The 117,928-nt window shown below is 34.6% G+C and overlaps 12 protein-coding genes, 1 long non-coding RNA gene and 4 pseudogenes across 16 annotated transcripts; 4 read left to right on the forward strand and 13 right to left on the reverse strand.

Annotated features, from left to right (window-relative positions):
* The first annotated feature begins 5,222 nt into the window (after positions 1–5,222).
* LOC122611250 (kinesin-like protein KIN-4C) lies at positions 5,223–13,339 on the forward strand. The gene is made up of 27 exons (XM_043784241.1): positions 5,223–5,445; positions 5,588–5,734; positions 5,912–6,061; positions 6,165–6,412; positions 6,682–6,860; positions 7,131–7,255; positions 7,376–7,412; positions 7,533–7,624; positions 7,708–7,824; positions 7,904–8,017; positions 8,138–8,221; positions 8,310–8,487; positions 8,610–8,710; positions 8,877–8,975; positions 9,076–9,189; positions 9,447–9,563; positions 9,659–9,739; positions 9,930–10,001; positions 10,073–10,166; positions 10,250–10,275; positions 10,377–10,462; positions 10,576–10,647; positions 10,892–11,119; positions 11,200–11,335; positions 11,659–11,757; positions 11,845–12,441; positions 12,739–13,339. Exons 1-27 carry the CDS (start codon positions 5,317–5,319, stop codon positions 13,066–13,068), a joined length of 3,852 nt encoding a protein of 1,283 aa, XP_043640176.1. The 5' UTR covers positions 5,223–5,316; the 3' UTR covers positions 13,069–13,339.
* Positions 13,340–14,828: 1,489 nt separating this feature from the next.
* Positions 14,829–15,409, forward strand: LOC122610506 (pentatricopeptide repeat-containing protein At1g11290, chloroplastic-like). The gene is made up of 2 exons (XM_043783491.1): positions 14,829–14,867; positions 14,969–15,409. The coding sequence occupies exons 1-2, from the start codon at positions 14,829–14,831 to the stop codon at positions 15,407–15,409; spliced, it is 480 nt and encodes a 159-aa protein (XP_043639426.1).
* A 358-nt stretch (positions 15,410–15,767) lies between these two features.
* On the reverse strand, positions 15,768–20,294 carry LOC122611249 (putative disease resistance RPP13-like protein 1). Its single transcript, XM_043784239.1, has 2 exons — positions 16,256–20,294; positions 15,768–16,037 (listed from the first exon to the last, which is right to left on the reverse strand). Exon 1 carries the CDS (start codon positions 20,258–20,260, stop codon positions 16,268–16,270), a length of 3,993 nt encoding a protein of 1,330 aa, XP_043640174.1. The 5' UTR covers positions 20,261–20,294; the 3' UTR covers positions 15,768–16,037; positions 16,256–16,267.
* Positions 20,295–31,841: 11,547 nt separating this feature from the next.
* LOC122579060 lies at positions 31,842–38,280 on the reverse strand. The gene is made up of 6 exons (XM_043751148.1): positions 38,019–38,280; positions 37,184–37,376; positions 36,427–36,513; positions 34,055–34,438; positions 33,043–33,190; positions 31,842–32,680 (listed from the first exon to the last, which is right to left on the reverse strand). The coding sequence occupies exons 1-6, from the start codon at positions 38,081–38,083 to the stop codon at positions 32,022–32,024; spliced, it is 1,536 nt and encodes a 511-aa protein (XP_043607083.1). The 5' UTR covers positions 38,084–38,280; the 3' UTR covers positions 31,842–32,021.
* A 1,826-nt stretch (positions 38,281–40,106) lies between these two features.
* LOC122610507 lies at positions 40,107–41,637 on the forward strand (annotated as a pseudogene).
* A 3,705-nt stretch (positions 41,638–45,342) lies between these two features.
* Positions 45,343–49,350, reverse strand: LOC122610508 (putative disease resistance RPP13-like protein 1). The gene has a single exon (XM_043783493.1). The coding sequence runs from the start codon at positions 49,348–49,350 to the stop codon at positions 45,343–45,345; it is 4,008 nt and encodes a 1,335-aa protein (XP_043639428.1).
* Positions 49,351–51,229: 1,879 nt separating this feature from the next.
* LOC122610509 (secreted RxLR effector protein 161-like) lies at positions 51,230–51,739 on the reverse strand. Its single transcript, XM_043783494.1, has one exon. It carries the CDS (start codon positions 51,737–51,739, stop codon positions 51,230–51,232), a length of 510 nt encoding a protein of 169 aa, XP_043639429.1.
* Positions 51,740–62,113: 10,374 nt separating this feature from the next.
* Positions 62,114–63,014, reverse strand: LOC122610511 (putative disease resistance protein RGA4). The gene is made up of 2 exons (XM_043783495.1): positions 62,892–63,014; positions 62,114–62,752 (listed from the first exon to the last, which is right to left on the reverse strand). Exons 1-2 carry the CDS (start codon positions 63,012–63,014, stop codon positions 62,114–62,116), a joined length of 762 nt encoding a protein of 253 aa, XP_043639430.1.
* A 2,658-nt stretch (positions 63,015–65,672) lies between these two features.
* On the reverse strand, positions 65,673–68,950 carry LOC122580159. Of its 2 annotated transcripts, XM_043752431.1 has the most exons (7): positions 68,893–68,950; positions 68,409–68,549; positions 67,630–67,791; positions 66,930–67,133; positions 66,371–66,565; positions 66,199–66,271; positions 65,673–66,073 (listed from the first exon to the last, which is right to left on the reverse strand). In XM_043752431.1, the coding sequence occupies exons 2-6, from the start codon at positions 68,490–68,492 to the stop codon at positions 66,251–66,253; spliced, it is 666 nt and encodes a 221-aa protein (XP_043608366.1). In that variant the 5' UTR covers positions 68,493–68,549; positions 68,893–68,950; the 3' UTR covers positions 65,673–66,073; positions 66,199–66,250. The 2 variants fall into 2 exon arrangements, with proteins under 2 accessions (XP_043608366.1, XP_043608364.1); XM_043752429.1 differs by lacking the exon at positions 68,893–68,950 and having other exon boundaries at positions 68,409–68,639.
* A 1,977-nt stretch (positions 68,951–70,927) lies between these two features.
* Positions 70,928–74,910, reverse strand: LOC122610512 (annotated as a pseudogene).
* Positions 74,911–75,330: 420 nt separating this feature from the next.
* LOC122610513 lies at positions 75,331–76,494 on the forward strand (annotated as a pseudogene).
* Positions 76,495–77,232: 738 nt separating this feature from the next.
* Positions 77,233–79,984, reverse strand: LOC122609778. Of its 3 annotated transcripts, XM_043782718.1 has the most exons (5): positions 79,183–79,984; positions 78,955–78,975; positions 78,217–78,407; positions 77,913–78,144; positions 77,294–77,827 (listed from the first exon to the last, which is right to left on the reverse strand). In XM_043782718.1, exons 3-5 carry the CDS (start codon positions 78,223–78,225, stop codon positions 77,601–77,603), a joined length of 468 nt encoding a protein of 155 aa, XP_043638653.1. In that variant the 5' UTR covers positions 78,226–78,407; positions 78,955–78,975; positions 79,183–79,984; the 3' UTR covers positions 77,294–77,600. The 3 variants fall into 3 exon arrangements, with proteins under 3 accessions (XP_043638652.1, XP_043638653.1, XP_043638655.1); XM_043782720.1 differs by lacking the exons at positions 78,955–78,975; positions 79,183–79,984 and adding an exon at positions 78,584–78,933; XM_043782717.1 differs by lacking the exons at positions 78,955–78,975; positions 79,183–79,984 and having other exon boundaries at positions 77,233–77,827; positions 78,217–78,940.
* On the reverse strand, positions 78,993–82,326 carry LOC122609777 (annotated as a pseudogene).
* Positions 82,327–82,336: 10 nt separating this feature from the next.
* On the reverse strand, positions 82,337–83,210 carry LOC122609779 (putative disease resistance RPP13-like protein 1). The gene has a single exon (XM_043782721.1). The coding sequence runs from the start codon at positions 83,104–83,106 to the stop codon at positions 82,747–82,749; it is 360 nt and encodes a 119-aa protein (XP_043638656.1). The 5' UTR covers positions 83,107–83,210; the 3' UTR covers positions 82,337–82,746.
* Positions 83,211–84,611: 1,401 nt separating this feature from the next.
* On the reverse strand, positions 84,612–97,503 carry LOC122578567. The gene is made up of 23 exons (XM_043750550.1): positions 97,407–97,503; positions 97,196–97,294; positions 95,848–96,384; positions 94,966–95,186; positions 93,392–93,460; positions 93,166–93,300; positions 92,962–93,080; positions 92,251–92,556; positions 91,860–91,947; positions 91,680–91,785; positions 90,626–90,733; positions 90,377–90,540; positions 90,133–90,253; positions 89,203–89,427; positions 88,846–89,036; positions 88,244–88,411; positions 88,055–88,160; positions 87,323–87,460; positions 86,589–86,750; positions 85,889–86,092; positions 85,312–85,506; positions 85,142–85,213; positions 84,612–85,013 (listed from the first exon to the last, which is right to left on the reverse strand). Exons 2-23 carry the CDS (start codon positions 97,241–97,243, stop codon positions 84,861–84,863), a joined length of 3,636 nt encoding a protein of 1,211 aa, XP_043606485.1. The 5' UTR covers positions 97,244–97,294; positions 97,407–97,503; the 3' UTR covers positions 84,612–84,860.
* Positions 97,504–101,660: 4,157 nt separating this feature from the next.
* On the reverse strand, positions 101,661–105,526 carry LOC122578882 (succinate dehydrogenase subunit 6, mitochondrial). The gene is made up of 3 exons (XM_043750931.1): positions 105,252–105,526; positions 103,224–103,326; positions 101,661–102,132 (listed from the first exon to the last, which is right to left on the reverse strand). The coding sequence occupies exons 1-3, from the start codon at positions 105,411–105,413 to the stop codon at positions 101,996–101,998; spliced, it is 402 nt and encodes a 133-aa protein (XP_043606866.1). The 5' UTR covers positions 105,414–105,526; the 3' UTR covers positions 101,661–101,995.
* On the reverse strand, positions 102,452–103,205 carry LOC122578883. Its single transcript, XR_006320560.1, has 2 exons — positions 102,828–103,205; positions 102,452–102,740 (listed from the first exon to the last, which is right to left on the reverse strand). It is a non-coding gene; the product is annotated as an uncharacterized LOC122578883 (long non-coding RNA).
* Positions 105,527–117,928: the final 12,402 nt, after the last annotated feature.

The raw sequence follows: 117,928 nt of genomic DNA on the forward strand, positions 1-117,928 counted from the left end.
TTCACTCTTCACCCATGTGATGCCTAATAGCCGGGGTGGTGTTTCCTCCGGTGCCTATTAGGTGTACGTACCTTGCATATCGAACCCCAAGCACCGTAATAAAGTATATGGTTTTTTAGACGTGAGAAGTGATGTGTATTATGTTTAACTTTATGGTGATTTGGTTTATTTATATTTATTTATGTTTTTATGAATGACTTAAAAATCTATTTAATAATCGTAACCCGGGCAATGCACGATTATTTTTTTATTTCTTCTGGGCTATGATATTTTTCCATTTTAGATGAATAGTTTGTTAAAATTGAATTATAAGAATGATGTGTATTTTAGTTTGAATATTTTGACTCGGTATTTGCCATTGACCGAGTTAAAAGGTTGAAATTACGTGGTAGTTTGCATAAAATCAGGAGGCTATGTGTGAGGAGTTTGTTTAGTTTTACCATTATAAATACGAGTAGCATGTAGATTATAGATGGAAGTAGGCTTTTTGTTCCCTTTAAAGAACATAGAAATTTTTCTCCATAACTTCTCTCTACATATCTACATATATGTAAAGTGTGTATTTCAAATAGGCCTCTGACGAACAACATTATGGTCATTTATTTTGGAGATTGGTCTTATTATAGTGATCTCAACTTTTGGCCTAAAAAACGAGTTCAGCAATGGTTATAGAAGAAAGATTTGTTTAAAGAAAGTGTGATTCCAATGGTAAATGATCACATCTCTTGAACATTTGTATCTGAACTTGAATAAAACACGTTGTTTATATACAAGGAATTGAAGCCGCGATCAATTGCCATAATCACTGGCCAGAGTTACCTGATTCGAATCAAATTTTAAAAGCTTAGAATAATAGCTTACCTAAAGAGAGAAAAATATATATACATATATATTGTTGATTTTCATTTTGTTGTGGAAGAAGTTTAAATGCACAATCGATTGTTGCTATGTGTAAGGTGGAAAGTAAAGGGATTTTAGTTATAAAGGTGTTTTTGTTGAAAAGGAAAAAAAAAAAGTTTAATAGATGATGAGACATTGAGACTGCTAGAAATGGAGCTTGAAACGGTTAATTAACTAGACTGTAAGTTATGGATTTTTTTAAGCAATCATTAATCAAACTACACATATACATGCATACTTTCGATTATGCAAATTGATATATTTAGTTGACTTTAATATAAAAAAGATTCAACAACAAGTTTTAATTTTAAGTATTCGAAAGTAAACAAGTGTTAAGAGGTTATGTTAACTTTAATTATGTTTAGTTAAGCTAATCATACTATTTTTCTTGTGTGATATATTTATAAGTTTATTTTGTACCCTGGTTTTGATCGAATGTCAAAACCAGAAGTTATTGTTGGGGGTAAGTAAAATTAAAAATTAACTAAATATCAATTGTTGGATGAACATGAAAATCAAATTTGGCGGTCATAACTTTTGCTTTTCCGCTTTATAATTATCAAAAAAAATTATTCATAAACTATAAATGACATTCAATAACAATAAAAAAAACTTTATAAGTAATTAATATATTTCAACATGCGGTGTTCGTTTTTACATTATCTTGTCTCGATTTTTTCTTTGTTACTTAGCTTTTTACATTACAACTTTGTCTATTCATCAAAAGTTTAGCCATGTAACATTTATTCATTAAACATCATCAAATATTACAGTACAAATTAATTTAAACTTTTTTAAAAGTTTCAAAACATTATTACATCATTAATTTTTGAATTTTTTATCCTATGGATTTATGGGTAAGCATTTTAACATTTAATACCAAGTTTTAAGTAAATGCATATAACTCAAGCCAAAGACATAAAATTTTAAAATAATTTATAAACTTAGACGTTTTCATGCCACATATATAATACGGAAACAACCCTACTATAAATAATTTTGTGGAAAAACTTAGATAAAGCATACAATACCTATCTTAGATAAAACATGTGTACTTCAGGAAGGATTATGTAAAATTCAAGGGGTTATGTATATTTATCAAATTTAAAGGTTTAGTTTATAACTTTTTTTAACATGACAGTACCTAAGATATGTAAAGTCATACAGTACGGGTCATTTTCTAATTTTTGTTATATGTATCATATGTGGAAGATCATGATCAAAATGACCATATAATTAGTACAAGTTCAAATTTAAATATATAATCATTTGATTTTACGTTTATTAATCTCAATCTTAATTTAATCATGGTCATAAGACTTACATAAATAAAAATGTATTTGATAATCAAGTCTAACCCACACGGGTATTGTTCTAATATAGGAATATGAGTGACAATTAATAACGTTCATTTGAATTTGAGAAACATAAGTTTTGAAAAAAGGGAGTCTTATTTTTAAGACTTCACACATTAAGACGCTTGTACATAAGCTTCTTTGCTCGTACATCGACAAAATATCTAATGCCCCTCTTAAATGCTTATAGACGTAGTGTAGATTATCTATTACTTAAATTACCTGTATAAATAAATTTATTACTATTATTATTCTTTAAATACCATAATTCTATATTATATTTTGCAGAAACTTGAGAGTTTCTCCCTAATTAATGTTAGTATGCAACAATTTTTACATAATATTAATTTCATTTACAAGTATTATATTCCAACTAATCATTTCTTAATTCTAATTATCAATAAATTAAAAACAAATATATATTTTTTATCTTTATTTTATACCTCAAAATATCAATATTTATTTCAACTATTATTAATTTTTTTAATCTATGTTTGAAAAAAAAAATATATTATTTAATTCAACTTTCTTTGATAAAAAGTATGTTTCTTTTATGGGATTAAGAATATGGTTATAAAAGAACCGATGGTGATAGCGGTGAGTTGTGATGGTGGCGGCGACGAGTGGTGGTAATCAATGTATAAATAATTAATCTAAAAGGGTATTAAAACATAAAAGACTCATAGTGTACATAAATTTAGTATGACTAACTCTAACACATGTAATATTCTTAACGTTGGATATTCATTAACATCTTTTTTTTTTTAAATCTTTTTTCAATATTGATGTATAATCTTTATATGGTATTTATAGAGTGAAACCTAAAGGTCCTTTTCTACCTTTGGTAGAACCTAGAAGCAGTCTCTCTACCTTTGGTAGGGGTAAGACTATCTACATATCAACCTCTCCCATACACAGTCGGAGACGGTATTTTGGACCCAAAATACGTGAAAAACGACATTGGGAGTTACTTTTTACGGGGAATAAGAGTAATGGTAATTTTAAATTTATTTATTTTTTTGTCAAAAGTAGAGTAATAGTATTATTAAAAAAATAAAAAAAAATCTATAAAAGTAAATGGTGTATACAAAACAACTTCAGAACACAATTAATTTTTGTTTTGAAGAGTGAGTGTAACACCCGTCGTTTAAAAAAATGTGGATTTCCAAAAACTTCTGCCTAACGGCGTCGAAAGAAAGCGAAAGTAAACTTTAAAAGTCTAAACCCGCAAAATCTATTTGGTTTATTCATTAAATGGTGTTACTAGCCATATCATCAAAATAAGTTCAAAGGGAAACCCATCGGTTACCCAACATTAAACAATTGACCACATTATCAATACAAGTCATTATTATCTAAACATAAAGCAAATATCTAAAGCGAGTAGCCACTATGGGTAAACTATAGCCAACTTCAAGATCATCTACCCATGTCTCACATCTTCTCACATCAACCTACTCACTAATGTTGGACACGAGGGAATAAAACATTTTAAAAGAGCAAGTGTTAGCTAACGAATTAGCTAAGTAAGATAACACAAAGTTTAAAGAACGTTTGTCCATTTAAAACATTATAGAAAAGTCATATTAAGTCGTTAAGACACATATCATCAAACATATCATGTCACATACATATCATAGCATCTACATCTTTCATATTATGATGAGTCATTAAATCCTTGGCCAGCCATTACAATCTTACACTTAGAACCCCTCAACTTCTAAACTTAACTTTCTTAGCTTATTTTTCTACCGGGAGTCTTATCACACTAACAAGCACTTAATTACTTAATGTCACTTTGATTAATTTTATTAAGCATCCACATTTACATATTTATATTAAATACATAAGCATTTAATCATATAATCACGTATAAGGCACATTTACTTAACTAACTTAACGTTAACTAACGAAAGGTCCAATAGTCAAACACGAAAAGTTCGGGATGTTACACTGAGAGATGAGAGATTGAAAGATATATTGTTATTTAATAATTAAATAATAGCGAAATATAAATGGTGATTTTTTTTTGAACATTCGGTCGGTATACAATATCAGAGAAACCTTACCGTATAATGACTAAGTCTTGCACGTACCCTAAATAACGAGCCAACGAGATATTAACCATAAGTCGTTACAAGTATATTGAGGGAAAAATCCTAAAATTTACCATTCATAAGGATCGAAATCAAAATCTCGGGTAAAATTGAAAGTGTCTTTGACGAGCTAGGTAAAGAAAATGAAAGGGTTTATAGGTCAATAAGAAAGCAAAAATTAAAAGGTAGGTTAAGAAAACGAAGAGTTAAAAATGGTTTAAAAAAGACAAAGCTATAAAAACCAGTGATTTAAATACCCGTACGTATCGGCCGGTATTACCCAGAATACCGGGTGGTACCCCGGTACAACTATCTCGGTATCTTGTCCGATATTTTCACTATTCAATACCGACTGGTATTTTCGGTATTTCCGATATTACCGGAATGGAAATACCGGTATTTTGATTTATTTTTTTTGAATTTGTTTTAAAATTATTTTATGATACTTTAATGTTATGTTTTGTTATTTATAAACTTTAATACTTATATTTTATTATGAAATACCTATTTGGTATTATTTTTGAGTGAGTTATACTTGTATTTTGACTATTTTTGTTAAATAACAAGTTTTGTAGGATTTCGATAAAAATAAAAATATAAAAATTAAATTACCGTGCTGGTACAGGGTACCCGACCGGTACGAACAAAATACTGGTATTTAAACATTGATAAAAACTAGCACCACACCTATATCACGTGACCAAAACGAATTTTCAAAAGCTCTATTTGAATTCGAAATCTGAATGCGCCGTTTCTCATAACGTTAACACTCTCCCTCTCTTCCCCAAAAATTCAAATTCTCACACACACACACACACACACTTGAAAACCCTAAAATTCAACTGTGATTAATTATTCAAATCCGTTTCTTACATACAAATAATTGTATCTAATTTCTCATCCTATAATTTATATATAGAACCTTCATTTCTAGGGTTTTATAATTTTGAAAATTGAATCTGGAAATGGAGAGTTCCGATCCAAAATCCGGATCTCAATCGGTTCGAGTTGCGGTTAATGTTCGTCCATTAGTTACTCCGGAGTTAGTCGCCGGTTGCTCTGATTGTATAATTGTTACTCCCGGTGAACCTCAGGTTGTTTCCCTAACCTTAATTTTCTTTTATAATTGAATTTTTTATACTTTATATATATATATATATATTATATTTGTATGTATTTATATCTATATATTTATCTAGGGTTTGTTGTAAGTAATAATTGGTTTGTATAAAATAGGTCCAAATTGGTTCACACTCGTTCACGTTTGACTATGTGTATGGAAGTACGGGATCTACATCTTCTAGAATATTCGATGATTGTGTGGCACCGCTTGTTGACGCTCTTCTTCACGGATACAACGCTACGGTTCTAGCGTATGGCCAGGTATCGTTTTCTGTCGGATGGTTAACTGTTACGAGACATTTTGATCTGTTTACTAATTGTCCATTGTAGACTTATTTGCTTTGTTAATAAGCGATAAAATAAGAAGCTGTATGCATTAAATAACTCGGACAGCCCCTTAATAAGCTTTGAAGCTTACAATTTTGTTGGTTTTTATAGACGGGCTCTGGAAAAACGTATACTATGGGGACCAACTATAATGGTGAAAGCAGTAATGGGATCATTCCGAAAGTAATGCAAACTATATTTAAGAGAGTTGAAGAAACTAAGAAGACGACCGAGTATTTGATTAGAGTTTCATTCATTGAGGTAATAAAAAGTTACAATATTAACATTTTTTTCCTACAATTAAGGACTTTTAGCCACATGTCATTTTGCATATGTAAATATTTATGGATGTTTTGTATCTCAGATATTTAAGGAGGAGGTTTTTGATCTATTGGATTCGAGTCCACAAGTTTATAATAAAGCTGATGGAAACGGAAAGCCTGCAGGACCATCTAGGGCTCCTATCCAGATCAGGGAAACTGCAAATGGTGGCATCTCCCTTGCCGGTGTAACAGAAGCTGAAGTGACATCACAGGAAGAAATGGCTTCATATTTGTTGCGTGGATCTGTGTGTCGTGCAACTGGGAGTACAAATATGAATAGTCAATCGAGGTTTGCCTTAATTTTACCTTCATGACTTTATTCCTTACCCACATGTTTTTCATTCCTTGTTTACCTTGCCTTTGAGCAAGGCAATAACTTTTGTTGTGTCTGTCACTATATTGTTGATATCGTATTTAAGAGACCTTTTAAAGAAGATTGCTTCATTAAATGAGGACATTTATAAAACTGAATGCCTGCATGCCTTATCTTGTTATTATATAGTATGCTTGTTTTCATATATCATCAAATTTGCTTAGATGTCATTTCTGTTGTTTCAGTCGATCACATGCAATATTCACAATTTCTATGGAACAAAAAAGAATTTCTGGCATGACAAGTGAAGGAGTTTATGATGATGTTGGAGATGATATACTGTGTGCCAAGCTTCATTTGGTTGATCTTGCGGGGTCAGAAAGGGCAAAAAAAACAGGAGCTGATGGGATGCGGCTACGAGAAGGTAGGTTAATGTGTAACATTAACATTACATATAAGAGTATATGTGTTACTTTCTCAGTTATTTGAAAACAAGTTGTTCACTTTTTATGCAATTGAGGTCTTGTTTGATTGACCCCATTTGATTTTGTTTATTGAGGTCTTTTTATGCAAGTATATGCCTGTTTTTAGTTATATCAACTATTAGAAAGTTGAACTTACTGGATGTAAATGTTCAGTAATGTTTTTTTAAGTTGGAGACTTGGAGGTCTAATATTGTCCCATCTGATTTTAGGAATTCATATCAACAAAGGTTTGTTAGCTCTTGGCAATGTGATAAGTGCATTGGGTGATGATAAGAAGAGGAAGGAAGGAGGCCATGTACCCTACCGAGATAGCAAATTAACACGCCTATTACAGGTATTACTGTCTTTTATAATTACAAACATATGCAGGCGGAAACGACTCATTCTTACCTTACGTGCTAGAGTTTCACCCTTTAAGTGACTAATAAATTTATAAATGCATTATTCCTTACAGGACTCTCTGGGGGGAAACAGCAAAACAGTCATGATAGGTATGATGTTTTGAAGTTTTGTCAGATTACTATATTAGAGCTTTAGAATGAAGTAAGGTTTTTAACACATGATCTATGGCGTTAGCCTAATTCTTAGTCCTTTTTTTTGTGTGAGGTTAGCCTGTGTCAGTCCAGCCGATACAAATGCGGAAGAAACACTTAACACCTTAAAGTATGCCAATCGGGCCCGGAACATTCAAAACAAAGCTATAGTAAGGCTAATTTCATCTCTGAGTTTGAGATAACTTTCTATGGATTAGCAAACATGTTGATTTCGTGTTATTTCATATTTTAGGTAAATCGTGATCCAGTTACAGCTCAAATGCAAAGAATGAAGAGCCAAATTGAACAGTTGCAGGCTGAGCTTCTTTATGTAAAGGGAGACTCTTCTACACCATTTGAAGAGCTTCAAGTAAGACATCTTTAAAGTTGTCTGTACAGACTCATGTTGAACAGTGCTTTGTAAAATAAGATTATGTTTCTTGTGTCAGATTTTGAAACAGAAGATAACATTGCTTGAAACAAGTAATACTGACTTACAAAAGCAACTTCAAGAATATCAAGTCAACTTTGAACATTTGACTAAACAGGCGATTGATGCCCAGGTAAGCTAAACTGCATGAATTCGCACAGTAATTTTTTTAAGGCTTTAATGTCCTAAGATATGTAGCATCACAGTAACTTGCTTGATCAACCAGTTTTGACACATGAATTTGTTATTTCAGTTTGAGAAAGACAAGTTGCTGCTCAAACTTGAATCTGCTCGTGATGGGAAACCATGGGATGTGATCGATTGTGATTCGAATCAGGTTTAATGCATTTACTTTCAGACTTCTATGGTATAATAGTTTTTTAAATTAACGAATGATATCTCAGCGTGTTACAACAATCTTTCAGGACATGGATTTATTAAAAACTTACGTGTCAAAAATTCAAGATTTAGAGGGAGAATTGCTGCGCTTGAGAAAGTTGAATACTTCAAAACGTAATGAACTCATTGATTACTTGGATTTGGAAGACAATGTTCTTCACCCACAAAGTAGTTTGTTCCCTGAATCTGATTCTAAAGTTCCTGGTAAGCTTCTATATACTTCTTTGGGAAGTGCAATGTGGTGTGAACTTATCTTGTATGATTTTTTTTATAGCACCATTGTGAGTTTCACACAATTTTAAACGGTGAACCTGATTTGATTGTAGGTGACTCTGAGGATGAAGAGAAGGAGCTAGAACATTGCTCTTTGCAAGAGAAACTTGATAATGAACTCAAAGAACTTGACAAAAGGCTTGAACAAAAAGAGGTAGATGTTTCTCTTATTTTCTTTACACCTAAGCTTTCTGTCATGTTTTAAAGCCGATATAAATTGTAGATGTGAATTTGAAGTTATACAAAAATTCTCTCTTGGTTTTTGTAATTATTAGCTGCTAAGCTCTTTTTATTTTTTATTTCCTACGAATAAATAATAGGCTGAAATGAAACGGGTTGCTGGTGGCGATACCTCTGTTCTTAAGCAACATTATGAGAAGAAAGTTCAAGACCTGGAACAAGAGAAAAGAAATTTACAGGTCTTTTTCTGTGCCATATTTGGTTCTCGATTTTCTACAAATTTAAAACATTGTAGGTCCAAATATTAATTATTAAATTGTTTCTCTGGATAATTCACAGAAAGAGATTGAGCAACTTAGGTGCAATCTTGCAAATATTTCCTCCACCTCTGATGACAGTACACAAAAGCTGAAAGAAAGTTATCTTCAGAAGTTGAACTTTTTAGAATCCCAGGTAAGTGCGTTATCTAATAACCTCTACATCCAAATATATTATGATAAAATATACGAATGTACCACTTATGTTGTTAACTTGGCCAGAAGTGCTGCAATTAACTGCTAGTTATTACTTTATAGCAAATCTTGTGGATCAAATCTATATTTGTCAAACTGTTTTAATAATGTATGACCAAATAAACAAGTAACATATGAAAGTTGGATGCTAGAACTACTATTTGAGTGCAATCATGAATATTAATATATGGATTTCAGGTTGTGGAGCTGAAAAAGAAGCAAGATGCTCAAGCACAATTGCTGAGGCAAAAGCAAAGGAGCGACGAGGCAGCAAAGAAACTTCAAGATGAGATTCATAGAATCAAAACACAAAAGGTACTTTATTTGTTTTGAAGAAGCTTTTCAAGAAACATTTTAAGATTGCTTTTATGAAATTTCTTGTCTTCTTTTATCTGATTGTCCTTGTTTAGGTTCAATTACAACAAAAAATAAAGCAAGAATCTGAGCAGTTTAGATTATGGAAGGCCTCACGAGAAAAAGAAGTACTTCAGGTCTATACTACATTTATTATCTTATATGAATCGCTGTTTTGGATATTCTTTAGATCTTGTTAATATCTGTCTCTTCTATGCATGTTGCTTCATGGTAAACTTTTGCATTCTTTAGATCTTCTGCAAACCTGGCTCTTCTATGCATGTCGCATATTATGTATCTAATGTGTTGCAATTTTTGTATGTACAGCTTAAGAAAGAGGGACGAAGGAACGAATATGAAATGCATAAGCTATTAGCTCTCAACCAAAGGCAGAAAATGGTAAGCCTAATATAACTTGTAGATTCCTTTTTTTTCTTCCTCGCATACTAATATTCTTATGCTTTTCTTAGGTATTGCAACGGAAGACAGAAGAAGCTTCTATGGCTACAAAACGGTTGAAAGAGTTATTGGAATCACGAAAGGCTTCTTCACGAGAAACATTTGGTAAAACTTTTAGTAAAATCATACTTTCAGGCTATCTTTATATATGCTTTGATATTAATCATACTATACCATAAAAAATGCAGGCAATAGCAGTGGCCCTGGACTCCAGGTATAATATTTGAACGGCAATGGCTATAGTATAGGAATTTTTTTACTTTGCATAATTGGTAACCTTCGTGTATTGTTAATATCTAATTTTATATAAAACAGGCTCTGATGCATGCAATTGAGCATGAACTTGAGGTTACTGTTCGTGTTCATGAAGTACGCTGTGAATACGAACGACAGAAGGAAGAGTGAGTGCTATAATAATTTGTTTCCCCTAGAAATAAAATTTTCAGTTTTTTTTTTTAATTAAAGGTAAGTTCTTCGCTAACTTAATAACTTATTGTTATTTTTGGAATGTTAGGAGGATGAAAATGGCTAAGGAGGTTGCTGAACTCAAGGATGAAGCAAATATTGAAAAGCAATCAGGCTTAAGGTTGTACCGAATTTATTTTTCTAATGTCATGTCTGTTGATTTAATCTCGTTTCTCTTTTATTAATTTAGTCGAATAGGTCAAACAAGCTGAAGGTAGTCGAATGTTTATTTATATTACTGTTTTTGTAGTCATAATTAACACATTTATCATAAGATTCCAAAAGTGTTTTTACCCCCCTCTATTTGACTCCTCCCCATTGCCAGTTTATTGAACTATTTGAGTTGTTTCGTGGGTGTATTGCAGTCAGTGTACCCAAACAATGTCTCCTGGTGCAAGAAATTCAAGGATTTTTGCTCTTGAGAATATGCTTGCTACCTCATCCAGTACCATTGTATCCATGGCCTCCCAGTTGTCAGAAGCAGAAGAGCGAGAACGTGCCTTCAGTGGAAGAGGACGTTGGAATCATGTTCGTTCTCTTGCTGATGCGAAAACCATCATGAATAATCTGTTCAATCTTGCATCTTCTTCAAGGTAAAGGATGAAGTTTATGTTTATCAACGGAGATACTTTCTTGGGAATTTATAATATAAAAAGATTATTGTCTTTAAAAGGTGTCAACTTTGGGACAAAGAAGTTGACTGTAGAGAGAAAGATTCAGAGATTAGAAGTTTGAAGGAAAAGATTGTCAGTTTAATAAGACAAGTTGAAATGCAGAAAGAAGAGCTCATTCGCCAAGAGAAGTTTAAGGTCTGTTTCTTTCTCATATGATTGAGACTCACTTTTCTGACTCATTTACTTAAGCGGTAGATTCGAGTTATGTCTTTAATTTCTGGATGGGTAAAAGTGAAGACAGCTATATGGATCGAATTTCTTACAAAGTAAAGCAAATTATTGTTGAAATAGTATAATCTTTGTAGTCACATATGCCACACTAAAAGTAAAGGTTTTTTATTAACAAAAAGAAGTGTTTCGGGTCAACGTGACTGATTCAACTTGTTTCTCTATCAACCAAAAGTCCAAAACAACTATGTCGTCATTTCTAAATTTCTATGATCCTTGCTATTTAACAGAAGCTTATCTTGTCGAAGAGCTTCAAGAAAAAGTCAAACAACGGAGATGCTTTTGTCATGGGAGATGCTGATGGGCATGTGTATGATTTGCGACCTAAGGTACATTTATACATTCATTCCCAAACTCTTACTATATCTGGTATTGTATGTATTATAAATGGCACATAACATTTTTCTTTTGTATAGGGACTTCGAAACTCGATAGTTTACACAAGTTTTGGAAATATGGACGAGGCAGAAGATATGGATACCGACGTATCAGATCATTCAGACAATGAAACCGATACCGAGTGGCTACATTCAGAGGATTTCCAAGATGAGATGGGGCACAGAAAAAGACAAAATAATAAAAAAAGAAATTCTAAGATTTTTGTTGAAAACACTGATGCTGAAACTCATAAAATATTTCCAAGAGAAGCAACTACAAATGTGATTCAAAAAACAGTGTCAGGTATCTGTTGTTCTTGCAGCAAAAGCTCTTCGTGCAAAACACAGAAATGTGAGTGTAGAGCTGTTGATGGTTTCTGTTCCATCTCATGTGGATGCCACCCTAAAAAATGTAGCAACCGTGATGCAGTCGTTGTGGAGGAGTCTGATGTGAGACCACCAGCTACAGTCGAGACCATGATTTTGTCTGATGATGAGGGAATAGAGAGAAGCAGTAGTGCACTTGCAAGTCAAGGTGCAATGTTACTTCAGGCTGCGTTGTCGGATAAGCCTGCTGAGATAAAAGATGCCGATGGCACACGAAGAAAGCCACTATCCGATATCGGAAATAAAGTTGTAAGCGCTCTCTCTCTCTCTCTCTCAATGTAGAAGATGTCAAAACACTCAACATAATCGGAGTCATTTTGACCTATACCAATAAATAAGTATTTCATTTGATCCGACCCGTTTTGTTACATCTACCAAAGTAGCTGTTTTAATGTGTCATTTTAATAACAATTACTTCTTACATAATCACATCTGTTTAAAATGTCATATACATGAGAAGCCTGATTGATAATATGTATTCTGGAAACAACAAAAGTTGAGGGGTGGTTTCATCATAACTAAAAGTGAAACTTCATGAACTTACAGGTCAAACCAAATGCACCCAAACCTTCCGCTCCAAGAAAGAAATGGAGAAAGTCAGTAGCAATCCAGCTCATTCCAGTATCATCAGACCAGCCTACATCTCAACCTGAAGAAGCAGAAGTTACAAAGAAACAAGAAAGTAGTACAGTTGAGTCCAATATCCCGAGGTTACCAAGAGCAATGAGAAATATTAACGCCCCTTTGAGAGACAGAAACTCAGAACCATCCACTGATGCTACTACCATAAACAAGGAACCTGAGCATGCAGCTCCAAGGAGTCCTCACCACCAAGCGCGACCACCAACAGCTGAAAAAGAAAATCATGGATGCTAGGTAAATGCATATATCTTGCTTTCTCTGATGTAACCCTTTGTTCTGGTTGATCATCATGACCCTAGATTTAAAACAGAAGTAGGAAATTTGTGAAAATGGTAATGTGCAAGTTGAGGATTGACTGTAATCACCAATCCTTCATTGGAACAATCTTGTTCGGTTAAGTGTTATGTATGTTCAACCCTTCATTGAGGAAGGGTGAGGAGCTGTTACGGTTAGTTATGTATTCTTCAACCTAACTTGAAGTACAAGGCTGATTATTTTGTGGTCTTCTGCCATTTCTCCTTGCGTTCGTGGCTGCTTGTTTGTTTTTTTCAAATTGTAAAATGGCAAGTTGTATGAATAAACGGTTTTAGTAAGTTGTGTAGATATGAATTATGATTGCAAGCAGGATTTTAATTGAGTTATCAGCTTTCCAACTTCCACACATTGTTATGAGAACTAGTTTGTCATTGAACCTATCGATAAAAAGTAAATTGTTCTACTAGTTGATTGGAATAAGAATCACTTGCTATTAGAGGTGTAAAAAAAAACCGGGTTGGAACCCGAACCCGAAAAAGAAACCAAACACGAAAAAGAAACCGAACCCAAAACTGGTCAATAACCGGGTTTGACCCAAACCGGTTCGGATTTGACCCAAACCGGCAGTTACTAACCGGTTTGGGTTTTTGGTTTTGATTATCGGTTAGAGACCGGGTTGAGATCGGGCTGGGTTCGGTTTTTGGCCAAAACAACCGATTCAAACCCGGTCAATAACCGGTCAAAGTTTGACCCCAAACTGGGTCGGGTTGGGTCAAACCTGGTTTTGGTTCCGTTGACCAAAAAACTGGTTCAGGTTCGGTTTTGGGTCGGGTTGGGTAGAAACCGGTTTTTGTTCGCCTCTACTTGCTATGTGTGAGCCAATCTCAACCATTTAGATCCATAAATCAAAAAACAATTTGTACACCACTAATTCCACCATATATCATTACTATTTAATATATTTGTACAGTTTGTTATGAAACCATAAACGAAAGATAAACCGGCCATGAAACCAATCTCTCTCTGTTTGTTCAAGATACAAATCATCTTTTATTGACACATCATCACAAACGTATGAAAGTATGTTATCTTTGCTATTAGAACATGACGTTGATTATTAATCAGGCTTTAAGCTTTTTACCTGAAAATATGAAGCTGATTCCCTTGTATGATCATATTTCTTATTGAAGGACATTACCTTCTTTGTATTGTCTTATAACTTGAAAGGTGTTTAGTATTTAAGTACCTCCAAATAAGCTAGAAGAATCTAAGATATACAGGAACAAATGAGATTTATTTCTTGTTACAAGCTATAAACCGAAGTAATAACATATTTTTAATTAAATAACTTATACCTAAGTGAGTTGGTATAATATTAAATAATTATTCATGTAGTTTAAAACACATTATATTTTTCATTCAGTATATTTTTGGTGATAAATGATATATTTAAAATTTTTAACTTGATAAAAGTTTTGGAAGCAATTTCGTTTGGTTTAAATCAAATTCGAAGAGAAACCAAATCATCATTTTTGGTTTAGTTTGAGCATGAGTAATTCGGTTTAATTTGGTTCTCGAGTATAAAAAAAACAGAGGAAATTGAATTTGATCTTTAAACTACTTATTTTATTATGGTGTTTGTTAGGTCAAACGAACGCGACTCGGTTTTGTAAAACACGATGATTTCAGGATTTGGAAGTTGTAGTTATTGGCTGAAAGGGTTACATTTGTTTATAGTAATGAGAATAATGAAGAACCAGCCTGATGGGTTTACTGGGGTAGAATTGTTATCAGGTTTGACATGTTCTAGCATGTTAGTATGTACTCAAGATGTAGTTGTAAGCATTTGGGATGTAATGTATTTGATGATTTATTGCAGCCTGATCTAGTAACCTGGTCTGCTTTAATATCTGGTTTTTCACAGTCTGGGGAGTATCGTAAGGCCTTGGTTTCTTTCAAGAAAATGAATGTTGAAGGAAGAAAGCAGCATTCCATAGTTATTGCTACTTTACTTGCTGTTACTGCACTACTGGTAGTTTTGTCACCAGGCATCGAGATACATGGTTATGCCATTTGCCATAACCTAGACACAGAAATAATGGTATCTTCTTCATGGGTAGACATGCATTCAAAATGCGGTTTCTTGGATTTGGGGATCAAGGTTTTTGAGCAGATGCAGAAGAGAAACATTGTTTCTTACAATTTGATAATAGAAAGTATTGTCATGGTGGCCTTGATAAAGAAGGTCGAGGGATTTTTAAGAGAATGGATGTTGATTTTGGCATCAGCGCAAAAACTGAGCATTATGTTCAGTTTGTGAAGTGCATTTATTCATGTGTTTAGTTATAAGACATCTACTAATATGTGTGATGTCGGTTCTTCAAAATAATACTACTTAGTTTCTGTGCACCTAGATTTGAACCACTACCATTGAGATCCCTTCCGGTGTTGAGACAGAGGGTGATTGGTTTCAGAAACCCATCGGGAGTTTTGGGTGTTGCAACAACAGAGCAAAAGAAGACATTCTTACACCATCGATTGGCAATCCCAATTCCTGGTTTTTGTCCAAACCAACCAGTTAGGTTTGAACGGACTTGTAGCAAACGAGCCACAACCGACTAAATATAACTAACAAGCGAGAAAGTAACTGATAACAACATAGGAGCATTCATCCTTCCTTAATAAAATATAGTTTGAACATACGCATTTATACCAGATTCATGAAGAGCTAGTCAAGTGGGTGATACATAGTAAAATTTAAAAGTATGACATCTGCAACAAATATCTAACATACAGACTGGTTGCCAGACTTCATACAAAGTAGGTTGATGAGTAGGCACATGCAACTAATAATATCTAACACAAAAACATAAACTTGTATTAGATGAAGCGATGAGTCTTTGAATCCTTGAAGCAATGGCAAATAACAAAAACATAAACTTGCAGTTCTGCAAAATTAACACAAAATTAACACAGCATGATAATTAGTATTAGATGAAGGTAAAGATATAAACTAAAAATCATAATGTTTTTGATTTACAATGGTAAATCTCAAGATAATAATTCTAAAAATTACAGTAGGATACAAAAAAAAAAAAGAACTAAAAAAAAACATTGAATAAAGTGTTGGGAATGACACAAGTGGCCAATAGGAGACAAAATTTACCTTCATAACTGCTCATCTTATGGAGACCCTGGGGATATCAGAGAGAAGGGGCCAATAGGATCCTCTTCTACTCATCATTTTTTCTTTCAGTTCTTCATGGCAGTCGTCTATATACAAACTCAAAAGTGTAGGCAATAACAGTGTCTCTGGCAGATGTTTCAACCTTGGGCACTGAATCTCGAGATGTTGGAGGGAGGTGAGGTGTTGGAGTCCCTCTGATGATATTCTTTCCATTTTCTCAAAACACCATAAACGGAGTAAAGTAAGAGATGATGATAACAAATGAGGAAGAAGTGAGGAGGAGGTTGGGAAACTCTTGATGTCTTCTTCTGCCCATGATGATCCACCAAATCCGCCCAATAGAGTTAGTTCAACGAGTGAGGTGGGGAGCGGGCCCCAATCTGATATCGGCCTCTTCAACCTCCCTATTATTAAGGAATCCAATTTGGGAGGCCAAACCCCACTTCCAAGAAGAGGTGGCCCATCCATGCTTGCACATTCAGTGATTTGCAGATGCTTTAGCGACACCAGATCCTTCAAATCAGGGAATGACTCTATTTCCCTACAATATCTTATCTCCAATTTCATGAGCTGTTGAAGGAAACATGTAGCTTTCGTCATTGATAGCAGATTTCCCCTAGTGAAGCTTATGCTTAAAACTTCAAGTGACTTGAACTTCTGCCATCCCCCTGCTGGGAAGGAGGAGACAGATGTAATTGACTTGCAACCATCAATTGACAACTTTTGAATGGTATTGTTGGCTGGACAACTCAAATGCTTCAGATTAACACAACTCCGTATCGTTAAGGTTTGAATGCTGTCTGGACAACTCAAATGCTTCAGATTATTGCAATTCCATATCTCTAACATCCTAAGAGATGTTGGGAGGTTGCTCCTTTCTTCTCCTCTTCCTCCTCCTATTCTTACCAATTCACCACAATATGTTATTTTCAACTTTTTTAAACTAACAAGAACCTCCTTACATGCATCCGTTGCTTCTTCTGATTCCCACAAATTCCTTATTTCATGACAACTCTCGATGCTTAATTCTACAAGTGCCTTAAGATACTGTACAATGCAGCCCCACACCTCATCACTAAGTTCTGATATACGCCATATACTCAACTTGGTCACTAATGAAGCTACACCAACCAGACTTTTCAATAATCCATAACCACATTCCGTTATTTCCAGAACCCTTAATGAAGGTAATGCTTCAAGTGAGACTTTAACCAAATTAGGACACCCACTTATAGTAAGCTCTTGAAGGCATGGAAACACTCTAACATCGGCATTCACCTCCCATCGTTCCATATTAGGACAGTTACGTAGCCAAAGCACTTCAAGGCGTGGAAACACTGCAACACCTACCGCATTGATTGACCATTCCTCCCATCGTGGCATATCACAAAACGATAGAATCTTAAGTGAAGGGAAAGCTGGAGATTCATTCCCGAATAATCCTGAACCTACCGCTTTCACGTCATCCATGTTATTAATGGACAACTTCTTCAATGATGGCAGCTGCCCAAGTGGTGGCAGAAACAAACAATTTCTACATTTAGAAATAGAAACAACATTCAATTTGCAAAACGAGGAATCCCCAACCCATTTTGGAAACTTTGTGCCCCCATATGACTCAACTTTAAGATTTTTCAGATTATCGCTATGAGGCTTAAGCACATCCAGGACCTGGACCTCTGTTTCAAGTCTTTGCTTTCCAGACCCATCAAAGTCATCACTCCATTCCATCACTAACTCACTAACCTTCATTTGTGACAGGTTCAGCTTCCGTGCTTGATCAATGTTTTGCAATTTGTCTAACCCATGAATGCAAACTTTGCGGCGAAGATTCTTTAAGTTCTTTAAACTTCTTATTGGAAAATCGGTCTCTCCTCCAATACTTATCTTCGATAGAGTTTGTAGGTTTTTCATCTCACCAAGACCTAACGGCATGTTCTTCAAAAGAGGTGTGTCTCTAACATCAAAATGCCGTAGATTTTTAAGTTTTAGGAAGTTGTCAGGCAACTCCTTCAAGTTCCCACAGCCAAACACGATCAATGTTTGCAAGTTATAAAGATTGCAAACACTGTCTGGTAAATGTGTGATTGGAGTTAAGGATACATTAAGATAGCGCAGGTGTTTCAACCCACCAACACACTTTGGTATCTCGTCTATTTCTAACTTACTCAAGCAAAGAGCCCTTAACAATGGCATACTCGGGAGTAGGTCGACCAAAACTTTTTGGGACAGGTGGAATCTCTTCCACCCGTCATCTCTCGCCACAACCGGCACTGCCAAAAACGTTCTTAAAGCATTAGCCTTTTCAATTGTTTTGAACTTTTTGAGAGACATGAATTCCTCACGAACAAAGGACATATGTCGGTACTTTTTCAAATTATGCTCTTTCACATTATTCTTCATTTCAACGTCTAACCTTATAAAAAACTCTTCGGCAACAGATGCAGCCAAATCATTCATGAGGTCATGCATCACGAATAACGATTCGTCGTTAGGCACATGCTGAAAAAATGACCTTGACAACAACTCATCAAAGTATTCCTCACCCAAGCATTCCATTGACTTGCTAGATTTTGATCCAAGCAAAAACCCCTCTGCCATCCATAGCAGAATCAAGTCCTCCTTCTCAAATACGTAATCCTTAGGGAATAAGCAGGAGTATGCAAATAAATGCTTGAGACGTGCAGAAAGATCAAGGTAGCTCAGTCGAAGAGCGGGAAGAATACCAGCATCATCTTCTAAACTCCATATCTCGCTTTCCAGCAACTCCTTCCATTTTTCTTCATTTTTTTTTGTGCTCCTCAACAAACTTCCAAGTGATTTTAAAGCCAAAGGAAGGGCACCACATTTTCGCACGATGCGCACGCCATATGATCTGAGATCTGGAGATGAATCAAAGTTATCTTCACCCAGTGCATACTGAGCAAGCAAAGACAACCCATTGCCGTCTGACAGCTTATCCAAATAGAACGGGTCATCACATCCCAACTGTTGGGTCAATTTTTCCGTTCGAGTTGTGATTATAATCTTACTTCCGGGGGCCACCGCATGAAATGGAGGCACTAACGTATACCAATCTTCAATCTTTTCGCTCCACACGTCATCCAAAACTAGCAGAAATCGTTTCCCAGAAAGTTTATTATTAAGCGCTTGTTGAAGCAGATTTGGATTTTGGAATTTCTTCTCTTGATCACCGCCTACAGATTCATAGATAAGTTTGCTGATTTTGAAGCTATCAAAAAACTCATCTGAGACACAAACCCAGGCCTTGAGTTCAAAGTATTTCTCGACTTTTGGTTCGTTATACAAAAGTCTAGCCAGAGTGGTTTTGCCCATCCCACCCATACCAACAATGGGCACGATGCTAAAGTTGTGCCGACTCACCGTTGCTTCCTCATGATCAGGTACCAGCTTCTGGAGCAGAATATTCTTTTCAGCATCACGTCCAACAATACCGGGTGTTAATAAAGAGGCCTCGTAAGGTCTTTCCTTTTTGTTTCTTGACGAACTTTTATCTTTGACCATCAAACCAAGATTAACTTTTTCATCATAAAGTTCTTGTAACTTGGTGGTAATATCAGTTAGTTTTTTATAATGCAACCTAGCAGCTGATGACGGTGTTGGTGATGATGCAGTGCAACAAGTTGAGATGAGCTTTTTTACCCTGCTGCTCATGTTTCTTGGAGGTTCCTGATCATCAGTGAGCCCAGAATGCATAGCAGCATCCGTTGCTAAAGCATCGAGTTCGTCGTCGATGTCATATGCCAAATGTTGGAGACGATTTAGCCAATCCCTAACGCTTTCGTCTGTTATTTCTTTTTGGGCAGCGTCATTAAGAAGCTTTCTGATCTGGCGTAAGGACGTGTTCCATTTCTTGAGCTCGGACTGAATTTCCTTGGAGCGATCAGCAAACTTGTTAGCGACTACAGAGACTAGCTTCTCGAAAACAATGGGGAGAACGGCAGAAAGAATCAATTCAGCCATTTTTTTAAAAACTTTTTCTATGAGAAAGTAAAAGATAACAAAGTTTTGGGTGCAATGGAAAGAAACTGAAGTCTTCTTTTATACTCAACATTTCATTTCAATTGAATTATTGTTCAAGACACGAAAATTGTGAATGAGATCGAATTCTCATCGGGTAGAATGATTCACTTTATCCCCCTCTTTTTCTACTTTACTTTATGATATATGGTCCCTAAACCCATCTTTTTCACGTGGCCATTTTTACAAATGTGTGTATACATAAAAGCATAGTTTCGACGAGGCTATTACAAATATTTAAAACATGCTTAATATCAAATGATTTGCAACTCACGAGTGAAATATATGCATTTTTTGTACAACTATTATAAGAATAACAAGATTATTTAATCAAGTGAAAATAATACTAAAAAGCTTATATATGTCATTCTTTTCCATAAAAGTGACACACTAACAATAAATTAATGATATCTTTTTTTCCGGTAAAAGGTTGTCACCCCTGTTAACATGTTATTACCTTCCAAATAAGAATAGGTAACTTAAATATTTACACTGTAAATGCCCTCACAGCCCCCCCACAAATGATAAGGAGAACCCGTGATGCAGGAAATGAATCAAGTGAGTGGCTGGACAGACCCAAACCACCCAACAACAATCAAACTAGCAAACTAGACAATAAAAGTAAAGCAAAGCTAGTGGTAATCTCGTGAACCAAGCATCTACATGAACTCAGTAGTATCACCTTCATCAAGTTCCATTTCTTCACATGCATCGCTATCAGAATCATCCTCTAAATCATCATTATCAGGAACAATAGGCTTTACTGATGTAATACTAACCTCATCCGTGTTAACCTGAGAAAGTGCATCATACTGGTTCCGAATCTCAAAAATCTCATCCATGTTAATGATATTTGTCTATACTATTTCATAAATCTTTAAGGTGTGTGTTTTTATCTAACATTAAAAGGTGAGTTTATCTCACATTGTTTATGGTAAAATTTAGAATGAAATGCAAACTTTGTAAATATGGAAGCAACTACAATTAAGATTATGGCTGACTTTTTATTTTGGAGAAATGATAGGAAATACGTGAAAGAAAAAATAATCATATTTGCCCCCTAAAATTTATTAAATGTACATATTAAGTCCTTGATCTGTGAGTGTAACAGTACGTAACATACGCACTACTAGCCGTACATATGCTTTCCCCTTTTATTTTTCTTATTTTTTTACTTTTCATTAAAGTTATTCCAAATGATTCGGTCTATACCAGGATTAATAAATGCTAGATTAAAAACATCGTATTGCATAGACATTCTTCTATCATATACTATAAAGTGTGAAAAAAGTTTATTAAATCATCTAATGTTCATATATAATAATCATGTCCAAATTTGCAACCTCACGGACGTTTTGCAAAAGAATGTCCTCACATGTTATAAAATTTCTTGTTAATTTGTGAACTCAAAATTTGCAGAACTCACAAGATATGAAGCAACTTACAAGAACGACAACTCTTGATCCTTTGTACCTTGAACAATTCTTTTTATTGTTCTCTAGAAAATCCAAAACATCTTGGATAAACCAAAAACATGTAAATACGAAAATATAGTAATGATTATTTCTCTATATAACTAAGAGAGAATATGTTTTTTCGTATGTAGTAACCTTAATTATAGGATAACTATGACTTTTGCTTATGTATAAATTTTTTAAGATATATCATTTATCTAAATTTAAATGACATATATAATGACACTTTATTTTCTTTTACCTTAGTTGGCATGCAATATTCCACAATTAATTGAACACTCTTCCATAAAATCTCTATACTAAATAAAACAAAATTGTGTTTATCTCATCATTTTATCAAAATATCTTATATGGCAACTCCAAAATCTCTATACTAAGTGTTATGTATGTTCAACCCTTCATTGAGGAAGGGTGAGGAGCTGTTACGGTTAGTTATGTGTTCTTCAACCTAACTTGAAGTACAAGGCTGATTATTTTGTGGTCTTCTGCCATTTCTCCTTGCGTTCGTGGCTGCTTGTTTGTTTTTTTCAAATTGTAAAATGGCAAGTTGTATGAATAAACGGTTTTAGTAAGTTGTGTAGATATGAAATATGATTGCAAGCAGGATTTTAATTGAGTTATCAGCTTTCCAACTTCCACACATTGTTATGAGAACTAGTTCGTCATTGAACCTATCGATAAAAAGTAAATTGTTCTACTAGTTGATTGGAATAAGAATCACTTGCTATTAGAGGTGTACAAAAAGCCGGGTTGGAACCCGAACCCGAAAAAGAAACCGAACCCGAAACTGGTCAACAACCGGGTTTGACCCAAACTGGTTCGGGTTTGACCTAACCTGGCGGTTACTAACCGGTTTGGGTTTTTGGTTTTGATTATCGGTTAGAGACCGGGTTGAGATCGGGCCGGGTTCGGTTTTTGGCCAAAACAACCGATTCAAACCCGATCATTAACGGGTCAAAGTTTGACCCCAAACCGGTTTCAAACCGGGTCGGGTTGGGTCAAACCCGGTTTTGGTTCCGTTGACCAAAAAACCGGTTCGGTTTCGGGTCGGGTAGAAACCGGTTTTTGTTCGCCTCTACTTGCTATGTGTGAGCCAATCTCAACCATTTAGATTCATAAATCAAAAAACAATTTGTACACCACTAATTCCACCATGTATCATTACTATTTAATATATTTGTACAGTTTGTTATGAAACCATAAGCGAAAGCTAAACCGGCCATGAAACCAATCTCTCTCTGTTATGAAACCATAAACGAAAGCTAAACCGGCCATGAAACCAATCTCTCTCTGTTTGTTCAAGATACAAATCATCTTTTATTGACACATCATCGCAAACGTATGAAAGTATGTTATCTTTGCTATTAGAACATGACGTTGATTATTAATCAGGCTTTAAGCTTTTTACCTGAAAATATGAAGCTGATTCCCTTGTATGATCATATTTCTTATTGAAGGACATTACCTTCTTTGTATTGTTTCATAACTTGAAAGGTGTTTAGTATTTAAGTACCTCCAAATAAGCTAGAAGAATCTAAGATATACAAGGAATAAATGAGATTTATTTCTTGTTACAAGCTATAAACCGAAGTGATAACATATTTTTAATTAAATAACTTGTACCTAAGTGAGTTGGTATAATATTAAATAATTATTCATGTAGTTTAAAACACATTATATTTTTCATTCAGTATATTTTTGGTGATAAATGATATATTTAAAATTTTTAACTTGATAAAAGTTTTGGAAGCAATTTCGTTTGGTTTATATCAAATTCGAAGAGAAACCAAATCATCATTTTTGGTTTAGTTTGAGCATGAGTAATTCGGTTTAATTTGGTTCTCGAGTGTAAAAAAAACAGAGGAAATTGAATTTGATCTTTAAACCACTTATTTTATTATGCGTGTAACTTTACAAGTTCATGCATCCATAGTTTTGAGAATGAGTTGTGTTATGTGGATTATTCAATCAATTATGTCATAAGTTTACAAGCTCATTGTATTATATAGTCATATTAAAAAGTTACTTGTCTTTTAATTTCAAACTTATTGTTAAGAATGATTTCATTTATGTGATCCTACATTTTTTTCTAGTCTAAAAGAAGTACTCATAGATTTGAAACTTTTCAATGCGAGAAACATGAAAATTCCACTCTCATAAACTCATAAAAGCTAGCATGGACGTCTTACGTCTATATACATACTAGTGTTATACCCGGCTGTTGGCCGGGGATAATAATAATACATATATTTTAATGCAGGTCATAATTTTAATATGTCAAACGTTACCATCGAACAAAGAAAACTTATTGTTAAACAATACAACATAAATCATAAAACACAAAACTTTGGTGACGAAATAATAATTGAAACCTTTCTTGAAAGATAAAAATAAGAATATAAAAACTTTAACGGTGAAAAAAAAGATTTAAATTGTAGTACCATGAATCAGCAAAAATAGAACTTTAATGGTAAAAATCCAAAAGTCTTAAAAAAAGTTAGCGGTTAAGTATGAAACATTTAAACATTACTACTTTAAAAGTAATGATATAAATCAAAATAAAAAGTAAAAACACAAAGAAGACAAATAATATCAATAAAACACAAAGAAGACAAGTGTCATTTACACAACACACTAGCTAAGGAATGAAAAAAAAAAAAAAAAAACTAAGCAAGCGGGCTAGCAGCCAGCCAAGCTGTTTCACTTTTCAGACGAAAATGTTTTGTATAGGAGGTTATATTTTGTACATGAAAATCATAGGTTATTAGGTAACCCATTCCAAGTTTTGGAAAAAATTAAAAATAAAGTTGATTTCCGTTACAGATAATTTTCGTAGTTGCTTTCTAGATTTAAAAATAAGTACAGTTTGTTTGTATTTTTTTTGCAAATAAGTCCAACAATCGATACATGTTAGCGATTTCTAGGTAAACCATTTCTAGTTTTGAAAACTATAAGTTCTATTTTAATTTTATTAATCACAGAAACTAAAGTTATAACTAGTCATAAAAAACGGTAAGAGGAAACCCATGATAAGAAAACCCTTTTTCCATTCCTGTGATTTGCTCACATAAAAATTTGAACCTAAGACATATGTTCCACTTTTGCCTCCGGAGACAGAGGTAATGGGTTCTATCCTCATCCCTTGCAAGACCGGAGGTCCATTTCTATCTTTAGATAGAACCTGGAAGCAGTCTCTCTACACCGTCGTGGTAGGGGTAAGGCTGCCTACATCTTAACCTCCCTCATACACCGTCAAGGTATTGGACCCAAAACTCGTAGAAGACGGCATTAGACGTTACTTACTTTACTTTTTACATATGTTCCATCATATATCGATAATGATTAATATAAAATTACTTTTTTAATTTCAAATTGTATACATATAATATAGAGTTAATGCCCAAAATAGTGTGTTTGCAAAAAATAATTACCAAAATGGTGTGTTTTAAAAAATATTAAAATGGTGTTTTTCTAAAAATTATTTACCAGAATGGTGTTTTTGTAAATTTTTGATTCTTTTGCCTAAAAAACTAGATTTTACTAATTTTACCATTTTTAATTAACCATTAAAACTTAAAAGCTTGAAATCAAACTAATATTTTAACCAATATATTTAAGAACTTATCATAGAAATAAATTTTAATATTTCGCGATGTAACGATAATTGATCAACGCAAAAAAATAAAATCTAAAATACGATACATATTAATGTATCATTCCCTTTTTAGTTCTATAGATAAGTAGTAATCTCAGTTTACAACATTCTACCTAAAAATGTTAAGCTAAATAATAAAGGAAAAATCCATAAAAAATTAATAATTTTACTAAAAATTCCTAATAGGTTATGAAAACTAAATAAGTTTCCTTTAATAAAAGTTTAGTGCAAAAATGTTACTTTTTTATGATTTTTTCCCTATGATAAAAACAACAAATTAAAGAACGCAACGTAGCTTCTGTTTGATTTGTAAATTAAATTTGTATAGAACAAAAGTAAGTTAGCTTTTATTTAATATGTCTATTTAATTACAGAAATTAAATCAATATTTCAAGGTGTGTTTCTAAATAAAAATTGTAACAAATTCTTAACATATGCTTTTGCAAGGAGGGTCCAATAACTACTTTGAATATATGATAGAACCGCCACTATGTCCAAATATATGTACGTCATTATGTTAGTATGCTTTACAACTTTATGTAAAATTATATGTATGCCATTATTTTAGTATGCTTTACAACTTTAATTCAATCTCGATCCAAACCTTTAAATCCGAAAAATGACTATAAACCGAACATAGAGTTGATAGATTAATAGATAGATATGAGTTTGGTTTCAAGCTTTTAAGTTTTAATGGTCTAGTAAAGATGGTAAAATAAACAAAATTTAGCTTCAAAGTAAAATAATACAAAACTTACAAAAAACACCATTATGATAAATAATTTTTAATAAAACACCATTTTTGCAAATATTTTTAAAATAACACCATTTTGGTAATTATTTTTTTTCCAAACACACCATTTTGGACATTATATATATATATATACTAGCATTGTACCTGCGCGATGCGGCAGCGTATTGGTGGTGACGACGACGGGTGGTGATGACAACGATCATGGTGGTGACGAACTGTTGGTAGTGGTGGGTGTAAGTAATTTATTTAATGTAATTAATGTAAATGGGTAGTAAAGATATTTTAGAAGATAATGGATTGATAATGTAAATTAATTTATTAAGGGTAAAATGATAATTTTGCATCTAACACTTTTATGAGAGAGAAAGTGATAATTATTATAATATAGTATAGATAAATACCGTGCCTCTTTTTCCATGCGCACACCTTTTCCAACAACCATAATCCATGTCGTTAAGTTTGTTGCAGCAATGGTCCCCAATAGCTAATGACCGTTACGTTTTTCCTCAATATAGTCCCTGTCGTTTAAAATTTATGCAATATTGGTCCCCTATCAGCTAACGATCGTTAACTTCTATTAAGGTGTTTAATGAAAGTTACAAAAGATGCTGCAAATCAGGGTTTTTTTTTTCCAACAAAGGGTTAGCTCCTAAAGTTCTTATATATTTTTTAATAAAAGTTACAAAAGATGTTACAAATCCGAGTTTTTTTTCAACAAGGGGTTTAGCTCATAAAGTTCTTATATTTAATATTCTAACATGATTTATACGGTACTTTCCATTTCCTTTTGCATTTCATATATATGGATAGGGGATTAGTAGGTACCAAATGATACATGAGATCAGGGGGTTTCCATCCGATTACCCTTTTTTATAATTTTAGTGCATTTTCATTATCTTTTTCTTCGCCAAGATTTGTCACATTTTTTTCAATTCGTTTTTTCCCCCTTCATTTATTCATAGAATTGATCGTTTAATAATTAATAAAACTTATGTTTGTACACGACAATACATCTCCCGTGTCTATAAACTTTTTCAAAGCAACGTTATGCCTCTTGGAGCAACGCCCAGCTACATAACTAGTATATATATATAAATAGCATGCATCGTTTTCTGTGCACATCTCTTTTTCAACAAAAATGATCCCTGTTGTTAACTTTCTTGCAATAATAGTCCTTGACGTCAATTCTTTTTCAGCAAAAATGATCCCTGTCGTTAACTTCTTTTTGCAATAATAGTCCTTAACGTTATTACATTCTAGAAAACTCTAACAATCACTAATGGTCGCTACAAATCAGGTCCTTTTCTCTGAGAAAGAGTTAGTTCCTTTTCGTTGATGATCGTTAGATGCTATTTTAGTGTGTAACGAGAGTTACAAAAGTTACTGAAAATCAAGTCCATTTCTCTATCAGGCGTCGGAGTATATAGTATTTGTGTCAAATTGATATTATCAATCGGTCGCCTAATTTAACAGAAAACATGAGTTTGTTTTTCGTTTTTATTTTTGCCTTATACTTTTAACTAAATTTTGCCTTCTTACAATTTATTGTTCAAATTTAATGTAACACCCCAACAAGGCGGAAACTTAGGGTATTAGTAGAAAAGCTCAGCGTGACATGGAAATTAAGTAGAGATGCTAAATGCATTCAAGGATTGAGTAATCCATACATAATTCAAGTACAAATACAAGTTACGGATCAAATAATGCACAAGGAGCACAACACCATCAATAGTTTACAAAAGAGATAGTCCAAAAAATGGCTAACGATCCTAGGCATAACCCAAAAACGGGTGCAATGAATCACGGATCCACAAAAGTCCAAGCTCAATCCTATCACATGCAATGCAATCATCCATCACGTCTTTGATTCACTTGATTACCTGAAAAACGTACTAAAAAGCGTCAACATAGAGTTGGTGAGTTCGTAGGTTTTGACCATAAGAAACAAGTGTCGGGATAACAACTGTTTAACCTTGATACGAACATAATTAGATCATTAAATGATCATATAACCTTGAAACCTTGATTGGGTCATTAAATGATCTCATAATTGGGATCGTTAAACGATCACCAAGCCTTGAAACCTTGATTGGATCATTTAATGAACCTCATAACCTTGATACGAACGCATAACAATCATAGAGCCTTGATTTACAAATTAGTCGGACACATAACCTTGATAACATAGCCAAACAATCATTCAACCTTGATTCACAAAGCCAAAGAACACATAACCTTGATAAACTAGACCACCAATCATTTAACCTTGATTCATAAAGCAAACGAACACATAACCTTGATAAACTAGGTAAACAATCATAAAACCTTGATTTACAAGCAAACGAACACATAACCTCGATTTCTTACCTAAACGATCACATAACAATCAAACAAGCCAATGAAACAAGTTGTACACTTTTCACCCCAAAATCATGTAAAGAAAAGGGGCTACGAACTCACCTTTGTTGGCAAAAACAAGTTAAGAATGATCACAAGCGCACAATATTCATCACAGGATCCCAACCTATAGTTATACATATATGCATATCAATACACTTCATAATTTCATTATTCGGGACTCGTTCGAAGAATCAAAATGATGTTTGTTGGATTGATACGAGATTAAAAGGATGTTAAGAATCGACTTGACAAGGATTTAAACGAGTTAAAGTCATAAAGGAAGGAAGCAAGCAACAACATGGGTAAGAATGGTTTGACTAAAAAGTCAAAACTGACCAAGAACATCCAAACCCTAATTCGACACTTAAATTCCGATTTTTGTGAGGTTTACTCAATCTGACATATAATCAACATGATTGAATCATAACAAACATAACCCCTTTCATAATTTCATTCCATAACATCACTTTAACTCAATATTCGATCTTGACCCATTTTGACCTCACAAAACCCTAATTCGACCTAGACCTCGATTTGAAGAATGTTAAGACATGTTTTGAGCATAATTTGACATAAATAATGTGTATGAGACTAACCCATACTTTAAAAGTCGTTCCATAACTTCAATTAAGCCTCAAATTCGATTTTTGACCTAAATTATCCAAGTTGCCAACCCTAAAATCGACCCATTAAGCTTTTGAACCAAAATTTGACTGAAGGTTGTTTAGGTTAGACTTGAAACATGATTATAAACATAAAATGGTAGATTTGAGAGGAGTTTTACTTACCAAAATTACCTTCAAAGAGTGAAACTTGAATTTGAGCAAGATGGAAGGATTTCTTGCACTTTGACTTTCAAATATTTGATATGATATAGTAATGATGATAATGATGTTGATTCTTTCACAAATCTAGCTTCAATAACATTAAGTGATGATGATTTTCTAGAGAGAGAGGGGGAGATGCAAGAGTGTGTGTTCTTGCATAAAGTAGAGAGAGAAAGAAAGATAAGAAAAATGGATGGGAGGAGGTTAAGTCTAAGATAAAGGGGGGTGTGGGTGCCAGTTTTTAATTTCAGCACCTTTAGACTAATACTCCAAGAATTAGTCTCAATCTGTCTATTTAGACTATTACTCTACGAATTAGTCTCATTCTGTCTTTTAGACTATTACTCTACGAATTAGTCTCATTCTGTCTTTTAGACTATTACTCTACGAATTAGTCTATTTTCTGATTTCGCCACATTTAGTCTACTAGAAACACGAGTTATACACATGAAAGATGAATCCGAAAAGAAAAGGCAAATGTTACCTTCATAATTAACGAAAGTCAACGGGTCCATTACCACAAGTGTTGCAATTAATCAAATTATCAAATAGGTCAAAATTTGCGAATGTTACACAATTCGATCATTCAACACTTAATTAATACCAATTACGTCACAAGTACATATACTTAACGGGTCAACTAAAGTCAAATTTTTTACAAATGTTACATTTAGTATGATATGCGCTAACTTCTACCGTGATTTACATGGTATTTCCCATTTCTTTTTGTATTTCACTTATAATACTATAAATTTAGTGCGTTTACATTATTTTTTCCCGTTTTGTCACACTTTTTTTGATTAATCATATAGTTGTTACATGATTAACATTCTTTTTTTATTCCTTCAACTATTTAAAGAATTGATCATGTAAATGATAAGATTTGTACAAGACATTTTTTTTTTCCAGACACACGTTTTAATAAGCAACAAACAAATGTATCTTCCGCTTGTATAAAGTCTCTGAAAGCAATGTTATGTCTCCCGCGGCAACGCCCGGGTACATAACTAGTATTGAAGTAAATTTCGTTACTACTTTATGCGAAAGAAAAAGCCCTACAAAATACTTGGTAAAGAAACTCCATATTAACATTAATATTTTCTGAAAATGCAAGAGCCCAAACCAGTACAAAGGCCCACTGCTTTAATATCATTTGTCGCACATATAGATACAAATACCACAAGAAGACATTTTTAAGTATCCAAATTATGATATTTGTGTCAAATTTGAATACTTCAATTTTGGGTCAAGGTTGGTGTTTCTTTTTTTTTCCTCACGTGGTGTTTTAAGGTTCTTTATCTTCAAATAAAATTGTTTTTCTTGTCAACTTGGACTATATTATGTTACTTATATGTTGACATCATGTTTGCATACTTTCAACTATATATTAAAACGTTAACTTCTTTATGAATGTTATTACTATTAGGTTAAAAAAAAAATGGTGTGGTTATGGGGAGGGAAGGATCAGCTTTCAAAAAACAACACCAAACTATCGAAAATTTGTTCCAAATCGTCTGCAAAGATGCCGGAATTTAACAACCCGAAGCTTCATGGTGTAGATGGTGGAAATGTGGCATCCGAAAGGGTAAAAAGAAAATATTCAAGTAAAAAGGAAGTTGAAGTTGACAAGGAATATGATGTTGTTTTGGTTACATTGGATAATAGTTGTTTGTCAGGCTCAGAAGACGACTATGGCTATGACTGGTCTATTGGGTGGTTGGAACCTCATGCATCTGGCTTCCAAAGTTGTGGTGACGGTTTTGATGATGGTTTTGCTGTATTGATTCGTTGTTATGGGCGTGAGCGAAAAGTTTAAGTACTGTTTATAAGACCTTATATCGTATTCTTTCATATGTGTATCCTGTGTGGATTTGTAAAAAAACAATGTGTATATATTTGTATATATAATTCATATTGAGAGTTCGGTTATAACGTAATTCTTGTTTTGATCAGATCATCACTTGTTTGAATTTAGTTTTAGATTTTACTTTGATAAACTCATATCGTTTTGCGAACAAACAAGAAATTCTTCACATCTAATTTACTCGTAATTTAGATGAATTTTACTTGTGAATCGGGTGAAATTGGACAAGACATATATCACAAATCATATTTGGATCAAAGTAGTGGATTTGATAAAGGCATCAAGAAAAGATTAACTGATTAGTTCTCAGATTAAAAAAAATACCCAGAGATTTCTCTTCTCAAATCTGACAGTTGTAGAACACTAGAACTCAACTCATTGCAACCACAGGTTTCCTTCTGCATCGATGGCGTCAAATCATGTTGATCTGCAAACACTTATTTTTTTTTTCCCTTCCATTTCTACTAAATTTTTGCTCAGGTGAACTTTTGCATAGTTTCATTGGGTTACAAATTATATATACATAGAACATAAACAAGAAACACTATATGGCACCAACAAAATCATTTTCATTACGTTGATAAGTTAATCATCCACAAGATAACCGGATAATTTTATAAACACCCTAAGTGTGAGCCAGAATATTGACAGGAATCAAAAACCTATAATTTGCTTGCAAGAATCCGTAACAAAACCAAAAATGTAAAAATAGCATTCTTGTGTACAAAGTTAACAAGGTTCAGATAATTCATAATTTGCATTTGGTGGATTACTTGAACCAGGAGGCTGTGCTTGTTGATCTAGATCCATTGAACCCAATCTGGCATCTTGATTGCTGAAAGCCACCTCATGATTGCCAGAGACCACCACTTTATCATTTTGGACAGGGTCTGGTGAGTGGGCTGAGCTGGAAATTGTAACCACATGGTCAGCTTTAATTTCAGATGACACGTTCATATCTTGCCCCTTATTGAACTGATTCAACTGAATCACAGCTCCAACGTTTAATTTAGGAAGGGTTGAGCCTGTGTTAGACCGTGGTGCATTTGGTGAGAGTCTAGAATATGGAGCACGAAAATAGTCTGAAGCCATGTGAGCCCTGGGTGTAGATGGCGATCTAGTTGTTTTGATGTGGATAGTACTTTTCATTTGTTGCTTCATTATTGCTGCAGCATCCTTTGGGGTTGCAATCCGCGCACCAGCAGCAACTGCAGCTGCTTTTACTGCATCCGGGCCTGAGGCAAGAGGTTTAGTCAAAAACGGTTGAGGTCTCGGAACAACTCTTTTCAGTCCTGTAGGGGCAGAATCATAACTTTGCGAGAGCGTTGTCGAGAATGGAGGGTCAGCCACAGGTGGTTGCACCAAGATTGTTACAGGATTTGTCCTGCCTGATCCATTACAGCTATAGTTAGAGTAGAGGTGACTAATTCGCTATCTTACCCATTTATTCAATAAAAAGTAGAGGTAGCTAATTGGGACGGTCAATTCAGTTATGTGTTATCTCTGACGGGGTTAACAAAAAAAAAAAGAAAAAAGAAATTGTCTTGTCATGAAACTGGGCAAATGGCAAGAAAGTTAATTTCATTTGTAGTTTGAAAATTATATTATTACAGAAAATCAATAAATTCGGTAATCATATTTGACATGTTAATTATCTATAATAAATTTGGACATAATGCATTATATTAGCCCGTCCCAACTCATCCATTTTGGTACCTCTAGCTCTAATAGATATGAACAAAAATTGTACCTAATGGCGAAGGAACCTTTGGAGTAGTCACTCTGGGGTTATCAAGGGCAATATTAAGTGCTCGCCGAGCTGCTAGTTGTGCCTTAGAAAGTTGTGAACCAGAGTTCATAACTGTGTATCTTTGACTTTTCTTAATAGTGTTCCACCTCTGCAAATATCAATTTTATCATGAAGATCATTAAAAAATGAATGTCAAAAGCTGTTCAATGTACCCATATAAACACTACGCTAGATGTTAACACATGCTATTTACAAGGTGATCAGATAATGGGTAATTTGTAATCTGATGATGGGATTTGAACCCGTGAAATTGGGGAAAACCGGCCATCCTAACTAAACTGGATGATAACAGATGCTACAAAATCCTCTCTATCTCATGAAAGTTGCAATATTTTTAATTTTTTAGCCACTTGAGAAAGCAAGCTTTCCATTGGGAAGTTTATAAGTCAACAATTTTAAATTGGGTCCCGAGATTATATTACCTTCCCGGTATTGAAGATAACTTTCAGATCTTCGTCAAATAGTCAAACACATTTCTAAAATTACGTCTTCAGAAAGATGAAAAAAGTGAAATTTTCACAAGACAAGGGCTTCAAGAAACAATAAGTTGATTGCATGTTTTCCCCACTAAAGATTTCCTTAATATGAAAAAGTTGATAAATGAAATCAAGTAATGACAATGGGTTAGTAATTTGTCTTGTTAAGCTTCTTGCTTAAAACAGTTTGTATCCATATGCACCAAACCCCAGAAGTTATATAGGAAAGGTGACACCTTTGAACCACTTACTTATGAATCGGTCTATTTGGGTTATGGTTTATACCTCAGGAATCAAACACATTGAGATGGACAGCATTTTCTTGGGGTCAACCCAACCCCTTCTGACCCACGATGAAAACACATTACAATCTAACCTGTGAACCTAACCTGTCTGATCCATCTATTTCTCCACCTTTAGCCTAAATGCACTTGAAAACTTAAGAAAAACGATATAATGGGACTTGGATATTTAACCTGAGATAGCTGTATAGGAGTTCTGTCACTCTTAAAGTCTCCTTTTAACATGTTGGCCCAATTCCCTTCCCCGGATTTTTGTACAGCAGCAATAAGTTCCTGGTCCTCTTCTTCAGACCATGCTTTTCTTTTCCTCTTAGGTGGGAATTTTTTGTCTGTACAGTCAACTGCATCTAACCCTTCAGCAGAAGGAACTGTTGGAAGCCCTGGTTTTGGAATGTAAATGGGAACTGATATATTGATCCCACTCAGTGAAGTAACAAATTGTGGATTTTCTGATGGAGGTTGGGTAGATTTGGGTCGCGGTATATTTATAGTCATTGGAGCCTCCATGGTCAAGCCTTTTTCAATACAGTGATTTGGTGACCCAGAATCCATGAGTACCTAAAAATTTCGATGGCCAATTTAAAATATGGGACTAAAGGTGGTTAACGGGTCAAAACATGTTGTCCTGGTACGCCTCGAAAACAGAGCTGGTTAAGTTGACCCGAACACTTGGACCAACTTCTTATTAATTGTATGAATACGAAAACTTAGTTATGTTAATAATAATCTATTTTTGAATAAACATTTTTTGTAGCTTTTGCAACAGTTTGGGTGACTTAAGTCCCGCTTGACCTTGGTTTTAAAAGGCGCCAAGCGCACAAAGCGATAGGGTCCATTTCTGAAGCGCTAAACGGAAAAGCGGCGAGAATTTCGTACACGAGGCGCACTGTTCAAATATAAGTTTATTTATTACTTATATGTAAAATTTGGATAATTGAAAGATCTATATAATTTAACTTATAAACAATTCTTATGTACAACATAAAAAGCTTTATGTACAATTTAAAGAAGCTTAAACTTCATGATATATTAAAAAAGTAAGAAAAAAAGAGCAAGGGACCGCTTTTGTACCAAAAGCGAGCGCTTTTGTGCTTGGCGATTCAGAGAAAATCGCTAGGTTTGCTTTTACTGCCGCCTAGCACTTAAGCGCGATTTTTAAATCCAAGCGCTTGACACATTGACTTGTTCATCACAAATAAGTTGGTTATATTGGGATTGGTCTTCAAGATTCCTTTATTTCTCACCATTAAGTGGTCATTAGATTCTAAAAAAGCAGCTCAAATCACTTTTGGGATAGTCGAAACCCCCTCACTTAATCTAAATACCTCGCATATCCAAGGCTCTCCATAATATCTTGACAATAATAGGGTCAAACATATTGGGACAAACCCCGAACCCTATAAAAACTATCATAGTGCACACCCACATCAAGAGCAATGGACTTGCATACCGCAGGATTCCAGATAACAATCAACTTACTAGGAGTGTAATGGTAAGAATCACTTGACATATATTCGCCTTAAAAGAAAAAGAGCGGATGAGAACTAACTGCACTTGGTTTTCCGTCAAGTAGTTTAAAAGATCGAGGAACACCGCGAACAAACATTTGTTGTGGGAATGTGTTGTTATCAACGATTGAAACAAGCTTTAGCTCCTCAGATTGATTATTATGATCGTCGTACCTAATAAATATATTATGTGGTACAACTTGAAGGACGTTGTAATCGGCCTTAAACTCGGAACTTTCGATAAGCGATTTACAAGATTTTGACATTATTTTGCATTGAATCATTGTTTTGGTAGGAAGCTTTTTTATGATTTGTGTTTGGATTTTAAAAGGTATGTATGATGACATCTTTGATTTGGGAATGAATTTTCTAGGGTTTTCCAATATAAATGGTGAGGAATAGAGACACGGAAATTTTCGTGGATAAATCATGCCCCCCACCCTTGCTTCCTCACCATTTATAATGAAAAACCCTAGAAAAATCATTCCCAAATCAAATATGTGATCATAAATATCTTTTGAAATCCAAACACAAATCATAAAAAGGCTTCATGCCAAAACAATGATTCAATGCAAAATAATATCAAAATCTTGGAAATTACTTATTAAAAGCTCCGAGTTTATGGCCGATTACAATGTCCCTCAAACTGGACCACATAATCTATTTATAAGATACGGCAATCATAATAATCAATCTGAGGAGCTAAAACTTGTTTCAATTGTAGATAACAACACATTCCCACAACCAACATTTGTATAACTGTTCCCGAATCTTTTAAACTACTTGACGGAAAACCAAGTATAGTTGGTAGTTCTCATGGGTTGTTTTGCTTTGGCGGCGAATATATGTCAGGTGATTCTTACCCTTACACTCCTAGTAAATTGATTGTTATCTAGAATCCTGGGGTAAACAAGTTCATTGTTCTTGATGTAGGTGTTCACTATGATAGTTTTTATTGTCTTCTAGAGGTTGAGGTTTGTCCCGATAAGTTTGACCCTATTATTGTCATGATTGATGATCAAATGTACTACTCTTTACCTTCACACAAGCTGCAGCCTCTGCTGAAGCCTCATTACTAACATTTGGAAAAGCTTGGAGTTCACATTCTAGATCACTATCATCATCCTAGCAATTTGCGTTCAAACATTTGTTAAAAAAGATCAATTAATGTGTTTACGACAAAAGTAATAAGTAATAACTTTCATAAAGACTTTAGCAAATTTAAAAGACACTAAAACTTAATTGCATTTCTGCAACTATGATGAATAAGTTTTCCATAGAAAGGTTACAAACGATTCCCAGAGGCATGACGATTTGTGCATACATCTCAAATTTAATCAATAACACTAATACAGATGATAGAAACCACAAAGTTTTTCAACCATCAAATCGTTTGCTGATATTCAGTCTGACTTTTTGAGCCATCATACTTGGTTCATTTTATTGCAAAATTTTCCAAAAGATATGTTGCAAAAACTGATATTTTGATAAATGTTACACCTCTAGATACAAATTGTCATGCTTTCCAGTTCTCTCCAAATCAGTTTGCTTGCAGTGTAAAGTGGGAAGAACATGTTGAAAGTTGTTTAAGTTAATTTACAATGCGTGGACCCTCTGAATCTTTCTATTACAAAATCGTACAAGTTTTTACCCATTACCCGACCTCTATGACCCACCCATTGTGCCAGTATTTTCAGAACACTAAGTGTTTACTTGTGACGAAAGGCAAGTATGTTTAAACCAAGTTGTCAACAATTTTTGCATTATGTAGTTTAATACAGAACAAGACACTTACCAGAGGCTGAGCTTCAGCTTCCAACTTTTCCAGTAACGGGTCACAATAAGCTAAATGTCGCCACAATATTTGGTATTCCCTGGGATTTGTTATGCCTGTTTTGGTATATTTAACCAATGCATTCCAATCTATTTTTACATCTTGAACTTGAGCCACTTCTTGAAGCAAAGTTAAAATTGTTGAAGGCGAGTACCTTTCATTTCACAGCAAAAACAAAAATGAAAGTGAGCTTTTATTTTATTCAATCAAATGAAACTTATTTAAAATTTTAACAAAAATGAGCCTTTGTAGGTTTAAGTGTGTTCGTTTAAAGCAAAAATAACAACCGAAATTCAGCTTGTTTGGGATTGCTTATTTTAACGTGCTGATCTTCTATATTAACTTAGTGATTTAATCACTTAATAAGTAAATAACGTGTCGTACTGATATATGCTCTCTAGTCTCTAGTTCATCGTTCCAACATTTTTCACTATCCTCATCGACTCTTCCATTATGCTAGCCTAAACATCTAAGAAGTCTATATCATTTTCCAGACGCCCTGACCAATTAATTTTTCAGAGAGCCTATAATTTAAAATCGATTAACGAACTTTTAAATAAATAACCCCCAAAGAGTCATACCCATTTTAACAAATCTTGCCAATGTACTTCAATAAGCTGACAAAAAATGAAAAATCTTTAGCAAAATCACCCACCCACCTTGCAAATATTGGTATTACAACAAAAAAGATACAATCTTTCTAAACCATTATAAAAAGTAATCATCTTTCACCTTAAATAATTATCTAATCAATTAAAAAAACAAAAAATAATAAAATAGGATAAAGAAAACAAACCTTTGTAAAATAAGTGACACATTTTCTTCAGTGATGAATGATAGGGACTCTTTTTGCATCATCATTTTTTACTTATTCTTTATTTAAATTTTACTGTGGCAGTAAATAAAAATGAAAAGGGGTTTTGGAATGAGATGAGAAAATGTATATATAATGAAAAAACAACCGTCCCTGAATCGTAGGAAGAAGATATATCCTACAAATTCGCGGGGTTTTGTTCAGTTTGGTAGTTTTGAAAACCATGATTCTGATTTTATTCTGTTTTTTAAGGAATCAAATTTTTTTTTTTTCAAACCTATTTGGAGTCAGTGATTCATTTAGTTTATTTTATTCATTCTGATTTTAATTATACTGTGTGCCCCATTTTTTTTTTAACTTTAACAAGATTTTATTGCTTATTTGGCGTGAGAATTGATATTAGTACTATAAAAATTATTATATTTACCATATAATATAATTATTAAAGTATGTAAAAAATGTTTGTGAAATAAATCAAAAATTATGATATGAATATCATTACCTTTTTGGTATATGCACCACGTGAAGGTAACAAAAGATCAAAATTAAAAGTTTTTAAGTTAAACATAATTAAACAAAATCTTCAAAATATACGAATATTTACCTCAAAATGCAATTTTAAACACCCTCTTGATAGCTAGTTTTTCATATGTTCTAGCACACTAGATCGGTCGCTCACAATAAACGGAACAATTTTCATATATTGGCATCTCATTCTTCTCTTGACTTTTTTCGATATAGCATATCTAACTATCCTGCCTACAATTATCTATTTCAACATGCGTCAACAACACTTTTCACCCCTGTTGTAAGAAAAATGAATATGTAACTATTTATTTATGTAATTAAGGGTGATATATAAAGCTGGAAAGATTTTATTGGTATAAGAAGAAAATATATGTAACATTTGTTAATGAGTTAGTGACCTATTGGTAAGGTTTTTAACATTGAGAAAATTCATATGGGTTCAAGCCTCACTTCATCTCACATTTATGGGGTGGATTGATAGAGAATTTTGTGAGAATCGAAACTCAGGCAAACATGTAACTAAGGAGTAAATGTAGATTAAAATGTCGTTCAAAATAATAATAATAATAATAATAATAATAATAATAATAATAATAATAATAATATGTAACATTTTAAAAAAGGTCGTTATTTATTGATAAGAATAGAAATCATGTTTTACTCTTTTGGTACTTCATATTTCTCAATATTGTACTAGCAATGTATCCACGTTATGTAATGGTGGTCATGACGGCGACGATACAGGGGTGGAGACGACTGTTGATGGGTTAATGAAAATATTTTAAAAAATAAAGGGTTAATGAAAATATTTTAAAAGATAAAGGGTTAATGAAAATATTTTAAAAGATAAAGGATTAATAGTGTAATTTAATAATTAATGTTAAAGAGATATTATCTGTAAAATATTTAAAGGGACGTTAGGTTAAAATATTACATATTTTTGAAAACTTTAAAAAATAAAGTGTTAGTTTTCTTTTTTTAATTAAAATAGTATAGATTAGGCGATTGCAAATAAAACCAAAACCCCCCTATCACAAACACTTACACACCCCCAATAATTAAAAACCAATGTATATCCATATATATATATGTTTGTTATCAAGTGATCATGATTAATGTTTATTTACAGCTAATTAATTAGTAATTGCTTAGAAACGTCTTGAATTGTTTGTGTCAAACATGATGATGATGATGATTTTTACAAACTGTGCATACATTTTCTGATCATGTACTCATGTAGTCATGTAGTATATATGTTTTTTATATTTTTAATCTACCAAGCAATGATCTAAAACCAATAATATCTCTCTCAAAACCTACATATAAAGCAATGACCGAATTAGATAGATTTCGTAGAACATAACATAATTTATGATTATTTCTCCCCTGAAATGAAAAACCACCTTGTTCAATATGATAAAGTAAAAGCTTTAACTGGAAAAAAAAAAAAAAAGAAGTTTTAACTGAAATTTATTTGGCCACCACCTAAAGTGACGTTGATATTGTAGCTTAATGTGCAATATAATAGTGATAAGAATAAGAATGGGGAACCAGCCATACTTTGGTAGGGTTGTTACTGGGTTTGACGTGTTCTAGCTAGTTGGAAATGTGGCTAAGAAATTCATGTCACCTACTACATCTTGAACAGCCTACTCATATAACGAGCAAACATGATCCTTTGACTTTTAAAAGTCAACCCTGCAGCTAGCATTAATCTACTACACTACAGCCTAAAATGAATTCCCCAATCCAACAAAAACACTTGAAAAGAATAATTCCCTTTTAGCACTAGTCCAAGCCAAGATTTCTACCAAAAATAGCCTATAATTCTCATCAAACGAACTAAATATAGTGTTGACCAGAAAAGTAAACACAGCAAACAAGCTATAATGCTCATTAATACTCTTTTGCCATAACTTTCCAAGAGACCGTTCCAGCAATAGAAAAAAAAGAAATATTTCCATTTTATCGCTAGCCCAAACCTACATCCTAGAAGATAGCATTACTCCAAGCAAAAGTTAATCTTTGACTTTCAAAAGTCAACTCTGACACCAACACTGCAATTTTCTTCAAATTGATACACATTCTTGGAACACAAGCTGCAATCAGAAATGAACTTTCATAATAAGCACATCCCCACCCAACCAAAAAACCAACTCTTGATTTTCAAAAATTGGGGCATAACATCCTTATAGCAGCACCAAGTAATACCCAGATAAGAAGGAACACAACCACATTGTAACCATTTCAGCCTCCTCATAACAAAGAAACAACTGTCTATCTTTGGAACTCGATTATTAGAGGTTATGCTCAAAACCATCATTTTCTTGGTGGGTTCACACTGTCTAAACAAATTTTAACTTCAGAAATAAAGCCTGATAATTTCACATTTGCTTGCATTTTACGTACTTGTTCTGAAAGGCTTGATCTTGATGCTCTTAAGGTTGTGCACGGTCAAGTGATTGTTTCTGATATGGGACTGGACGCAATTTGTGGTAGTGAGTTAGTGTTGGCATATTTCAAACTTGCCAGAATTGATGACGCAAAAATGGTGTTTGACAGGTTAAACAAATGCGATTTGGACCTGTATAACACGATGATTTCGTTGTGGGTATTGGGTGAAAGGGTTACATTTGTTTATAGTAATGAGAAGAATGGGGAACCAACCTGATGGGTATACCACTATACCGTATATCGTGGTATGGGTTATTATCGGGTTTGATGTGTTCTAGCTTGCTAGAAATTGGTCAAGATATTTATGGGTATTGTTTGAGATATGGGTTTGATTCTAATGCACATGTAAGTAGTATGCTTGTTAGTATGTACTCATTACTCAAGATGTAGTTGTATGCATTCAGGGTGTAAAGTATTTGATGGTTTATTGCAGCCTAATTTTAGTAACCTGGTCTGCTTTAATATCTGTTTTTTCAGTCTGGAAAGTCGTAAGGCCTTGGTTTTTTTCAAGAAAATGAACGTCGTTGAAGGAAGAAAGCCGGATTTCATACTTATTGCTACTTTACTTGCTGTTACTGCAGAACTGGTAGTTTTGCCAATGAACCAACCGACTAAATGAATGACAAAAGGAGAAAGCAACTGATATCAACATAGGAGCATTCATCCTTAAAAAAATATAGCGTGAACATAAAAATTAAGTGGCTGTTACATACAGTGTGAACATACACATTTAAACCAGAATTCATGAAGAGCTACTCAAGTGAGTGATACATGGTAAAATTTAAAAGCAGGCACCTGCAGCTAATAATATCTAACATACAAAACTGGTTGATGAGTCTCTGAATCCTTGAAGCAATTACAAATAACAAAAACATAAAGTTGCTGTTGATGACATGTATGTAGCCAACTGCAAATTTAACAGAATATGATAATTTGTATTAATTGAAAGTCAAGAAATAAACGAAAAATCATAATGTTATGGATTGACAGTGGTAAATCTCAACATAATGATTCTAAAAATTACAGTAAAATCTAACCATGTTATATTATATTATATAGATAGATGAATATAAAATAAAATAAAACCATTGAATAAAGTGATGGGGAATGAGACAAGTGGCCTATAGGAGAGGGACGTTACCTTCATAATTGCTCAGCTTATGTCTACTTTGGGGATATGGGAGGGAAGGTGCCAATAGGATCCTCTTCTACTCATCTTATCTTTCAGTTCTTCATTTGGGCAATCACGAATTGTCAAACTCAAAAGTGTAGGCAACAACGTTTCCGGTAGACCTTTCAACTTTGGGCAATAGTCAATTTCGAGATGTTGTAGGGAGGTGAGGTGTTGGAGTCCCTCTGATGATAGTCTTTCCATTCTCTTAAAACTCCTTAAAGTAAGTGAAGTAAGAGATGATGATAATGAATACTTGTTCCGTATTATAAAGTAAAAGCTATTTCACTGATACACATAATATACAAATCACTATTAGCAATGTTATCGTTATAACTGAAATTTATGTTGCTACCACCTAAAGATACTTTGATTTTGTAGCTTAATGTGCAATATAGTAATGATAAGAATGGGGAAGTAGGGTTGTTATCGGGTTTGACGTGTTCTAGCTTGCTGGAAATGTGGCCAGGAAATTCATGTTACCTACTACATCTTGAGCAGCCTACTAAAATAACAAGCATACATGATCCTTTGACTTTTAAAAGTCAACTCTGCGGCTAGCATTGTATCTACTACACCACAGCCTAAAATGAATTCCCCAATCCAACAAAAACACCTGAAAAAAAAAATCGCTTTTAGCCCTAGTCCAAGCCAATATTCCTACCAAAATAGCCTATAAATCTCATCAAATGAACTAAATATAGTGTTGACCAGAAAAGTCAACACTGCAAACAAGCTATAATACTCTTCAATACTCTTTTGCCAAAACATATCCAAGATACCATTACAGCAATAACAAAAAATATATATATCCATTTTATCACTAGCCCAAACCAACATCCTAGAAGTAGCATTACTCCAAGAAAATAGTTAATCTTTGACTTTCAAAAGTCAACTCTGACACCAACACTGCATTTTTTTTCAAAATGATACACATACTTAGAATACAAGCTGCAATCAAAAAATGAACTTTCCATAATAAGCATATCATCACCCAATCCAAATAAACCAAGTCTTGATTTTCCAAAATTGGGACATAACATCCTTATAGGCTTATAGCAGCACCAAGTAATACCCAGATAAGAAGGAACACAACCACATTGTAAATATTTTAGCCTCCTCATAGCAAAGAAACAACTGTCTATCGTTGGAACTCAATTATTAGAGCTTATGCTCAAACCCATCATTTTCTTGATGAGTTCACACTGTCTAAACAAATTCTAACTTCAAAAACAAAGCCTGATAATTTCACATTTGCTTGCAATTTATGTGCTTGTTCCAAAGGGCTTGATCTTGATGCTGTTAAGGTTGTGCACGGTCAAGTGGTTGTTTCTGATATGAGACTCGACACAATTTGTGGTAGTGAGTTAGCGTTGGCTTATTCCAAACTTGCCTGAATTGATGATGCGAAAATGGTGTTTGACAGGTTAAAACGAATGCAACTTGGACCTGTATAACACGATGATTTTGGGATATGGAAGTTATGGCTATTGGATGAAAGGGTTACATTTGTTTATAGTAACGAGAAGAATGGGGAATAAGCCTGATGGGTTGTTATTGGGTTTGACGTGTTCCAGCTTGCTGGAAATTGGCCAGGACATTCATGGGTAACGTTAGAGAAACGTGATCGATTCTAGTGCGCATGTAAGAAGTATGCTTATTAGTATGTACTCCGAGATGTAGCTGTATGCATTCCGTGTGTAAAGTATTTGATGGTTTATTGCAGCCTGATCTAGTAAGGAAAAAAGCCGGATTCTATACATATTGCTACTTTACTTCCTGTTACTACTTAACTGGTAGTTTTATCACCATGCATCGAGATTATGTCATTCGCCATAACCTAGACACAGAAATAATGGTATATTCTGCATTATAATAAAAATATTGTCTGGATAACCCAGACACAGTAATAGTGGTAGGCATGTATTCAAAATGCGGTTTCCTGGATTTGGGAATCAAGGTTTATGACAAGATGCAGCAAAGATTCATTGTCTCTTACAATACGATAATAGCAAGTCTTGGTTTGTATGCACATGCATCCTGGGCTTCTGAAGTGTTTAGGGAGCCAGGTTCTTGAAAATGGTTTGATACCTGATGATACTACTTTCTCTGCTCTACTATCTACTTGCGGTCATGGTGGCCTTGTTAAAGAAGGTTTTTAGGAGAATGAATGTTGATTTTGGCATCAAAGCAAAAACATAACACTTATTGGTATGGCTGGGGACTTGGAAGAGTCTTATAAACTTGTTGATTCTTTGGGAGGCAATGTGGATTCTGGCATCTGGGGTGCACTTCTTTCTTGCTGTGATGCAAGAAAGAGGTTATAAAAACAAGAGAATTCGTAAAAGCACCTATAAAGTTGTGAAAACAAGAGAACTAGAGGGAATAGCTGGATCGAGATATAACAAGTACTAAATCTTGTAGGATCTGGGAGCCATGGATTTAAGTTATGACAACAAATAGCCTACGACGTAGATGGCTCACGTGTCACCTAGAACAGGGTAACTAGCTTTGATGTCATATTATGGATTGGCTTGCCACAATGAAAGCTACGAGTATGAGATAAAAGGATACTCTAATTCGAATATTTTAACAGTTAAGGACGTGAAGTGCATAGATTTAAACCACCAGGTCTGGCAACAACAGATCTAACAAAGCCATTCTGACACCACTCTTTAACACACGGATGGCAGTCCCAATTCCCAACCAAACCAACTATATGAATGACAAAAAAGGAAAGTTACTGATACCAACATAGGAGCATTCATTCTTAATAAAAATACAGTGTGAATATACATTTGTACCAGAATTCATAAAGAGCTACTCAAGACAAATAACAATATCTGGTTGATGAGTCTCTGAATCTTTGAATCAATGACAAATAACAAAAACATAAATTTGCTGTTGACGACATGTATGTATCCAGCTGCAAAATTAACACAGTGTAATTTGTATTAATTGAAAGTCAACATATAAACTAAAAAATCATAATGTTTTTGCTTTACAGTGGTAATACGAAACATAATGTTTCTAAAGATTACGGCAAAATCAAATCATGTTATATTAGATGGATAGATAGATAGATAGATATAAAAAACAATGAATATATTGTTGGGAAAGGAGAGGGACGTTACCTTCATAATTGCTTGTTAATTATATGAAGACTTCGAGTTTGGGGATATGGGAGAGAAAGGGCCCATAGGATTTTCCTCTACTCGTCATCTTTTCTTTCAGTTCTTCATTTAGGCCATTTCTTATTTCCAGACTCAAAAGTGTAGGCAACAGAGTTTCTGGTAGATCTTTCAACCTTGGGCACATCCAAATGGAGAGATGTTGGAGGGAGGTGAGGTGTTGGAGTCCCTCTGATATTCTTTCCATTCTTTTAAAACATCCTAAACCAAGTGAAGTAAGAGATGATGATAATGAATGAGGAAGAAGTGAGGAGGTTGGGAAACTCTTGACATCTTCTTCTTCTTCTTCTGATTGATATCCGTTATATACACCCCATAGATTTAGTTGAACGAGCGAGGGGGGGAGCGGGCCCCATTCTGATATGGGCCTCTTCAACCTCCCTATATCTAAGGAATCCAAATTAGAAGGCCAAACCCCACTTCCAACAAGTGGAGGAGGACCATCCATACTTTTACACTCATAGATTCTTAGATGCTTTAACGACACTAGATCCTTCAAATCAGGGAATGACTCTATTCCCCCACAATATTCTATTTCCAAATTCACGAGCTTCCGAAGGAAACATGTAGCTTTCGTCATTGATATCAGATTTTCTGGCCCCATGGACCATATGCGTAAAACTTCAAGTGACTTGAGCTTCTTCCATCCTCCTTCTCCCCCTCCTGCTGGGAAGGAGGCAGATGTTACTGTTACTGACCCACAAGCATTGATTGTCAACTTTTGAATGGTATTGGCTGGACAGCTCAAATGCTCCAAATTCCGACAACCCTGGATGTCTAAGGTTTCAATGCTGTCAGGACAACTCAAATGCTTCAGCTTATCGCAAGACATTATCTTTAACATCCTAAGAGATGTTGGGAGGTTGCTCCTCTCCTCATCTTTCTCTCCTCCTCTTCCTATTCTCACCAATTTCTCACATTGAAATATATTCAACTGTTTTAAATTACCAAGAACCTCCTTACATGCATCTGCTTCTTCTGATCCCCACAAATTCTTTAGTCCATAACAACACTCGATGCTTAATTTTTCAAGAACCCCAAGATACTGTACAATGTCACCCCACACCTCTTCACTAAGTCCTGATATATTCGCCATTGTCATATTGGTTACTGATGAAGCTACACCAACCAGACTTTTCAGTACTCCATCATTACAATAGTTTATTTTCAGAACCCTCAAAGAAGGTAATGCTTCAAGTGAGACTTTAACCAAATTAGAACAACAACTTACATCAAGCTTTTCAAGGCATGGAAACACTATAACATCGGCATTCACCTCCCATCGTTCCATATGAGGACAATTATTTATGCGAAGCTCTTCAAGGCGTGGAAACACCGCATTGACTAACCATTCCTCCCATCGTCGCATATTACAAAACGATAGAATCTCAAGTGAAGGGAAAGCTGGAAATTCATTCCCGAATAACCCTGAACCTACCTCTTTCACATAATCCATGCTATCAATGAACAACTGCTTCAACGATGGCAGCTGCCCAAGTGGTGGCATAAACAAACAATTTCTACAGTTAGACAAAGAAACAACATTCAATTTGCAAAACGAGGAATCCCCAACCCATTTTGGAAACTTTGTGCCCCCATATGACACAACTCTAAGATTTTTCAAATTACTGCTATGAGGCTTAAGCACATCCAGGACCAGGATCTCTGTTTCAAGGCTTTGTTTTCGAGACCCATCAAAGTCATCACTCCATTCCATCACTAACTCACTAAGCTTCATTTGTGACAGGTTCAGCTTCCCTGCTTGATCAATGTTTTGCAATTTATCTAACCCATCAATGCAAACTTTGCGGCGAAGATTATTCAAGTTCCTTAGCCCGCTTGTTGGAAACTTGTTCTCTTCCCTAATACTTATCTTGGAGAGAGTTTGCAGGTTTTTCATCTCGCCAACACCTAACGACATGTTCTTCAAAAGAGGAGTGTCTCTGACATCAAAATGTCGTAGATTTTTAAGTTTCAGGAAGTTTTTGGGCAACTCATTCAGCTCCTCACAGCCAAACACAATCAATGTTTGCAAATTATAAAGATTGCAAACACTGTCGGGTAAATGTGTGATTGGAGTTAAGGATACATTAAGATAGCGCAGGTGTTTTAACCCACCAACACACTCTGGTATCTCGTCTATTTCTAACTTACTCAAGCAAAGAGCCCTTAACAATGGCATACTCGGAAGTAGGTCGACCAAAATTTGTTGGGATGGGTAGAATCTCTTCCATGAGTCATCTCTCGCCACAACTGGCACTACCAAAAATGTTCTTAAAGCATTAGGCTTTTCAATTGTCTTGAACTTTTTGAGAGATATTAATTCCTCACGGACAAAGGACATATGTCGGTACTTTTTCAAACCTAGCTTTTCATTTGTATTCTTCAAATTAACGTCTAACCTTGTAAAGAATTCTCCGGCAACCGATGTGGCCAACTCATTCATGAGGTCATGCATCACGAATAACGACTCGTCGTCAGGCACATGCTGAAAAAATGACCTTGACAATAACTCATCAAAGTATTCCTCACCCAAGCATTCCATTGACAAGCTAGATCTTGATCCAAGCAAAAACCCCTCCGCCATCCATAGGAGAATCAAGTCCTCCTTCTCAAACACGTAATCCTTAGGGAACAAGCATGAGTATGCAAATAAATGCTTGAGATGTGCAGAAAGATGAAGGTAGCTCAGTCGAAGAGCTGGAAGAATACCAGCATCATCTTCTAAACTCCATATCTCGCTTTCCAGCATCTCCTTCCATTTTTCTTCATTTTTTTTCTTGCTTCTCAACAAACTTCCAAGAGATTTTATAGCCAAAGGAAGAGCACCACATTTTCGCACGATGCCCTCACCATATGACCTGAGCTTTGGAAATGAAGTAAAGTTATTTGCACCCAGTGCATGCTGAGCAAGCAAAGACAACGCATCGCCGTCTGATAGCTTATTCAAATAGAACGGGTCATCACATCCCAACTGTTGGGTCAATTTTTCTGTTCGAGTTGTCATGATAATCTTACTTCCGGGGGCCACCGCATATAATGGAGGCACTAATGTATCCCAATCTTCAATCTTTTCGCTCCACACGTCATCCAAAACTAGCAGAAATCGTTTCCCAGAAAGTTTATTATTAAGCGCTTGTTGAAGCATATCTTGATTTTGGAATTTCTTCTCTTGATCACCGCCTACGGATTCATAGATAAGTTTGCTGATTTTGAAGCTATCAGAAAACTCATCTGAGACACAAACCCAGGCCTTGAGTTCAAAGTATTTCTCGACTTTTGGTTCGTTATACAAAAGTCTAGCCAGAGTGGTTTTGCCCATCCCACCCATACCAACAATGGGTACGATGCTAAAGTTGTATTGGTTAGCTGTTGCTTCATCATGATCAGGCAACAGCTTCTGGAGCAGAACGTCCTTTTCAGCATCACGTCCAACAATACCAGGTGTTAACAAAGAAGTCTGATAACTTCTGTTTTTATCTTGTGACGACCTTTTACCTTTGATAGTCAAACCAAGATCATCTTTTTCATCATACAGTTTTTGTAACTCGGTGGTAATTTCATTTAATTTTTTATAATGCACCTTGGTAGTTGATGATGGTGATGATGATGATGATGCAGTGCAACAAGTTGGGATTAGCTTTTTTACCTTGCTGGCTATGTTTCTTGGAGGTTCCTGATCATGAGTGAGCTCACAATGCATAGCAGCATCAGTTGCTAAAGCATCGAGTTCGTCGTCAATGTCATATGCCAAATGTCGGAGACGATTCAGCCAATGCTTCACGCTTTCGTCTTTTATTTCTCTCTCGGCAGCATCACTAAGAAGCTTGCTGATCTGGACCAAGGACGCGTTCCATTTCTTGAGCTCGGAATCAATTTCCTTGGAGCGATCAGCAAACTTGTTAGCGACTATAGAGGCTAGCTTCTCAAAAACAATTGGGAGCACGGCAGACAGAATGATTTCAGCCATAGTTATGTTGTTCTTGTTGTTGTATGTTTTAGAGTGAGATTGGAAACAGATTGATTGATGTGAATGAGAATAGTAAAGTTAAGTTTGTAATAATATATGGATGATTTCAGTGGTTCAACTTAACAAGACTCATTTGTTATGGTCAACTTTTTATTAGTAGTATATTATTACTATATATTCTTTTGCGCATTTCATGCTGCTAAAACGAGTTTTTAATGACCCATTGGACAAATGTAAATAGTAAATATACAAAATGTGGCAGACAACAATGATTCTACCCGTTTGTTTTGAGTAAAAAAAGAGTGAGAGCAAAAGAAAAAGACAAAATGTGGATGAACACGCACACAAAAAAAAAAAAAAAAGAAGAGGGGGGGCGTGCACATGCAGCTAGACCGAAAGAATCATTCAACGTTCGTTTATAGTGCAAGTCATTGCCATGACAAAAAGTACTTCAGTCTTTTGTTTCAAAAATGATAAAGATATTAATGGGTTTTTGAAGCTGCTGAAAGCAGGCAATGTCTCTGTATCTGAGATTATTTGATGTCAAGTGGCAATCTCACAAATTCATTTTAAAATGATAAAGTTATTCATATGGGTTTTTCTAACTTTTACTCTTCTGCTTCCTCTCTAGTATTTTGCTAGTTGGGTACAGTTTGGGGTTTAATATGAATTTGCTCCTTTTTTCCGTTTTAACAAAAATCACTCATTTGGGATAACAACTGATATAGATAAATTATATCTATGAGTTGTTTTATATTAATCCCTCCAAGTTGATACATTTTGCACATTCTTATGGGTTGTTTTAATATGACTGCCACATACATACCAGTATACAATGAATGCTATATATTACAGTATATTACAATAATATAGATGCATAACAAATGTTACTAATCGAACATGAAAATAAAAAGTTTAAGAGCTATATATACATATAGATGCAATCTGATCGAACATGAAAATGAAAAGTTTAAACCTGGATGGATGTTGATTCACTGAGATTCAGCGCGGGCCCAAAAGAGTAGAATTTGAAAGTGAATGTCGATCTGAATCTTCGAACTAACCACGTTGACAAGCCTGCCTAAGTGAGTGACATAATTAGTTTAGTAATTTCATAAAAAAGGTGAATTTCACATTACATACCAGCGCAATGCGGCGTTGATTAATAGAGTAAATATGATAAAATTGACACTCTAAATTTGATACTTGAATTAATAAACGAGATGCCTTTATACAGGCTTACAAGAGAACGTGCATCAAAACTACCTAACTGATAAAAGAGATAAAATAGGCTAGCAGAAAGCCACTACTCTAGACTCAATCAAATACTCTAGACTCAACGTACCACGACTTATTCAATAGATAATAACTAGAAAATAGGAACTGTGCACATCATGTGCATGACACTTTCTTCATAAAATCTTAAACGTGTACTAAATAAATAACCACTTGTACTCTATGCTTGTTTACTTGTTCCATCAATCCCTCCCTCAAACTTGACTGAATTGATTTTATCAAGTTTGCTCTTTAACGAACACAAGCCCATCTTCTCTCTTAACTTGATAAACTGATCTTTGCTAATTGGTTTAGTTAACATATCTGTCACCTGCTCATTTGTTCCACAATGTTCCAAAGTGATTGTGCCATCCTTAACAAGGTCTCGTAGGAAATGAAACCTTACTCCAATGTGTTTGCACCTTCCATGAAAAACAGGGTTTTTTGACAACTTAATGGTTGACGTGTTGTCACATTTAATTACTATGCAATCTGTTAAACCCATGCCCATTTCTTCAAACATTTCCTTAACCCATATAGCTTCACAAGCACACATGGCCGCTGCTACATACTTTGCTTCTGTTGAAGATAGAGCAACAACATCTTATTTCTTTGATGACCAAGCAAACGCACCACCATTCCATATAAAAACATAGCCCGACGTGCTCTTTCTGCTATCGACATCTCCAGCGAAATCACTGTCAGTATAGACCTCCAGTTTCTTTTCTCCTCCACGATCATACCAAATGCCCAAATCTGTAGTTCCCTTCAAATATCTTATAATCCTTTTTGCTGCTGCATAGTGACTTTCTGTGGGAGCAGCGCTGAATGGACTCACCATGTTTACCGCAAATTGTATGTCGGGTCGAGTTACAGTGACATACATTAGGCTCCCTACCACTTGTTTGAAACGAGTAACATCTACCCTTCCACTTTCATCGTCTGCAGTAAGTTTGATTCCCGGAACCATCGGGTTTTGAATTGGGTTACACTCCTCGAGATCAAACCTTTTCAAAACTTCATTAACATATTTATGCTGTGAAATGTGGATTCCACGAGAAGTTTGAAAAACCTCAATACCCAGAAAATAGCGCATCTTCCCTAAATCTGTCATTTCGAACTCGCTCATCAGACTTCTTGAACTCAACTAACATCTCATTATCTCCTGTGTAGATAAGATTATCATCTACATAAACATTGATAAATAAAATATTACCTCGATCATTCTTTTTCAAGAATAAGGTGTGTTCGCTGCTACTCCTTGTAAAACCTTCCTTGATAAAATATGATTCAATGCGACTAAACGAGGCTCCACTCGTGGAGCCTGTTTTAACCCATAAAGAGCCTTCTTGAATTTATACACTTTGTCTTCTTCATTCTTTATCACATATTCTTCGGGTTGATAAACGTATACATCTTCATCAAGTGTACCATGTAAGAACGCTGATTTGACGTCCATCTGGTACAAATTCCAGCCTCTTTGTGCAGCAACAGCAACCATCATTCGTATCGTATCCATTCTTGCTACCGGAGCATAAACTTCTGTGTAATCAACTCCGTGCTCTTGAAAACATCCCTTGGCGACGAGACGGGCCTTATACTTCTCTATCTCTCCTTTCTCATTAACTTTGGTCTTGTATACCCACTTAACTCCAATACATTTGGTCCGAGGTGGTAGCACCACAAGACTCCATGTTTGGTTTTTGTGAATTGCTTCAATCTCTGCATCCATTGCACGTCTCCAGTGTTCATGCGTGCATGCCTCTTCATACGTATCAGGATCTTGGACAATTATAGTGGCTTCAACAGAATTTATCTCTTCTTCGCCTGTGACATAGTCGCTAAGATGTTGTGGAGGTCGTCTTTGTCGACCCTCCCTTACTCCTGCAGCATGACTAGATTCACCAACATTAGTCAAATTGGGTAAATTAGTTCATTTGCTACCTCGTTATCGCCACCGTTTATGCCTTCTTCATCGCCACTGTTCAAATCCTCGTCATCACTAGTTTGCCATCCATCTTGACCTTCATTCTTATCTCCCCACATCAACTCAAAAGCATCCTGCACACTGGGCTCTTTCTTCCATTCCCATTCCTTGCATTCTTCAAAAATGACATCTCTACTAACAATGATCTCCATTGTTTTTGGATTTAGAAGTCGATATGCCTTGGATTCATCACTTATGCCCATGAGAATACAAGTAATACTCTTATCATCCAACTTAGTTCTTTTCTCCTTTGGAACATGTACATGAGCAATACAACCCCAAACCCGAAAGTAATCAACAAGAGGTTTAGTTCCAGACCATACCTCCTGGGGTGTCACATCTGATAAGGCTTTAGTTGGACTTCTATTCAAGACATGGTACGTCCAAGTGGCAGCCTCGTCCCAAAATATCTTCGGCATATTCTTGGCGACGAGCATAGTGACTATCATGTTCATTACGCTCCTGTTCTTGCGCTCCACCACACCATTTTGTTGCGGTGTGAAACTAGTAGTCAACTGTCTCCGTATACCATTTTCTGCACAGAAGTTAGAAAACGATTTGGAGAGAAATTCTCCTCCTCTATCTGTACGTAGACACTTAATCATCTTACCTGTTTGTACCTCTACCCTCTTCTTGAAAAGCTTAAAACATTCGAATGCCTCAGATTTCTCAACAAGCAAATATAACCACCCTTTTCTTGAAAAATCATCAATAAAGCTTAAGATATACCTCTTTCCAGAGTTCGATGTGGGAGAGATTGGACCGCAAATGTCCGAATGAATAAGCTCAAGCTTGTCTTTTGCTCGCCACTGACTTCGCTTTGGAATCGCCTCTTTGTGTTGTTTTCCAAAACAACAGTGTGTGCATACATTATTCTCAATCTTGAGTTTTGGAATGCCCACTACCATTTCCTTATTCTGCATCTTCTCAAAACTAGTTTTGCTTAAATGACCATATCTCATATGCCATATGTTGTATGTATCCTCAATATACATACATCTTTCTTCACATGCACCCTCACCATTTTTGCTGTCTTCGGCTATGGGAAATAAACTATTCTTGGTCATTTTACTTTGAATGATGAGGCCACGATTGGGATGAAATATCTTGCACCAATCAGACTGAATTAAGAAGGATAACCCTTTCTGCTGTAATTGACCAATGCTTAAAAGGTTATTCTTCAAATCAGGAATATAGTACACTTCTTGTATGACATAAACACTTCCATTCCATGTGATCTTCACACTACCCTTTCCTTGAACATTTAATTTTGTATTATTTCCAAGCTTGACTGTGTGTGTAACAGTATCATCGAAACTTGAAAATTTCTCCCTAATTCCGCACATATGGTTCGAGCAACCCGAATCAAGAAACCATAAATTGCTTCGTTTTTCTCCATTGGCCTGTACCATGAATGTTGTCTCTTCTTTCATTCCCTGAACATCTTCTTCATCACCTTCCGAATCGATAACAGCCATCAGCATCATTTCTTCATCATCGTCACCTTCCACATAATTTGTCTCCTTCCATTGTGGACACTCATACTGAAAATGTCCTAGCTTATGACACTTGTAACATTCTACAGTTTCTTTGTTGTAGGACAATCTACCTCTACCACGTCCCCGACCTCTATAACCACCTGGTCCACCTCGGCCTCTTCCACGACCACGGCTACTGGAGAATTCTTCAACTTTCAGCGCTTGTTCTTCGTCCCTTTCAGCCCTTTTAAACTTTTTCTCATGGACTGACAGCGTACTCTCCAACTCATCCACAGTCATTTTTTCAACATCGTTGGATTCTTCGATTGACACCACCACATATAAGAACTTTTCGCTCAAAGTCCTTAGTATCTTTTCAACAATTTTAACATCTGCCATTGTTTCTCCGTTGCTCCACATCTGATTTGCAACTGACAATACTCTACCAAAATAATCTACTATCGTCTCATTCATCTTCATTTCCAGAATTTCAAAGTCTCTTCGCAGCCTTTGAAGATTGGACCTCTTAACTCGTTCACTACCAGCAAATCTCTTCTTCATGCTAAATAGCCTGTGAAGAACTTCTATCCAGGATTTGTTCAAACGTTATTCTATCAATGGATTGATAGAGATAATGTTTCACATTCAAATCCTGTGCTCTTAATTCTTCAAGTTTCTTTCTCTGGTTGTCATTCACAGCAACTCCGGTTTCTGGCTCTCGAATGCCTGGCTCGATCAAGTGCCATAACTTTTTTGCTCTAAGCAAATTCTCCATTATTTCACTCTAATGTTCATAGTGACCATCAAACAATGGCACCTTCAATTTTTCTTCACTCATTTTGTTTGTTTTCTCTCACTGTTTCTCACTCAAGGATCAAAAGCAGAGCTCTGATACCAATTTAATAGAGTAAATATGATAAAATTGACACTCTAAATTTGATACTTGAATTAAAAAACGAGATGCCTTTATATAGGCTTACAAGAGAACATGCATCAAAACTACCTAACTGATAAAAGAGATAAAAATAGGCTAGCATAAAGCCACTACTATAGACTCAACGTACCACGACTTATTCAATAGATAATAACTAGAAAATAGGAACTGTGCACATCATGTACATGACACTTTCTTCATAAAATCTTAAACGTGTACTAAATAAATAACCACTTGTACTCTATGATTGTTTACTTGTTCCATCATTGATATGGTGGGCTGATAAGTCATAGAAGGTGATAAGTCATATAGTGTGATAGCCAAATGCCTTAGCCGGACGGGCTCCGTACTCGGAATTTTTATAATTTATCAATATATGATTTTTGAGATAAAAGATTTTAAATAAATTAGAGGAATAAAATATTTACGAAGGAGAGAGAAAAATAAAAAATGAGTGGCTGAGATTTGAGGAGAGAAAAAATATGAGTGGTTAAGATTTAAGGGTATTAGGTAGAGATGTTTAAATTAGTTAATAAAGAAGGAGGGTAATTTAAATAGTTCAAATCATCTTTTGAGATTTAAAAAAAAAAAAGCAAAATGCTTTATAAGATAATATAGATATAGATATAGATTAGTTTACTTTCCACGTAGGCGCCAAATATCATCAATTATTATATTGGGTTGGCCAGTGGTATCTTTTAAATGCACTATGTGGGCCTCGAATGTGAGTTTTTCCCAAGGTCTCGGGTTCGAGTATTGGGTTTCTCATCTCTAAGATATTTCCCATGAGAAGGGTCCAGCACGTCCGAATCGAAACTAACTTTACAAAAAAAAAAAATATGGTGTCATAAATTAGAAAGAAAAAAAATTGTGTTCATCAATTTGTTGGTGAAAAAAAATGTATTTATCAACGTCTCTCATTTTCGTAGGACGACTGCAAATAAACACAGGATGGTGAGAATTAATATTCATTTAACTACTCCCCTTGGGTGTAAAGAAATGGTATCACTACTATATTGTATAATGTAAATCAATATCAGACAGTAACATCTCTGCCCACAAACTGTTTGATGAAATGCCTCACACAAACGGTCCATCTTTGGAACTCCATTATTAGAGCTTATGCTCAAACTCATCATTTTCTTGATGGGTTTTCACTGTTCAAACAAATGTTAACTTAAGAGGTAAAGCCTAATAGTTTTGCATTTTAGGTGCTTGTTCCGAAAGACTTGATCTTGATGCTCTTGTTGTGCACGGTCAAGTGATTGTTTCTTATATGGGACAGGACTCGAATTGTGGTGTTTTGATAGGTTAACGAACGCGACTTGGTATTGTATAATACGAAGATTTTGGGATATGGAAGTTGTGGGTATTGGCTGAAACAGTCGTTTATAGTAATGAGTAGAATGGGAACCAGCTTGATGAGTGTACCGTGGTAGGGTTGTTATCGGGTTTGACATATTCTAGCTTGCTGGAAATTTGCCAGGAAATTCATTAGTATTGTTTGAGAAACGGGATTGATTTTAATGCGCATGTAAGTAGTATGCCTGTTAGTATGTACTCAAGATGTAGTTGTCTGCATTCGGGGTGTTTTGTATTTGGTGGTTTATTAACCTGGTCTGCATTGATATCGTAAGACGTTGGTTTCTTTCAGGAAAATGAAAGAAAGCCGGATTCCATACTTACTGTTACTTTACTTGCTGTTACCGCACAACTGGTAGTTTTGTCACCAATCATTGAGATAGATGGTTATGACATTCGCCATAACCTAGACACAGAACATGTATTCAAAATGCGGTTTCTTGGAGTAGGGGATCAAGGTTTTTGAGCTGGTGTAGAAGATAAACATTGTTTCTTACAATTTAAATAATAGAAAGTCTTGGTTTATACGGACATGCATTCTTGGGACTAGCTGGATCGAGATACAACAAGTACTAAATCCTACAAGCATAGATGCACCACATATCACCTAGAACAGGGTAACTAGCTTTGATGTCATATTATTGATTGGTTTGTCACAATAAAAGATATAAGTATGTGATTACATGCATGTGATAGGAGGGTAGTCAAGTATCTTAAAAGTTACGGATATAGAAGTGCATATATCTATAAAACACCTATTAATATGTGAAGGATAAGCTCTAATACTTGTTAGTTTCTCTGCACATAGATTTGAACTACAACCGTTTCCAGAAACCCATACTGAGTTTTGGGTCGGGCCAACTGTTAAACACATCGATGGTGGTCCCAATTCCTGGTTTTTGACCAAAAATAAAATATAGTTTGGACAAACATATATAATAAAATTCATGAGAGGAGCTATTCAAGTGGGAGATACATAATAGAATTTAAAAGTAGAAACCTGCAATCCTTGAAGCAATGACAAAAAAGAAACATAAACTTGCTGTTGAGATGTATGTATCCAACTGCAAAAAATTAACACAATATAATTTATATATTAATTATAAGTCAAACTCAAAATCATTTTAATTTCTATCATCGGAATTAATGAGAAGATATCTCTGACTTGAATTAACAAGATCTAAAATAAAAATCATTATGTTTTGGATTTACAACGGTAAATCTCAACAAAAACAAGCTTGGTTTATAAAAAATAATAGAGTGTTGAGTGGCCAATAAGAGGGACGTTACCTTTATAATTTCTCATAGTATATAGACTCTGGGGATATGGGAGAGCAGGGGCCAATAAGAACCTCTTTTACTCATCATCTTTTCTTTTAGTTCTTCATTATAGCAATTGACTATTCTCAAACTCAAAAGTGAAGGCAACAACGCTTGATGTGTCATATTTTATACCATTTTCCACGTGACTTTAGAACCAATTATTCGTCATTTTGATAGTTTTATATCCAACTTTCGATGATTTGAAGGTGTGTTGAGTGTTTTCAGGTTGGAAATTGATTAGACGAATGAATTGGTCGATTTTGATGAGTTAAGGAAGAAACGGGAGAAAGATTCGGGTGAAATCGAGCGAAAGACGAAGAAAACGAATTCTGGAAATTGTAACTGCCGTTAGCCCAGTAACGGCCGTTACATAGGTGGTTTGTGGTTTCTCCTGTAACTGGCAGTTAAAGAACTAACGGCCGTTAGAAATCAACTAAATACTAACGGCCGTTACCCCAGTAACCCCCGTTAGACCTCAAGTATAATACTAACGGCCGTTAGCCCACTAACGGCCGTTACACGCGTGTTTTGTACAAAGGACTAGTTAGGGTTCTGCACTTTTGGACGAGGGGATAACACAATTTTGATGATTTTCTCATACTTAGGAATACTTTGGAGCAACCAAGTGATTAGGGTTTCGATCATTTTCAGCTTTTGATTGTAATCATCATTGCTACCGGATTATCATCATTCATTTGGTATAATATGATTTCCTCTCTATTTGTTTGTTCTTGCATTTCTAATATGAATAGCTAAATCTTTAGCACCCGCTTGGGCAGTAAGCATGTCATAGGGTCGAATTGATGTTGCTTGTGAATGTTGAACAAGGTTTATATGTTCAATCGAAGATCCACATTTATTTGGATTTAAATATTGTTTTCAACTTTTATATTAATTGATTGATAATTGTAATTAGAAGTTCGGGAGAAATCTATGTCATTGTCAATTGATTTATGAAATGGTTAATCGGTCTATAATTAACCTGAAATCGTTGGAGTTGGGGAGAAATCAACGATAAAGATTAAAAACAATTAAATTCATTTTGAATGTGTAAACGTCTATGATAGAGGGATCTGATTAGGCGAATAAGCAGTTCGGGAGAAAGCTTTCAAAAGATTAAATCATAAAATCAACTCAGGAATTTAATGCTTAACTGTTTAGAGGAGAAATTAAGTGCGGGAGCAATAATTATCTTTTGAGTAGTTAAAGTTTCAAGTATAACGGGAGTTCATCTTGTCTACTTTTTGAGTCGTTCAACAAATGCAAGTAATATTTAGACCCGATGATTGACATGTGAGCTGACCCAAGTAGGTGTTCCTTTTAAATTTGTGTTGAGATTCACCAATCAAATATTCTTTTGCGATTAATCCTACGGGATTACTGACTTTTCTCACTAACTTTGCAACGTGACAATTCGGTCACAAAACCCCCCTTTTATCTGAATCATTTTACTGTGACAATTGCTTATTAAGTCCTTGTGTTCGACCTCGGTTTACCAAGTCAACTATATTGCATACAAACGGGTTCACTGCCCGCAAGTGTGTAGTAGTCAGTAGCTAGGTATTTCGTGTTCATAAATTTAAGACTAGAAAAAACACATCAACGCTTCGGGTAGATCTTTCAACTTTGGGCAATCTTCAATGAAGAGATGTTGGAGGGAGGTGAGGAGTTGGAGTCCCTCCGATGATAATTTTTCCATTCTCTTAAAATCCCATAGTTCAAGTGATGTAAGATATGATAGATATGATGATAGTGAATAAGGAATTAGAAGTGAGGAAGTTGGGAAACTCTTGACGTCTTCTTTTTCTTCTTCTGCTGATGATGATGATCCAAATCCACCCCATAGATTTAGTTCAACGAGTGAGGTTGGGAGTGGGCCCCATTCTGATATGGGTCTCTTCAACTTCCCTATACTTAAGGAATCCAATTTGGGAGGCCAAATTGGACTTACACCACTGCTCCTAAGAGGAAGAGGAGGAGGACCATCCATACTTGGACAATTGCAAATTGTGAGATCCTTTAATGACACAAGATTCGGCAAATCAGGGAATGACTCTATTCTCCCACAATGTCCTATTTCCAACTTTATGAGCCGAATGAAACTTGTTGTATATTTCGTTACTGAGTTAAGATTTTCCCAATTACGTATGCGTAGAAGTTCAAGAATTGGCATGGTGGTTGTGGTGTTGTTGAACATTATTAACCTCTTTTTTTCCATCTCCTTCTCCAATTCTGAGTTACATTCCCTTATATCAAGTGACTCAAGCTTCTGTCATCCCCCTCCTCCTCCTTCTGTTGGGAAAGAGACAAGTGTAATTGACCTACAATCACTTATTCTCAACTTTTGAATATTGTTGGTTGGACAACTCAAATGATCTAAATCCTCACAACCATCAATCTCCAAGGTTTCAATGCTCTTTAGACAACTCAGATACTTCAGATTCTTACAATCACATATTGTTAACATCTTGAGAGATGTTGGGAGGTTGCCCCCTTCCTCCTCCTCCACCTCTTTCTCTCTTCCTCCGATTCTTACCAATATCTCACACCGATTTATATACAATTTTTTTAAATTGACAAGAATCTCCTTACATGTCTCTCCTTCTTTTGATTCCCACAAGTTCCTTATTTGTTTACATCCCCAAAAACTTAAATCTTCAACGGCACCAAGATATTGTACAACACCGCCCCACACCTCATCACTAAGTCCTGATATACCCGATATACTCAACTTGTTGACTAATGAAGCTACACCAACCAGGCTTTTCAATACACCATTACCACATTTGCTTATTTATAGATCCCTCAATGAAGGTAATGCTTCAAGTGAGACTTTAACCAATTTAGGACACCGCCTTACAACAAGCTCTTGAAGGCATGAAAACACTATAACCCCGACATTGGTTGACCACACCTCCCATCGTGCCATTCTAGGATAGTATTGTATATGAAGCTCTTTAAGGCATGGAAACACTGTAAAACCCGACACATTCACCGACCATACCTCCCACCGTGGCATACTATTCAATCTTAGAATCTCAAGTGAAGGGAATGTTGCACCACCATTCCCCAAAAACTCTAAACTAACCTCTTTCACATCATCCATGCTTTCAATAGACAACTTCTTCAGTGATGGTAGTTTCCCAAGTGGTGGCAGAAACGCACAGTTTCTACATTTATACATACGAACAACTGTCAATTTACAAAATGAGGATTCCCCAACCCACTTTGGAAACTTTATACCCCCATATGACACAACTTTTAGTTTTTTCAAATCATGACTATGAGGCATAAGCACATCCAAGACTTCCGTTTCAAGTTTTTGCTTTCCAGACCCGTCAAACACATCACTCCATTCCATCACTAACTCACTAAGCTTCATTTGTGACAAGTTTGCACCCCGTGCTTGATCAATGTTTTGCAATTTTTCTAGCCCATTGGCAAACTCTCCTGCGAAGATTCTTCAAGTTCTTTAGCCCGCTTATTGGAAACTCGTGTTCTCCCCCAATACTGATCTTGGAGAGAGTTTGTAGGTTTTTCATCTCGCCAACACCTAATGGCAAGTTCTTCAAAAGCGGGGTGTCCCTAATGTCAAAATGTCGTAAATTTCTTAGTATCAAGAAGTTGTGAGGCAACTCCTTCAACTCCTCACAGCCAAACACGATCAATGTTTGTAAGTTATAAAGATTACAAACATTATCTGGTAAATGTGTGATTCGAGTTTGAGATAAATTAAGATACCGCAGGTGCTTCAAACCACCAACGGACTCTGGTAACTCGTCTATCTCTAAATTACTCAAGCAAAGAGCCCTTAACAACGGTAACCTGGGAAGTAGGTGAACCAAAATCTTATGGGATTGGTAGAATCTCTCCCACGAGCCATCTCTCACCACAACTGGCACTGCCAAAACCGTTCTCAAACTATTAGCTCTTTCAATTGCCTTGAACTTTTTGAGAGTCATAAATTTCTCACGAACAAAGGACATGTGTCGGTACTTTGTTGAACTATGGCACGTCTTGAATTTTATTTTTCATTTCAATGTCTAACCTTATAAAAAACTCTCCGGCAACAGATTTAGCCAAATCATTCATCAGGTCATGCATCACGAAGAACGATTCATCGTTAGGCACATGCTGAAAAAATGACCTTGAAATCAACTCATCAAAGTATTCCTCACCCAAGTATTCCATTGACTTACTAGTACATGATTTAAGCAAAAACCCCTCCGCCATCCATAATAGAATCAAGTCCTCCTTGTCAAACACGTAATCCTTAGGGAATTAGCATCAGTAAGCAAATAATTGCTTCAAATAGGGAGAAAGATCAAGGTAGCTCAGTCGAAGAGCGGGAAGGATACCACCATCATCTTTTAAACTCCATATCTCACTTTCTAGCAAGTCCTTCTATTTTTCTTCATTTATTTTTGTCCTCAATAAACTTCCAAGTGATTTTAAAGCCAAAGGCAATCCATCACATTTTTGCATGATGCCCTCACCATATAATCTGAGTGTTGGATAGGAATCAAAGTTAGTTGCAACCAGTGCATGCTGAGCAAACAAAGACAAAGCATCTTCAGGTGACAACTTATTCAGATGGTATGGATTATCGTTTCCTAACTGTTGGATCAGTTTTTCCTTTCTAGTTGTGATGATAATCTTACTTCCGGGAGCCACTGCATGAAATGGAGGCACTAAGGTATCCCAATCTTCAACCTTTTCGCTCCACACGTCATCCAAAACTAGTAGAAATCGTTTCCCTGTAAGTTGATCTCTAAGAGCTTCTTGAAGCAAATTTAGATCTGTGAATTTCTTCTCTTTCTTTTCTTCACTTGCTGTAGCTTCAAAGATAACTTTGCTTATATTGAAGCAATCAAAATAATGTGAGATACAAACCCAAGCCTTGAGTTCAAAGTGTTGGTTGACCTTTGGCTCGTTATATAAAAGTCTAGCAAGAGTGGTTTTTCCGATCCCACCCATACCCACAATGGGCACGATGCTAAAGTTTTTTTGATTAACTGTTGGTTCTTGATCAGCTAACAACTTCTGGAGCAGAATATTCTTTTCAGCATCACGTCCAACATTACCAAGGGATAATAAAGAGGTCTGGTAATTTCTATTGTTTATATCTTGTGACAACCTTTTATCTTTCACAGTCAAACCAAGATTAACTTTTTCATCATACAGTTCTCCATTTTTTGAGCTCTGTATGAATTTCCTTGGAGCGATCAGCAAACTTGTTCATAGCTGCAGAAGCCAGCTTCTCAAAAACGACAGGGAGCAACACAGAAAGAACTATTTCAACCATTCTTTTGTGAAAGCTAACAAAATTTACTAATTTAGGATGTTGTGGAAAGAAAAGAATGATTGATCTGATTGAAGTCTTTGTTTGCAGTCGACATTTCAATTCAATTATTGTTTCAAATTTGAAGATAACAAAATTGTGAATGACAACTGTCAGTGGTCAATCATTTTAGCCTAGCCATTCTTTAAAATACTTATAAACTGGTCCCTAAACCCATCCCATAAGTCTTTCTTACAAAAGTGCATACACAAACGTAGTTTAAATAAGGCTGTAACAAATATTTGAACCATTTTCAATATCGATTAATTGATTACTTCTGCATATCAAGAGTGAAACATCTGTGTTTACAGTTATTATAAGAATAAAAAGATTAATTGATCAATGTCATTGAACCGATCAAAAATAAAACTAATTACCACTAATTAGCCAGGGTAAGTCGAGTATCGTATCCACAGGGAATCAAGGAAAAGTGTTAAACAATTCTATAAAATTAATTAAACTAGACATGAACTTAAAATCGATTGATTGATTAATTTGTTTGATTAAAACTAAAATTGAGCATAAACTTAACAAAATATTTCAATTAACAAAGTAGATCATTCTCATGCTCTCAATTATGCTTTCAAATATGTAACCTAACTTATATTCGTTGGAAATCACATAGACATGATTCGTTATAATGTTTGGAATGAATGAATTTAAGAACTAAAGTAATCGGTTGTAATGATTCACGATAATGAAAAACCGAGGAATTGACACAACTAGATTTTCAATTCATTAAAATAGAATTACAAGTTCATGAGAGATTCTTTCAATAATCCATGATTAACAATAATTTGGAACCAAAAGATGGATGAAATTCATTCAAAGTCATAAACATGTAATCATTCATTCAAATCCAAACAACATTAGATGCAAAACACAATTAAGAATTAAACATCTAATCCAACATGATTATGAGAAAGGTTGAACATAAAAGTCTTACATAATTGTTCACATGAGAATGATCAAAGAAAACCTAGCCTATAATCTTCATCATTGATTCTTCAATTAAGGCTTTGATCTTCATGAAAATATGAATTGATGATGAAATTGGGGTGTTGTGTGCGTTAGGAAACTGCCCAGGGATGAGAAAATATGAAGTGTAACCTCCCAAAGTCGTGTATGAGGGAATATAAACTGAAAATTAGAATATAACCACCAAATTCGGATTTGTATACAGATACAGCCGTCCCAGATGGTCACCAGGGCGTCCCAGACTGCCCTCTAGAAATGGCACTTTTCCAGATTTTTGCCTTGACACTTCTTGACTTGATTCTTGATTTTGCTTGACTTCTTAATGATCCATTTAACTTCAATTTGTCACCAAAGACATGAAACACTTAAACAAACATAAAAACGCCCTAATCGTCTATTAACATTCACAAAACATGTTCGTTTTCATACTTTAAGATTAGACGAATTAGGCGTTTATCATTAATCGAAATGAATAAGAAGATTAATCGAAATGAAAGTAATCATAAAAAATTTAGATTTGTATCATGTGTATATGTTCTTTTCCATAAAAGAGACATACTCACAGTAAAGCAATGATAATATTTACTTAGTCAGTTAGTACATGATGTCATTACTAATAGTGAATGAAATGAAAATATACAACTAATATATGATCTAGAGTTGTAGATTATAGAAAAAAAGATTACAATACAATTTTGATATTAGAGTAGAGAATTGAAAAAAAGAAAGAGATCTCAAAGATATTTTTCCTAAAATTACCTTTTCTTCAACTTTCCTTCAATGAATTAGACAGTGTGAAAAAGGTTACGAAATCATTTAATGTTCATTTATAATGATCATGTCCAAATTTGCAACCTCTCGGACGTTGGTTTTAAAAACATACATGTCCTCACATGTCAGGTACAAAGATATTTCTACATTTAACTTTATGAGCCGAATTCATAACATTTAACTTTATTAGCCGAATTCATAACATCCTTTTTTTCTAGAGATAAGTATCCTGCAATGTAACAAACTTTGGACGAATGTCTATAGTAGGAAATAACTAAAGTTTTGTATATTGTATATAAACAACTCTAAAAAATGTTTATTGTATGTAAGAAAACATACATGGTAACCATATAGAGGTGTCACTTGTTTGATTTTAATTGGTTGAACACATTTTCTTACATACAATAAACATTATTTTTGAGTTATTTATATACAATACACACAACTTTAGTTATTAGACATTTATTCAAAGTTTGTTACATTACAAGATACTTATCCCTTTTTTTCTATCAAAAAACTTTATCTTTTGTGCTCTCACAAACAATGGCTGAAATAACATTACTACATTTAACTGGTATCTCATGTTCAATTATCGATACCAACACTTCTCAATTTTAATTCAATATAAGAAACAAAGGAACTTGCGGGCTTACGGCTACTTCATCACCTCTCATTATTGCAGGACAAATCCAAATAAACAGTAGATAAAAATATAGAATGATGCAAATCAACAACAGCAACTCTCAACATTAGAATATATGCAGGCTGGTAACTTTTGAGCAAAAAGTTACATCTTGCTATTCACCATCAATATCAGCCATGGGAAAAGATACTGTCCCTAACAAGGGCAAACAACATCGGGAATAGAAACAATGAACAAAACAATTATTGGATTACTATATTCAATTTACGGGTTCTTGAATCTCTATAATATTCACTACAACTATAAAAATCATTTTTCTATACTTGTTAGATATAACTACGCATGATCATTGATTGAAACGACCTCAAAAAATAGCAGGGTACGGGAGGATTGTGTGTGAAAACGGCAAAATTTGACCTTTGATGCTCACCAGTCGAGAGTATCAGCTATCTTCCTATATGTATGTGCAAAACCGCTACTAAAAGTAAAATGCATCGTTTTTGTAACTAGAAGCATCCTTGCACAGCATTGACTGCACTTCAACAATGGATCTTGGCGGTTCAAGATCCTTATATTGAAGTGTGTTCCCAAGTAATTGCTGCAACTGTGATGCAAATGTATCATCCAAAATCTGCGTATTCATGATACCACGAGTTACCAAATGCATCAAAAATATATCAAATATATAAAGCACTGTTTCCTTATTAAGGTGTGAGCTTGAAATTTGCATAACTCATGGGATATCAGGCAACTTACAGAAATGGCAACTCTTGATCCTTTGTACCATGAACGATTCTCTTTCCTGTTCTCAAGAAAACCCAAAAACATCCTGAAGAAACCAAAAAGGCAAAAAATAAGTACGTATGAAGATATAGCAAGTATTATCCTTTACATTATTGATTTCTTTGGTATAAATGTTAAAACTCACTTGTCCCATACGGTCCCAATATCCTCTGCATAATGCAATAAAAACATGGGTCTCAAATATTGTGTGGAGCTGATTAATAGTATTTGTTAGCTGCTCTGTTAAGGGTTGCATTCTGCATCGGATTTCAGATTCTGCCAAACTTCCCTTCGAATCTTGAAGGATTTTCTTGAGTTTTGTACCATTTTGTAATCTTGTCTGTACCAGATGAATCCAAGAAAATTAGTGGTGAAAGCCAAAATTATTAATAGACCAAAACAAGCAGATTTTGACCAAAAAAGATTAAAATTAAACATACAAAAAATTATTGCGTCAAACATGACTACAAATGAAATTATTCAAACATAATTTAGCCATTTGAATAGAAATAGTATAACAGATCTCGTGAGTTATAGTTAAATTTCCGGTGATTTCAGACCCGTTTGCCCTATATGCTTTCTAGATACATTTTTTTTAATCGGCCTGACCCATTATCGCTTATAACTAAACAGATAACCATTAACAAAAGTTAATATACTTCAATTTTCAAATCAAAAAGATAGAATGATAAAAGAACACTCACATTCTCCATAAGCTTCTCAACAACTGCTTGAAGATAATTTCTAAACTTGGATCTAAGCATCACGGTGACTTCACTTAAACGTTCGCCAGGTGCTACATTCCCACCATCAGGAATACAACACGAACCCCATGACTTCAATTGGAGCTCAATTTTAGGACGCAACCCATCCAACATTCTCTTCATCGAGTTCAAGAGAATGCCAAGCTAAAGAAACAAATATGATTTAATGCTAGAATAAATTGATATATTTATGATATCAGAAAACAAATTCATTCCTTTCATGTTTTTCTGTAACAGGTCAAATGGGTAAAGCTAATACTAAATTTTGAAGGTTTAAAAATCTCCCCAAAGTATACTCAAGCATTAATAACCTCTTATAAAATCATATTTAATAACTCAATCTTAATTAATTAAAAGAAGACAGTTAGCGTTAACAAGTCAATCCACACAATTTTGATCTATTACCCAAACTGCCTACTTTGCCACCGCCCATGTATGACTATATCATTACTCCGAAGTCAAGTGGATTTTATTTTGTACATGACCGTGGCATGAACTGCTTGAAACTTCACAAAAAGATTGATACATTTTGTTCATTATTCTTTATACAAACGCTGAAATTGTGAAGTACTGTTGAAAATAACAAACTCGGAACTTTTTCAAGATGATATTTAAACTGCATACACAAAACTAGACAAACCTCAGGAGGCACCGCATAAGGATTTGTGGTTCGTTTGGCAAGCTTTTGTACAAACTTAAGCCCAAACTTCTTGGGTGTCATATTCTCTTTCAAAGGTGCTACCACATCTGCATATTGTTTGTCTAGAGCATCGATTAATGCCTTCTGAATATCAGCAACCGCCTGTTCATGAAGACGAAAGTTTAATTAGAAAAACGAGTCATGAGAGATGATATTCAATTCGTTCCATTACCATTTTGTGGATCCCGTGTCTATTTTACTCAATCAAGTTAAGAGGGGGTCATAATCACTTTCAGATCCCTCTAGCTCATACAAATGGAAGTCACAAAATAAATTTGGATGTGCTTTAATTAAAGCAATTATGTAAAATTATACATATAGACATCAAAAAATCAGCTGTTATAGATTGGGTCATAATAAGTTGTTTTTAAGAGATTGGGTCATACAAATGGAACTCACAAAATAAATTATTAATAGTAATTATTAAAAAATCATCTAAGATTTTATTGAAATCAGCTGTTATAGATTGGGTCATACAAATGGAACTCACAAATAAATTATTAAAACAGTAATCATGTATAATTTTATTGAAATCTTAAATGACCAGTTTCCAAATCTGGTTATTTCACCTCTAAATTATTAAATAATCATTGGCCGAAATTGGTTAACTAAACAAAAAACTCAGGCAATTCCTCCCATCCCAACCTACTCACACATAACAAATATGTGATGTGAAAGACGTTGCTAGCAAACATAGTTGATGCAAATTTAAGACATACATTCTCCAAAGCGAAAGTATATTCTGGCCACCGGCATATAATGACCTCATAATCATTCAAAGTCTCTTTAAGCCGATCATACATCTCATCCACAAATGGAGTAGTGAAGCGTTGTGACCTCACTACTCCAGACCATTTTACCTGCAAAATTGGTCAGCTTGTTAATGGAAAAAACCATATGAATAAAAAGATATGTATTCAATGATTGATACTCAGATACATAATCGAAATGAAAAAAAAAAAAACTCATATGCATACAAAGATATGTATCCAATAATCGATTACACAAATATAATATACAAATTGTATAGATTCCGTACAACATAACATAATTTATGATTATTTCTCCCCTGAACTGAAAAACCACCTTGTTCAATATTATAAAGTAAAAGCTTTTTCACTGATACATATAATATACAAATCACTATTACCACCTTTTTTTTTCATGAAAGGAAAACTGCATTAAAGTAAAGAAAGTAAGTACAAGGAAATGCCCTCACGGGCCCCTCATAGTAAATAAAGGAGACCCGTGATGCAGGAGATTAACCAACTAAGTGACTGGACAGGCCACCTTGTTCAACATAACATAATTTTTCGGGTTTGACGTGTTCCAGCTTGCTGGAAATGTGGCCAGGAAATTCATGTTACCTACTACATCTTGAGCAGCCTACTCAAATAACAAGCAAACATGATCCTTTGACTTTTAAAAGTCAACCCTGCAGCTAGCATTGTAATCTACTACACTACAGCCTAAAATAATTCCCCAATCCAACAAAAACACTCAGAAAAAAAAATCTCCTTTTAGCGCTAGTCCAAGCCAAGATTTCTACCAAAAATAGCCTATAATTCTCATCAAAAGAAGTAAATATAGTGTTGACCAGAAAAGTCAACACAGCAAACAAGATATAATACTCTTCAATACTCTTTTGCCATAACATATCCAAGTGACCGTTCCAGCAATAACAAAATTTCATTTTATCACTAGCCCAAACCAACGTCCTAAAAGGTAGCATTACTCCAAAAAAAAGTTAATCTTTGACTTCCAAAAGTCAACTCTGACATCAAGACTGCAATGTTCTTTAAAATAATACAATATTGGGACATGACATCCTTATAGCAGCACCAATTAATACCGGCCAGAGAAGAAAAAACACAGCCACATTATAACCATTTCAGCATACTCATAGCAAAGAAACAACTGTCTATCTTTGGAACTAAGTTATTAGAGCTTATGCCCATACCCATCATTTGCTTGATGGGTTCACAATGTCTAAACAAATTTTAACTTCAGAAATAAAGCTTGATAATTTCACATTAGCTTGAATTTTACATGCTTGTTCCGAAAGACTGGGTATTGGGTGAACAGGTACATTTTTTTTAGTAATGAGAAGACTGGGAACCAGCCTGATGGGAATACCGTGGAAGGGCTTTTATTGGTTTGACATGTTCTAGCTTGCTGGAAATTGGTCAGGAAATTCATGGGTATTTTTTAAGATACGGTTTTGATCCTAATGTGCATGTAAGTAGTATGCTTTGCTTTAATATCTGGTTTTTCACAGTCTGGAAAGTATCATAAGGCCTTGGTTTCTTTCAAGAAAATGAACGTCGAAGGAAGAAGGCCAGATTCCATACTTATTACTACTTTACTTGCTGTTACTACACAACTGGTAGTTTTGTCACCAGGCATCCACACTCATGGTTATGCCACTGCCAAAACCTAGATGCAAAAATAATGGAATCTTCTGCATTGGTAGACATGTATACAAAATGCCGTTTCTTGGATGTGGGAATCATGGTTTTTGAGCAGATGCAGAAGAGAAACATTGTTTCTTACAATTCGATAATAGCAAGTACTGTCATGGTGGCCATGATAAAGAAGGTCGAGGGATTTTTAGGAGAATGGATGTTGATTTTGGCATCAGCGCAAAAACTGAGCATTATGTTCAGTTTGTTAAGTGCATTTATTCATGCGTTTATAAGACACCTATTAATATGTATGGTGCAGGCTCTTCAATATAATACTACTTAGTTTCTCTGCACATAGATTTGAACCACTACCATTAAGATCCGGTCCGGTGTTGAGACAGAGGGTGGTTAGGTGCCAACCAAAGAGAGTGATTGGTTTCAGAAACCCATCCGGAGTTTTGGGTGTTGCAACAACGGATCCAAAGAAGGCATCTTACACCATCGACGGCAATCCCAATTCCTGGTTTTTGTCCAAAATAACCAGTTAGGTTTGAGCGGACTTGTTGCAAACAAGCCACAACCGACTAAATATGACTGACAAGAAAGAAAGTAACTGATAACAACATAGGAGCATTCATCCTTAATAAAATATAGGGTGAACATACACATTTAAACCAGATTTATGAAGAGCTACTCAAGTGGGTGATACATAGTAAAATTAAAAAGTAGGCACCTGCAACTAATAAAATCTAACATAAGTAACTGGTTGATGAGTCTCTGAATCCTTGAAGCAATGACAAATAACCAAAACATAAACTTGCTATTCTGCAAACTTAACACAGTATGACGAGGGGGATATCAGAGAGAAGGGGCCAATAGGATCCTCTTCTACTCATCATCTTTTCTTTCAGTTCTTCATTGCACTTGAATATTACCAATCTCAAAAGTGTAGGCAATAACAGCGTCTCTGGCAGATCTTTCAACCTTGGGCACTCCCAAATGGAGAGATGTTGGAGGGAGGTGAGGTGTTGGAGTCCCTCTGATGATATTCTTTCCATTCTCTTAAAATCCCATAAATGAAGCGTAGTAAGAGATGATGATAATGAATAAGAAAGAAGTGAGGAGGAGGTTGGGAAACTCTTGACGTCTTCTTCTTCTCCTTCTGCTGATGATCCACCCCATAGAGTTAGTTCAACAAGTGAGGTGGGGAGCGGGCCCCATTCTGATATGGGCTTCTTCAACTTCCCTATCTCTAAGAAATCCAAATTGGGAGGCCAAACCCCACTTCCAAGAAGAGGTGGCCCATCCATGCTTGCACAATCCCTGATTACCAGATGCTTTAGCGACACGAGATCCTTCAAATCAGGGAATGACTCTATTTCCCTACAATTATATATTCCCAATTTCATGAGCTGTTGAAGGAAACATGTAGCTTTCGTCATTAATATCACATTTCCCCCCATGGAGGTTATGGTTAAAACTTCAAGTGACTTGAACTTCTGCCATCCCCATCCTCCTATTGGGAAGGAGGAGGTAGATGCAAGTGACTTACAACCTTTAATTGACAACTTTTGAATGGTCTTGTTGGCTGGACAACTCAAATGCTCCAGATTCTCACAACTATCTAACGTTAAGGTTTCAATGTTATCTGGACAACTCAAATGCTTCAGATTATTGCAACTCCATATCTCTAACCTCCTAAGAGATGATGGGAGGTTGCTCCTTTCCTCTCCTCTTCCTCCTCCTATTCTCACCAATTTCTTACAACTACAAATAGTCAACTTTTTTAAATTAACAAGAACCTCCTTACATGCATCTCCGGCTTCTTCTTCTGATTCCCACAAATTACTAATTTCATTACAATAATTGATATTTAATTCTTCAAGTACCCCAAGATACTGTACAATGCCAGCCCACACCTCATCACTAAGTCCTGATATACCCTCTATACTCAACTCGGTCACTGATGAAGCTACACCAACCAGACTTTTCAGTACTCCATCATTACAATAGTTTATTTTGAGAACCCTCAATGAAGGTAATGCTTCAAGTGAGACTTTAACCAAATTAGGACACCTACTTACAATAAGCTTTTGAAGGCATGGAAACACTCTAACATCGGCATTCACCTCCCATCGTTCCATATTAGGACAGTTACATAGCATAAGCTCTTCAAGGTGTGGAAACACTGCAACACCCACCGCATTGACTAACCATTCCTCCCACTGTGGCATATCACGAAACCATAGAATCTCAAGTGAAGGGAAAGCTGGAGAGGCATTCCCGAATAACCCTGAACCTACCTCTTTCGCATCATCCATGCTATCAATATACAACTTCTTCAATGATGGCAGCTGTCCAAGTGGTGGTAGAAACAAACAATTTCTACATTTAGACATATAAACAACATTCAATTTGCAAAACGAGGAATCCCCAACCCATTTCGGAAACTTTGTGCCCCCATATGACTCAACTTTAAGACTTTTCAGATTATCGCGGTGAGGCTTAAGCACATCCAGGACCTGGACCTCTGCTTCAAGTCTTTGCTTTCGAGACCCATCAAAGTCATCACTCCATTCCATCACTAACTCACTAACCTTCATTTGTGACAGGTTCAGCTTCCGTGCTTGATCAATATTTTGCAATTTGTCTAACCCATCAATGCAAACTTTGCGGCGAAGATTCTTCAAGTTCCTTAGCCCGCTTCTTGGAAACTTGTTCTCTTCCTCAATACTGATCTTGGATAGAGTTTGTAGGCTTTTCATCTCCCCAACACATAACGACATGTTCTTCACAAGTGGAGTGTCTCTGACATCAAAATGCCGTAGATTTTTAAGTTTCAGGAAGTTGTCGGGCAACTCCTTCAAGTTCCCACAGCCAAACACGATCAATGTTTGCAAATTATAAAGATTGCAAACACTGTCTGGTAAATGTGTGATTGGAGTTTGAGATACATTAAGATACCGCAGGTGCTTCAAACCACCAACAAACTCTGGTATCTCGTCTATCTGTAACTTACTCAAGCAAAGGGCCCTTAACAATGGTAACCGGGGAAGTAGGTCGACCAATATCTTACGGGATAGAAAGAATGTATTCCACCCTTCATCTCTCACCACAACTGGCACTGCCAAAAACGTTCTCAAAGCATTAGCCTTTTCAATAGTCTTGAACTTCTTGAGAGACATGAATTCCTCACGGACAAAAGATATATGTCGGTACTTTTCGAAACCATGCTCTTCACTTTTATTCTTCATTTCAACGTCTAACCTTATAAAAAACTCTCCGGCAACAGATGTAGCTAAATCATTCATGAGGTCATGCATCACGAATAACGAATCATCTTCAGGAACATGCTGAAAAAATGACCTTGACAACAACTCATCAAAGTATTCCTCACCCAAGCATTCCATTGACTTGCTAGATCTTGATCCAAGCAAAAACCCCTCCGCCATCCATAGCAGAATCAAGTCCTCCTTCTCAAACACGTAATCCTTAGGGAACAAGCATGAGTATGCAAATAAATGCTTGAGACGTGCAGAAAGATCAAGGTAGCTCAGTCGAAGAGCGGGAAGAATACCAACATCGTCTTCTAAACTCCATATCTCACTTTCTAGCATCTCCTTCCATTTTTCTTCTTTTTTCGTTTTGCTCCTTAACAAACTTCCAAGTGATTTTAAAGCCAAAGGAAGGCCATCACATTTTCGCACGATGCCCTCACCATATGATCTGAGCTCTGGAGATGAATCAAAGTTATTTGCACCCAGTGCATGCTGAGCAAACAATGACAAAGCATCTTCGTGTGACAGCTTATTCAAATAGAATGGGTTATCACATCCCAACTGTTGGATCAATTTTTCCGTTCGAGTTGTGATGATGATCTTACTTCCGGGGGCCACCGCATGAAATGGAGGCACTAACGTATCCCAATCTTCAATCTTTTCGCTCCACACGTCATCCAAAACTAGCAGAAATCGTTTCCCGTAAAGTTGATTTCGAAGAGCTTCTTGAATCAGATTTGCATTTTCAAATTTCTTCTGTTGACCCGCAACAGATTCAAAGATAAGCTTGCTGATATTGAAGCTATCAAACTCATCTGAGACACATACCCAGGCTTTGAGTTCAAAGTGTTCCTTGACTTTTGGTTCGTTATACAAAAGTCTAGCAAGAGTTGTTTTGCCCATCCCACCCATACCAACAATGGGCACGATGATAAAGTTGTATTGGTTCGCTTTTTTTTCTTGATCAGCCAACAGCTTCTGGAGCAGAACTTTCTTTTCAGCAAGTCGTCCAACAATACCAGGTGTTAATAAAGAGGCCTGGTGTCTTCTGTTTTTTTCTTGTGACGACCTTATGCCTTTGACAGTCAACCAAGCTTATCTTTTTCATCATACAGTTCTTGTAACTTGCTGGTAATATCATTTAACTTGCGGTAGTGCATCCTAGTAGTTGATGATGATGACGAGAAAGTAGTAGTGCAACAAGTTGGGATGAGCTTTTTTACCTTGCTGGTTATGTTTCTTGCAGGCTCCTGATCAGTGAACTCACGATGCATAGCATCAGTTGCTAAAGCATCGAGTTCGTCGTCTATATCATAGGCCACATGTTGGAGCCGAATAAGCCAATCCTTGACGCTTTCGTCAGTTATTTCTTTTTGGGCAGCATCATTAAGAAGAGTTCGGATCTGGCGTAAGGACATGTTCCATTTCTTGAGCTCCAATCGAGTTTCCTTGGAACGAGCAGCAAACTTGTTCAAGGCCGCAGAAGCCAGTTTCTCAAAAACGACAGGGAGCAAAGCAGAAATGATGATTTCAGCCATTATTTTGGTGAGTAGTGGTTTGATAAAAAAAAATGACAAATGATATAGATGGAAAAGGGTGCACAACTAGAAAGAAAGAAATAATCATTCAACATTCGTTTTTTATACAGCAAGTCATTGTTTTGGACAAAGATAAAGATGTTACCTGCCTTTAGTAAAGGTATGGATGCCAATTATATTTGATTAAGAAAGGAATCCTTAGGTAACTAAAATGGGCAATGTGCCTACAAATTCATTGATATACTTATGTGGTCCACTGAGCCGGGCTTGTCACACAATGTTCTTAGGCTTTTTTCATTGATATACTTATGTATTAGATGACTCCATATAGAAGCAAAACCTTTAATTATAAAGTGATAATTGTGCAAAGTTTTTTTTAAGAGAAAATCATACAAACAATTACACACAGCCAAGGATTAAAAACCAATAAATTGGTGTTGGTTCAGTTTAAGTCCACTTATATTTGAACAACCAAAACAACATCAAACTTTATCAAGAACCAAATCATTCCATGATTTACTTATGAAAACCAGCATCGTCCATGACCCATTTTACACCTAACTAAAATCGGTACACATTATGCCAACAATAATAACGATATCATCTCTGCCCACAATCTGTTTGATGAAATGCCTCACACAATTGTCTATCTTTGTAACTTCACTATTAGTGCTTATGCTGAAACCCAGCATGTTCTTAACGGTTCACTCTATTAAACATATGTTAACTTTAGAGATAGAGCCTGATAATCTAACATTTGCTTGCATTTCACGTGCTTGTTCCGAATGACTTGATCTTGATGCTCTTAAGGTTGTGCATGGTCAAGTGATTGTTTCTGATACAGAACTGGACTCAGTTTTTGTAGTGCGTTATTGTCGGCTTACCCTAAACTTGCCCAAATTGATGACGCGAGAATGGTGTTTGATAGGTTAAACGAATGCGACTTGGTTTTGTATAACACGAGGATTTTGGGATACGGAAGTTATGGGTATTGGGTGAAAGGGTTACATTTGTTTATAGTATTGAGAAAAATGGGAACCAGGCTGATGGGTTGTTATCGGGTTTGACATGTTCTAGCTCACTGGAAATTGGCCAGGAAATTCATGGGTATTGTTTGAGAAACGGGCTTTATTCTAACGTGTATGTAAGTAGTGTGCTTGTTAGTATGTACTCAAGATGTGGTTGTCTGCATTCCGGGTGTAAAGTATTTGGTGGTTTATTAACCTGGTCTGCTTTGATATCTGGTTTTTCAAAGTCTAGAGAGTATCGGAAGGCCTTGGTTTCTTTCAAGAAAATGAACGTGGGAGGAAGAAAGCCAGATTCCATAATTATTGTTACTTTAATTGTTGTCACCGCACAACTGGTGGTTTTGTCACCAGGCATCGATATACATGGTTATGCCATTCGCGATAATCTAGACAAAGAACATGTATTCAAAATGCGGTTTCTAGGAGTTGGGGATCAAGGTTTTTGAGCTGGTGTAGAAGAGAAACATTGTTTCTTACAATTCGAGTAATAGCACGGCTTGGTTTGTACGGACATGCATTCGTGGGACTAGCTGGATCGAGATATAACAGGTACTAAATCCTACAAGCATAGATGCACCACATGTCACCTAGAACAGGGTGTTAGCTTTGATGTCACATTATTGATTGGTGTGCCACAATAAAAGATATGAGTATGTAATTAGAGTGATAGGAGGATAGTTTGTTTCGAGTATCTTAAAAGTTAAGGATGTAGAAGTTCATATATCTATAAAACACCTATTAATATGTGTAGGATTCGCTCTTCAAAACGATACTTGTTAGTTTCTCTGCACATAGATTTGAACTACAACAGTCTCCAGAAACTCATCCAGAGTTTTGGGTCTGGCAACAACAGATCCAACAAAGCATTCTTACAATCCCCCCCCCCACCCCCCCACCACACACACATCCACCACCACCACCAACAACAAAACCCAACCCACCAGTTAAACCCATCGATGGCGGTCCCAATTCCCGTTCTTTGAGCTGTCACATTTGAGTGGACTGGTTGCCAACGAACCAACTGACTAAGGGGGTGTTTGGCCTAGCTTTTGATTTTTGGCTTATGCTTTTTTGCTTATGCTTTTATTTCATAAGCTTATAAGCTTTTTTATGGTGTTTGGATTAGCTTATGTTATATAAGCTGATAAGCTATTTTAGAGTGTTTGGCCTAGCTTTTTTTAAGTTGGCTTATGTTGATAAAATGACCAAAAAGGGCCTAGCTTTTCTTTCTTACTTTCTTTGATTTATAAGTCTAACAATAATTTTCACTTATGAGCCATAACAATAATTCCCCTGATGAATTTATCTTTATTATAACTTAAACTTTTATAATATTCCAAATGATGAGTACGAAATTAATTAACATGCATCAATATTCAATAAACACATTCATCTTGATTGGATTAGTTCTCCTGCAATTATATTTCTAATTGCACTCATATATAAATCATCATGTCTACGTTGTGCACTTGTGTCTTCATCTATTTCGCTAATGCTACTAGATCCTCGACCATGAATACCGTTATTTGGAGTGTAAGATTCTCGTTGCGCCCTAATAAATCCTTCATCACATGCATCTTTCTTTCTAATATAATTATGAATCGCCATGGATGCAAGCACGATATTCACTTGTGTCTCGTAAGTGTAATTGACATGCATATTTTATAATATTTCCCATCTAGCCTTCCATACTCCAAAAGTTCGTTCAATGACATTTCTCAATGATGAATGCCGATGGTTAAATATCTCTTTAGCTCCTCTAGGAGCACGACTAGCAGCAGTTTTTCCATGACGAAATTCTGGTATATGATACCGAATATTGGTTCCTTTATATGGAGCAAGATAACCTCTAGTATTTGGATACCCGGCATCAACAACGTAATATTTATCTATGAAGAATAAAAGAAATATTATTACTTATATAAAAAGGTTAAGTAAAACATAAAGTTTCAATAAACATGGAATGGTACTAACCACCCGTTGGACATGGAAAATTAACTTTGGGCCTTCGCAATGCTTCATTGAATATTCTAGTATCATGTGATGTCCCTTCCCATCCAGCCCACGCAAATGTAAAACACATGTTAAAATCGCATGCCGCCATTATGTTTTGTGTCGCATAACATTTTCTACCAATATATTTTGGTTGCTCATGTTCCCGAACAGATGCCATCACATGAGTCCCATCAATGGCTCCAATGCAATCCTGCATAGAAAAACATAGTTGTTCATTATCTCAAAGTTATAAATTGAATACGTAGTAGAGTATATGGACTACCTTGAACATCGGGTAATAACGGCTCGAATTTAAGATTTGTGAGGGTACTTCTTCATTGTAATTTGGACTAGGCTTTATAATGTCTCCACTTAATTTAAGTACTGAGTTCAAAACAAGATGAAAATGCCTATGAATAGTTTCACCAGAATGATTAAATGTTTCTTGGACCAGTCGATTTCCAACTCCATGTGCTAAAGTCATCAAAAAACAATAATAAAAACAATAACAACAATAAGGTTTTAGTGGATCGATTATGCAAAAACTTTAAATACATGATTTGTTTGTTGATATTTAAAAGAGAGATTGAAAAGGAAAATATGATGAATTTGATTTTAATAAAAAAAAATGAAGAAGAAGAAGATTTTACCTAGGGAGGAGTCGTCTAGCACAACAGCAGATGGTGGGTGGGGTGGGGAAAGGGCATATAAGTGATTTTTGTATAAATGGAAAAAAAGCTAATGGCTGTTGGAAAAAAACCAATAACATAATGGCTTTTCTAAAATGGCTTTTAAAAGCCCAAAAGCTATAAGCTTATAAGCCCAGCCAAACACAAATAAAGCTTTTATTCTTCTAAATAAGCTAAAAAGCTAAAAGCCTTGTAAAATAAGCTAAGCTAGGCCAAACACCCCCTAAATGAATCACAAAACATAGGAATAGTCATCCTTAATAAAATATAGTTTGGACAAACATATATAATAAATATCATGAGAAGCTGCAAAAAAAGAAACATAAACTTACTGTTGACATGTATGTATCCAACTGCAAAAAAAGAACAATTGAAATTCAAACTCAAAATCATATTAATTTCTATCATCAGAATTAATAAGAAGATATCTCTGACTGGGATTAACAAGATATAAAATAAAAATCATAATGTTTTGGATTTACAGCGGTAAATCTCAACATAAACAAACCTAGTTTCTAAAATAATGAAGTGTTGAATGGCCAATAAGAGAGGGACATAACCTTCATAATTGCTTATAGTATGTTGACTCTGGGGATATGGGTGAGCAGGGGCCAATAGGAACCTCTTCTACTCATCATCTATTCTTTTAGTTCTTCATTTGGGCAATTGACTATTTCCAAACTCAAAAGTGAAGGCAACAACGTTTCCGGTAATTCTTTTAACTTTGGGCAATCTTCAATGGAGAGATGTTGGAGGGAGGTGAGGCGTTGGAGTCCCTCCAATGATAATCTTTCCATTTTCTTAAAATCCCATAGTTTAAGTCATGTAAGAAAGGATGATAGTGAATAAGGAATTAGAAGTGGGGAGGTTGGGAAACTCTTGAAGTCTTCTTCTTCTTCTGCCGATGATGATGATCCAAATCCACCCCATAGATTTAGTTCAACGAGTGAGGTTGGGAGTGGGCCCCATTCTGATATGGGTCTCTTCAACTTCCCTATACTTAAGGAATCCAATTTGGGAGGCTAAACCGCACTTACACCACTGCTCCTTCTAAGAGGAAGAGGGGGAGGACCATCCATACTTGGACAATCGCAGATTGTCGGATCCTTTAACGAGACAAGATCCTGCAAATCAAGGAATGACTCTATTCTCCCACAATATCCTATTTCCAACTCAATGAGCCGAATGAAACATGTTGTAAATTTCGTTACTAAGTTAAGATTTTCCCAATTACGTACACGTAAAACTTCAAGAATTGGCATGGTGGTTGTGATGGTGTTGAATATTATTAACCTCTGCTTTTCCAACTCCTTCTCCAATTCTGAGTTACATTCCCTTATATCAAGTGACTCGAGCTTCTGTCATCCCCCTCCTCCTCTTTCTGTTGAGAAGGAGACAGATGTAATTGACCTACAATCACTGATTCTCAACTTTTGAATGCTATTAGTTGGACAACTCAAATGCTCCAGATCCTAACAACCAACAATCTCCAAGGTTTCAATGCTCTTTGGACAACTCAAATACTTCAGATTCTTACAATCACATATCGTTAACATCCCGAGAGATGTTGGGAGGTTGCCCCCTTCCTCCTCCTCCTCCACCTCTTTCTCTCCTCCTCCTATTCTCACCAATTTCTCGCACCGATTTATATACAACTTTTTTAGTTGACAAGAATCTCCTTACATGTCTCTCCTTCTGATTCCCACAAATTTCTAATTTGTTTATATCCCCAAAAACTTAATTCTTCAACACCACCAAGATATTATATACCTGATATACTCAACTTGTTGACTAATGGAGCTACACCAACCAGGCTTTTCAATACACCATCACCACATTTGCTTATTTCTAGATCCATGAACGAAGGTAATGCTTCAAGTAAGACTTTAACCAATTTAGGACACCGCCTTACAACAAGCTCTTGAAGGCATGGAAACACTGTAACACCGACATTGGGTCACCACACCTCCCATCGTGCCGTTCTTGGACAGTATTATATATGAAGCTCTTTAAGGCATGGACACACCATAAAACCCGACACATTGACCGACCATACCTCTCACCATGGCATATTACTAAACCTTAGAATCTCAAGTGAAAGAGTATGTTGCACCACCATTCCCCAAAAACTCTTAACTAACCTCTTTCGCATCATTCATGCTTTCAATAGACAACTTCTTCGGTGATGGCAGCTGCCAACAGGTGGCAGAAACACACAATTTCTACATTTATACATATGAGCAACAGTCAATTTACAAAATGAGGATTCCCCAACCCATTTTGGAAACTCTATACCCCCATATGACACGACTTCTAGTTTTTTCAAATCATCACTAAGCACATCCAAGACCTCTGTTTCAAGTCTTTGCTTTCAAGACCCGTCAAACACATTACTTCATTCCACCACTAACTCATTAAGCCTCATTTGTGACAAGTTCGCAGCCCGTACTTGATCAATGTTTTGCAATTTTTCTAGCCCATCAATGCAAACTCTCCGGCGAAGATTCTTCAAGTTCTTTAGCCCGCTTATTGGAAACTCGTTTTCTCCCCCAATGCTAATCTTGGAAAGAGTTTGTAGGCTTTTCATCTCGCCAACACCTAACGGCATGTTCTTCAAAAGCGGAGTGTCCCTAATGTCAATATGCCGTAAATTTCTTAGTTTCAAGAAGCTGTCAGGCAACTCCTTCAACTCCTCACAACCAAACACGATCAATGTTTGTAACTTATAAAGCTTACAAACATTATCTGCTAAATTTGTGATTGGAGTTTGAGATAAATTAAGATACCACAGGTGCTTCAAACCACCAAAGGACTCTGGTATCTCGTCTATCTCTAAATTACTCAAGCAAAGAGCCCTTAACAACGGTAACCGAGGAAGTAGGTGAACCAAAATCTTATGGGATGGGTAAAATCTCCCCCACGAGCCTATTCTCACCACAACTGGCACTGCCAAAAACGTTCTCAAACTATTAGCTCTTTCAAATGCCTTGAACTTTAATTTTGAGGGTCATAAATTTCTTACGAACAAAGGACATGTGTCAGTACTTTTTTGAACTATTGGTTTTCAATTTTCATTGTCTAACCTTATAAAAAAACTCTTCGGCAACATATGTAGCCAAATCATTCATGAGGTCATGCATCACGTATAACGATTCATCGTTAGGCACATGCTGAAAAAATGACCTTGAAATCAACTCATCAAAGTATTCTTCACCCAAGCATTCCATTGACTTGCCAGTGCATGATTCAAGCAAAAACCCCTCCGCCATCCTTAAGAGAATCAAGTCCTCCTTGTCAAACACGTAATCCTTAGGGAACAAGCATGAGTATGCAAATAACTGCTTCAAACAGGCAGAAAGATCAAGGTAGCTCAGTCAAAGAGCGGGAAGGATACCACCATCATCTTTTAAACTCCGTATCTCACTTTCTAGCAAGTCCTTCCATTTTTCTTCATTTATTTTTGTCCTCAATAAACTTCCAAGTGATTTTAAGATAGGAATCAAAGTTAGTTGCACCTAGTGCATGCTGAGCAAACAAAGACAAAGCATCTTGAGGTGACAACTTATTCAGATGGTAAGGATTATCGTTTCCTAACAGTTGGATCAGTTTTTCCTTTCTAGTTGTGATGATAATCTTACTTTCGGGAGCCATTGCATGATATGAAGGCACTAAGGTATCCCAATCTTCAAACTTTTTGCTTCACACGTCATCCAAAACTAGTAGAAATCATTTCCCTGTATGTTGATCTCTAAGAGCTTCTTGAAACAAATTTAGATCTGTGAATTTCTTCTCTTTCTTTTCTTCACTTGCTGTAGCTTCAAAGATAACTTTGCTTATATTGAAGCAATCAAACTCATCTGAGACACAAACCCATGCCTTGAGTTCAAAGTGTTGGTTGACCTTTGGCTCGTTATATAAAAGTCTAGCAAGAGTGGTTTTTCCGATCCCACGCATACCCACAATGGGCACGATGCTAAAGTTTTTTTGATTAACTATTGGTTCTTGATCAGCTAACTTCTGGTAATTTCTATTGTTAATATCTCGTGACGACCTTTTATCTTTCACAGTCAAACCAAGATTATCTTTTTCATCATACAGTTCTTGTAACTTGGCGGTAATATCATTTAAGCGATTTCTAGTTGATGAGAAAGCACTAGTAGTGCAGGTTCCTTGCTGGTTATGTTTCTTGCAGGTTCCTGATCGGTGAGCTCACGATGCATAGCATCAGTTGCTAAACCGTCTAGTTCATCGTCTATATCATAAGCCAAATGCTGGAGACGATTCAGCCAATCCTTAACGCTTTCGTCTGTTATCTCTTTCTGGGCAGCATCATTAAGAAGCTTTCTGATCTGGCGTAAGGACGTTCTCCATTTTTTGAGCTCTGTATGAATTTCCTTGGAGCGATCAGCAAACTTGTTCATAGCTGCAGAAGCCAGCTTCTCAAAAACGACAGGGAGCAACACAGAAAGAACTATTTCAGCCATTTTTTTGTGAAAGCTAACAAAATTTACTAATTTAGGATGTTGTGTAAAGAAAAGAATGATTGATCTGATTGAAGTCTTTGTTTGCAGTCGACATTTCAATTCAATTATTGTTTCAAATTTGAAGATAACAAAATTGTGAATGACAACTGTCAGTGGTCAATCATTTTAGCCCAGCCATTCTTTAATATACTTATAAACTGGTCCCTAAACCCATCCCATAAGTCTTTCTTACAAAAGTGCATACACAAACGTAGTTTAAATAAGGCTGTAACAAATATTTGAACCATTTTCAATATCGATTAATTGATTACTTCTCCATATCAAGAGTGAAACATCTGTGTTTACAGTTATTATAAGAATAAGAAGATTAATCGAAATGAAAGTAATCATAAAAAATTTAAATTTGTATCATGTGTATATGTTCTTTTCCATAAAAGAGACATACTCACAGTAAATCAATGATAATATTTACTGTTAGTCGGTTAATACATGATGTCATTACTAATAGTGAATGAAATGAAAATATACAACTAATATATGATCTAGAGTTGTAGATTATAGAAAAAAAGATTACAATACAATATTGATATTAGAGTAGAGAATTGAAAAAACGAAAGAGATCTCAAAGATCTTTTTCCTAAAATTACCTTTTGTCCATTTATATCATAGTCCTACCTTTCCTTCAATGAATTAGACAGTGTGAAAAAGGTTACGAAATCATTTAATGTTCATTTATAATGATCATGTCCAAATTTGCAAACGTTGTTTTTAAAAACATACATGTCCTCACATGTCAGGTACAAATATATTTCTACATTTAACTTTATGAGCCGAATTCATAAAGTCCTTTTTTTTTCTAGAGATAAGTATCCTGCCATGTAACAAACTTTGGACGAATGTTTATAGTAAAAAATAACTAAAGTTTTGTATATTATGGGTAAACAACTTTAAAAAATGTTTATTATATATAAGAAAACATACGTGGCAACCATATAAAGGTGCCACTGTCTGATTTTAATTGGTTGAATACATTTTCTTACATACAATAAACATTATTTTCGAATTGTTTACATACAATACATACAACTTTAGTTATTAGACATTCGTTCAGAGTTTGTTACATTACAAGATATTTATCCTTTTTTCTATCCAAAAACTTTATCTTTTGTGCTCTCACAAACAATGGCTGAAATAACATTACTACATTTAACTGGTATCTCATGTCCAATTATCGATACCAACACTTCTCAATTTTAATTCAATATAAGAAACAAAGGAACTTGCGGCTACTTCATCACCTCTCATTATTGCAGGACAAATCCAAATAAACAGTAGATAAAAATATAGAATGATGCAAATCAACAACAGCAACTCTCAACATTAGAATATATGCAGACTGGCAACTTTTGAGCAAAAAAGTTACATCTTGCTATTCACCATCAATATCAGCCATGGGAAAAGATACTGTCCCTAATAAGGACAAACAACATCGGGAATAGAAACAATGAACAAAACAATTATTGGATTACTATATTCGATTTATGGGTTCTTGAATCTCTATAATATTCACTACAACTACAAAAATCATTTTTCTATACTTGTTAGATATAACTACGCATGATCATTGATTGAAACGACCTCAAAAAATAACAGGAGACAGGAGGATTGTTTGTGAAAACGGCAAGATTTGACCTTTGATGCTCACCAGTTGAGAGTGATCAGCTATCTTCCTATATGTATGTACAAAACCGCTACTAATAGTAAAATGTATCATTTTTGTAACTAGAAGCATCCTTGCACAGCATTGACCGCACTTCAACAATGGATCTTGGCGGTTCAAGATCCTTATCTTGAAGTGTGTTCCCAAGTAATTGCTGCAACTGTGATGCAAATGTATCATCCAAAATCTGCGTATTCATGATACCACGAGTTACCAAATGTATCAAAAATATATCAAATATATAAAGCAATGTTTCCTTATTATTAACGTGTGAGCTTGAAATTTGCATAACTCATGGGATATCAGGCAACTTACAGAAATGGCAACTCTTGATCCTTTGTACCATGAACGATTCTCTTTCCTGTTCTCAAGAAAACCCAAAACATCCTGAAGAAACCAAAAAGGCAAAAATAAGTACGTATGAAGATATAGCAAGTATTATCCTTTACATTATTGATTTCTTTGGTATAAATGTTAAAACTCACTTGTCCCATACGGTCCCAATATCCTCTGCATAATGCAATAAAAACATGGGTCTCAAATATTGTGTGGAGCTGATTAATAGTATTTGTTAGCTGCTCTGTTAAGGGTTGCATTCTGCATCGGATTTCAGATTCTGCCAAACTTTCCTTCGAATCTTGAAGGATTTTCTTGAGTTTTGTACCATTTTGTAATCTTGTCTGTACCAGATGAATCCAAGAAAATTAGTGGTGAAAGAAGTTGTTCAGAGAACACGCCAAAATTATTAATAGACCAAAACAAGCAGATTTTAACCAAAAAAGATTAAAATTAAACATACAAAAAATTATTGCATCAAACATGACTACAAATGAAATTATTCAAACATAATTTAGCCATTTGAATAGAAATAGTATAACAGATCTCGTGAGTTTTAGTTAAATTTCCGGTGATTTCAGACCCGTTTGCCCTATATGCTTTCTAGATACATTTTTTTTATCGGCTTGACCCATTATCGCTTATAACTAAACGGATAACCATTAACAAAAGTTAATATACTTCAATTTTCAAATCAAAAAGATAGAAGGATAAAAGTACACTCACATTCTCCACAAGCTTCTCAACAACTGCTTGAAGATAATTTCTAAACTTGGATCTAAGCATCACGGTGACTTCACTTAAACGTTCGCCAGGTGCTACATTTCCACCATCAGGAATACAACACGAACCCCATGACTTCAACTGGAGCTCAATTTTAGGACGCAACCCATCCAACATTCTCTTCATCGAGTTCAAGAGAATGCCAAGCTGAAGAAACAAAAATGATTTAATGCTAGAATAAATTGATATATTTATGATATCAGAAAACAAATTCATTCCGTTCATGTTTTTCTGTAACAGGTCAAATGGGTAAAGCTAATACTAAATTTTGAAGGTTTAAAAATCTCCCCAAAGTATACTCAAGCATTAATAACCTCTTATAAAATCATATTTAATAACTCAATCCTAATTAATTAAAAGAAGACAGTTAGCGTTAACAAGTCAATCCACACAATTTTGATCTATTACCCAAACTGCCTACTTTGCCACCGCCCATGTATGACTATATCATTACTCTGAAGTCAAGTGGATTTTATTTTGTACATGACCGTGGCATGAACTGCTTGAAACTTCACAAAAAGATTGATACATTTTGTTCATTATTCTTTATACAAACGCTGAAATTGTGAAGTACTGTTGCAAATAACAAACTCGGAACTTTTTCAAGATGATATTTAAACTGCATACACAAAACTAGACAAACCTCAGGAGGCACCGCATAAGGATTTGTGGTTCGTTTGGCAAGCTTTTGTACAAACTTAAGCCCAAACTTCTTGGGTGTCATATTCTCTTTCAAAGGTGCTACCACATCTGCATATTGTTTGTCTAGAGCATCGATTAATGCCTTCTCAATATCAGCAACCGCCTGTTCATGAAGACCAAAGTTTAATTAGAAAAATGAGTCATGAGAGAAGATATTCAATTCATTCATTTACCATTTTGTGGATGTCGTGTCAATTCTCCTCAATCAAGTTAAGAGGGGGTCATAATTTCTTTTAGATCCCCCTAGCTCATACAAATGGAACTCACAAAATGAATTTGGATGTGCTTTTATTAAAGTAATTATGTAAGATTATACATACAGACATAAAAAAATCAGCTGTTACAGATCGGGTCATAATAAGTTGTTTTACAATTAATGATTATCCACAATATCATTACCTATATTAACACAAAGGACATTCTCTTAGAAACAGGAGGTCAAATTAGGTCAAAATAATAATCATGTATGATTTTATTGAAATCTTAGATGATCAGTTTCCAAATCTGGTTATTTCACCACTGAATTATTAAATAATCATTGGCCAAAATTGGTTAACTAAACAAAAAACTCAGGCAATTCCTCCCATCCCAACCCACTCACGCATAAGTACATAACAAATATGTGATGTGAAAGACGTTGCTAGCAAACATAGTTGATGCAAAATTAAGACATACATTCTCCAAAGCAAAAGTATATTCTGGCCACCGGCATATAATGACCTCATAATCATTCAAAGTCTCTTTAAGCCGATCATACATCTCATCCACAAAGGGAGTAGTGAAGCGTTGTGACCTCACTCCAGACCATTTTACCTGCAAATTGGTCAGCTTGTTAATGGAAAAAACCATATGAATAAACAGATATGTATTCAATGATCGATACTCATATACATAATTGAAATGAAAAAGAAAAAAACTCATATGCATACAATGATATGTATTCAATGATCAATACTCAAATACATGACAGAATTAGATAGATTGCGTACAAACATAACATCATTTATAATTATTTCTCTGAAATGAAAAACCACCTTGTTCGATATTATATAGTTAAAGCTTTTTCACTGATACATATAATATACAAATCACTATTAGCAATATTATCGTTATAACTGAAATTTATTTTGCCACCACCTAAAGAGACGATGATTTTGTGGCATAATGTGCAATATTGTGATATCATGTATCAAGAAAAAGAAAGATGACATTTAATTGATTGTGTCAGACTCTCAACAAAAGAGCCATACACATACACAAGACGTGAATATTGCCCAAAAGTTGGCAAAACAAGATATCATTCAGGACATAAAAATAATAAATAACCATATTTTTTAAACTAATTATAATTATATTAAATAATAATTTAAAGAGAAGGAAAAGGAAAAGGAACTCTACTAGGCATACCTTATCTAGCTTGCATGTCTCGAGGAGAGATAAACGCTTATCTTGAATCCAGATCATAATATACAGATGAAACAACTCTTTTGCATCGACCCCATCTTTTACAGGGCTAAGAGGGAAAAAACTCAAATAGTCAAATTAATGGGTGAAGAGTCAAATAGTTAGCAAGAACAATAAGTGGTCAAATATTACTTGATATTCCAGCTGGCAAGATCCCTTTGGAAGTCTGCAGTTGCAATAACAAGGTCAGTAACATGAGGAGAAGGAGCTGACGGAGGGCAGGCAACAAGAAAGGCCCGTAATCTGCTTGAGAGTTCCACGCTATATATTGCTGATGAAAGATTCGGTAGGTCGATAAAACTGCAATACATGGTAGAAAAAACTTTAGCTAAACGTGTGGGGAGGGCGGTAGTTACTGTCTCAAATGTGAAAGAACTAAAGAGATAGTAAGGGGGAAGGCTTTACACATTATTCAAATGAATAAGCAACCCTTCATCTCTACAATAATAAGCCAAATTTTTTAATAGAAAGTACAATACTTCAGTAATACTGTTGGGGGTTTTCCATTCTCTCCAGCTCAAACACAGCACTTTCATTTTGCTTTCTTTGCTAACAGGTTAAACAAGTAAAGGAGGAATGGCCAACAATAAAAGAGGCCAAACAAACTAGATATGTCCATTCATCTTGGTTAAGTACTAAACTACTAATTAGTCACAAGATTGACTAAATATCAGTAGAAACCATTACCTATTTAGGTCAACTTAGTCAAACAGAATGAATTTAAGAGAACACACCTTGGAAGTATATTGCAGTTGTGGATATCAATGTCTCTGAATATCTCAGTCCTAAAGTTTAGGCAAAGAGATCTCATTTTCTGATAAGCCGTGGAAACAGCGACAGGATCCATCAAAATGCCTTCGCTATTCCCGCTAACATACTCATCAGTTTCACTCAAGAGATGTTTTGATCTTCTCTTGGCAGCAGCCTGATATATACAACAATTCATTTGTAGTGTGGTTATGACAAAGGGTAAATAGACAATGATTCTATATTGAACGCATTCCGGGAAAAAAGGAAGTTAAAATAATGCGACACCACTGGTAGACATAGAAAATTTTACCAACAATAAAAGTTCATTTTTAATTACCCACCTGAAAGTAGCTATATAGCTTATTCTGCGCTTCAGGAGATAATACATCATGAGTCAGTTTATAAAGTTTCACAGCATGCTCTAAAGCCGGTGCCACCACTCCAGTAGCGGGCTTAAAAACATTCATGATGCCGGATGGGGATTGCTCATCCAATGACTTGTAATTTTCAAAAACGAGAGCAAGAATCTGTTCGATTTGCTCCTCAATCTCTCCCAGTATTCTATTCTGGAAAATTCACAAAAACAATATATTAGCTACAATTGAATTATATTCTTATTTAAAAAGTATTAAAATATACTAACATGCCGAAATTCAAAGATTACACAATTTAAATTGAACATCTGAACAATATCTTTTGGGGAATGGATTTCCCCAGTAAATATGATTAAAGGAATAAAGATTACAAAGAATCAATAACGACTACCATCCTCCCATGCTAACAAATGAACGAAACTACTACGACCTACCATAATCAACCTATAAAACGAACAGCTATTACATATACGATCTAGGCAATTTCCACGCAGTACATGCATTGATCACATATTGTGAGATCCTACATCAAAAAGTAAACAACTTTAACCTAACCATTTATCATGTAATCATTTTAAAACATTATTATGGAAATGTGTGTTTCCAAAATTATTATTATGAACTGAAAAATCAAAATCAGTTAATGATAGTTTGATGATTTTACATTTATATCAATAATCAGTTTCTTACAGCTACTTTTACAATCTTCTCCAAATAATCAACATCATATTTTTTTTAAATAAACAATCGAAAGCAATTACTGAAAGTACTCGATTCAAAAGCTCATCCGAACGACTAGCAATATTAAAGAAATCCCATATTGATTACAGTTGTGTTTCTTATCATTACAGGTTTAAAGCCATTGAAAAATAAATGAATAACTAGCGAAGTTTAAACCTCTTGATGACTAAGAACGCTTCTGCTATTTCCCTTCATCATAACTGGCAATAACAATTCATACACAAGCGAGAGGCAATCAGCTGTAGGAGTAGCAACGTCCATTATATATGAGAGGTACCTGAAGAAAATAATCTACAAAAGGTTACAAAGTATTTTTGACCTGATCCATTAGGCATTAACAACCTAACAATCTTGCTACTTCCACAAAAACATTTAAATTTTATCAGCGATATCATCCAACCTTAGCTTCGTGTAAGAATCAGAAACCCCGTAATATGATGCAAACTCTATGAGTAACCATTTCCATGGATCATGCAACAGTAAATTTCTTTGTTGGAAGTTTTGCACTTTCATGGCAACCTCCAAAACAACGTCATATGCCACCGTCTCAGCAACAGAACCACACTACCAAACAACAAGATTTCTTGGTAAAACTATCAAGCTTTTTTATGGGCAGACATATTCAGACAAAAACTACAACGCAACTAACCTTGAGGCTGTCATCTAAACTTGTTGTGTAATCTATATAAAGTTGAACTTTGCCAACAAGTTCATGCTCAGGTTCTCGGTATAATGAACACCACCGTAGTTTCTCATTCTGCCATAAACATCCATATAAGTTTTGAGACATGAAGTAATTAAAAATTTCGAAAAGAGGAGTTGCTCACTTCATTTATTATTTCAGTCATTGAACTCTAAAGATCTCGACTAAAACCACTACGATTTCAATAAAGGTGACAATCTTAACCCATAAATGCTTATTGATTTGGGCTGTGTACTTGTGTTTTATCTCAAAGTGGTCAAATAAGTCAAACAAACAAAATTAGCTGAAAGGAAGGTTCTGGCCGTGAGCCATCTCAAAGATCAAATCGCCAAATTGGAAATAGGTCAAACAAACAAAATTAGCTAACAGGAGAGGACGTTAAATGGGTTGAAAGTTGCCAACTTGCCCGAAGTCTATTTTTATTGCATACATCTTTCTTAATCATTTTATACAAGTAACTGACTCATTAATCACTTGGCAATCGAACCCATCCCATCCCATCCCATTCAACCAGTATTAATACTGAAATGAACCGTAACCTAACCCATGCGAGTTACCCCTTTCTACCCATATTTCTCATATGTAGTTGGCTTTGGTAAAATGTACCAAAAAGCCTTTAACATGTTAAGCATAACTTGATTGCCTTCTAACTCTATTTTTTATTTGAACATTTTCGGTAAACCTTCTAAAACTACTTTTGAGATTTGGGTGATTATTATATGAGATTCCGAACTTTCAAGATTAAGCATAACTTGATTGCCTTCTAACTCTATTTTTTATTTGAACATTTTCGGTAAACCTTCTAAAACTACTTTTGAGATTTGGGTGATCATTATATCAGATTCCGAACTTTCAAGGTTTTTGTGATGATCTACACAAGTTGGATGATATTAGTAATGAGCTTTGAAGTCCAGTAAACAAATTGAAAAAGAAGTAAAATGGCTATTTATTGCAATGTTCCATATATAATAAAAGTGAGCAAAGAATCAGAAGACTTTACAGGATCATCGGAAATAGTAGCCACTTGGACCAAGACCCGGCCGTAATGGTTCCCCTTCATGTCATGTACTTCTACAATCAAGTCATCTCCAAGACTATCTGGTAGACTGTAATCTAACTAGTTAGAAACTTCAATCAATCACACAATAGATCAACAATGCACAGTTTAAAGAATACATACAAGATATGAGTTTCACTGGAACCAGGTTGCATTCGAACAGTATCCTCTTCAGCCGAACTTTTAAGTCTTAGCAAACATGAGTACGTTTCTGTACATGAAACAAAAGAAGTTAACTTAATTGAATAATCGGTACAAGCAGGTTTTTCAACTAATGTTTTGAAACTATTTATCTGCCACAATTAGCCTTTCTACATTGAAATAAAGAAACTCTGTTTGACTATCTGATTATTAGAAGATCAAATTATTAGTATTAGACTAATGTTTCACATTAGCTACGACAAAACTGATAATCTAAGGTAATTACTTAATATCACATAATATTGTCAAAACACAAATCCAAACACCCCACAAGTCTTCCCAAATTCTGTTGAAAAGATACAAATCGACAAACCTTGCACAACTTCATTGGCAGAAGACGTGCTACGCAAGCTTGAAACGCCTGTTTTAAGGAGTCCAGAAACTTGTTTTATATACTGAGTGCTTGCTTGCATGTAAGCCAAGCTCTGGTGAGAAAAGGAACCATTGACGCGAACACGGGGCGAGAAAGGAATTCTCCTGACTGCTTGCCATCCGGATGAGAGTTTGGATTGTGCAGTGGAAAAGTGCCGCTTAACTGTTTCTAACTTAACTTTGGGTGGTTTTATTGATGAAAAGTTGCATCCTGTAGGTGGATCCAAGACCATTTTTACCTTACGAACTGCAACCAAATACAAGAATATCACAACTGTTATATACATGTATAAAGCAAAGAGCATAAAAACACAAAGAGACCGTAATGAAAAACCAGAAAACCCATAGAAGTGGGTAAAAGTAGAAGACCCATTAAACTAACTTTTGTCAGGGTGAAATTACTATTGATGGTTCCATTAGACGTGCCACTTCATTTATTATGAATGGGTCAGTCTCTGTAATGTTTCATCTTTTAAAAGTAAAACAAACAAATTTATTTAAACACATCTAAAAAGGAAACGTGTCAGATGGGTCATAGTTACAGATCAGAATTCCCCAAAAGCATCGGGATAACACCAACCTGAGCGGTACAAAAATATTTCACATGGACCTATTACACAACTAGCTAGAACGCGTCGACTAGAACTCATACCTTGCACCTTCATCTTTCCAACCATTTTCTTCGATTTCCGTCCAGCTCCGTTCTTAGCAACTTCAGAAGAGCGTTTTACAAACAATTCTTCCTCTGATTGCAGTAACACCTGCTGCAAACTATAGCAATGGTCAACAAAATATATAAAATAAAATGGCAAATAAAATAACAAGAAATTGTAGAACAAGAGAAGAATAAACTCACTCAAAGGTGTTTCTTAATAAAGCACATTCGCTTTCAAGAAAGATAGGAGCCTCCACGCAACCCTTTGCCCAAGCATGAAGGCAAAGCCGAACGCACGCATCATATGCAATCACAGAATGCCAAGGCCCAAGTGAACTAAGTGTAAAAGAAAATAGTGTATCAGCTGAAGAAGCATAGATTAACGCATGAAAGTACGCAACTTCAAGTCACTAACTTTGCAATGTACCTCGCATGAAATGTCGGAAGACGGGCATGAAACAATCCTGAAGAGGGCCCGCTATCAGTACGAACATTCCTATCACAATGTAAGATATGAATAAATGCCAACAATAAGGAGGAACATGGTGCCCAGCGCATATGCTAAACAAACCTTGACTTTATAGGTCAACTCTATCAATTTGGCAATAACAAAATAATACAGTCATTCTAACACATCACTGAACACCATTGCAGCTAATCTTAATTCAATTGTCTGGGTGGCAACTTTGACCATTTTATGAATGGTTCAACTTGGGTCATGTGTTATCACTAGTAGCCAAACAAGGGAAATAAGAAATTAGCTTGAAAGGAAATAAGTCAAATGAGTTGAACATGTTGACAGTCCACAAAGGGTAAATTTAAATATTTAATACATCAAAACCTTGTATTTGGTTTCATTCAGAAAACTAACATAGAACTGAAATGATATACCATGTATTTATATAAAAATTAATCTGTTTACAAGAAAAGTGTTTCAGGTCACAACCAAATCAGACTTGTTTCCTGCCAGTATACAAAGGTACCAGCTACCAAGTATGATCTCTTCCCATCCACAACGGGTATTTTTAATGCATTAAACCTCGTAAATAATTTTATCCTGAAAACCAATATATCTAAAACGATATAATTTTTGCAACATTTAACATACCAAATATATATAAATATTAATCTGATTATACATAAAGTGTTTCGGGTCAATCGATTCAGACTTGTTGCTGCCAGCACACAAAGATACCAAGTTTGACCTCTTACCCAACCCGCCCATTTTGACACCTCTACTCTAATAGAAGCAGGGGCATGTAGATAAAACAAATAATTTACAAAACACTGTTATGATATTGGATAGTCTGGTCAAGACTCCTGGAATCACACAATTGAGTAAAGGACAACTGAAAATTTCTAATCCGCCTACAAATACTTGTTTTGAGTCTAAATCCTAGCCGAACCACATATCCTCTACAGCATAAATTGTCCCATTAAATTTCAAGTCTTTTGCTTGGTTATCAACCTCATGTATCTCTATTTTCTATAATTCCAAGATTGATGAAACTATGAAATCTAAAATATGGTTTTATTGACATAGCTCGCATTTTGGCACATGTTGTAAATTTGGATTCCTCGGCAAAGAAATCTGCAAGTACTCGGGAACCGGATAGTGGCCGAGAGGATTAGGCAAGAATCTGACTATAAAACCGGTCAACGGGTAGAACTTGGAAAAGATCGGTCAAAATCAGCCAAAACCGCTCAGAATTGCTCAAAGTTGGTCAACTTTATTTTATATTTTTAAGAAAAAAATTTAGAAAAAATGATGAAGCATGAATCTAATTACATATGCTAATATGTCGAAACACTAATAACTAATATTAATATGTTTTAAGTATTAAAAGGATAATGTTTATGTTTCTAGTCTATTTCTAAATATTTATTATTGTCATATAAAAAATTCAGATACGAGTACTTCCCGATAGTCGGGGTAATCTTTTCAAGGTCCGGGGCCAATCAGATTCCGAGTACCGATTGCATTTAGTGGTATAAACAAACCTATTAGCCGATTGTGAGGTCTCATATTTATGATTCTTCTTCAAATCTACACTAGAAGCCTTCCTTTCTATATCCGCCTTAGCTGCGAAATCACGAGAATCAGCTCTCAATGGAGTATGATTCATTTTGGAGGGTTGGCGGTGTTCTTGTTGCTTGATTTCTCCAAGTGAATCCAAAAAAGGAGGTGCACTAGGGGTATCTTCATCAAAGGTCTTCTGATCCTGCAACGTATGACCTTTATAAGTAAAACATCGCTTTATAAAAGCAAAATGGGCTAAAAAGAAAATCATGCTGATGTTTTCAAGTACATCAATAGCAACTTGTACACACAGAAAAGAATAAACAAGGATTTAATCACCTTACATTACCTGTTACAATTAGTCCGTAAACCACTTGTATACGTACATAGAAAATTTGTTTAATCACTGGGAAGAATATTTAGAGGCGGAAAAAATGGAGGACTGGGTCAGGATAAGTAATCTTTTAGTGAAGGCTGGAACCAACCGTGGGACACAAAGTTTTTGTGTTTACTTTTTGAACTTTATGCATAACGAAGTTCTTAATTTTGATTAGATAAAAGTATACTATTGGTCTATTGCAATAACAATCTAAATTAATTTCACAATAAAATCTTAGGGGTTATGCATTTTGAAGACTTGCTGGCCTTTGGGGCGACCTGTTATCTGTTTGACCAATTTAAAAGAATCGATCACTTTATCCATTTATGAGACAAAATTGCCACCTCAACCACATCCGACTGAAGCAGATGCTTATAAGCATGGCCATCTAAAATCCTTTTACATCCAAAACCAAAAGTTTGGGCATGAAGCATCATTACCATCGTCAACAATCTATACTAAAAAAACAATAGCATTAATGTACCTTTCTGGAAACATCTCCATTGACTCGTGACGGCACTTGTGTAGTCAAGAGCTCGGAGCTACCTCTTGAATCATCAGAGTCATCTTCAGTATTAACACTATTTCTAACGCGATTTTTATCAACTCCTCCCGTCATTGATCTATCAATCACATTCCCCCTTCCTCTCACTCCCATTGTTTCAACTGAAGAGCTCACGTCACTAGAGTAAACATGATACTGTGGGCGTCTTACGACAGGATCATAGTACCTATTACTAGGAGGAACTCTAACATCCTGAGGGGAGGAATCTAGCGAATATCGTCCACCATACACCACTCCATCTGAATCTGTTGACATGTCATTTTCAGAACCAGAATGTATATCCTCTCCGGGTAGTACTCGAGATAATGGAACAACCCCGGGCAGATGCCCACTTCTGAACTTTGAAGTCGGGGGCAGTCCAAACCATTGACCCCCATTACGTGAAGCAATGGGATCAATTCTGGATCGTTCGTTTGGGACAAAATAAGGTACTTCCTTCTTGAGATTATTTGACCCCTGAATTTGGCAAGCAACAGTTAATATAAAATCCAACAGCTTCCATTCAAACTTATAACGCAGCCTAAAAATTTGTCTCTTGTTGTCTAAACTACATAATTGAGTATAAACAAGTATACTCTAAAGTTTCAAACTTCAAATTATAATGTCCAATAAAAATAGATAAAATTCGGACTCTTTGACTTCGGAATTTCAAAATAAGTGAAAGAATTCCATTTGATGTTGACTTGCACAAAATAATCAAGTATAATATAGATGAATATTTTAATAAACTTCTATATAAAAAATACACAATTTATAACAAACAATTATAGGTTAAAAAGTATAAGTAATTATTATACTCATTAAAAAAATATATATGCCCATATCAAGAATAAGTTTAGCAGTTAGTAACAGCAACTAAAAAAAAAAAGAATACCTACGCAAATCAAGAATTATTATTTTATTTCAATCAAAATTATATAATTTAAAACATTAATACTTCAATCTAAAAAATCCAAGAAACAAAAACCCCAGATACAGTATGATCGTAGATAATCATAATTTCAAAATTAAAGTTATTAACTTAACAATTAAGAAACAATGTAAGTTAATCAAGCACAACCCACATGAAAAAAATCATTTATATCTATATATATAATCCAAGAAACAAAAACCCCAGATACAGTATGAAGGTAAATAATCATAATTTTAACATTAAAGTAACTAACTTAACAATTGAGAAACAATGTAAGTATATCAAGCACACCCCACATGAAAAAATCATTTATATATATATATATATATATACAGAGAGAGAAAGAAAGGTAACCTCCTTAACCCATTTAACTGCATTAGGATCTAGCCCTTCTGTAAACATTATATTTTGTTTCTTGTTCTTTATTTCGAAATCAAATTAAGTAGCCAGAAACTGAAATTAATCAAGAAAATGAAAAAATAATTAGTAATAATAAATACCCACAAACTATAATGCAAGTGGGAATATAGAAATATAGTAGTAGTAAGTTAAGTTCTGTTCTTACTTGATAAGTAATGAAGAAGATGGAAGTTATGGGGGTGAGGGGTTTGTTAGCTAAAAAAGAAATTAAAAAAGAAATATATAAAAATGTTAATGGAATGTGGAAAAAAAGAAAGAAAATTTAGAGAAGAGAGGTGGATCTGATGGTGAAATTAGTATATACAAGAAGTGTGAGAAATAAAAGAAAAAGAAAATGAATTGTTTGATACCTTTTTTTGTGTGACCCTTTATCTACAAGAAGAATGATGTTGACAGGATTTTGAAGGATGTTTTCTTTATTTTTTTATAACTTTTTTATTCTTGTTTTCATTTCATTTTGGGAGGATATATATACTGTAGATGGTATATGCACTTTTTAATATTTTTTTATCGAAGATTTTTAGTTTTGTTATCTAGGAAATGTTGGTGTGCATTGTTTAGAATAGGATTAAACTCATATTGATATTAATATAATATAGATTAGTGAAGTTGGATATATTTTGGTTCAATTTCTAAAAAGAAAATGGGTTGAAAGTAAAAGGAGTTTTATTAAAATGTGAATGAATTACTAGATTCTATAAGTTTGTTAAGATTTATTTTTATCTTTATTATCTAAGAAAACTTAAACTTATTTATCAAAAGTCAATAGAATAAAGTAAATCTTTATAAAATACATATAGCTTAATTATTATAAATTTATATAATTCATAAATGTAAGATATGATATTAATTTATGTAGAAAAATGGTCTAACTGGAATTAAAACTTGATTTCTTTTATCTGATGACTAGCATGACTCCCGCACAATGCATTGACGGTGGTGGCAATACGGTGGTGACGGTTGGCGGCGACTAATGGTGGGACAACGAGTACTTTAGGTTATTTATGTAAATTTAATTAATACAGTGGTTAGTGAAGTTATTTTAAAAGTTGAAGAATTGACTGTGTAATTTTTTTCATTAAAGATATTTTAAATATATTAGTGTAGATCATTAATTTAGTGAATAAAGACGCGGATGATTCATAAGAAGAGTAGAGGGTATTGTTAAAATATTGCATAGAGTAACGAAATGAAAATTTTATATCAATCCAACTATTTTTTTAAGATGCTTTATGAATAATATATATTATTTATAAATATACTAGCATTGTAACCGCGCGATGCGGCGGCGGTTTGGTGGTGACGACGATTGATGGTGCTGACGATGGGCGTGGTGGTGTTGTTTATGGTGGGTGCAACTGTGTAAGTAATTTGTGTAAATGTAATTGATGTAAAGTGATAGTAGATATAATTTAGAAGATAAAGGATTAATGATGTAAATTATTTTATATAGGGTAAAATGGTAATTTTCTATCTAACACTTTTATGAGAGAAAAAATAATAATTATTACAAGATAATATAGATTATAACAATTTAATGCAAGTCAGTAGGTTTATTCAGAAAGACATATCTATAATTCTAATTTTGAATCTGATAATAATAATAAAATGAAGGGTATATAAAGTAGTTTTTTTAACCTATTTGGTAAAACATTGATTAATGTGAAATGAAGTTACATAAATGTGAATACAAAGTAACTTGTACCATGACATCATGTTGCTATAAATACCTTTGAAAGAAATTGAGTTAAATTCATACGAGCATGGTATCCGCATAATGCGGCGGTAGTATTGGGGAAGACGGTCTGATTTATTACGAATTTTGGGTAGTTACGTAAAGAAAAAAATAAAAAATTTCAAGGACAAATAAGGTATTTTAAAGACAGAAATGTTTAATTGGAGGAATTTATTTTATTAGAGAGTAGAGATAAAATTATATTAATATTAATTTGTGTATATGGTATTAGATTAATTTACAGATTTTAAAAAATTATTTGTTAAGATTTTCATTTTCATAAGACATCACATCATTACAAATGTTTAATTCAATAATCTAGTATACTACAATTATGTAAAGTCTCCATAATTACAAGTAGATTTTCATTTTTAACAGTCAGTTTTTTTTTTATATATTTCTATATTTTTAATTTTTATAACGTCTAAACAAATAGTTGCTATTATTATTATTATTATTATTATTATTATTATTATTATTATTATTATACTAAAAGAGAACCATTAAATCAAAAATAGAGTAATCTAGACCCTTTTATTAAATTTCTTTCTTATTTTGTCTACCCTTAGATCAAGATGATGACATCATCATTGACTCAACATATAATCAAATATTCTTTTAATCCTTCAACTATGAATAAAATTTTCTAACAATACATATTAATAATTAATATTCTACTAATCATATCAATTTTAATATGTCTAACATTTTAGATACCCTTTTTTATTCACATCATCATCTATCTTTCTTTTAATTTTATTTTGATTTTATTATTGATTTTCTTATAAATCTTCTTATAGATTAATATTATTTATAAAAAAATACGTTTTTTTGTTTGGTTAACAAATAATGATTGTTTCAAAAAGCTATATGTCGATTCATGTTATAACTTTTTTGATAATTGATTTTTTAATAAGTATTAGCATTTATATTTGCAGTTGCTTAACTTGTGTCAAGTAATATTATGATCCATCTTCCATTATAGTTTATTTTTCGTATTTGATTTACTTACAAATAATTAATAGCAAATAATTTTGTATTTTTATGGTTTAAATTAACCTTATGTTATGAAGTATAACTAAACACTGGATAATATATGATTAAGGTTGAAATATAAGGTTGTTATTGTTTATAGTGAATCATTTGAATGAGCTGGTAGGAATTGAAATATTGTGACAAACAGTCATTACCATGATATGAAAAATATATGAGTATTATACATCAATTACACATTAGCATAATAAAGATTACATAGTTGCTTCTATATCACTATATACAATATCATAGTTGATCAAGTTTTGTGCGATAGGATGGTTGACATCGATGCATTCAAGGAATCTTGGAACATCTGGGTTAAAATTGTCTTGCTTTGGAAGCAGATGTATACGTACAACCAAAAAATTGTCCCATTCGAGCCCCTCTTTAATGAAGGAGGCGTTAGGGAAATCAATAACTTCGTTATAGCTTCAATGAAGGAGATTACATGCTTGTGGATCATAGACATAATATCAGCTTCTACAAAACCACTACTATTTGTGTATCCAATTATTTTGTGGATACCGTGAATCCTTATAACTTTTTATAATATACGTAGTTAACTACCTTCAAGCATTGGACCAACCGTTTTAGCTTTTAATTCACTGGGAAAAAACGTGTGTTGTAATATTTAAAAATATAATCATTTGTGATATTACATAAAACTAAAAAACACTTGTCATGTGGATGGAAAACCAATGTTAAACCTTAGTCTTTGCAATTATATTTATAGTATGGTTGATTTATGAAAAAATCAAACGGTTTATTTTCATTATTCTTATTTTATTTATTGTTTTGTACATTTTAATAACTTTTAAGTATTTATTATACCATTATGTTAACTTTTTATAGATTTTTTCATAAATTTTTTTCACGTTTCACGCGGGTTATAATCTAGTTATTATTATATACAAAATAAAAAATTCTAAATACTACAGAGGACCTGAAATATAATTCGTTTTTATTATGATAAAATCATGTAACTTCGAGGGAAAGGAAACATTAGACGAGAGACTAAAGTGGGACGTGGACAAAATGGTCCAACGTGGCAGCGCATAAAATGCCAATTTTCAGGTTTTATTTAGTAGTGTGGAAGGTTGATATTTTATTAATTAAATTAAATAAATTATAAATTAAATGGGTGGGACGTTACAGTGAAAAAGCATTGACTGGATCATTAGCCGACTTAATTATATTTCCCGCTTTATTTTATTTATAAAAAGTTAAAATAATAATATTAAAAAATAAAAAAGCATCACATGGAATGAAAGTATGGGACCCACTGTCGTTGCCTAACCCACGTACCCAACAAAACTTGCAGCCTACGGATTACGTTTTTTTTTTTTTTTTTTATAATGTCAAATTTCATTAAATCAATTACATTATATTGTGATTGTAATCCAACCATGTACATATACGTTTTTACAGTGATTCTTGTTTTATAGTTAGAAGTCAAAATTACAACATATAAATTGGGTTCGGCTAAAAAACATGAGTTCGAACTAGCACAAAGTATAATTTTTGGAAAGTAAGATTCGTACCATTATTTTCGATGAATGTATCACAAACTACAAGGATTACCATAATTAGGGATCATAACATTCTGAAAATTTGTCAACTGAAGTTGCATTTTCTTAAAGAGAACCAATGATTATTGAAAAGATAGAAAGAAAAACGATCGACGTTCCTAGATATGTTGTTCTTATATTGAAAGTAATGCAACAGATTTCAACAATTCTAATCCAAGGCATTGATCCAACGATTTTCTGCTTCGTTGAAAGTATCATGTAACTTGCGGACTTCCGCAATGCATTATGACTAATATGAAAATAAGAAATCGGCATTGAACTTTATGTCATGGAATTCGAAAACAGCCATTGAGAATAACACATGCGAGAAACCTAATTTATTACCAAGACAAAAACCATGTCCCTGCTTAAAGTTTCTTAAGTGCGTCCTTCGGCCTATTTCTGCCACCATTCCATGAACTTGACCTGGGCAGCCATTGTGTCTAACCTATATAGTTGAAGTGAATGATTTGCAACTTCTTGCCCAAAACTCATCCCAAACACTGCCCCTGCTCCCAAAGCCAAAGCAGCACCTGTGAATGACATAAATTAACATTATAAGTTGATCAATAGCACATGGCTGTAGACGATAGTGTCTGGACGGACCTCTGTATGAAGTTGGAAAATCAGGTAATCATATGTTTAAGTGTTTGGCCAAACCAATGTTAAGAACCAATTAAGTCTCTTGTAATATGTGTAAAAAAGAGGGTAAATATGTAAACTTATTGTACCCTTAGTTGATCAATTTTGTTGGAGCCAGGTATGATGATGATGGACATATAACCAGATGCGAAATATGTTGACTGGATTCATCTAAGATGATAGTAAGCTAAGATGATAATAAGCTAAGGATGATGAATAGCCACATATGATCATAGTATATATGACAAAGTTCAAGACTTCAAACCATGACAACTGTAAAAGCTTAACTTTCACCAACTCTCAAAAGAACTGTTAAAACTAACCACAACCCACGGTATTTAATGATCGATTATCTGCTCTAGTTACTATCCTCGGCTTTTTGCAACAAAAACATTCTTTTTAGAGCATTAGTATCTGGTACTGTTAGTTGGTTTGTCTTAGGAATGTAACTTGGACTTTGATGTTTCCCAACTGTTCATTTCCAACAGAAACCGGACATCTGAAATAGAGATGGCAAAATGGGAGATCGGACAGGTTGGGTAACGGGTTAAAGCAAGAATTTTAAGCACGGGTCGAACTGAAGCACCTCTTGTCAGATTTTCTTCAAAAAGAGCTTTTGACCATTTTGAGCATATAAAATGCAGAGTGACTTTCACCTATTCAACACATTTAGCCATCGCATTGTTATTCACACATGTCACTATTAGAAATAAAAACAACCAGAATCCTCTAATTCGTAAGTAAATGGGTCGAAATTGTAACCCGGTATACTGATCTCAATTTTAAGACAACCCATGGATGGAAATTTCAGGTATTAAATGATAGCATATGCAATTGACACTAGAGCTTTGAAAAATTGAGAACACAGATACCTTATACCTGAACCGATAATTCGATAGTATTGACACTTGTTTTCTAGGAAGACCTAGGAAACACCAACAATCATCAAAAGAAGAATACTGAATAAGAGGAGACTGCTTACCATGGGGACTCTTTGAATATTTCCATGCAAAGCCAGCAGTTGACACTGCTCCAAGTATGCCTCCAACAGCCATGAATTTCACAGCATCACGGGTTGTCTTCAGCTGTATTTAAAACAACAATTTCATGTTTTCTTAGAATTTCAGAATACTAGTAACAGAGAGGTACAATTATATCATTTAGCTAGAGGAGGCAATTGAGGCCTATTATATATCAGAGAAGGTCAAGTTCGATTAATGGCATATGCCTGATGGGTAAAATGTACAATTCAAGAATTTAGCAAAAACCAGAAACGGGGTAGGTGGGTCAAAAGTTGCACAAAGTGTACTTCTATAGCACACAGCCTCTAAATCACCTTATTTGAAACAAAAGCGATCATTCTTATCATAGCATTCATAATCATATTTCATACATTAACTATCAAATAAATAATGTCAAGTGTTTTAGGTCAACTCGATCTACACTAGAGAAACACCTATTTTGACCCATTACCCAACGCGCCCATTTGTCCCTCTCTTATTAGAGCACAAAAGCAGTAGCGAAAAGTAGTAAAACGACACTATAACAGATTTACTATATACACAATGTTGTTATAACTTCTGAGTTCAATTATCACTTTAACAAGAAATTTAAGTTTCTGTTACATACAGAACTAGTGTACATAGCAAATATGAGGAGGAAATTTTAATACAGCGCTTGAACTTCAAGAAAAACTTCTAGTCTAAAAATCTAATGCATGCTAACTGAAAGGGGGGATCGAATGCATAATTGCATGGTAAGTCTAGGTGCATGTCAAAGAATCATATGTTTCAGTGCATTATATAAATTAGACTCAAGATTGTAGCTATCCAGAAGCAAAAGGGTACACTGTATCTGCTAGTAGTAGAAGGGCCCTTTTTCAGAGAAAGAAATGAAAGAGAATCACACGCTCATAATGAGCATTAGGTTTCATATATCATGTTAAACTTCCTCACAAATACGTGATTTATGAGGGTTAAGACTGAATTCAAAAATCACTATAAATAGGTACTAAGTATCCTTCAACTTTCAGAAACCGTTATAACAACAGTTAAGCCACGTCAGCATTTTTTTGACGGGTCTTCTGAGCAGAATTACCGAGATTGACCAACTTTCAGAAGTACTAAGTATGGTGTTAAGTACCAAATGAAAACGAAATGAAAGTAATTTACTAACTTGCACAGCTTGAACAACTAGTTAAGAAAACTTATATGTGTAACTTACTGTAGAAGAAGAAATTACTATATACAAACGAGAGCATGAGTGTGTGGGCATAATTCAACATTATACAATAGCTTAGATGATAGTGCCAATGCCAATAGTGTTAATTAAAACTCAAATCCGATTACGTTCTCTGTTACGGATGGCAAAATGAAAATAGGAAGATTGGATAACAGCCAATCTTTTCAGTACTTATACAATTTAGATGTTGCTGAGATGACAGTGGCATATGGCTTTGTTTTGGTGGTCATCAACAGATAATTACTGCAGTATGACCCGCGAAAGTTACTAAATTTGCATCATAAGACAGGTCTGTATAATCTTGTTTAGTAATTCATTAGTTTTTTCAGCACTGGAAACATCATTTCAAGGATTAAACATTTCAAGTCAGGGTAAACAGAGTTGTATCGGTTTATAATCCAGTTACAGAAGTTACAAAATGAACCACTTCTAACCACATTTAAACCGTATACGCCAATTCAGGGTCGTGTTATACCTAGAAAGAAAACAAGCCAAACCACCCTACACTCTAAAGAGCTAACAACATTCATGAACTACGCCTTTTCGTTAACAAAACTACGGCACGACATGACATGCCGGTTTCAACACCATGCATCATTGGACTCTAATCTAGTAAACCTAACTATAAATAAAAAAAAATAAAAAAAACATTTTCTCCCTAAATAAACAGGAACCTAAACAAATCAAATATAAACCAGAAACCTATAGATACAAATCATTACATACGGATTTAATGAATTGGTTATAAGAAGGGAGAGATAGAACATACAACAGGTCCGTGAACGGGATCGGAGGCGATGAATTCTTGAACATCGGCGGCGGACCATGAAGGAAGAGGGGAATCACGGCGAAGAAAAGTGGCGTAGCTATTGATGATTCTGAATCTATCGCTCCAGAATCCTGATGATGATGACGATCCTTCTGTTGCCATTGATTGATTGATTGATTAATGGATCTGTAAATAGAGGGTGAAATTAGCTTTAGCTAGTAAACTAGTTTTATACTCCGACTAACAGCGGTCTGTTATTTTTTATAAAATAAAAGGTTTACTTTTCATTTTATCCTTTTTCCTTCGTATCCTTTTTCCTTAACAGGTTCTAAAAGTTGTGAAATTGTTTCATCAGTTTTCGAACTTTTTGATTTCTTATTAGTTTATCACTAAAAGATGTTATTCAGTTTTACAAGTTGTATTGTGGGAATCGGGTTTGGAATGAGGATTTTTAATCGGGTTTGGGTCTAGAATTATCTAAACTCTGTCCATGCTAGGCTCGTTGTCATCTCTAAGTACCAAAGGGTTTTTTTAAATTGAAAACCTAAATAAAAAATAATTACGGTCATAAATCTCATAATTACAACTACTAAGTTAGGGCTCATATACTCCAAATTTCTTAAAACTGGTTGAGAATCAAATGATTGTGACGATATAAAAGGGGAAAGTGGTTACTGTTAAACTTAATAACATTTTTTAGGGGTGTTCATTATTCGGATTAACCAAATAACCCACCCAATCCATTTGACATTTGTATTATTTGGATTGGATTATTTGGATTTGGTTTGGTGTTTGGGTAAAACCGAATAAGAAAGTTGTTAAACGGTTTGGTTTTGGTTTTAAAAATTTTTAATGGGGCCCAACCAAAACCCGATTAAGCATTTAACGTTTAATAAAAATTATAATAACCTAATTTAAATGATATTAATACAAAAAAAATAACTTGGACTTTTGGAAAAAATATCACTAACAATAAAAGATTTTTTGAAAAAAAAAAACAACCGTGGAAAACAAATAGTAAAACACAACTTGGACTTTTGGAGTGAGAGTACTTTACACTTTAGGAGGATTTGTGTCATGTTAGGCAACGAATTTTGTCCATGAAAGAGAAATATACAAACTTTTTTAATAATACAAATAGTTGTAAACTTTAACAGAATAAGATACATTGAGATTGAGGAAAGAATAACATGATATGGGGCTCATTGGTGGTTAAAAGTAATTTTTAAGTCATACAAAAAAGTTGGACTCAATTTCGAAAAAATTCCACGAGAGTACGGTCTGTTTATTTTTTAACCATTAAGTAACTGAATTCATTAAATGACTGAATAGATTAATGATGTGTGTATGGATTAAGTCAATACAGTTATTTTTTGTTTATTAAGTCAAGAAAACAAACACTTTTGATTACTTAATAGATTAAGTATTTTTGATTAAAAGTCTCAAACAAACATCACCTAAATTTAAAAGATATATAAAGGATTAAAAAGGTTTAAATTTTTTTATAATAAAGTGTCTTTTCTAAAATACAAATGAATTCCAAACTAAATTTGGGTTTTAAGTAAGCTTTTCATTCTTTTAACCCAAAGTCTGGCTATCAAAGATATATTCAAGTAAGAAAGTAATAATGTTGAAATATTTTAAATGTTACAATTCTTACATACAAGTAAAATACATTGTTATCTTAGTCCTTTTATAAGGCTTTTGGTTTAGGAGACCCAGGTTTGAATCCTGATAAGGTTTTGTCCTATTAATCGTTGTGTCGTTTGGCAGATTAATATGAGGTTTTACTCCCTATGTGATTCCCTAACAATTCGAATGACATCCTACCCGAATAACGTAAGAGCCGATAAGTGGGACAAACATGCCCTGACTATTCGAACGTTAAAAAAAAGCATTTTATATCGATATATATCAATTTTTGTATTTTAAAAATAGACATTTTGATTTATTTAATCATTGGCAAGGGACTTTTAAGAGTTTAAATCCCGAAATTTTAAAAATAAGTCACTTTTAAAATTGATTTAAAATTTTGGACTCAGCGCGGACCCCCCAAAATAGACATAAAAGGAGGGTCCCTAACAAGATTAAATCCAATGATCTATAACCAGAACACAAGTATATCTACTATGTTAACCACTAGATTTTTATCCCGCGGAAAACGTGGGTAAGTTTTAATAAATCGGTTTCTAATTAGTTTGTTATTAGTTCATTAAGTTAATCAAAAGTAGGACCAAATATTTGAGACATATACATTTATAGGTAATGTAAAACAAATTTTGGAATGAAATAACATTAGATAACCTATAAAAGTGTGTTACAATGTATATATATATGTGTGTGTGTGTGATCAAATCTGTATTATATATAACATTTTTTATATTAATATTATAACTGTTTCTTTACAACTACACAAACCATCCATGTATACAATTACATAGTCCAACAACTATCAAAATGAAATTTAAAGAAAAGAGGCCTTGTAATTTAGGCCTTGTACTTCAATCATATTATAAGTATAACAATAGTAATAGGACCTGTATTATTAACCTTATAAAATATTATCCATTGCTTCTTGATATTTTTCCATGTCCTGCGGGTGTTAACAAAAGTCTACAAATCAGCAGACACTTAGCTAACGAACTCACATCATGAGCTTTAAATTTGTAATAATACAAAAATTCCAAATGAACTTTTAAAAATTGATAACTAAACTTACTTTCTCATGTCTACTTTAGAGCGATGAACACCGATGCCAGCTTCACATCGGTGGCCTAAATGGCATAATTATATGTTAAAAAGATTGTCTGAATCATAATATCTACTTGGTTGTAGTACACCGGCTATACTCGATAAAGACCAATGGTTCTGATAATTAAAACTACATTGAAAAATGCAAATTCAAACACCCAGTAGTAAATGACATGAAAAAGGTTCAAGCTTTCGGCTTTTGAGTTTTGACTCTGCAACTTAAAACAGGCGATTTCATGCACATACCTTATCTTGCATCTCTTGCTTAATCTGTTCCAATTCTGGTCTTGGAACCTGAGTAGAACACAAATATAAGACATGACTAAATTTATGAATGCCAACATCAATATTTATTCTTGCTATATTTGGACAGAATCTAGAAAAGCTAATTCTAACTTTCACAACCTTAAAGTCTTAAACTCAACTAACCAAATGCTGCAAGATCAATATATAACCGAGCTGAACTTAAAAGGTGTCATCCAAAGTTGATAGAAATTCATTAGCCTTACATTGACATCGAGGAGCCAACTCTTCTATCCTCTTCTCATACTTATCTACCGATTTTTTTCTATCACTTTTTCCGCAATATTCAATATAACTCAATACCACTTGAACAATCAAATAAGCTATGTCTAAATTTCTTACTTCAACAACAATAACATCATAAGCTAAACATGACCCCAAATGGCATGTGAGCTTGAATCTAAATGGCATAAGCCATTAACTTAGGTTTATCAACAACTTAAGTTCACATTTCACAAATTTTTCATATTTGAAAAATGATACATATATATAATAACTACCTATATTTGACATACAACTTTTTCAAGTTAAACCCAACCAAAAGTGTTTCAACCCAATACCTAACCCACTGGACCTGTCCATTTTGACACCTCCAAAAGTAATAATCGAGGTAATCATAATCTTTAAAAACCATCAACAACCATTTAACTTTCATTCAAGTAATCTAGTGATACCTCTATGTCAAAGAAACTCTTGGCATGTTTCTTTCATTTACCTGCAGTAAAAAGAAACAAAATAGCATGTGACCTAGCACCTGCAACCCACTAAAAGAATGGCAAATCATCCTTATCTTACACCATCACTGCTAACTGCAACCTCAGCAGCTACAGTTGCCGGATTTCTAAAAAAAGATAAATATATTACTTAAAAACAGATAAATAGCCTTTTATAGTAGTGCTACATACATGAATAAACCATTTGCCCAACCCCCGTCTTGGAAGTTTCCTATTAGGAATGACCTAGTCAGCCATTAAGCTACATAATATGTTTTAAATACTCAAAAGTCCGACTTACCTCTAACATTAGTGGTCTTCCCTTCTTTGTTCTTTGTTGGCCCTGCCTTTTTTTGCTTCACAAGTTTCCTAATAAGTACGACAAAAGAATATCTCTGAGGATGTTACAAATTTATATGTATTCCAAGTTTACTGAAATCTAAAACTAAATTTATATATATTCCAAGTTTACAGCCCTAAAATATCCCTAAACTGTAGATTTTAGACCTCAAATATGCTAAAATTAATAAATTCCTTGAAGAAAACATCGACATTGCATCTTGCTAAAATTAATCTCCAGTGACCACCGCGTTCGAGCAAGCTTCACCTACATAAATGAATACAAGATAAAGAATAGAACCATAACATAAAAGGAAACAGATGTAGGATATCCAGATTTTCCTAACCTTATTAGGACGACCTACTATGATATCATCCACTTCATGCTTATACCTAAAACAATAATAAATCCATTATTTAGCTTTAACTATATTGAAATAACTTTATAATAAATCTATCCAAGTGCATGGCTCTCAAAGTATGAACATAAACCAACTCATTTACACACTTAATAATCGATAAAGAGTTGTCACACTTCGTCCTCAAGCTCTGTAGTCCCATCAAAAGGAACAAACAGAAGTATATAAAACTTATGAACAGAGGTGCACATAGTTTTTCATCACAAATTGGTTCTTACCGCTAATAACTTGGTGCCGAACAACATACCGGTGTACATCTTGTGTATCTCCCTGTCTAATTGTCTCAAAAGCACTTTGCTTCCAAAAGTAAGCCAATTTCACTATAATAAATTACAACTTGAGGAAAAAATATAAGTCACAAAATTTAACGGCCGTTGGAATATATTTTTTTGTGCATTTGTTGAAATATAAATTTTCAATAGCGATCTTCATGAGCAGAGAAACTGAATCTAAAGTCGAGCCTCCTTTAAGCCTTCACCATATGTTTTATTTAACCAACTCAAGGTATTCCTACAAAATGAACAAACCCAACAATGAATCGGTCTTAACTTAAATTAAAACAACTTGGTGTTCAAGTGAATAGCTATAACACCCCGCTAAAGCGGAATATACGGGATTCACAGATAAACACAATTGCACACAGTACAAGTTCCAACACAACCATTACTATATTTAAAGAACAGAAGTGCGATTGTTATTACAGAACATAAATGAACTTAGAATAGTCAATATCTGGGAGACAGAACAATTGTCTTTTAAGAACAGAACTTGAACTGATGTAGCAAGGAAGGTCTTCATAGCTCCTGAACTTGTATGCTCGAACAATCGCCAATAGTATGAGCTTAGAAAGGAAGACTCCTATACTAAAGAACTATGAACCTAGCCTGAAAAGCATGTAAGTTCAAAAGGTCAACTACAAAAGTAGTTGGTGAGATTCACATAATGTACTTTTAGTTTACATATACGTATATATGTATAATATGAACAAGAACATAAGTTTTGTACGTTGAACCAATGTACTTTGTAGTAATAAGAACTAGATCAAGATCTGCACGTTGAACATAAGTACTTTATAATAATCAGAACTAGGTTAAGAACTGCACTTTGAACATAAGTACTTTATGATAACATGAACTGAACAAGAACACATAGTGGACTTTAGATATAAGTTGTCACTGCTAACCCGATTGGCCAGAACTGAACCTTAATGTAATAGTATGCTCATATAGCTCAAGTACTTCAAATAAGATTTATGTCAGAACCGATGACATGAATAAGAACAAGTAATATGCATCCTCCTGAGTTGTGGAGAATGAGGGTGGGCCTACCCTAAACAGCGCTGTCCATAATTACCTACGGTTCATTCCCTGAACTGTGGGAGATGAATTGATAGCAGTGAACAAGAACTAATATGAACTGGTACATTCATTCCTTGAACTGTGGGACATGAATTAATAGTAATGAACAAAGTCTTGTACAAATCCCTGAACCGTGGGATGTACATTAGTATAGGTACGAACTAGAACATGTCTGAAGATCACGTACAATAGTATAGATGTATTTAAGATCCTGCCCATTCAAGACTTAAATACTCTTTTAATCAGTGTAAGAATCTTATCATAAGTAGTCCAAGATCAAGATCATAATATAGTACGTAAAATAGTTCAAGAACGTATGTACTAGTACGAAAATAGTTTTCATGCTTTTCAGTCCCCGATAAAGAACTTTGAACAAAGTGTACGAAAAGGGAATTAGTGAACTCACAATGATCTGGTACAAGCACAGTAGTATAAGCACAGAGAACAAGCACAGAGATAGATAGGTTATATCTATCAAATTCCAAGCACGTCTTGATGAAAGCCTAAGTACATATCATTGATCACACACAAGTACGTATATTAGTTCAAGTGATATTCAATCACTGAAATGTCCTTGATGAACTGATGATTTGGTCCTTTGAAGATCTTTGAACGTTTTGACTCAAAAGAGTTTTAAATGAACTTTAAGTACATGAACTGGACTCGAACTGAACGTCTTTGAACTCACACATAAGTACTTATCGTATTAATGAGTTGAACATGTCTTTAATAATGAACTTTAGCCTTAAGAACTCGATTTAGTTGTTCGTAGAACTCGTACTTTGATAAACAAGATAGGACACGTCTTAAATGTACTTAATTAGGGTTTGCACTTTGTACGTCGTCTTAGATCAAACCATGATCTAGCTTAGATGTTAATGATCAGCCTTTGGTGTGATTAATCAAGTAATGATGTTGTTATGAATTGATTAGATGATTAAGGATCGAGTGTGGTGTGATTTAGAACAAGTACGTGTTGTCTTCAGGTTGAACAAGGTCATCCTAGGGTTTACTAGTACTCAAGATCGTTTCAATCACCCAGCCAGGATCGTCCCACTGGCTAGGCAAGATCGTCTTAGCTACCTAGGTTCAAGATCGTCTTAGTTCTTAAGTTCAAGATCATTTCACTTGACTCCTAGCCAAGATCGTTTTAGGTTCACATGCCAAAGTCATCCCATTCCAAGGACAAGAACAAGTACAAGATCGTTTTGAGAACAAGTGTTTTGAGCAAAACCGATCCAAAGGATTAGTTACCCATTAAACGTACCAACAACATCACAACACCACACAAGATCGAACGAATATGCACGAGGTACCAAGGTAAGTTGCCTAGGACGATCTTGGGACAAGATCGTCCCATACCAGGATCGTTCCATGATCCAAACAGGCCAAAACAAGAACAAGAACATAACACAAAGATCTAGATCGATTTTAGGACTTGTTAGAACATAGAACTAGTACGTATATGCACAATAACATTAACCATTTACACTTTTCAAGATCAAATAACACATGAACAATTCATTGCTTCAAGAACAAGTTTACTTTCACTTTCACAAATGGGTTTTGTAGATTAAAGCATGTTATGACCCAAATTTGTTCACACAAATGTTATTAAACACATTTAGACACAAACCCATTAATCATTAACACGATTTTGAATCAAAATTGGACCAAATCATCAAGAACATGAACTTGAAAAAGTACACTTTTAATTTGATCAAAAACTTATAATTTGTTGTTGTTACCTGAAATTTGATTCCGGAAATATGTTTTGATTATTACAAGGATGCTAAAAGTACAAATGATTTTGGTTTAACAACACAAAATCAAAGGATGAATTTAGTGTGTGAAAATGTGGTTGCACTATGTGTTTCTTGAGTGAGAAATAAGAAAGAAGAAGAAGATGGAGTATGTTTGTTTCTCCCTCTAGAGTTCCCTTCCTATTCTTTATATACATTACCATAATAAATGAACTCCATAAATGCAAGGACCATTTGCGAACTAGAACTTTAATGAACATGAACGTTTATGAACCGAACTTTAATATTTCATTGTACATAATTATGAACTCGTCATATCAATCAAGATTTAAGATCAAATTGACCTTCATATAAGCACATAATTGAGGTCTAAAGCACGTCAAGAACTTAATCAAATTGAACTGTCTGGCCGTTCAAGTGGTGAAAGTACGTTTCAAGAACTTAATTAGAACATTTCTAAGACGGTTGTTACAATAGCCACAACAACAACAAACCCATAATCGATATTAAAAAAAAAGCCCTCCCATTTTCATCTTTTCATCTTTTCTCACGCCCATAAATGGGTCAAGATATCTAACTCTAAAATCACTTTTCCAACATATATTACCTCTTTGAGAACTGTTTTAGTCATCTTCCTCCTCCGAAACCTGTTCCTGCACATTTTTACACCATTAAGTAGACCAGAAATAGTTTTCGACTTTTTACCCTTGATTGAACCACTTTTTAAAAAAAACCTTTAATAGGAAATGGGTCAAAGATTATTTAACTGACACTTTTTGTTATCATACTTGAAGTATTACGATTAACATCAACTTATCAAGTGGTTATTAATTTCAAGAAAACCGAGTCTAAATACTAAATACGTATATAACCACCTTCTCCCAAACCCCAAAAGCTCTTTTCCAAACATACTTTCATACTAAAAAAAGCCAATATACAGCCTCAAAGCTCCTTTCCAAACATACATTTAGACTAAAAACAACCATATTATCGTACTAAAAACACTTTGAGTTAATTTCTAATATCTCCCTAACACACTGAAATAGAAAACCTCAACAAGTTATCATACTAAAAGAAACAAATTATCATATTAGTCCATGTAAAACATTTAGAAAACATGCAAACTTTAAAAACTTACATATTTCTTATCATCTTCATCCGAATACCCTGTAAAAAACAGAAAAATGGAAGAAAAAAAAATAAACGATGAAAGCAGCTTGTTATGAAATCCTAATTTCAAAAACCCTAAATTATTGTAAGTGACATAATTCTATGTTTTTCTTTAACTTTTGGCATTAACAGAAAATTATTTCAAAAAAATTATTTAGCATACTCTTTTTAAGTTCTTAACAATAAAATTAATAATAAGCATAGTTTTCTCCTATTTTGTAAATCTCAGTGGACTGAAAACACAAACCTTGAGTTCTTTTGGATATTTCATCAACTGAGACATATAATGAAATCGTTTATGTACATTAATATACAACCAAACACTTTAAAGAATTTAATTTAAAACAAAAATCATCATATAATTAGCGTTTCCATAGCTTTGTTATAACTATGAATCCTTCGCTTTCGAAGTTTCTGTAAGGACCCAAACCTTTTTAAACAAAATCGAATAATAAATTTTTTTTTTAAAAGCCCACTGCGGCGCAGTGAGGCAAGACACTCCACTGCGGCGCAGTGGAAAACCTCGGCAAATAATGAAAGAAAACTCACTGCGGCGCAGTGAGGCAAAACACACCCACTGCGGCGCAGTGGTTTTACTCGGCAGTAAATAACCATAAGCCCACTGCGGCGCAGTCAGCTAGGACAGGATCCCACTGCGGCAGAGTGGGGCTACCTGCAGCAAACTACTTGTTCAAAATCAGGTTTTCCTGCACTTGACCCAATTTGTTAAAATCCAAAACACCAATTCAACATCAACATTTCCAAACTCTAAAACATGACATTTAAAACACATGAATCACCAATACATTGAAATCCTTCCTTTTTACAAGACCTTTGACTACAAAATTCCACAAGCGGGATGATAACCCTACTTGGGTAATTGTTAATTTAGTCACAAATTCTATCATTACCAACGTTTCCAATGCAACCACAACTTCTCAGAAGTTCATCCAAAAATAATTGACCAAAGATCAAGTATCAAGAGCCAATGGGTACCAAAAGGGACTATCTACCCTCAATTTTATCCAACTTGCCAACCTTAGCAATGACAAGAACCTTCACTTGAGCTTCACTCTAAAGCTTCCTTGCCTTTACTACTACCAACTCCTATAAAAGAGTTAAACAACTAAAACATAAGTAACGCTTAGTGAATGCATACACATATAATCATAATCATGCCATTTCGACTTTGTGCATCAAGCACCATAGAAGCCTAGCAAGCTAGCCCTTTTCATACAAATCAAATAACATACATTCATTTTCAACATGGCCATGGACAATATGGCTAGTAGGAATTTACCCACCTACTAGTTCTATTTAACAACTATCACATGGGTCATAGGAATTTACCCACCTATGACCTTTAATAACAAGAACATGATTATATGCATATACACTCACCTCAAACTTGGCTAGTTGACACGATAAGGCTACAAGGTCAACAACTCACTCTTCAACACCTATACATGAATAAACACATATCATCTATGAGTTCCATGACTTAACTACTTACAAACATCTAGTTGCATTCAACAACTCTAAGAATATGGTATTTGGCTACTAAACACTTTTCCAACAAACTCTAAATCCTCATGATAGAACTTTATTTCATGATTTCTAGCCAAACACCACCAAATATGAATATCTTATCATGGGGGATTTTCCATTATCAACACTCTTTAAAACTAACAAATTCTCAATTCAAAATATTAGGGTTCTTCTTGAAATTCTCGATTAACAAAAACCCCCAAATTCTAAGGTTAAGAACCCTAAATTTCAATAACATATAAAACTAGGGTTAAGAAATCAATACCTCAAGAATGAAAGACAAAAGATTAGGGCTTTCAATCACAATTCTTCCCCTTTTTCTTCTTGAGAATTTCGGCCACCACCACCTCTACACAACCCTCAAATTTCAATTTCTTATTCAATTGGTGGTGATTGTTGTTATTGTTCAAAGATTAAGGTTCTTTAATTTATAGATTGAAGATTCTATTGCATGTACTTTGGAAGAATTGAGAAAATAAGATAGTTAGGTGAAGAGTAGAATTCTGAAGTGGGAAACTATGAGTCATGAGGATGAATTGGCTGCACCCTGCTTTAAAAATTAAAAGTCCGCCCCACCTCCTTGTCCTGACATATCAACAAACACTTTTTCCACTTTCAAATTAAAAAAGCCCGCCCATCTTTAAATAACCATTTATATTATTATTAATTATTTTATTAACTAAAAAAAGCTTCTCAAGGAAGCTAAGTTTTATTAATAATCCACCCAAAATACCTTCTTTCACACACTAAAAACACCTCAAAAAACATACAACTTGATATCACAAATCCTATGTGGCACACCTCGTTCATCGACACGTCAACCTTGTGATGTCACTCGAGTTGTTTTCTTTAGTATGAAAGGGGAGATCCTATTAAGATGTACATAGTTGATTATTAAGAGCAGAGATGATATATAAATTTTAAAATTTCGAAGCCCCATAAATTCAAGTCTTGAGTGGTCGTCAACTTCATTCTATACTAAGTCATCCCTCCTTAAACATATATGTTATGAGATCATTGTATATGCGTCGATGGTAAAGTTTAATCGATACTTGTGTTATTGGTCCATATGATTTGTATGGCAATTGTTTTAAGGAGGATTTAACAAGTAAAAGCGAATCACACTTTACAAAATCTACACCTTTTAATTTTCTTGGTCGGTCATGGATACAACTTATGTTATAGTTAATGAAACTTTTTCAGCAATTAATTAGGTTAACCATAATGTAATGTGACACATACTTAATCAAGTGGCAAAGAATACAAAAACTAAGTTAGTTAAACCAGCTATAAATTATGAGTTCATACATAATGTAGTGCTGATAGAGATATCTCACTTTGAAAGCACTCGGCATCGTTCAACATATTAAAAATCACGCTTAACCTTTTTTTTTTTTTTTGTATAAATCCCATTAATATTTAGTAAGTAAAATGACAACCCTCACACACCAGCTTGATCACGTTAGGCTAAGAGGAGTGGAGTTGCCGGAGATTGGGCTACTTGCACCAAAGAGCGCCATGTGGCAAGCTGAGTTGTTAGAGGTTGTCTGGAAAAAAAATGAGAGTGAAATTGCTTGAATGGTGGGGTGTGATAATAATTGAATATTATTTATTTCATTTTTTTTAATATGAAATGTGTGGTTTAGAGATAAAATGCTGATTCATTTTCCTTTAAAAGTGGAAAGGAAGAATGAATGAAACAACCCAAATGAATCGCCAAAAACTCAAGTTGTCGGGTGGGGGTGGTGTAGTTGGCAAACCAGCCGACAAACCAGGGTGGATCGCCCCTCACCCCGCCCCACTCCTCTTAGCCTTATGGACGGAGCAACAACATTGTGTAAAAGATTGCACTGTGGCGTGGTGTTAAAAAAAAAACTATATTGTGAGATGTTTTTTTTGTAAGACAACATGGTGGTGTTGTTAGGTTAATAAACGACAATTTATAGTTATGACTATGAAAGTCAAATTGAACTTTCGCGATGAAAATGAGTAGAGTTTCTCTAAGGATATTACATATGTTAAAACTTAAAAGATAGAGATATAAGTAAATCTACTATACGATATGCAAAAGTAATGTCAAATATATAAGATAGCCCATGAGTCACGTCTACTAAACTTTAAAACATTGTTTGGGCTTTCAATAGTAGATTGGACTCATTGGAGTAGCTGGAAAATGCATTGAGGACCAAAAAATAAGTAGTCTTTTTACAAATTCACTTTTTGCATCACATACTTTTAAGTTTCAACCAGACATATTGTCAATGTACATTGATTGATTATGTCACATAGTTCTGTAGAAGAAAAAAACATAGA

This window comes from Erigeron canadensis, chromosome 8 (assembly GCF_010389155.1).
Source record: "Erigeron canadensis isolate Cc75 chromosome 8, C_canadensis_v1, whole genome shotgun sequence".
NCBI lineage: Eukaryota > Viridiplantae > Streptophyta > Magnoliopsida > Asterales > Asteraceae > Erigeron > Erigeron canadensis.

Bases quoted from the DNA above. Each gene is read 5' to 3' on its own strand.
- LOC122611250 (XM_043784241.1), top strand. From the start codon at position 5,317: ATGGAGAGTTCCGATCCAAAATCCGGATCTCAATCGGTTCGAGTTGCG. The intron at 9,190-9,446 runs GTAAGTGCGTTA...TATGGATTTCAG, and splicing joins TGAACTTTTTAGAATCCCAG to GTTGTGGAGCTGAAAAAGAA. The intron at 9,740-9,929 runs GTCTATACTACA...TTGTATGTACAG, and splicing joins GAGAAAAAGAAGTACTTCAG to CTTAAGAAAGAGGGACGAAG.
- LOC122610506 (XM_043783491.1), top strand. From the start codon at position 14,829: ATGAGAATAATGAAGAACCAGCCTGATGGGTTTACTGGG. The intron at 14,868-14,968 runs GTAGAATTGTTA...GATTTATTGCAG, and splicing joins AGCCTGATGGGTTTACTGGG to CCTGATCTAGTAACCTGGTC.
- LOC122611249 (XM_043784239.1), bottom strand. From the start codon at position 20,260: ATGGCTGAATTGATTCTTTCTGCCGTTCTCCCCATTGTTTTCGAGAAG.
- LOC122579060 (XM_043751148.1), bottom strand. From the start codon at position 38,083: ATGATGATGCAAAAAGAGTCCCTATCATTCATCACTGAAGAAAATGTG. The intron at 36,514-37,183 runs GTAAGTGTCTTG...GCAAATTGCTAG, and splicing joins AAGCTGAAGCTCAGCCTCTG to GATGATGATAGTGATCTAGA. The intron at 34,439-36,426 runs GTAAAGAGTAGT...CGAAATTTTTAG, and splicing joins AGGCTGCAGCTTGTGTGAAG to GTACTCATGGATTCTGGGTC.
- LOC122610508 (XM_043783493.1), bottom strand. From the start codon at position 49,350: ATGGCTGAAATCATTCTGTCTGCCGTGCTCCCAATTGTTTTTGAGAAG.
- LOC122610509 (XM_043783494.1), bottom strand. From the start codon at position 51,739: ATGACAGATTTAGGGAAGATGCGCTATTTTCTGGGTATTGAGGTTTTT.
- LOC122610511 (XM_043783495.1), bottom strand. From the start codon at position 63,014: ATGGTTGAAATAGTTCTTTCTGTGTTGCTCCCTGTCGTTTTTGAGAAG. The intron at 62,753-62,891 runs GTATGATGAAAA...ATTCTGCTCCAG, and splicing joins AGCTCAAAAAATGGAGAACT to AAGTTGTTAGCTGATCAAGA.
- LOC122580159 (XM_043752431.1), bottom strand. From the start codon at position 68,492: ATGTATGATCGGCTTAAAGAGACTTTGAATGATTATGAGGTCATTATA. The intron at 67,134-67,629 runs GTTTGTCTAGTT...TTGTTTCTTTAG, and splicing joins CTTATGCGGTGCCTCCTGAG to CTTGGCATTCTCTTGAACTC. The intron at 66,272-66,370 runs GTGAGTTTTAAC...TGGTTTCTTCAG, and splicing joins ATTGGGACCGTATGGGACAA to GATGTTTTTGGGTTTTCTTG.
- LOC122609778 (XM_043782717.1), bottom strand. From the start codon at position 78,417: ATGACTTTAGCACATGGAGTTGGAAATCGACTGGTCCAAGAAACATTT. The intron at 78,145-78,216 runs GTAGTCCATATA...TTTTCTATGCAG, and splicing joins GTTATTACCCGATGTTCAAG to GATTGCATTGGAGCCATTGA. The intron at 77,828-77,912 runs GTTAGTACCATT...TATTCTTCATAG, and splicing joins TTTTCCATGTCCAACGGGTG to ATAAATATTACGTTGTTGAT.
- LOC122609779 (XM_043782721.1), bottom strand. From the start codon at position 83,106: ATGGCTGAAATAGTTCTTTCTGTGTTGCTCCCTGTCGTTTTTGAGAAG.
- LOC122578567 (XM_043750550.1), bottom strand. From the start codon at position 97,243: ATGTTTACAGAAGGGCTAGATCCTAATGCAGTTAAATGGGTTAAGGAG. The intron at 89,037-89,202 runs GTGGGTAATTAA...TGTATATATCAG, and splicing joins AGCTATATAGCTACTTTCAG to GCTGCTGCCAAGAGAAGATC. The intron at 86,751-87,322 runs GTATGTCTTAAT...CTTCATGAACAG, and splicing joins ATACTTTTGCTTTGGAGAAT to GCGGTTGCTGATATTGAGAA.
- LOC122578882 (XM_043750931.1), bottom strand. From the start codon at position 105,413: ATGGCAACAGAAGGATCGTCATCATCATCAGGATTCTGGAGCGATAGA. The intron at 103,327-105,251 runs GTATGTTCTATC...TTTTAAATACAG, and splicing joins ATCCCGTTCACGGACCTGTT to CTGAAGACAACCCGTGATGC. The intron at 102,133-103,223 runs GTAAGCAGTCTC...TGTCATTCACAG, and splicing joins ATATTCAAAGAGTCCCCATG to GTGCTGCTTTGGCTTTGGGA.